The sequence below is a fragment of the Rosa rugosa genome, chromosome 7 (genome assembly GCF_958449725.1).
Source record: "Rosa rugosa chromosome 7, drRosRugo1.1, whole genome shotgun sequence".
Lineage (NCBI taxonomy): Eukaryota > Viridiplantae > Streptophyta > Magnoliopsida > Rosales > Rosaceae > Rosa > Rosa rugosa.
Genome location: NC_084826.1, coordinates 6,633,221 through 6,766,083, shown reverse-complemented (window position 1 = coordinate 6,766,083; position 132,863 = coordinate 6,633,221). Strand labels below are relative to the sequence as shown.

Genomic DNA, 132,863 nt, shown 5'->3' with positions numbered 1-132,863 from the left:
TCTCCTACCTTAGTGCCTTGGCAACTAAGAGTAGAGTGGAGGAACTAATTGTACCGGATTTCGCAGATGGAGTTTCGCTCTTCTCATTATTTTCGTGAAGGTAACCGAGTTGCAGATGCTTTGGCAAACGAAGAGATAAATTCATTAGGTTTGACATGGTGGGACTTGCCACCCGATTCTGTTCTCTCTTTTTGTAATAACGATTGGTTGAGGCTTCCCAACTTTCAGTTATGTTATTTTTCTTAGTTAATTAGTTGTAAGTTATAGGTTTGTTTTTTGTTTCTGGTGGGCTATGATTTAGGTCTCTCCTACTTTACTGTACTTCTTTTCCTTTTTAATAAATTATCCTCGATAAAAAAAAATTACAACTCCGACCCAATATATGTACATGACGTCACTAACGGTGTTAGTAAGTGCGCCACATGACATAATTTGAGGGGTAATTTGGTCTTTTCAAAATTTTACTCTGGGCACCCAGTTCTCTCTCTCTTTCTCGGTTTTTGTTGTGCTATGAGAACAATTAATAGTTACATAAAACAAATAAGTTTTTGATAAATTTGTTTTTGTTTTTTTCTTTCTTTCTATTACATGAACAAACTCAAATTAAAATTTCAAATTTTTACTCTGGGCACCCAGTTCTCTCTCTCTCTCTCTCTCTCTCTCTCTCTCTCTCTCTCTCTCTCTCTCTCTCCCTCCCTCCCTCCCTCCCTCCCTCCCTCCCTCCCTCCCTCTCTCTCTCTCTCTCTCTCTCTCTCTCTCTCTCTCCCTCCCTCCCTCCCTCCCTCCCTCCCAGTTTTTGTTGTGCTATGAGAACAATTAATAGTTACGTAAAACAAATAAGTTTTTGATAAATTTGTTTTTGTTTTTGTTGTCTTTCTATTACATGAACAAACTCAAATTAAAACAATTAGCTTTCGTGAGCCAAACTTACAACCTCCCACTTATAAAAAGGAGATTAATGCCACTACACCAAATGGTACTAGGCCGATAAATTTGCTTTTAAGGTCCTATTTGTATTTAAAAAAAAAAAACTCCAAAAATTTAGTAAATTTAAATTAGAGTATTATGGTAAAGAGAAAAATTCAGGTACCCTCCCCAAACTATTCTGCCAAGGTCAATTTGATACCCGAACTCTCAAAAGTATCAATGTGATACCCGAAGACCTAAATTGGCATCAACGTGATACTTCCGTCCAAAATCTCTAACGGCTCCGTCTGTTTGCTGACGTGGCAAGCACATGGGCTAAAAAAAAAAGGGCTAAATAGACTTTTTATCCTCTCTTTTTTTGCTAATTCATTTTTTTTTCTTTTCATTTCTTTTTGTTCTTTTTCTTCTTCTCTTATTCTTCTTCTTCTGGGATTTTCTTCTAGCCCAGATCAGGCAAACCCAGACTCGCAAAGAACCATTTATTAGAGATTGGTATCTTTGTTTGAAACTCATCCAAGCATTAGCAATCCTACAAATCTCAATGAGGAAATGAATAAAGAACCTGGAATTGGAATGATTGTACCATAAATGGAACAGCCAGAGCAATTAGCAGAGGGAATCAACTCAAACAAGCAATTCCATGAATCCTTAATGCCCAAGTAAATAAGCACCTAACTCTCTCATTATCGAATCGATTCAGACAATTTGTGCGCCGGTATCACCTGCCAATCCAACAAATCAACAACAACATTCTCAGCCACCCCCTTTTCCTGATTCTACTACATTATCTTCATCAGCTGCTGTCATCTCAATATCCATCTTTTCGGGTACAGTTCCTCCATTATCAATTGTTTCCTGGACTTGTCCAGATTCCACAGAATGAAAAGAATTATCTTGCCCACTATTCTCAGTTTTTCGAGCACTATCTGAACCATAAATTGCTATATCCTCTCCAGTATCCTCCTTTTCCTTGGGAGGAGCAGAAAATCACCACTGTGAAGCTAAAAGCAAAGAAAGCAAACTACATTACTCACAAACTAGAATTTCACCACTGTTTTGTTCTAAAGCTTTAATCTTTATCGCAAAAATTCGAAGCAATACAGAATGAACATAATTAGGGGCTGAAATTAGGGAATTTGGAAAGCTCCATACCTGGTTTGGAATCAGAGAAGACGAAGGCTTGAAATCGTGGCCTGATGATCGTATAAGTACCATATGAAATTTGGTGATTTATCGTATACCACCGGTTTCGAAAATCCCTCCCTCTTTGATCAAAAGAGGATCTATCAAAGCAATTGAAGACCAGTCATCGGCAAGTTTCTGACTTTGAAACACGAAGGTGATCCAGCCTCTCTCCATGGCGGCCGTCGCTTGCTCTCCGTCCAAACCCACACCGTCTCTTCGAGCTCCCAAACGAAGTCGTAGAAGAAGCAACTGATGAACTCTGGGTGGCTTTAGTTTCCATTGGGTGTTTATTAAGTGAAGAAATCAATCTGCAAATGTTACTCCAATGATCTGTACGGGGAGAAAAGCAGCGGATTCCGGCCAAAGAAGCAGAGTGCGGCAGAGCCAGAGCGAGAGAGAGAGAGATTGGTTGAGAAATTCAATTTAAAAAGAAAAAAAAGAAAAAAAAAAAAGAAGAGGTCATTTTGGTCTTTTACCTCTTTTTTTTTATCTCCACGTACTTGTCACGTCATCAATTTGACGGGGCCGTCACAGAAATTGTACGGAGGTACCTCGTTGATATCAATATAAGAATTTGGGTATCACATTGGTACGTTTGAGAGTTTGGGTATCAAATTGGCCTTGGCATAATAGTTTGGGGAGGGTAGCTAAATTTTTCTCTATGGTAAATGACAAGCTGTCTCTCACCGACTATCTATGAAAAGTCTTAAAAATAAATTATTTTTATACACAATTCTTAGCTAGCACCCAAATTCCAAGTCAATATTAGTACCATGTTTGTTGCAAAAATGGAAATCAGTTACCATGCTTTGCTTTTTGAATCACATGTCATGCTTCGTCTTTTGAGATCCATTGTCATGATTTGTTTTGATATTAAGGTTGATGAGGGTATAAAGTTGTACATGCCTAATAGGAGGATTCTCTACACGGCTTGAACACTGAAAACACTTGGAGCCCAAGCAAACCAGCGCAGACACAATTTTCATATCTGCCTATTTGACATTTGTCAAGTAATCCAACTCTATAAATCAAGACACCTTCATCTTCATCTCTCGTCCCATCACTTGAATTCAGAAATTCACAGTCACATTTCCAATGTATCCTCTCAATTTCAAAGACATGCCCACCTCGGCTTCGTCCTTGTTTTCGGCCTATGCCTCATTGGCGGCATTCATCATGTTGGTCCGCTCCATAATGGACCAACTCTTCCCTCATGAGTTGCGTTCATACATTTACTCGATCTTCAACAAATTCTTCTACACCCCTCGATCTTTGGACATGACAATCATTATTGATGAGAAGTGTGGCTACATCAGCAATCAAGTTTATGAAGCAGCGGAAGTCTACCTCCGAACCAAGATTAGTGATTTAAATGAGCGTCTCCGAGTGAGCAAAACACCAGGGCAGAAGACTCTCAACATTGCGGTTGACAAAGACCAAGAAATCATTGATTTCTTTGATGGCATTAAACTTAGGTGGTGTTTTGTGTGCGCCGAAGACAAGAAAGGTGGTTCTGGTAATAATGAGAAGCATCAGTTTGAGCTGACTTTCAACAAGAAGCACAGGGCCAAGGTGATAGACTCGTACATGCAACATGTGTTGGCTCGGGCCGATGCAATTAGACAAGAGGAAAAGGTTCTCAAGCTTGATTCCCAGTATTCGGGTTCAATAGATCTCGAGCACCCTTCAACTTTTGACACATTGGCTATGGACCCCGAGCTTAAGAGGACAATTATCGAGGATTTGGATAGGTTTGTGAGGAGGAAAGAGTTTTATAGGAAGATTGGCAAGGCTTGGAAAAGAGGGTATTTGTTGTATGGTCCACCCGGTACTGGCAAATCAAGTTTGATTGCAGCCATGGCTAATTATCTCAAGTTTGATGTATATGATTTGGAGCTTACTAGTATTTATGACAACTCAGAATTGAGGAGGATAATGCTGTCTACTTCAAATCGTTCTATTTTGGTCATTGAGGATATTGATTGCACCGTGGACATACAAAACAGAGAATCAGAGGAGGGCAATAATGAACAATCTAACACCAGGTTAACACTCTCGGGACTATTGAACTTTATAGATGGTCTGTGGTCGAGCTGTGGTGACGAGAGAATTATTGTGTTCACCACCAACAACAAGGATAAACTAGACCCTGCATTGTTGCGTCCTGGTCGAATGGATGTGCACATTCACATGTCGTATTGCACCCCGAGCGGGTTCAGAGTCTTAGCCTCTAACTACCTTGGCATTCATGAAAGCAACCCTCATCGCCTCTCTGGAGAAATTGAAGGTTTAATAGAGAGCACCGAGGTGATCCCTGCTGAAGTTGCAGAGGAGCTAATGAAGAGTGATGATGCTGATGTTGCTCTTGAAGGACTTGTCTGTTTCCTCAAAAGAAAGAAATCCGAGAGCAGTAAAATCAAAGGCGAGGGGACTAACAACATTGAGATTGAAGAAACAGATGAAGATGCAAAGAAAAAACAGAGCTGATCAGTAACCTAGTAATCAACTTTGCATCTTCCCGTTTTGAATTTTTGAGTCTTAATTAGATAAGTTAGATAACCATAACCCCTTTCTGATATCAGATATATTGCTTTGAATCTCATTTCCGCTATGATTCGGATGCAATCCTAGATTAGGTGGTCTCCTTTTTGTTGGGCCTTGTGAGTTGTGACTATTGTAATCTTCTAGCTTGATTATAAATTTGTAACAATTGCAGAAAAAGAGAAAATATGTGTATAAATATGTTAATGAGCATTTGTTGGGTCAATTTTGATTTGATAGTTTACAACTTTACATATTATTTTTAAATATGAGTTTTTTTTATGTGATTTTCAAATATGAGTTTTTCGAGAGAAATTACAAAGAGTTCAGTGTACTTTGCTTGTTTGGGTCTACAATAAATGGAACTAGTTAAGCACTTAAGCCCCAATCACATCCTTTAACAGTATTTACCTTATCTCTACTACTATAAATGGAGGCCATCTTTTGGTGTCAAAGGGCTTCACCAAATTTTGAAGTACCTATAATACCCTTCAATAACATATTTATCAAATTAAGTTAATAGAATATAAATAGATAAAAGTGTAATTAGCCAAACTACCATTATTTTATGTCTAAAAAATAAATAACAACTATTCTTTTTAGTCGATCTATTTTCCATTAACATCATAATATCACCCGCGATAAACGCGGGTACATTGCTAGTACCACTAATAGTAAAATGATCGATAAATCTGTTTTCTCTTGTTTGCTCAACGATTGTCTCTTTCTTTTGCGAATAAATTTCACTTTGTCCAAAATATTGTTTGCTCAATTTTTTCATAAACTGATAAATTAGAGAAGGGAAAATGAGAAATAAAACTCTCCGCCAAAGAAAAATACACTTTTCCTATTTGGCAAAAAAAAAAAAAAAATTTCAAGTAAATCCAGAATATGTGTCTGGCCCAAACTAGAGGTTACTTGCTCTAGTTGAAATAGGGTTTATATTAGAGATATTCTCGGAGAATCTTAGGAGATATCTAATCAATGTATGATTATGTTTCCATGTACAACTCTATCTCTATGCTTGTAATCCTCTATATAAAGAGGCCCATATTATCAATGAAAGTACGACTCAATTCTCTCCCAATTCAGTTTTCCTTAAACACGTTTTCAGCACGAAGCCCTAACCTTGAAACAAATAGCCAAACCCTGATTCAAGAAGCTAAAAACCTTGAATCCGAATACAAAACCTTGAAGCCTTTTCTGCCTCCACCTCACACCTTGAAGCATTCGATCCCAGGAGTCCAGAACCGGCGGCGCCACCCCAAGAACCGGCCGGAAACCTACCGAACCGGCCATCGGAAGCTCCATCCAACCCGCAACAAATATTCCATCGGTTCACCATCTTCCGGCCATCCAATTTCAACCAAATTGTGTCACCAGATACCTCTCAATCAGAAGATTCAGGAACCGGAAGAAAAGCACAAAAACTGGCCTAAAAGTGAGTGAACCAGAAGACTGAACCTTCTGGCAGAAAACCGGCAGAAGGAAAAGAAAAGAAGGAAAAAAAAAAAAAGGAAAGGAAAAGAAGCCCAACCCCAAGGCAGAGGCCCACTGATGCAGACCCACGCCACATCATCACCCGGACCCGCGCCAAGTCAGCAAGAGGGACCACGACACGCCAGCATCCGGACTCGCGCCACGTCATCAAAGGGGACCCACGCCATGTCAGCAAGGGGGACCCACTGCCACGTCAGCTCCCAGGTCAACGTCAGTCAACGCCGGTCAACCACTTTCCGGTGACTTTTTCCGGCCAACTTTTCCGGCGACCTATTTCGAGGTATTTTTTTTTTCTAAAAGTTCCCGTTTTTTTAGAGTTTTTACATTTAATTTCTCTTCTTTTTCGGGGACTTGCAACCTCCCTTCTTCTACCCCCCTTTCTTTATCATAGGGGAGACCAAATTAAGCCGAACTGTGGGGGTTCGTGCTCACTCCAAGCTTGGAGCTTGTAGAGTCCTCCAAACTTAGAGTTTGTTGAGATAAAACGATTGACCGCAAACATCATTGTTTCGATCTAATCCAACCCCTCTTGGAATCGAATTTCTTGGAAGAGACTACGCTCGGAAATTCCTAATTTCTTGGAAGCGACTACGCTCAGAAATTTTATTTGTTTTTGTGGTAGCCTTTTTTCGCTCCGAAACTAACCCTAATTTCTTGTTCTCTTTCAGGATGAGTAACCTGAACAAATTGGACTTTGCTCCATTGGGAACAACTGGCTCTGAATATCACATTTGGGTTCGTGATGTCTGCCAGCATCTCAAGGCCGATGGAATCCTGGATACGATTCTCGAGCCTAGCCAGGACGTGCTAACTGTTGAGCAAGATCAAGCTTTGGAAGCAAATAGAGCAGCCTTAGAGGCAAATAAGGCGAAAGCCATCATCCTAATGACTCGTCATATGAATGATTCGCTCTAGTACGAGTGTATGAATGAAGAAGACCCCAGAAGGCTGTGGGTCTCACTCGAAGAAAGATTTGGCAATGTCCGTGACTCCCTGCTTCCTGACCTAGAAGTGAGATGGCATAGCCTCCGCTTCTGTGATTTCAAGTCAGTTCTTGACTACAACTCGGAAGCACTTCGCATTAAATCCTTAATGGAATTCTGTGGTAAAGAGATCACAAATGCGATGTTGATTGAGAAGACTCTCTCTACCTTTCCCGTCTCTGCATTGATGGTTGCTAAGAACTATCGAATCGATGTTACTGCAGGACGGATCACAAGGTTTCATGAGCTTATTGGAGCTATGAATGTCGCTGAAAAGCATGAAAACATCCTTGTGAAGAACTATAAATTGAGATCCATGGAAATAGAGCACATTCCGGAATTCAATTATAGTCGCGCTTCTAAGAGAGGGCGCCAAGAGCGAAACCCTAATCTTACGGATACTTCTGGACGTTCTGGTCCATATAATCGCTCTACTTGGGAAGGTAACCGCCAAAATAGGCGAACACGGAACCGAAGATCGAGGTAAACGTGGAAAGAGAGAGGGAGGCAACGCCTCTGGCCATGTTGGTGGCGCCACCAACACTAAGAGCCATCTAAATGACGCTTTCAAAGCGCCTCAATCAATGGAGTTCGAGCAAAGAGATGTATGTTCTCGATGTGGAGTGTCTGATCATTGGGCACACATTTGTAGAGCTCGTGAAGAACTTGTCACCGCCTACAAAGCATATTGTGAAGCAAGAGAAGCTCACTATGTGGAACAAGAAGATCAAGAAGATGATCTAGAGTGAAGGGTTGAAGACTATAAATCTGGCTGGGATCAATAGATCGCCAATTCTGTTTAAGTCTTTATTTTTTCCAAGAGATGTAATAGGCAATTGCCATATATTTTTGTAGTAAATGCCAATGGTTTAGTCTTTCATCAAAGTAGGCTCACCCAAAGTAAGTGTGATGTCTAGGAAGGTTATGAGATTAGTGGTACTTAAGCGAGCCTTGCTCCACCAACATCTCTCTACTCACCTGGTCACATTTATTTTGGAATTACTGAAAGAAGTTAGACGACTACCATTGTTTTGCATTAGCTAGCATTTTGGATTAGATTTTCTTTGGTCAAAAAGACAATGATGTAACTTTGTTGGCTTATGAATAAAATTTCGAGTTATTTATGACTCAATTTTGATTTTGAGTATATGACTTTTGTGACTACGATGGCAAGGCCATCAGTATTAATTCAAGGACATAGAATAGCCCAAGTTCCATTTGCCAAATGGCACCTTAATTATTGTCACAGAAACTCTCTACGCTCCTAGGGCCAATCGCACCTATGAATGGCCAACGGATTCCATGCGAAAACGCATGTAGCAAACGGAAATGAGTTCCTTTGCAATACCTCTAATGATTGCGAACAAAGGCACATCTTAGAGAAGTTTATGTGTCTCTCTAGTGGACTCTATGTCACTATTCGAGCTATAAAATCCAATAAAGTTATGAGAGAATATCTCTTGGATTTAGACACATATTGGCTTTGTCACGACAAGATAGGTCATCATGATCATGATATGATGATCCGTCTACTAAAGACTTCACATGGACATCTTTTCTATCGAGCGAAATGAAGCATGAATCAAAAGTTGATTTCTGAACTAAGTGTGACCGACGCTGCTGCCTAGGGCACCGCTTCCGTCCACCACCAGCCTAGGGCTTGCATAGTCCCAATCCATGACACCATGGATAGCGTCCATCATAGTAATGGCGTCCCAGGTGATGCTGCAATCACCAACTTGCTTCAAATAGCGTTTCAGACACTCAGGCCCAACCAAAATCCTCATTGGTTGCTTTTAAAGCCTCTCGCTTGATTTACAAAGCATATTCCTTAGGGAAATTAGGACTGAGACCGTCCTATGAAAAGGATATAAAAATACTCATTATGTTCTTACATAGAATCAATGGGGATTCTGTGGACTAGTTCAACCAATTTACGGACGTTTAAATATCTCATGATATTGGTTGATACGCAAACACGCTGGTCACGTGTTGTGCCATTGTCCACCTGTAAATGCTGCTTATGCTACACTTCTAGCACATATCATTTGACAACGGGCTCACTCCCCGGATCATCCTCTTCCCTCAATTGGACTTGACAATGCTAGAGAGTTTACATCGAAGACTTTCGATGGTTATTGCATTGGGACTAATGTTGGACATTATATTCCCATAAGCTCACTCCCCGGATCATCCTCTCGCGGAAACGACTACGATGGTAGTCCGGACATTGGTAATGCGCACTAATTTTCTTATATCCGCTTGGGGTGATGCAATATCGCATGCAGCTATGCTAATTTGTCTACGACCCACCGCCACTCAACCTACCTCTGCGTTACAGCTAGTGACTGGGTACAAGTATCGTACTAACGCATATTTGAGTGTGCCTTTATGTGCCAATTGCACCGCCACAGCGCTCTATAATGGGTCCTTACAGACGAATGGGCAACTCAGTTGGATTTGAGACTCCAACAATCGTCCGCCACTTTATGCCCTTGCTAGGCGATCTCCTTACCACTAGATTTGCGGATGTCACTTTGATGAGACAGTCTTCCCATCGTTAGGGGGAGATAAGAAAACAGATGTTCAGCAAGAACGACAGGAATTGTCGTGGCCTGTCCCTACTATGTCTTATCTCGATCCCCAATAAAGTGACGAGATCACACAAATATGCTGCAAACATGCCTGCAAGGAAGGACGTTCCTACGAGAGGACGTAGCGCCACCCTACATGGAAGTAGGCATGGCGCCAACGCCAAAGAGAGTGGCACTCTGGCGTTACAGGCCATGGCCCCAGCTAGGATGCGTGGGAGGCCAGTGAGTTCGAAGGATACTTTGGCACATTTCAATCCTTTGATCATTAAGACTCAAAATCCGTCTCATGAGAATCTTCCGGGTTCTGGTTATCGTTAGGGGACGCCTCAACGTCAGAACTTATTCTTGAGAATATAGAGCTCTATGAAAATTACACTAGTGTACATGAGACGTGGGATAGAAACTCCATCATAATTGATGATGTAGTCACGCACTTCATTGCGCATGAGTTTGTTGAGTCCGATGATATCGAACCACGCTCCGTTGATGAATGAATGCCAACGTAGAGAGATTTGGCCTAAATGGAAAGCTGCGATCCAGGTTAAGTTGGATTCTCTAACGAAGAGGAAGGTTTTTGAGCCAGTGATGCCAACACCTCCTAACATAAAACCTATTGACTAATGGGTCTTCGTTAGAAAGCGTGATGAGAAAAAGAGATGGCAATCTGGCCTTATGGCGCAAGGCTTCTCACAAAACGCCCTGTAATCGACTACGATGAGACATATTCTCTCGTAATGGATGTCATTGCACTCCACTACCTTGTCAGTTTGGTAGTTTCCGAATAACTGATTATGCAGCTTACAAATGTGGTCACTACGTATCTCTATGGGGATCTAGATACGGAATATACATGAAGGTTCATGGTGAACTTCATTTACCCAAGTCAAGTGGCTCTAGACCACGGAGTGAGTTTACAAAGAAGTTGAAACGCTCACTAAAATGACTACTTGATTAGGAAGGGATATGCCCACGCGTTTCCATAACAAGTTTCGGATTCTATCGCGGTTCATGTTAGACATGATCTTCATTAGAAGCCCTTAAAGAGTTAAGGGAAACTGCTGAACACTTGAAATCCGAGTTTGAGATGAAGGATTTTGGGAGAACACGATTATGTCTCGGTTTGGAACTTGAGCATCGTGTCGATAGATGCTTAGGCATTTTGACAAGGTCAAGCCTTCAAGCACCCTCATGATCGTCTGTAGTCTTGATCCTAAAAAGGATCCTCTTCGTCGAAAGGATGATGACGAAGATATGCTAGAGGCAGGAGTGCCTTACTTGAGTACAATAGGCGCATTATGTACTTAGCTCAATGCACAAGACCGGACATCTCATTTGCCATGAACTTGTTAGCTAGATATAGCTCTGCGCCAACGAGACGACATTGGATTGGTGTAAAATATATCTTTGGATACTTGAGATGTATGATTGATATGAGCTTGTTCTATCCCTACAAAGAGATGATGGATTCGGACCCATCACACACCAGGAACGCCGCCAACACTAGCCTGCGTCCACTATCCCTATCCCAAAACGACATGTGTTTTGGAAGGTTTTGCTGATGTTAGGTATCTCTCTGACCCACACAAAGGTCATTCCCAAAATGGTTAAGTGTTCACCATGGGTAAGGACCGTGATATCTTGGAGGTCTACAGAAATAGACCACAATCGCTATATCTTCGAACAATGCAGAGATTATTGCTCTTCATAAAGTGGTTCGTGAATGTATATGGATTGGATCCATAATTACGCATGTTCGAAACAATTGTGGTTTGAAGTCTACCATAGATGAGCCTACGAGCATTTAAGATAATGCTGCTTGTTTTGAATAAAGAAGCAAATGCTACATCAAAAGCGATAACACCAAGCATAATCAGCAACAACAGACTCTCCTCAAGATCAAAGTGAACTAGGTTCAATCTGAGGACAATATGGCAGACTTGCTCATTAAGTCATTGCCTAAATTCCACTTTCGAGAAACATGTTGGTAGCATCTTTTGCGGAAGTTATCCGAACTCCCATGACCGTTGTCATCAGGGGGAGATGCAGACATCAGGGAGAGATGTCTACATGTATGGTCTCGAAACGTGAAGGGTGTGTTGCGCTCTTTTTCCCCTTCGACTGAGGTTATTTTTGTCCCACAGGGTTTTTGTTACTCGGCAAGGTTTTAATGAGGCAACGAGAGGAGCACCACGTTTGGGCGACACAAGGGGGAGTGTTCAAGTAAATCTAGAATATGTGTCTGGCCCAAACTCGAGGTTCGAGGTTACTTAGTAAATATAGTTTATATTAGAGATATTCTCGGAGAATCTTAGGAGATATCCAATCAATGTATGATTATGTTTCCATGTACAACTCTATCTCTATACTTGTAATTCTCTATATAAAGAGGCCCCTATATCAATGAAAGTACGACTCAATTCTCTCCCGATTCAATTTTCCTTAAACAATAATATATATATACACACACACTTTCCCGCCATTTTCATCAGTTTAAAATTTTTAATTTTTATTTAAATGTTTAAATAGCTTCCCAAAATTCTTTTGTTTCCATTTGACTTTGCTCAATTTTGCATTGCCTCTTGGTGTCAAGAAGACAAGGAAACCGGTTCTTCGTTGCTCTCGTCGCTAGTTCTCCACCAGGCACATCTTAATTCCTCCCATCACCCATTCTATCAATACATCCAATTTCAATTTGACAGCTCCATTTTTAGGGTTTAGGTTCTCCCCCAATCTGTAATCAAGAACTAGTCTTTGTTTCGCTGCTACAAGAAGTTGTTGAAAATTGTTTGCTCATGCTTCAAGTTTTGATCTTTCAGATTCTTTTGATTCAATTGCAGACGAATTCAACTGGGTTTGCCGAGTACTGAAACAATGCCGATCAGAAGCTCCTCCCAACCCAAGTCCAAGGTGAAGGTTACCAGCGCCGACATAGAGGCCGTAGAGAATGACGACGGCACCGGTCCGACCCCTCCTCTATACGAACAGGGCTGCAGGCTCATCTTCGTGGGCCCAATCGACCCCAAGGACTTGGCCGGACGAGACGGCTGTGAAGGAGGTGCTTATGGGAAGAAGGGGACCTGTGGTGAAAAGCCTATTCAACATTCTCTTTGGCAAGTAGATTGAATGCTTGTTGTGGATATTGGTTTTGCTACATGATAGATAATTGGGTTAGTGGTAGAAGTTAAAAGCTTTGAAATGAAATGGAAATGTTTTGGAGGTCCTAGTTTCTGTGTAACTGTGGCATGAGCTAAAGTAGTTGTACGTTGTTTAGTAGTTCTATGATTGACTAGTGTTGAAAATATTGAAATGTAATGGAATGTTAGAGCTTTTCTAGCTTATGCTGTGCAGCTATGAATTTGGATTTGCTAGTGATTAACAAGCTAGCTCTATGGCGATTAGTGTTATAATTGAAATGCAAGAGATTTGTTTATGATGTCTTATGTTCTGTTTTGTGGAAGTATGAATTGGGATATTGCTGTTATACACCAACATTGAACAGTTTAATGTTTGGATAGTGATACCACATTTACAACAGACTTCTAAATGAAGAAGTTACAGAGCTCATGGGTTTAAATGCCCTTGTTATGGAAGAGGTTGTCACAGCCTCTGAGCTGCCATATTTCATAAGTTAGCTAAAAGCTCTCTCATTTTCAATATTAACATTTGTGTTTGTTGTTGATGGATCTAACAGCAAGTAGTATTTGAATTAGGCCCGGCATCATATAAGGTCTGTAATATGTAGAATTGACAGGAAAGATTTATCGGCATGCTACAATTTTGTGTGAGAATAATTTAGGATTGTGATTCTGTTACGTACACTATCAACTGCATTAAGAAATGTTTATGGTTAAGCTTTTGTTGTGTGGAAATTTATGTGACATCCTAGCTGCTGTTTTCTCTTTACTTTTGTGTTGGTCAGTGTTAAAGTTCAGAACTTGAAATAAAAATTGAAATGTTTTTCCTATTGCTATTATTGTCTTGCTCATGTGCTGTCCTGAGTTTCAATTAGCAATATATTCCTATTTAGTTTCACTAATCTTTGGTGAGAATGAGTTGAATGATTCCCCCATCTATACAAATATTGTCTCAAATTCAAGTGGAAGAAGTTACAGAGCTCATGAGGTGGTTTAAGAGCCCTGTGGCTGTGGAAAAGGTTAAAAAAGCTCTCATTTTACTAGCTATTAGAACAAGTGCACAAGCTCTGGTTCTGCAGCTACACAAGCTGCAGTTGTGGGCTGTTATAACCCATGTTTAAGTATATGATTAAATAGGTTGTGTCTCAGCTTCCTTAATTTACTGTAAAAACCTTGTGCATTCCCATGTTTAAGTATGCTGTGATTGTGGAAGGCTATAGAGTTTCTCTTGCACAGGCCCTTAAAATTTTTGATGTGTAATAACTAATAACATTAGAAAATCTCATCAAAAAAGATAATCATTTGAAAAGTTTCATCGTCTCAGGACTCAATTACTTCTAGAAATGGCATTTCGATTGAGAATGGCCAACGTCGGAGATGGTTAAGGTTAAGGTAAATTAGCTAATAACATTTCGTGATTGGTTTTTATTTTTGGAGACTTAAGAGCATCTTTAGCAGACTTTCTATTATAGCTCCTTAGCTATTTTGGAGAGCATGTTTAGCTTTTTATCTATTTTAGCAGCTGCACCAGACTCCTAAGTGGCTCTCTATTATAATTTTTAGCTATCTCGCTCCTAAATATAGAGAGCGGGATGAGGCTCTCTATAATTTAAAACATTCATTTTAAGTTATTTTATGTAATTTATAAATACATTTAAACTATTTAATATTCATTTAAAAAATAATATAAATTCAAAACTAGCTAAAATAGAGAACATTGATGCAGACATAATTCTAAAGTGGCTAGCTAAAATGACTTTTTAGCTACTTTAGCTAAAATTTGACTCAAAAATGGCTAGCATTGCTAAAGATGCTCTAAGATTTTAGTTACTCTTAGCCATAAAATAAAAAATTAATAATAATAATAACTAATTGATTAATGACAGAATGCTACTAATCAAGTAATTAACTTTATGACAGTCGATACCATGTTGATACGGTGATCTTTATGACATTGAAGGCCGCTGGAAACGAAATCCCCAATTTGGCAGACAGACATGTCTTCCAGAATCCGAGATGCTCCAAGCAATCGTGAAAGCGAATTGACCGAGGCCGATAAGTCTCAAATCGTCCCCGAAAAAGATAAGCCTCATGGTAGCAAGGTCAGCGAATCAAAGCGTTCACCTGCTGAGCCTTCATCTGGTAGCAAGGTCAGAAATTCAAAGTACTCACCTACTGGGCCTTCACATGGTGCCAAGGCCGAAGAACCAAAGATTGCCACTTCTTCTCAACAGGGTGTTAACGATCTTTTTCGTGCCATCTATGGTGAAATCCCCTTTGAGCTTATAACAGTCGATACCATGTCTTACGGTGATCTTTATGACATTGAGGACGACGTTGAGGATAACTCTAGCTCTCCCGGTTGCAATGAAGAAGAGACGGAGTTTGGGTTTATCCCAGTTGACCGTTATGCTGCTCTAAGGCCCAAGCTTCAGATTGATACTTCGTATTGTGTAGCGGGTCCTCCTGGAGTTGATTGGTAATCTGGGTTTTGCTTTGGCCTCTTGTTTTGAGGAAAAAATTGCTGTATTGGTGACCTGTGGCAGATATTTAGCGTTTGTGAGGATAGTATTTTGGGTTTGCTGTGGCTGTGTTTGAGTCTTTGAGTTAGTGTTGTATTTTATTCATACTCTGTGACTATTATCAGTACAAGAAAATTCTCGTTATTTTTTTTTTTTTTTTGCGATGAGTGATAACAGAAGAGCAACCTCTCTAACACTCCAATTTATTAAGTCAAAAAAATGCGAATGACAATGGAGGGGGACCTAACCAAAACCTCCATAATAAACAAGCAAAACAAACAAGTCAACAAAATCTAAATTGTGGAAGATCCACAACATCACTCTCATAGAACAACAAGAGAAATGAATGAGGCATATCCCACCATACTTGCTTCGACAAAGATGTTCCATGAAAATTCTCGTTATTTAGATATTTTGTATATACTAGAAACGGTTATGCAAAAAAAAAAAAAGTAATTAACTTATTAACCTTACCTCTTTCTCATAGTTACTAATTAAACACAACTCCACTAATCCAGGATTAGCATGTATAAAACACAGTAACAGTAGCTAGCACCCACTAATGCCCACCAGTCTTGGAGCCTAGCTACGTAAGCTCAATCCCAACACCCCAAAATAGTTGCAACACTGATAGCTCTCAGCATTCAACAATGGCAAGCAACACATTGCGATTGCTATCTCGGGCCTTTCGTCCTCCTTTTACCCATCAGACTAGGGTTCTTAACCCCAATTTCTCTAGGCTCTTCTGGTCCAGACCCAAGCGTACCTTCTATTTAACCGACTCAGAAGAACTAGACGACCCCAACAGCCCCATCAAGACCACAACAATCAATATCAACAGCCCCCACTTCACCAACATAGTCCTCCAGCAGCCTCTGCCTCTTCCTTATTATGGCGCTAGCATCATCGCCTCCAGGCCCACCATCGTCGCCTAGCCCGGAGACCCCGAAGATATCGCCCAAGTTTACGAGAAGGTGAACACCCTTGAAGGCGTCATCAAGTTCTCGCTGAGAATGATGGACCATTTGATGACAGAGGGGTACTTTCAGGAGGCCAAGGAGTTTATGGCTCATGTCAAGAATGGGTATGTACCCATGATTCTCACCTTGACCGGAATGATGGAGGAATATGCCGACGCCGGCAGGACCAAGGATGCTCTCATTGTGTACAGGATGATGGAAGATAACAAATGTGCCGCCAACAGGCCCAATGCTTACACTTACAGTGTTATCATCAAGGCACTGGTTAAGGACAAAGACCCGGATTTTCTTGGTGTTGCAAAGGAGTGTGTGATGGAGATGATGGGCAGGGGAATGCAGCCCAATGCTGGTACATACGTGGCGGTTTCTGAGGGGTTTGTTGAGAAGGAGAAGGCTGAGGAGGGCAGGGAGCTTGTGGAGGTGATGAAAGCTAAGGGCTTTGTGGCGGATAAGAAGGCAGTGAGAGAGGTTCTTAAAGGCCAAAGAGGAGTTTTGGTTGACAAGGTCATCAAGATGGTCTTTGGAGTCTTTGGTAAACGTTGGATGAAAGCCTTGATACTAGTGAAATCAAAAGCTAGCTAGTGCTTATGCTTCTGATGTGCTAACTTTTGTTGTGTGGGAATGAATTAGGATTGTGATTATGTTAGATTAACTATCACCTGAGTAGGAGATCTTAATTCTGATGTAACTTTTTTTGTTATGTGGAAATGTATGTGATGTCTTAGCTGCTTTTGTTTTCTGTGGGCAAGTAGATTGATCATTCCTTCTGTGTTGATCAGTGTTAAAGTTCAGAACTTTAAATGAGGATTCATTAACTTTCACTTGCTTTAATCTGTTGGGAGAATGAGTTGAACCATTCCCCAAGTCTATAGATACAATATTGACTCAGAGTTTAGGTGAAAAAGCTACATAACTCTTGAGGAGGTTTAGAAACTGTTGGTGACAATTTCGGCATCAACGAGTCAACGGAAGTTCCGTTGAAATCCAAGTGTAAAGTGGTGGGGTTGTTTTCTTCAAGTAGGCCTATCTTTTCCTTCGATTAGTTTGACTACGTGAGTAGCCCTGGTCGTCCACTTGTGACTGAAGGTATGCCCTGGTGGTCCTGTGCCTAGCCTTGGTCGTTCACCTCTTGTGACTGAATGTATGGCCTCGGGCTCCCTTCACCTGATGCTGGGCCTCCAAGCTACCTTGTTTGGTGAAACTGATAGTCTCGTCTCGGACTTCCTTCACCTGATGTTGGGATTCCTCCACCTGATGTTGGGCTTCCAAGCTCCTTTCTTGGGTGGAACAGATGGCCTCACGTCGAGCTTCCTCCACCTGATGTTGGGCTTCCAAGCTCCTTGTTGGGTGAAACTAATAGTCTCGTCTCGGACTTCCTCCACCTGATGTTGGGCTTCCAAGCTCCTTTCTTGGGTGGAACTGATGGCCTCACGTCGAGCTTCCTCCACCTGATGTTGGGCTTCCAAGCTCCTTGTTGGGTGAAACTAATAGTCTCGTCTCGGACTTCCTCCACCTGATGTTGGGCTTCCAAGCTCCTTTCTTGGGTGGAACTGATGGCCTCACGTCGGGTTTCCTCCACCTGATGTTGGGCTTCCAAGCTCCTTGTTGGGTGAAACTGATAGTCTCGTCTCGGACTTCCTCCACCTGATGTTGGGCTTCCAAGCTCCTTTCTTGGGTGGAACTGATGGCCTCACGTCGGGCTTCCTCCACCTGATGTTGGGCTTCCAAGCTCCTTCCTTGGGTGGAACTGATGGCCTCACGTCGGGCTTCCTCCACCTGATGTTGGGCTTCCAAGCTCCTTGTTGGGTGAAACTGATGGCCTGATGTTGGGCTTCCTCCACCTGATGTTGGGCTTCCAAGCTCCTTCCTTGGGTGGAACTGATGGCCTCACGTCGGGCTTCCTCCACCTGATGTTGGGCTTCCAAGCTCCTTTCTTGGGTGGAACTGATGGCCTCACGTCGGGCTTCCTCCACCTGATGTTGGGCTTCCACCACCTGATGTTGGGCTTCCAAGCTCCTTTCTTGGGTGGAACTGATGGCCTCACGTCGGGCTTCCTCCACCTGATGTTAGGCTTCCAAGCTCCTTGTTGGGTGAAACTGATAGTCTCGTCTCGGACTTCCTCCACCTGATGTTGGGCTTCCAAGCTCCTTTCTTGGGTGGAACTGATGGCCTCACGTCGGGCTTCCTCCACCTGATGTTGGGCTTCCAAGCTCCTTCCTTGGGTGGAACTGATGGCCTCACGTCGGGCTTCCTCCACCTGATGTTGGGCTTCCAAGCTCCTTTCTTGGGTGGAACTGATGGCCTCACGTCGGGCTTCCTCCACCTGATGTTGGGCTTCCACCACCTCGAGTTGGCGGAGCTCTATGGAAAGGACTATGCATTTTGGCATAGCTTTCGGAGAGAAGAGAAAGTTGAAGTTCCCCCTCAGCCTTGTGAAGGCTGGGTATTTATAGGAGAAGAGAGTTGACGTGGAAAGGGAAAGGCATGGCTCAATCCCATAAAATCGGGGTGTCAGCCTCTCACTCTCTGCCTACTGACACTCCGGGATGGGCTGACAGAGTTGGTACGTGACAGATGTCACCACCATGTGGTCCGATATGGTTGGTGAAGGGTCAGGGACATGTGTCGCCTATCCAAGCTTCCCTTTTCCTGGAATTACTCTTAGGCCATGCCTTATGTCGGAACTTGACACGTGGCATGGTTGGTGAGATTTTGCTTTGATTGGTGCTCCATGTCTCATCATGACGATTATATGTGCGTGAGCTTGGAGGTCGAGGCTTTAGCCTTGGAGCTCGTGGTCATGATCCTTAGAGGTCGAGGCTTCTAAGCTTAGGGGTCGAACTCTTGGTCTTGGGGGTTGAGACTCTTGGTTCCTTTGAACTGTGCTATTCTAGTAGTGAGGTCGTGATATGCTTTTGCCTTGCCATCCAAGATGGTGAGTCAATCACATGCTGACCGTCCAAGACTTAAGAGGTGGAGATCCAAGGTTGAAGACTTGGATTACCAAAGTGAGGCATCTCACTAGTCATGATTATTTCCATCTTAGGGTTATCTTTTCTTTCTCTATGAAAGGTTTAAGTGCGTCGAAAGGTCAGAGTCCTACGTGGACTCTTTGACATTTCAACGCGTACCACGTGGAATGGGTTGAAAAGTCAAAAGTAATTGTCGAACCAAATTATGACATCAACAGAAACACTATGTGATGCAAGAGGTTGCAACAACTTTCACTTCTAGCTGTTTGAACCAGTGCAGAAGCTTTTATTGAACATAGTAGTAGAGACACTATCAACTGGATTAGAGTCATGTTGAAGCTTTTGTTCTTGTGTGGAAATGTTCCCGGTTCCTAGCTGCTTTTGTTTTGTGGGAAAATAGATTGCATATTCCTTTTGTGTCAATCAATGTTAAAGTTCAGAAATTGAAATGAAATATATTTTTATTTGCTTATTGTTTTACTTTGTGTTGTGTAAGCATCAGTGAGTATTGCCATTTCTGTTTGTAAACTTTCATCAGTTTTAATATTTGGAGGAATGAGTTGAATAGTTCCCCATTTTATGCAATATTCACTCAAGAATTCAAATAAATAAGTTACAGAGCTCAGGAGGTTTATAAGCTCTATGGTTATGCAAGAGGTTAAAAAAGCTCTCATTTGTAGTTGTTTGAAACTTTGAATCAGTCCACCAGCTCTGTGTTTGTTCTGCAGATCAACAAACTGCAGTTGTGGCCATTGTTCTTTGTAATGTCTGGTTCTAGAAATACCATTGATAAGCCAATATTGTTTAATTCTTGAACACTCTCAAAAGACTAAATGATGTTTACTATTGATTCTTGTTTTAGGTTTAGGATTTATGCTTTCGGTTATTACTTGACCAGCGAAGAGGTCCAATATAGAAAACTGTCCTAGTTCATCCTGGAAAAGGGGCTCTATTTCTATTTTACCTTTTACCTTCCAGGAATAGGCTTTTCAAAGGCATTACTTCCTAGATTTGATAGATTCTTGAACTTTTATTACCAAATGTTGAACTTTTCATACTTGCTAGTATTTCCTTACCAAATCTTGCTCGGACTTTCTTGTGATTGATTTAGTACTTGCTCATTCGCTGAGTCTTAAGAGTCTATATAAAAAGGGGATCTCAATCAACAAAGGGAGAGAGCACAACTATTGAAACTTGCGACCATTGCACACCTACAACCTAACATTGAAACTCAGCTTGACGAAGTCTGCTTTGCACTCGGTCTTCTATTTGATACAAACTGAAATTAATTAACAATGGCAAGTACAAGCTCCTCCCGAAATATCAAGGCTACCATCGAGGTTAACAGCCCGCATGTGACTAATGTGGTGTTTTTTGATAGACCAACTCCTCATGTATGCAAACCTGGTGAAGAGACCATAATTAATCGGTGCCTGCCCAGGAGATCCAGAGGACCTGCCAGAAGTTTTCAATAAAGTATGAACACTGGCCAAGGCTTAATCAAGAGTTTCATTAAGATGGTCGACAACTTGTTTACAGACGGCTACAATGACTTGGCTACGGAGATTGTGAATAAGGTTACGGAAGAGATTGACATGCCCAAGGTGGTTATTGCTACTGGCATTATTGAAGAGTACACCGATGCCGGCAAGACCAAGGAAGCTCTCCATGTGTTTCGGATTTTTTCGGATTCGGGACATTGCAACCCTTACACTTAATAGTGTTATCATCAAGGCACTGGTTGCCGACTCGGACCCTAGTTTTCTTGAGGTTGCCAAGGAGTGTGAGAGTGTCTCATGGAGATGATGCATGGGCAAGGGACTGCAACCCAGTGCCAGCTCATACACTGCCGTGTATGAGGCGTTTTCTCTGCAAGAGAAAATGGAGGAGGCCAAGCAGTTTCTTGGGGAGATGAAAACCAAGGGGTTTGTGGCTGACAACAAGGCAATGAGGGCTATGAGACTGGTTCTTAAGGGCAAAGGAGCTGTGATCAAAAGCATCACCGACATTCTCTTCTCAGATGAGTTAGACGACTACTCAGACGATTCAGATGATGATGATGAAATACAGAACTACAGCGAAGAGATGGAATCGAGGTTCCCTCCGGATAGTTATTTATCTTTCAGCAAGAAACATGTCATCGAGGATGACCCAGAAAACCCCAAAGATTTGCAACAAGTCTTCTATAAGATGCGCAAAGGAAGACCTGTCATCAATATTTTCACCAAGATGATCATCATGCTAAAGTAAGATGGGTTCTTCTGCCAGGTCCAGGAGGTATTATCTGAGCTGGAATCGACTAACAAAATACCTGATGTAGTGACACACATATCTATGCCAAGGCCGATGAGGTCAAGGAGGTTCTCAAAGTGTTCATGCGCATGCTATCTCTTGGAGTCGCTCCCAACGCATACACTAACAGTGTTCGATCTCAACTTCTCATTAAGGCACTTGCAAAAGACCCCAATTTCCTTGGTGATGTCAAGATGTACACTCTAGAAATGATGGACAAGGGAATGCGGCCGAATGCCAGGACCTACACTGCCGTGTTCAAGGCCTTTGCCCGGCTGAAGGATTTCAAGGTGGAGAAGGGCAAAGAGTTTCTGAAGGAGTTGAAAGCATGGGGGTTTGTTCCTAACAAGAAGGTTGTTATGGAGGTTTTGAAGGGCAGAAAGGGACCTGTAGTTAAGACGGTCATCAACATTCTCTTTGCCAAGTAGATGTACTTCTCATTACATTTTTAGGTTAATACGTGCTAATAGTTTAAACCTGAAATCAAATCGTAAAGTTCCTGATCTCTATTCTGATGCAGTAGGCTTTGTGTTGTATGAAAATGTATCTCATAGCTGCTTTTGTGTTGTGTGGGCAATCTAATGGGGTTCCGTTCACTTTATACTCCAACTTTCAACTTGTTGTGACCCTAATTTCTGGGAGTGATTATAAAAACTTGTGAAACTGAGGAGCACCATATCTTCTTTGCTTATGCAATTACAAATTTAAATCAAGGTCATTCTCAAAAAAAAAAAAAAAAAAAAATGTTGAAGGAAAATCAAGTTTAGTGTGCCTTATCAAACTAGGAGTAGCAATAGGAGAGAAGGTTCTAGATTTCCCAATCCTACACGGATTGGTATTCCTTGTAACATTAGAACTAGTACTTTGTAATCCCTATATATAGGGCTCCTATTCTCAATAATAATACACATCTCTCTCTACAATTCTCTCTCAATTCTATTATCCTTAAACACGTTATCAGCACGAGCCCTAAACCACAAAAGCCAAAAAGCCAAAACCCGAAAAGAATTTCATATCGCCAAAACTGTCGCAGCCCCTAGCCCGTGCTAGCATCGCTGCAGCCTGCCCCGCGTGCGCCCCTGCGCCTACTGCTGCCCCGCGTGCGCCCCTGCGCACACTGCTGCTCCGAGCGCCCGTGCGCCTGCAACCTTGCACAGCAGCCCCCGCTGTCCTGCGAGCTGCTCCTGCAGCCACACGCCCCTGCGTCGCTGCCTGCTGCCCCCTACAGCTCTGCTGCTCCCTGCAGCACCTGTTGCGCCCGCTGCTACCTCCTGCGCGCCCATGCGCCTGCAGCTTTGCGTCTAGCAGCTGCCACCCCTGCAGCCTTACTGCACCTCTCGGCCCAGCTTCATCCTGCAGCCCCTGCTGCACATATAACTTGCTGCTGCACGCTGCTACTCAGATTGCTTCGCTCCATCACGCCTGCATCGACACGCGCGTGATCCAAAACCAACAAGTAAGTATCCAAAAGAGTAAGTTTTGAAGTTCCTAAAAATTTGAAATTTATATTTCTTCTTCTTTTCTCGGGGACTTGAAAACCTCCCTTCTTCTACATCCCACCTTTCTTATAACGTGGGTTCGATCATTGAAAAGCGGAATCGTGGGGATTCACGCAATTAACGAACTAAGAGCGTTCGTAAGACTTCGGACTAAGAGCGTCCGTAAGCATCGATTTAACGAACTAAGAGCGTTCGTATGCTACGGACTAAGAGCGTTCGGGAGCATCTATTTTGACCATTCAAACATCATTGTTTCGGTCTAATCCAATTATTCTTGGAAATCGATTTCTTGGTAGCATAGCTCGGAAATCTTATTTATATTAGTTTTCGTGGAAGCATTGACTCCGAAACTAACTTGTTCTTGTTTCATCTTTCTGGATGTCAAACATGAACAAACTCGATTTTGTTCCATTGGATTATGCAGGCAAAAGGTACTTAACATGGGTCACTGATGTCGAGATCCACCTTATTGCCCGTGATTTATTGCATACAATCCAAGAGCTTTGTCCTATTGTAACAGCTCCAGACCCTCAAACTGAGAAAGATAATTCCAAGGCACTTGCCTTCATGAAACGTCACATGGATAGTGACCTACAGTTTGAGTTCATAAATGAGGATAGCGCCATAAAGCTTTGGCATGCGCTTCGTGAACGATATGGCAATGTTCGTGACTCCATACTTCCGAATACAATAGCAGAATGGAAAGATCTTCGCTTCTCTGGATTTGACACTGTCATGCAATTTTATTCGGAAGCTCTCAGCATCAGAGCAATGATGCGTCTCTGTGGAAAAACAATCACAGAAGACCAATTGATTGAGAAAACCCTCAATACCTTCCCCGTCTATGCTATGAGGTCCTCTGACTTACTCCGGACTCATGTAAATGCAAGACGGATCACAAGTTTTCAACAGCTTATTGAAGCTATGGCCACTACTGAAAGACATGGCAATGAACTTGTGCAAAGAAGATTTGATAGGCTTCAAGATAGCTATCAAGAGCATCGTCTTATGGCTAGAGAAAGTCGCCATCGACGTCATGATCCATACGATCGGAATGCTCAAGAAGGTAATCGCTCAAGGCGACAATCACACGACCGTAGGAGGCGTGATTTTGAGGGACATAGGGTTGGACACCATGGAGCCAACGTTGGCCATGGGCACCACTTTCCAACGCCACCAGTCCTAGGGACTATGCATATTGCGCCAATGCGCCTCAATCAAGGGAGAATCCTCTTTATGGTGTCTATTTCTGATATGGAACGTCTGATCAATGGACCTAAATTTGCAATGTACCTACGAAGGTAGTCGCATCATGGTGATCAAGACATCGAGTTCACAAAGACTTTAAATCTGGCGATGAAGATAAAATGCCGCAGATTTTTATTTATAGTCTTTTCCAAGAATTATGTAAATGGCAATTATGCCTTAAATCAATAAAATGACTTATTGTATTCACTTTTTCCCTCTAGGCGTACTCAAGAGTACTTGTGATGTCTAGGCAAAGTTTGATCTGAGAGAACGGTTTTAAAAGTGAGCAACGCTCCACCAAAATCTCGCCTTACCTTACCTGGTCACAACTAAATTGAAATTACCGAACGGATTGAGTGACTACGATTTGTCTACGGTTTGATTTTTATGTTGGATTAGATTTTGGTCAAGAAACTTTGATGTAATCATTGGCTATTATTAATAAAGTGTTGATTTCTTTTATCTCATGTCTTGGATATCTTTTTCGACTTTATTAGCTTCAAAGATGTAAGAGCCAATGGTTTTCATGTGGAAACACATTGTGAGAATGGACAAGAGTTCCTTTGCATCACCTCTAATGACTACGGACATAAACGAGTCTTAGAGAAACTTATGTGTCGCTCTAGTGGGTTGTATGCAACCACTATTCGAGTCATTGACTCCAACCATGTCATGAGAGATGATTTATGGGATTCCGATACATATAGGCTTTGGCACGACCGTTTGGGACACCCAGGTCGTGACATGATGATCCATATATTAAAGACTTCACACGGACATCCCTTTTTCAGAACGAAAGGAAGTAAAACTCAAAATTTGGATCAAGGAGGAGCACCTGCGCCTCACGGCGCCTTCCCCTTTCAAGACCGGCCACCACTAGCCGGCGCCGCCATCCCCCTGCGGCTCAAGGGTGGCTTTGACGCCACCTCTGCTCCCCTGACTCCAATTTCTACTTCTAAAGTCAATTGTGACTTCATGGCTCAACCAAAATCCTCATTGGTTATTCCTAAAGCCCATTATTCGTTCTGCAAAGCCTGCTCTTTAGCAAAGTTAGGATCGAGACCATCCTATGCAAAGGACACTAAAGTAAATATACCATTCTTGCAAAGAATCCAAGGTGATATTTGTGGACCTATCCAACCACTATGCGGACCATTTCGATATTTTATGGTGTTGGTTGATGCATCGACACGCTGGTCACATGTCATGCTATTGTCCACAAGGAACGCTGCATTTGCTAAACTCCTAGCACAAATCATTAAGTTAAGGGCTCACCACCCTGCTCATCCTATTAAGTCTATAAGATTAGACAATGCTGGAGAGTTTACATCAAAGACTTTTGATGATTATTGCATACCCATTGGGATTGATGTTGAACATCCTGTTCCTCATGTTCACACCCAAAATGGTCTCGCAGAAGCCGCCATTAAACGACTACAAATGGTCGCTAGGGCATTGGTAATGCGCACCAATCTCCCTATTTCTGCTTGGGGCTATGCAATATTGCATGCAGCTGTGCTTATTCGTCTGAGGCCCACTGCCACTCCACCATTTTCTGCGTCCCAGATGGTAACTGGGTATGAGCCTAATGTCTCACACTTACGCATATTTGGGTGTGCAGTATATGTGCCTAATGCGCCGCCACAGCGCACCAAAATGGGTCCTCAACGACGATTAGGCATTTATGTTGGATATGATTCTCCAACGATTATCCGCTATATAGAACCCTTGACAGGCGATCTCTTTACCGCTAGATTTGCGGATTGTCACTTCGATGAGACAGTCTTCCCGTCGTTAGGGGGAGATAAGAACATAAATGTTCAACAGGAACGACAGGAATTGTCGTGGTCTGTCCCCACTCTGTCTCATCTTGATCCCCGAACCGCACAGTCCGAAACTGAAGTGCGGAGAATTCTCGATCTTCAGAACGTAGCAGAATCGATGCCTGATACGTTTTCTGATATCGCTAAAGTGACGAGATCACACATACCTGCTGCAAACGTGCCTGCAAGGATTGATGTCCCTAAAACTAGAGGACATGACGCTAACTCAAGAGGATTTGAGCATGGCGCCAACGTCCCCTCTCACAGTGATGGTGACGTTGTGGCTAGGCCCATGGCTCCTGCCAGGAAGCGCGGGAGGCCTATAGGTTCGATGGATTCTCGCCCAAGAAAGAAAGCGAGTTTGGCACAAAATAATCCATTAATCATCGATGTGAATAATCCATCTCATGAGAATATTCCGGATTATGGTTATGTCCGAGAGACATCATTGGGGGACGCTCCAATGTCAGAACCAACTCCAGAGAATAGAGAGATCTCCATAAATTACACTAGTGTACATGAGATGATGGACAGAAATTCTATGGCAATTGATGATGCGTTTGCATATCATGTTGCAAAAGGAATCATAGAATATGATGATATCGAACCTCGCTCTGTTGAAGAATGTCAACGAAGAGCAGATTGGCCTAAATGGAAAGATGCGATCCGGGTTGAATTGGATTCACTAACAAAGAGACAGGTATTTGGGCCTGTAACGCAGACACCCCCAAGTGTAAAGCCTGTTGGCCATAAATGGGTCTTTGTTAGAAAGCGTAATGAGAAAAATGAGGTGGTAAAATATAAAGCCCGCCTCATGGCGCAAGGTTTCTCACAACGCCCTGGAATCGACTACGAGGAGACATATTCTCCCGTAATGGACGTTATAACGTTCCGCTACCTTGTCAGTTTGGTAGTTTCCGAAAAACTTGACATGCAGCTTATGGATGTGGTTACAGCATATCTCTATGGGGATCTAGATTCAGAGATATATATGAAGGTTCCAGATGGACTTCAATTACCCAAATCAAGTGGCTCTAAACCACGGAGCGCGTTTTCAATAAGGTTAAAACGCTCACTATATGGATTAAAACAATCCGGACGGATGTGGTATAACCGTCTAAGTGACTACTTGATTGGGAAGGGATATATTAACAACAAAATATGCCCATGCGTGTTCATTAAGAGAACAAGTTCCGGATTGCAATCGTAGCAGTTTATGTCGATGACATGAACCTAATTGGAACTCTAGATGAGTTGAAGGAAACTGCTAAATACTTGAAATCCGAATTTGAGATGAAAGATCTTGGGAAAACACGGTTTTGTCTCGGTGTAGAACTCGAGCACCGTAGTGATGGGATTTTGATCCATCAGTCTGCATATACTCAGAAAATCCTAAGGCGCTTTAATGAAGATAAAGCAAAGCCTGTGAGTACTCCCATGATTGGTCGTAGTCTTGAGCCCGGAAAAGATCCGCTTCGTCCAAAGGATGAGGACGAAGAACCATTAGAGGCCGAAGTGCCCTATTTAAGTGCAATAGGCGCATTATTGTACTTAGCTCAATGCACAAGACCGGATATCTCATTCGCAGTGAACTTGTTAGCTCGACATAGCTCTGCGCCAACACGCCGCCATTGGATTGGTGTAAAGACAATCTTTCGATACCTAAGAGGTACGATTGATATGGGCCTATTTTATCCCTACAGAGAGAAGTGGAATGACGGAAGAATGGGATCGGACCCCATTAGGCATGGAGCCACCGTCCACCATGACAAAGTGGCCGGCCATATTGCCGCCGACGCCGCCACCAACACCAAGGGTGGCCGGCCTCACCCTACTCCCCTCCATCAAAACGACAATGATGTTTTGATGAGATTTGCTGATGCAGGGTACCTCTCTGACCCTCACAAAGGTCACTCCCAAACTGGTTATGTATTTACCATGAGAAGCACTGCGATATCTTGGAGGTCTACAAAACAGACCCTTGTTGCTACTTCCTCGAATCATGCAGAGATTATTGCTCTACATGAAGCCGTTCGTGAATGTATATGGCTAAGATCTGTGATTCGACATATTCAAGGAAGTTGTGGTTTGAAGTCTACCACAGATGAACCTACATGCATTTATGAGGATAATGCAGCTTGTATTGAACAAATGAAGTTAGGTTTCATCAAAGGCAACAACACCAAGCATATATCGCCCAAGTTCTTTTATAATCAGCAACAACAATCACTTCTAAAGATTGAAGTGAATCAAATCCGATTAGAGGATAATGTAGCGGACTTATTCACTAAGTCGTTACCTAAATCCACCTTCGAGAAACATGTGAAGAGCATCGGATTGAGAAAGTTATCCGAACTCCCACGATTGTAGCAATCAGGGGGAGATATTGACATCAGGGGGAGTTATGATGTCTACTTGTTCGATCTCGAAGAGTGAAGGACGTGTTGTGCTCTCTTTGTCCTTCGACCAGGGTTATTTTTATCCCACAGGGTTTTTGTTACCTGGCAAGGTTTTTAACGAGGCAACGGATGAAGCGTCACCACCAAGTTTGAGCGGCACAGGGGGGAGTGTTGAAGGAAAATCAAGTTTAGTGTGCCTTATCAAACTAGGAGTAGCAATCGGAGAGAAGGTTCTAGATTTCCCAATCCTACACGGATTGGTATTCCTTGTAACATTAGAACTAGTACTTTGTAATCCCTATATATAGGGCTCCTATTCTCAATAATAATACACATCTCTCTCTACAATTCTCTCTCAATTCTATTATCCTTAAACAAAAAAAAGGTTTAAATCAAGGTAACCGAGGGACACTGGGCAAGCTTTGTAACAACCCTTGTAACATTTTGACCCAAAAAAAAAAGAAAAAGACATGCATTACATATTAATTGCTCTCTGACCAATATTGTAATTCTCCAGTTTTTATATTATAAAATGTAGTAAATGAGCTACTCTGCTACATTCAGACCAGAAAAAGTAAAAACACAACGAAAAGAGTAAATTTCTTGAGTTCGTCTCTGCTCCAAATAAGGTAATTCTCTATATTTCTATATATGATTTATGTTTGTAAGTTTGTTGGTTGTTATCTTAGTTACACGGACAAATATTATTGCATAAAATTATGACAACTAGTAGCTATTGAAATTGAAAAAAAAAAATTGTATATGATAGAAACAAATATCTGAGATTGATAAACACTTCCACAGCCTTGGTTTGGTGGGATTTGACTCCTCCATTCATACTACCATCTTGTAATAGTGACCGTTTAGGTCTTTCACAGTTTCGCATTCGCTAGTTTGTTTCTTATGTGTTTGATATTTACTAGAGAGGTTTTGGCTTAGTCCCCCTCTCCTTGTATCTCTTTTAACTTCTTTAAATAAATTTTGAGGCGTTAAGGAGGTTCATTGCCTTTCTGAGGTTCATTGTCTTTCTTAACCCTCTATTCAGCCAAAAAAAAAGTTATGAATAATTGTATTATATAATAAATATTATGTAATTAATTTAGAGTAAATTTCCTGATTTAAGTAGATTTCCTCAAATCTGGACTGGACTCTGGAGATGTATCCTAGATTTACTGGGGATTTAATTTTCCTTATTATGTAAATATTGTTTTCTTTATTATATAAATATTGTACTACTATAAAGACGAACGCTTGACACACTAGCTGGAGCAATTGAGTATTCAGACACCTTTCCTTAACAATGGCGTCAAGGTTGTTATCTCGGGCCCTGCGTTCTCTTGCCTCCAAAAACCAAGCTACTTCTCATATACCCATCTCTGCTTCTTCTGCTTCCTCTCTGATTCAACCAAAGCTTCACAAAAGGAACCTTCTTTTTCCCTCCTCACCTTGTCCCACCTCTCTGAGTCACCCCAGTTTCACTAGCATTAGGCTCTTCAGCTCCCAACCCAGCCACAAGCTGAAAAACAACGTTTCAGACCAACCCAACCCCAAAGCTGTCACCCTCACCAGCATCATCCACGAGCACGCCGAGGCCGGCCGGACCAAGGACGCTCTCGATGTCTATAAGAAATTCATCGCCGCCGGAATATTCCCAGAATATGACACTTACAATGCCCTGATCACGGCACTCGCCGCAGACCCAAAATTTGTTGGGGATGCCAGGGAGTGTGTGCTGCACATGATGACCAACGGTATCCGCAACCACCCAGATGTCGGTGCTTACTTGGCCGTGTACGACGGGTTTGTGAAGCAGGGCAACGCCGACGAGGGGAAGCGGTTTCTGAAAGAGATTAAAGCTAAGCGCTTGCGTGGAGTTGATGTGGAGTCTGTGAGGGAGGCTCTCAAGGACAAAGCAGATGATGAGGTTCAAGGGGTCATTGACATTCTGATGGGTGAGTTAAGCAAGATTAAATCTTTCTGATATAACTAGTTTGTTGTGCTTAAAGTTCAATACTTTAAATATAGTTGGATTGTTTATCATGTCCTGCTTAGGTTTTACCGTTTTATACTTTTATAGTGGGTGTGGATTAGGATTACTAGTTAAACTATTTGGTAAATCGGTTTGACAGATATGATGTCGTAGATTTTGTGTTCAAGGATGGATATGAATTGGGATTGCTGCCTTGCTGGCCGGTTAACTATAGTCTATATATTAAGGGAGATCTGTATATCTATCTGATGTGCTAGCTGCTTTTGTCTTTTGTGTGCAAATAGGACCTCTATTGTTGTTTGGTTAGTGTTAATGTAATCGAATTGCTTCTGCTTTACTTAACTTCTCTTTTTCTGATTCAGATGACAAGATTGGCAAGAGCACCAGACCCCTAGAGTCTTTGTATGAGACTTACAAAACGGTGGACGCCCATTTGAAGAACAACACACATGAAGATTTGCAGAGCGACGAAGACTTCTTAGAGAATGCAAAGATAGCGTTCACGTTTATTATGGGACGTGAGTGCTATATGATGTTTGATGCTTTGATACAAGACGGCCTCACCGAAGAGGCTATGGAGATCAGGGCCTCCATCCTAGACACGGGTAAAGTACCTGGTGTGGTCTTCTTCTCCGGCTGGATTAACTCCATCGACCTTGTTCCAGGGAGAACAGAGGAGGCTATTGAGGTGTTCCAGCGGATGTTATCCGTCGGAACCGCGCCCAGTGCATATACTTATACTGTTCTAATCAAGGTACTCACCAAAGACCCCAAATTCATTGGTGATGCCAAGAAGTACTTGCTGGAAATGGTGAACAATGGAATGCGGCCCAATGCCAAGACTTACAAATCTGTGGTTGAGGCGTTTGCTGGGGCGGACAGGATAGAGGAATGCTGGGAATTAATGAAGCAGATGAAGGCCAAGGGCATTGAGCTAGATTAATGCTCCTTTCATAATAGTTTATGTCATCACAATAGTTTTATGTTACAAACTACGTATTAGGCAACACAAAAGACAAGCTATTAGAGGCATTTCCTTTAAATTTCAAGTTTCTAAACTCTGTTCTAATTGTGATGAACTCCTGTAGCTTTAGTGTTGTGGTGAAATGTCTCTGATGTCTAGCTACTGTGTGTTGCGTACCATAAATATGATTTTCAGGTGGAGTTGTTCCATGGGTTTTCTGCCCTGATTTACGCTATTTGACTTTGTGTTGTGCTCTTCAGTTGTTTGGTTCATTTTTGTTGCGCTGAATTGCTGGTCCTGGAAATAATGAGGTTTAAGTGCGAATATTGAATTATTGATGATTAAACATGTAATAACCTGTTTTTTTTATTCAAATCAATTTGGTGGCAAACACCTTTAATCAAAGGTAGGGTGTTCCGTGATTAAGCATTAGTGGATCAATTCAGACCAGTGCTTTAATCGCTTTTGTGTTTAGGCATAATTGAGAATCATTCAACAAAGGAAGCAGAAGAAAATCTCACTCTCTCTCTCACTGCCGAACCCAGCAAAAAACAGAGCACAAATTCTTCGATCTCTCTCTCCCACCTCAGGCCACCTCAAGACGTCAGACCACCTCCATTACCTTCGCCTCTTCCTTGCGCAGCCGTCAGTGGTAACTTTTCGTCGTCTCGTGAGCCGTACACGGCGGTGGAGCACGAGGCCAATTTAACTTCCTTTTGTTCCAAGCTTGATATCTCAGGCTACCGGTCACCACTCATCGTCAAACTTCATCCACGAGCTCACCTCAATCTCCAGAAGCGCCCAGAAGTGTCCTTTCACGGCGGCACTACGTGTGGTGGCGGTTGGAAGCCAAACCCGATCAAAAAAAATCGAAACTGAGCTATCAACCCGGATATCTCGAGTTACAGACCACCTTTTCCTGTGACTCTTGGCCTGGTGAGTTCGCCTTGAGATTGTGAACAAGTCTCCTGAAGGAATCGAAGCCAAAGGAGGACATTTTTACGATGATCGGAGATTCGCCGGTTTCTGCAAATTATCGCCGGATTCTGGAAATTTTCCGGCCACCGTGACTATTTTGGTGATTGACGGTCTCCCTTGGGTGAGCGGTTTCGGTGTGTATTGTGTTGAATTGAAGACGCAGCGGGAATATCGAGGTGAGTAAATCGCACATGGTTCATTCACGAACCGAAATTCGGTGATTTTATTTAATTGGGAAATTGTGGAAATTGTTTTATGAAAATAAATATTTGTTTTAAATTATATGGACTTGCTCAACTACGGTCCATAGGTAAGTAAAATGTATTTAAACTATAAAAATGAATTTCCTGATTTTAATGCATGTGAACTATAGTTGGTATTAGTGGTCATTCTTGTATGGGTGACTACGTATATATATATTTACGTGGAATATATATTGGATGTGTGGTATTTGGTGAAGTGTGGAATTGATGCGATTGATTTACAATTCGAGCATTACTCTCTAGAAGATATAATTTATCTTATAGGTTGAGTTGAGTGTGATAAAGAGTAATTGAGTAAAGTGCTATAGTTGAGTCGTTGAGATGAGTTAAATGAGGAGTCGAGTGATTTGAGGCAAATATTTTCGTAAGGGTGAACCTTGGCCAATGTGACACTCTACGATTCAGTTAGAGCTCTAGTCTGTCTGCCATCATACTGAATGGGGTGATTAATATATTTAATCATAAGCCTGTAAGTATGATATACGTACTGAATGGGGTGATAAATATATTTAATCATAAGCCTGTAAGTATGATATACTGAATGGGGTGATTAATATAATTAATCATAAGCCTGTAAGTATAATATACTGCATGGGATGATTTATATAAATAAATCATAAGCCTGTGAGTATATATTGAGTAAACAGTTGTTTGTTTTTGCGTAGTTATGTTGAGACGTGAGTATAATATACGGTATGGGATGATTAATATATTTAATCATAAGCCTGTAAGTATAATATACTGCATGGGATGATTTATATAAATAAATCATAAGCCTGTGAGTATATATTGAGTAAACAGTTGTTTGTTTTTGCGTAGTTATGTTGAGACGTGAGTATAATATACGGTATGGGATGATTAATATAATTAATCATAAGTCTGTAAGTATGATATACTGAATGGGGTGATTAATATAATTAATCATAAGCCTGTAAGTATAATATACTGCATGGGATGATTTATATAAATAAATCATAAGCCTGTGAGTATATATTGAGTAAGAAGTTGTTTGTTTTTGAGTAGTCATTGTGAGATGTGAGTTGATTGATGCTTGAAGTGACGTTGTACACTTCAATTATTATGCAAAGAAAATACTTGAGTTGAATTTATGCTTGAGTTGATTTGGTTACTTTAAATCGTGCAATCCTTTCATTTACTCATACGAGCTTTGCAAAAAGCTTACCGGGTTTGTATTGTTGCAATCCCGGTACACTATTCAAACGGTGTAGCGGGTAATCCTACAGGTCAGGAAAATCAGAAAGGTGATCGAGCTGCGTAGAGTAGCTGCATTTGTGTGAATCTGACTTTCTTTTGTGAGGTGTGTTATGCTCATTGAGCTACATTTATAATTTGGTGAGAGTGTGCTGTAATAAACAAATTTGAGATTTGGTTTATGTAATATCGAGCGATGTGAGGTGTGGTTGTTTTGAGAAAAAAATTCAGGTTGTATTTATGTGAGTTGTATTAATTCATGTTTCGGATTTGAATTTGTTATTCAAAATCCGGGGCGTGACAGTTTGGTATCAGAGCGTAAGGTACATATTTGGTGATAATCAGTACTCCCCGAGTGATGGCCCGTCTGCAGCGGATCCCCATCATATACTCTTCGGTACTGGTATAATCATTGGGTATGTCTTAGTATGGGGTCTAGACAGCGTGTATGTCTGTAGGACGGTAGAGTTGTCTTCTAAGTTCGTATTAGAATAAGTTTAGTTTCCGCAGGTTGTAATCTTCGAGGAATAGAGACCACTAGATTTAACTCTGATGAGTCGGTGAGGTTTGTTTTATGGAAGTGAGGTCCTTTTGGATGTTGAAGTGTTTGGTTGAAGGCATGATGTTGACCTATGCACGTACCTAGTGTGGATACGAGTATGAATTGTTATAAATTTTGTCTTCTTAAGTTGGACGTACAGATGTTTGGATGGGATGTACGTATCAAGGATTAAATATCTTGTTTTGTAATGAGATGTCCTTGTGGAGTTTGTTAGTAGGGTTGAGGTTAGGGAAGAAATTATTGTGGTTACTTCTTCCTTGTGCTTGTAAGTTGTTAAGCAGGGTTTAAGGTGCGAGACAAGAATTTTATTTTGTGCTCGATGGTTAGAGATGAGAGACCATTGTTTTGGGTTGTCGTTGAGTACTATAATTCCTTCAGAATCAGGATTGTTGGTAGAATTGGAATTAGTAGTAGTTTTGGTGATTCGGAATTTGAATTGAGTTCGCGAGATGTGTCTTATATACGTGGTTGATGTTGCTTGCATCATTTTGGAACGATACGTTACGATTCACGAGGAAAACTGGATTTGAAATTTATTCATTTGAACACCATGGGTTGATGACCTGACCGTCACTTGTGAATATAGTTTTGTTCAAGTGAATGAAATTGAATTTTGTGGCCTTTGTGTGGTGAACTAGTTTTCTTAAGTTTTGGATCGTAGTATGGAGATGGACTGCAGTGAATTTGAAGTTGTTGTGTGTTTTAAGTTTAAGTAGGCGGGACACTTAAAGTTTTGCAATGGAGTTGATTTTGGTGTAATTAATTGGGAGAGTTAGAATCAGTTCTTGTGAATGATGTTGGGTGAGAGTGTGTGCCTTTGGTGATTGATTTTAGGTGATATAGTTAAACGCAATTTCGGATATTGATTTTAGTGACTTTGTTAGGTATCCATAGTGGTTCAAGTGAATTACTATGTGATATGGAGTTTGATTCGATTTCTGAATCGCTAAATGTTAGGGATTGAATTGTGGTGAGTTTTTGTTGAAGCAATTGATAGATGGAATTATCGAGATTCTATAAGAGTTGTAAGAGTAACTCTAAAGACGTGGGTTTTTCCTAGCTAACTCAGGATGTGTTTAGCTTTATAAATCCCTAATCCTATCGATGAAATTGTTTGTGTTTGGTTTGACTCAGAGGATACTAGCTAGACCTCGATGCGACTTAATTGATTGTTGGATTCTTTTTGAGTGATTGTTTTTATTGCATCATTATGAAAGATGTGTGCAGTAGAGTTGTTTATGGTTTTGAAAATAGTATTGGGTGACCAAGGTTCGATCCTTGGTGTTGTTGTTGGTTAAACAAAAAGAAAAGAAAACATGCACACCATCTTATTGATTTAATATTACAAAAAGGAAATTGGAACTACGCTATACTAAGCCTAATCAGTAGCTCCGGATGGGTTGAGGCTGAGCTCAAGAGAAACTGGAGATCCACGGTTGTAACCGCCTGAGCCACCGAAATAGTAATCATATGCGCTACCTTCCTCGGAAGTAGTCTTCGGGTTACCATAGACGTCCTCGCCGTGCACGGGGAACAGAGGAAGAGTTTCAAACTCCTGGCGAACTCCTCCTCGTTGTTCCATGGAAGATTGTCCTCCTGTTGTGCCAAAAGAGTTGTACTGGTATTAGTATTGAAGGGTGAGGAAGATTATGAAACAAAATTTAAGTAAATAAATCCTTCATTACCAGTAGAAGCAGTGGAACCAAAATTGAGATCAATGGATCCACCAGCACCAGTAGAACTAGTGGACCCAAAATTGATGTCAATGGATCCACCAGCTGGCCCAAAATTGATGTCGATGGATCCACCAGCACCAGTAGAACCAGTGGACCCAAAATTGAGATCAATGGATCCACCAGTACCAGGAGAACTAGTTCCCATGGGCACTTAAGCAGCCTGATTGCACCTTTTCATCTGCTTTTCTCGAGCCCTGACGTTCTGGAACCAAAAGTAAATGTTCTTGCCCTCAACCTGTCCATACTGGTTCAGCTGGAGACAGATCTCGTGAATGTGCTCTGCAGTTGGGCACTTAACTCCCTTGTCATAGTAAAGATCCTTGAGGATTCTTATTTGATCTGGAGTAGGAATCCACCTGGTACGGCTTCGCCAGAAATCCGTGTTGGCACTACTCCCGGCTGCTTGGTTGTTTCCTCTATCCTCGATTTGTTGCTGGGTTTGTAGCTCCATTAGTTGCAGAGTTCGTGGTTCCATGGTGATGAGTTGAGAGGAAGTGTAAATTGAAGAACGAAGTTGTTGAGTGTTTGTGGGAGATTGACCTTAGAAGGATTAAGGTCGATGAAGGGGTATTGGAGATCTGAAAGTTCAGAGGAAATAAGAGATCGAATCTTCAAATGGAAGAAAAGATCTGAGAAAGAAGGATTGAAGATTTGGAGGAAAAGATTGAAGATCTGAGAGTGAAAAACTGGGGATTTGAGAAGAGAAAGGCTGAAGAGTTGAGAGAGAAAGGCTTGAGCTCGGAAGAAAATTTCTTTTCCTTTGGAGTGAACAGTCGCGTCTCCAGAATGCACCTATTTATAGGACAAGGTGAGCAGATCTCCACCGTTGGATGAACGATCTCAGAATTTGAATCCACGCGTTGGATTAACGTCGCCCCGAAACCCGGAAAAGTTGTTGGCGCGTGTTGAGCGCGTAAGGGGACAGGCCGAATCTCGAGGCGCTGTGGCAGACAGCTTTAGCCGAAAGTGATTCTGATTGCCTTAAATCACGGAAGGGATAAGCCGTGGCAGGTGGGCCGTACGTGGGCTTGTCTCGGATCAAGGCTCACACTGTAGTTTTGGGTGGAGGCCCGATGGGCCGAGTTTCTGAATAGTTTTGGGGGAAATTCGTGGGCTGAATTTTTGAATAGTTTTGGGTGAAAAATTAGTGGGCCGGATTTCTACAATAGTTTTGGTGTTTTGGGCCGGTTTGTTGAAACAGTTTGAAACAGCTTGGCTTAAATGAATGGAATGGTAAGGATAACAACGAGAGCAGCTCGTGCTCGAGTGGTTGAGAGCGGGATTATGTACTAAGAGGTCCGAGGTTCGAACCTCGCCTCTTGTTTATTTTTATTATGTTTGTATAAGACATAATAAGTACAACAATTGTACACATTATATTAAGGACAGCTTGTGCTCCAGTGGTTGGGGGCAAAGCCTTCGTGCAGCAGGTTAAGGTTTCGAACCTTGCCTCCCGTTTTATTTATTTATGTCGCTTATGACTTAATAAATAAAATACGGGTGCATATATTATTGGAAGCAGCTCTTGCTTCAGTGGTTGGGAGCAAGACCTTCGTGTTCGAGGTCGGGAGTTCGAAAACTTACCTCTTACATTAATTTTTGGAGTCTCGTATATACTCAGTATACGGACGTATTTTATACGTAGAACCATAGCTTTGTATATTTCTACGGTTTGGTACCTGTAGATTTCTACAGTATTGGTAAAGTTGGAGATAGTATAATCAAGCGTGGTAGTTGAAGTAAGAACTGTGGTGATCAAGTTTGGTAAGAATTGTGGCGATCAAGTTGATGCTTGGTTAGTGTTCTGAAAACTTTAATCGGGAGAAATGGACTCACGATTAAATTTCGGGACGAAATTTCTTTAAGGAGGGTAGATTGTAATAACCTGTTTTTTTTATTCAAATCAATTTGGTGGCAAACACCTTTAATCAAAGGTAGGGTGTTCCGTGATTAAGCATTAGTGGATCAATTCAGACCAGTGCTTTAATCGCTTTTGTGTTTAGGCATAATTGAGAATCATTCAACAAATGAAGCAGAAGAAAATCTCACTCTCTCTCTCACTGCCGAACCCAGCAAAAAACAGAGCACAAATTCTTCGATCTCTCTCTCCCACCTCAGGCCACCTCAAGACGTCAGACCACCTCCATTACCTTCGCCTCTTCCTTGCGCAGCCGTCAGTGGTAACTTTTCGTCGTCTCGTGAGCCGTACACGGCGGTGGAGCACAAGGCCAGTTTAACTTCCTTTTGTTCCAAGCTTGATATCTCAGGCTACCGGTCACCACTCATCGTCAAACTTCATCCACGAGCTCACCTCAATCTCCAGAAGCGCCCAGAAGTGTCCTTTCACGGCGGCACTACGTGTGGTGGCGGTTGGAAGCCAAACCCGATCAAAAAAAATCGAAACCGAGCTATCAACCCGGATATCTCGAGTTACAGACCACCTTTTCCTGTGACTCTTGGCCTGGTGAGTTCGCCTTGAGATTGTGAACAAGTCTCCTGAAGGAATCGAAGCCAAAGGAGGACATTTTTACGATGATCGGAGCTTCGCCGGTTTCTGCAAATTATCGCCGGATTCTGGAAATTTTCCGGCCACCGTGACTATTTTGGTGATTGACGGTCTCCCTTGGGTGAGCGGTTTCGGTGTGTATTGTGTTGAATTGAAGACGCAGCGGGAATATCGAGGTGAGTAAATCGCACATGGTTCATTCACGAACCGAAATTCGGTGATTTTATTTAATTGGGAAATTGTGGAAATTGTTTTATGAAAATAAATATTTGTTTTAAATTATATGGACTTGCTCAACTACGGTCCATAGGTAAGTAAAATGTATTTAAACTATAAAAATGAATTTCCTGATTTTAATGCATGTGAACTATAGTTGGTATTAGTGGTCATTCTTGTATGGGTGACTACGTATATATATATTTACGTGGAATATATATTGGATGTGTGGTATTTGGTGAAGTGTGGAATTGATGCGATTGATTTACAATTCGAGCATTACTCTCTAGAAGATATAATTTATCTTATAGGTTGAGTTGAGTGTGATAAAGAGTAATTGAGTAAAGTGCTATAGTTGAGTCGTTGAGATGAGTTAAATGAGGAGTCGAGTGATTTGAGGCAAATATTTTCGTAAGGGTGAACCTTGGCCAATGTGACACTCTACGATTCAGTTAGAGCTCTAGTCTGTCTGCCATCATACTGAATGGGGTGATTAATATATTTAATCATAAGCCTGTAAGTATGATATACGTACTGAATGGGGTGATAAATATATTTAATCATAAGCCTGTAAGTATGATATACTGAATGGGGTGATTAATATAATTAATCATAAGCCTGTAAGTATAATATACTGCATGGGATGATTTATATAAATAAATCATAAGCCTGTGAGTATATATTGAGTAAACAGTTGTTTGTTTTTGCGTAGTTTTGTTGAGACGTGAGTATAATATACGGTATGGGATGATTAATATATTTAATCATAAGCCTGTAAGTATAATATACTGCATGGGATGATTTATATAAATAAATCATAAGCCTGTGAGTATATATTGAGTAAACAGTGTTTTGTTTTTGCGTAGTTATGTTGAGACGTGAGTATAATATACGGTATGGGATGATTAATATAATTAATCATAAGCCTGTAAGTATGATATACTGAATGGGGTGATTAATATAATTAATCATAAGCCTGTAAGTATAATATACTGCATGGGATGATTTATATAAATAAATCATAAGCCTGTGAGTATATATTGAGTAAGAAGTTGTTTGTTTTTGAGTAGTCATTGTGAGATGTGAGTTGATTGATGCTTGAAGTGACGTTGTACACTTCAATTATTATGCAAAGAAAATACTTGAGTTGAATTTATGCTTGAGTTGATTTGGTTACTTTAAATCGTGCAATCCTTTCATTTACTCATACGAGCTTTGCAAAAAGCTTACCGGGTTTGTATTGTTGCAATCCCGGTACACTATTCAAACGGTGTAGCGGGTAATCCTACAGGTCAGGAAAATCAGAAAGGTGATCGAGCTGCGTAGAGTAGCTGCATTTGTGTGAATCTGACTTTCTTTTGTGAGGTGTGTTATGCTCATTGAGCTACATTTATAATTTGGTGAGAGTGTGCTGTAATAAACAAATTTGAGATTTGGTTTATGTAATATCGAGCGATGTGAGGTGTGGTTGTTTTGAGAAAAAAATTCAGGTTGTATTTATGTGAGTTGTATTAATTCATGTTTCGGATTTGAATTTGTTATTCAAAATCCGGGGCGTGACAAAACAATTAAGAGAAATAAGGTCATTTGTTGGGAAGGCCGGATCAGCGAACTAGCGAGGAGAACAAGTCCCAATTAAGCTAGCGAGGCTAGCTAACAATGTCTACGCTCATGCTAGAGAGGCCCGCCCATTCAAGCTGGCCTGCCTCTCTAATGTAAGCAAGAGAGGCGCGCCGATTCAAACAAGACTAATTACACGTAATGCGGTGTGATTTCTAACCTCGTGGGAGCCGCCTCAAAATTTCTTTGAAAAAAAAGAAAATTGTCCAGAATCATGATTTCCATCAAAATAGTGGGACATAACACACGGTTTTTTGGTCAAAATCTTATGTTTTTGTTTTAAGAAAATAACATTTTAAAGAAATTCTAGAAGAAGCGAACCTCAAAAATCTTGATTTTTTTTTATAAAGATTTTCCAAAGTCGAAAAACCAAAAAATTCATTAAAAAAATAATGTCAATATTTTTGAGGTCCGTCATTTAGAGAAACTCAAATCATGTTTTACCAATTTTGGTATATTATAGATTAGGAGAATTTCAATAAAAAAAATTAAAAAAAAATCTTCACAACGTTTGACATACTAATGACTATGGCATACCATGAGTGAAGAAGCGTCAAACAATGTCAAGAATTTTATTTCTTGAAATTTTTACATGTCATAATCTCACCATTGATAAAACATGACATTATTTAGGTGTTGATGCCTACTTTTCCTTCATCATGCCAATGGCGTTTTTCATCGAGTATACAAAAATTTTATCCGAATCACATCCCAGATTTGCAAGTGATATGGCATGGCTGTCAAATACATTCAGGTCATGAAAAATAAGCTACATTTACAAGTTTTTCTAGAGAGGTTCCTCAGCTAAATGAAGTTACCAAAATCCTATGTTCACTACCTAGTAAGGCGTGGTGTTTTCTCGCCGGCTAAATAGCATGTTGCATTAGTCAAGAAACACACAAATTTGCAAGGGCAGCAGGATGGTGCTGTCAAAGACTCAAAGTTTTATTACGCAAACAAGTTCATATATATGAACACTTATGATCGATGACTTCAACAGACTGACTAAACGTTTCACCATTTCACATAATCTTCTCCTGACATATATGACAGTGATTATACATCTATAGATCTACTACCTTATTAGTACTACTGGCATACAACATATAAAAAACTTTGCAGCCGCGTGGATTACGATGCTAGTTGACAACTTTGCTCCGTCTTGAGTAGAATCCGCCGGTAACAAGGTGATGAATGCTGTTTGAGAATGCAAAATGAAATGAAAGTACTGTACATGTTATCCTTAAGGTTTTCTCCAACATCTTATCATGCATAAATCTAAATGACAGTTATTCTAAATGGTGGATAGTAGGATTTGCCAAACAAAAAATTGGTGGATTGTATATTTTGATCAGTTGTATCCTCGTTATAATGGAAGTAACTACAAGAAAATTAACATGCATCAATCCACATTTTGTAATTTATGTTCTAATATATTAAATGTCACACAGATCTTATTCGCAAGTCATATTTTGTTATTTAAATATTTTTACGTACTCTAATGCATGAGCATATACCATAATAGTATGACTAGTTGCATGTAAAAACCAAATTCATAGAATTAGGGTGAGAATCAAGTTGATGCATTTTTTCACCAAAAAATAATGATTATGCATATTAATTTGGTTGAATAAATGTAAAATTTCACAAAATTTCTATTTTCAGAAAAATATACGATTGAGGTTCTTCAAACTTCAGAATAAATGTAAATGATTATGCATATTAATTTGGTTCGGAACTTCGGATTATGTTAAGTTAAGGTTTCGATCTCCTCGGAGAGTTTTACGGTGCTAGGGTTTGCTCTGCTAGGGTTTGCTCTGCTAGGGTTTCTGGCTAGGGCTTCTTCGCATCTTCTTCTCTTGGCATCCTCCTCTCTTCCACCATGGTTGATCACGTTACCGCTCGTCTGGCAGCCGCTTTGGCGATCTCTGAAGATGGCCGGACATCTTTTGGTCCGGCTGGTGCTGCTGCTGTGTCTTCTCATCACTTCGCGGTGGGGAGACTGCTCTCCGTTACGGCCAAGCGTCGGGCTGATCCCAAGGCTTTCTTGGGAACTATGACCTCCTTATGGGGGCTTGGCAATCGTCTCTCTGCACGAGCAGTCAAGGATCGATTTGTCTTTCAGTTTTCAAACCCAGAGGATCGTCAAAGGACAGTTGAGGGAGGGCCGTGGTTTTTTGGAAAGTGGGCGCTGGCTATGGCTGAGTTCGATGGTTTGAAAGATCCGGCGCAAGTGCCGATCTCTTCTTTTCCAGTATGGGTGGAGATTATGGGTCTACCGCCGGCCCTAGTTACTGAGGGCGCTGTGGCGCTCATTGGCGCTACCTTAGGGGAGATCGTGCATCTGGATAAAGCTGGGATTCGTAAGGGCACGGCGGCTAGGGTTCGTATCCGTCATGTTTTGTCGTCTCCGGTGAAACAGGTTTTCCCTCCATCCACCTTTGATTTCACCTCTGGGGCATCTGCGACTGTAAGGTTCCGCTATGAGAGGCTCGTTGGATTCTGCCGGGTCTGGGGTATGATGGACCATCAGCGGTCGGGTTGTGGTGGCCCTCCGGCAGCGCTGCAGGTCTCTGTTGGCGCCAACCCTAACCCTAGCTTGGTGGGGTCTGCTGCTCCTAGTCTTGCGGAGGTTTTGGCTCAGTCCACAGCGCCTAATCTGTTTACTTCCGTGGCAAAGTCGACTTCACTCCAAGGTTTCTCGGTCTCCGCTCTGGCGGCCCAACTGGCCAAAATCCCATCTCCGGTTCAGGGGGCCAGTGCGCCCATGCAAGCTGTTGTAGTGGTCCCATCTCTCAGTGGGAAGAAGAGAACGGCCTCTACGGCCCTCATGCAATATTCTAAGCGTAAGAAGACAGTTGAGCAGGCTCCTCAGGTGGAGGCCGTTGATCTTGGTTTTGAACCTGAATTGGCCCTGAAGAGTAAGCACGGGGTTATCTTAGTTTCTCCGGCAAAGAAGGTTAAATTGGGACGTCCTCCTGGGCGTAAGAATAATCCAAAACCTGTGGGTTTAAAACCTAAGAAGCTGATCTCTGAGGTTCCAAAACCTCGCAGGAAGAGGAGTTTTAAGGCAGTGGACAATCCTTCCTCTGGTGAAGGCAGCTCAGTTTTGGCTGCAGGAACACCCACCCTTACTGATAGAGAGGTTCACATGTCTTCTGGCAAAGGTTCTGAGTCTGAGGAATGCACTCCTATGGGTGCCCTCGAATAGGGGGAGTCGATGGGAACATGAATAAATTGGAATGGTCTCTTGTCTTTGGTCGGGGACCATTCTAGTAGTGTCGAACTATGTTTCTACAGCACTTGAGCTTCATCTCATGGATTCATTATGTTTGATTAGTCTAGGTTTGTCTTAGGTTTTTCATTCATGACTCTTTCTGTCGTTGCCCGGAGTCCGGGTGAGTCATCTCTTGTAATGTTTCCTACTTTACTTCAATGGACTGACACCCCCCGTGTTCAAAAAAAAAAAAAAAACTTCAGAAAAATTTACAATCCACCAATTTATAACGAGGCAATCCACCAATATACGATTGAGGTTCTTCAAACTTCAAAATTTCTATTTTCAGAAAAATTTCTCCAGCAGTCATACTTGTCTCGATGCTCTGGATCCTTGACTATCTCATAGGGTGAGTTTGAGCCTCTTGGAACTTAGCATTGGCATTGGCCGTGTGTCTATACACTTGGTTGATATAATCAGCAATATTTATAAATTTCTAATTCTCAGTTAACTGTTCATCGGCTTATGAACAGTACCGGCTGGAGCCGAGCCGAAACTGTGAAAATTACGGTTTTGCCCTCCATTCTTTGCTTAATTGCGGTTTGCTGTTTGGCCTGGGTATAAAAGGCGCTGAGGTGACAGAAGCGATCCTTTTCCCCTTTCTTCATTCTTGGGATGACCTCTGCGTTTCTGTTGTTGATAGAGTGAAAGAGAGGGAGAGAATTGCGGAGAATAGGTGCTGTGTGTTGTGATCGTGTTTGTTTTCCTTTTATGGTTTGTTTCGGTGGACGCGACCTTTTTTCTTTCTCTTCGTTTTTGCCTCAGCTCTGCGTTCTTGGGAGAGAGTTGCAGAGAATAGGTTCTGCATGTTGTGATCGTGTTTGTTTTCTTTCCATTTAGGGTTTTTTTGTTCTTTGCATGTGACTGATTTGGGGTTTCGGTGATGCAGGAGTTCATGTTAGTAACGAGAGGGAAGATGGAGATTGGAATTAGATTGAGGAAAGCAGGAGAGTACTTTCTTTGGCGATTTTGTTTTGTTGGCGATTTCGGGTTTGTTGGAAACTCAGGTCCCTGTATGTATTATGGTTTGAAATAACATAACTATTCACTTCTGCTTCCTTCTAATTTGTTTGAGATAACATGCTGCTTCCTTTTAATTAATTTGAGATAATGCAGTCAGTGATTTAGCTGGTATTCCTTGAGCTGCAACTTTTGAATTGCCATAAACATTTATTGGTGGAATTCGTTTGGGTTTATTTTGGGGTGTTATTTAATGAAAGCCAATTAAAAACCTAGCCTTATGACAGATTTAGATTGACTATTTTTGTATCTTGCATTATTTACTATTCAACTAAGTTTAGACAATTAAGTGTTTTGAATTTTGATCAAATACGACTAAATGGATCAAATATATTTAAATTTTGATATATTTAAAATTTTGATATATCAAATATATTTTGATATATTTAAATGGATCAAATACGACAATTAAGTATCTTGCAGAACCCCCAACAATTTGTTTTCTTTGTCTTTTCAATATAACAGTATGTGTTCTTTAACGGAAAGTACATATAACCTTTAGTTACTAATATTCAGAACTGAGAAACTTTGTCTTTTAGTACTGCCAATTCAAAACTGAATGTAGTAACAGCAATATGCAGACTATTTAAAACTATTGAATAGGAGCATATTGTGTTACCCTATTTTGAAACTACATTATAATGCATATACACTTATTATATGTCTTAAAGTGTTCCCTATCAGTTTATCACTATTATATGCCAAATGAGTTCATTGCTGTTTTCTTTTTTATATTTAGTTTATACATAACTAACTGATAAATTTACTGTTTGTATTATCAGCTATACTTGAACCATTGAATCAACTTTTGTCACCAGAGGTGTTCAACTTGGTAATTCTCTTGCATTTTCAATTCATATGTGAACTGATTAGTAATACGTTTTATCAAAAAGTAAAATGGAAGTAAGAAACTAGCTATATAAATGTAACAGTAAAGAGTTATATGATTAATTTGATAATTTGGTTGCAGTTTTGTTTGCTTTTTACAGATTTTATGCAAAAAAGTGTACTATCATTCAGTGCCACTATTCCTTGGTCTGCTGTTTAGCGTTGTCTCCATCTTTTATTCTTATTTAGGTATAAACCTTGAATTTTTGTGAGGTCAGCCAATGGTTTCATTTGCTTTCATTGTATTGTGTTGTTTTTCTACATTGAGTTTATGGCATCTGCAACTATGGTAACTGTTGTTATAAAGTTTCAATTATTCCTATTTTGTTTTACAGATTTTGGGAACAGTGTGCTGTCGGATGTTTCAATAGCCTTGGTAAAGAATTAATATGAACTGCAATATTGGTTTGTCGGTTTCTTTAGATGAGTAAAATTATTGTGTAGTTCTGTTTCTTGGTTAATGTTTTTTATATGTGTTGTTAACAAATTGTTAATGTTTGCATTTCTTTTGTGTTTTAATTAACCTGCAAATAAAAACACCAAAAAAAAAAAAACACCCTTATATTGGGAGCATAGTACCTGCAGTGGTCATAGCTGTTTTGTTTTGATTCTGTAGGTTCTATGCAAAGTAGAGATAGAAATTGGTCCTTGATGGACAGAACTCTGAATTTAAGTATTTGGGTCTATTGATATTGGCCAGAGAAGGTTTTATTGGTGATTTAGTGGTAGCATTGGTCAAAGATATCTAGCGCTTGGGCGAGGAGAGGCAGAGTGATTTTGGGGAAAATGGGAGAGGAATTGACAACGAAATCCACAGACACTATGAACAAGGAAAAAATGGACTGAAATATCATGTCACTTTTTGTGTAAATAGAAATGGAGGCAGCAACTTTTTGGACTACCTCCACAGCTAATCATCACTAGGCTAACAACCTCTCAGCAACTGATGTCGATCACTTTTGATATAGTCACTAGGTTAGCCTATAAGTAGATCACTGTATTTTGGAGAAGCTGTGTAATATATATTTGAACATTACTAGAACATCTATATTAATGGTAATGTTAGCTCCTGATATGGAGCATGAATCGAAATATTTTTGAGAAGCTGTTTTAACAGCAGTTGTATTATATATATGAACTAAATTTTCTATCTTTCAAAACTTGCACAGTCCGTTTCAAAACCCGCAGCAACGCGCGGGCATGTGTGCTAGTATGTATCTAGTTATCTACGTATGCATGGCCGGGTTAAAGCTTGTATATCGAGAAGGAAGATACACTGTTCTAATAAAACTCGTTAATAGAGACATTTCAAAACCAAAGTGGAGCTTCTGATGGTTCAATTGAGCTGCTAATGTCTCTCCATAGTAAAATAATTAGGATTTGATTATGTAAAAAATGATAACAAAAATAGAGAAAATACTCCATAAAGTAAAAGAGGAAGAACATCAATTTCCGTTGAGACCACCATTTTTCTACAGTAGGAGAGTAGGAGGGCTGTTCTTGAGTTTAGAGCGGCAAGGTTGTTATTCCGGGCCTCTCGTTCGCTTGCCTCTAAGTCCTCCTCCTTCAACCAGAAGCCTAGTCGATCGTCACATACCCATCTCTGCTTCTTCTTCTTCTTCCTCACTAATCACACCAACCATCACCAAAGGAGCCTTCTTTTTCCGTTTTCATCATCTCCAACCTTTCCCACTCACCCCAGTAGTACTTGTATCAGGCTCTTCAGCTCCAAACCCAACAAAGCTGTGACCTTGACGAGCATAGTTCACGAGCTCGCCTACGCCGGCCGGCCCAAGGAGGCTCTGGCCGCCTTTCGGAGCTTCATAGCGGCTGGCATCATCCCAGAAAGCCAAGATTACAATGCTCTGGTTAAGGCACTCTTGGAAGACCCAGATTCTATTGAGGCTGCCAAGCAGTGCGTGCTGGACATGGTGCGCGATGGACCCTGCATTATTCATGTCAGTGAAATCTCATACATGCCCGTGCATGTGGGTTTTGTGAAGCAGGGCAAGGCAGAGGAGGGGAAGGAGTTTCTGAAGGAGATTAAGGCCAAGGGCTTGTGGGGAGCTCAAGAAAAAGCAGTGAGGGAGGCTCTCAAGAGCCAAGAAGAATCAGAGGTTCAAAGTGTCCTTGACACTTCTTGGGTATGTTAAGGAAGATTGAATCTTTCTCACTGATAATATCCTTTGCTCTATTGTGTTTCATTAGTTTTGCAAGTTCACAACTTGAATTCGAATTGCTGTATTTCTGATGTTTTAGCTAGCTATTAATGTTATTGTGGGGATGCACAATTATGTGTTGCTAATTCGGTTTGGTGCTGTTGTGTGGGTATGAATTGGGTTGCTGGTAAAACTAATGCATTTGATGTCCCAGCTAGCTTTGATATAGAATGTTGCTGCGAGTATGACTAATTACGATTGCTTGGAATATTGAGTTCATGAATTGGTGAATGTATCCGATGCATATCCTAGCTGCTGTGCTTTGGTGTAGTGTGGAGCAAATAGTGTGTGATTAGTGCTGAAAGATAATAACTTCGCAATAGAATGGAATTGTTTTTGCCGTCTTAAATTCTCTCTTTGCAATGTTTTTGCATATGATTTGACTCATGCAATGTTTTTTCTTTTCCTGATACAGATGATTCAGACGATGAAAATGAGGACAACACGATACCAGAACATTTCGAAGGTATGGAAACGTTCTTCTATAAGAATATCAAGACATTGTTCCCCTTTAGACACCATTGCGCGGCCATGAACATGTTCAACGGTTTGGTAGAAGACTACCAAAATTTATGCCGTGAAATAATACATTAATGCAAATAGATGCGTTTTCGCTGGATCTTTTTCTTGGTTTTTCCTTATTTTGTCTTAATTCATAATCAATTCTGCATCTCTGGAACAAGCTAAATTGCCATTATGGCAGTAATTTTTGTTCATATAGATGATAGATCTTAGCTGCTTTTTGAAGTTTTTTTTCTTTCTAAAAACTGTCTTGAAGCAACTAATCCACGTTATAGTCGCAACCCAATTAGAGTGCCAACAATAACCATATGTTCCAATCAAACTGCTGCAACCTGCCTGTTTTTCTGTTACACATTGGAGAGGGATCAAATCCCGATGCAATCTGTTTTTTGAAACTACCGAAAGAAGTAATGAAACCAAGAGATCGGATGTTGTATATTCTTGTTTGAAATCAGTGTGACAAAATAACATGTCAAACTGTCTAAAGAATAATAATACCCTTAACAGCAATTCCAAACTTTCGAAGACATCAATTGTTCCTATTTAAGTTTAAAATGCACGCCTACTTTTAATGCATAGGTAAAACTATATTGTCAAACAAAATACATGTGGGAGACGGAGAGAAGAGCAGTTCAAAACTAATTCCTATAACTCTTTTCAAAGTATGGTTAAATCTGATTCTTGTGACCCTGGAGGAACGAACATCTCCCAATCTCACTGATCTTCAACCGTCCACAAACACAAAATAGTACAAAGCAATGCACAGAGCACCCGTAGCAGCCACCTTTAACCCACCAATGGTGAGCACATCTAATATCCTTGTTTCTGAGGACACTCTGATGCCCTGTGCCCAGACTGCCCACAATTGAAACAGGAACCTCCAAAGCTTCTGCAATGCAAGTTCAGAAATTTCAGCTTTATACAGATATGCAAATCAATCAACGAGGAACTACTACCCTCAAGATTTGAATATCAAACAATAAGGTATTCCAATCAATAAGTTCATTAGTGGCCAATGCACCTAATCTGTGCCCATCTGAGTTAGTGGCCAACACAAAATTCCGATTCTTAGCAAAAACAATGAAAATTAGGAGACAAGATTTAGAAAGGGGATGGCCCTTCAGATATAAAACATAATGATAAAAAAAGTTCCCGAATTGCCAACAATAATGTACACGAAAAACTACTATTGCTGGCTCATAAGTTCATAACTCTGGACTATTCAGAAAGTGAATTAAAGTTGGAAGCCAAAATTTAGAAAGGCAACTACCCTTCAGATATTAAACATACAGAGAAAACAAGTCCCGAACTTCCCAACATCAATCTACTATAAAAACTGGTATTGCTGGCTCATAAGTTCATAACTCCGGATTATTCTGTACTTATATATCCCAAACAATACTCTCAAAGTGATGGCAGATTCTTCTATTTGAGAATAAAATATCTGCCTGTACCAAATTAATTTTTGATTTGTACTCTTTCAATGTAAATTGATTGATGAGTTTGAAATTCTGAAAGCACCTTCAATTGCAAGAAAATTATTTGACTTGCAGATGACGTACCTGTCTCGTGGTGGTATTCTGCCTGTTCGTGTACCTCCAATAAGCCAATCATCATCCATACTTCTTGTCATCCGAGGTCGGCTGCTGCTAGATCTATTAAAACTTCCTCTGCTACTCCTAAAATCATCATCACCATCACTAGAACCTCGGCCGCCTCCCCATCCACCCCTAGAGCTACTTCTAAAACCTCCCCGTCCACCACTACCTCCCCGTCCACTACTAAAACTTCCCCGTCGACTACTCCGATCCCTAGCTGAAAACCTGCCATAGTTGTCACTCACTGGCCCGTCATCTTGCAGAGGAGGCAACTGGCAACACAAAACAAACACACATAAAGGCTCAGTTAGTCGCGCTTGTGACATATTTAGAGATTTGGGCTACATAAATATATAGAAAACTGCAAATGTAACAAATCAGTATGCATTCTCATCCAAAAGCTGATCTTACCCAAAAAAAAACAAAAACAAAACAAAACAACACAAAAGCTGCAACTATGAGAAAGAAACCAAATGCAAAAGTCAACCTTGCTGATCTTGGAAATACTGTTTCCAGGAGGTATTTGCCTCTTCAGCAACTCTTTTGCAATCTCCTCTGGAAGATCAAAAACTGCTCCTTGAACCTGAAATTATTACTATCAAAATTTGTTCACATTGAATAAAGTATGGCACTGGAATGAACTATGAGATATAGTAGAAACAAACCCTTTCATCTGCAATTAAATATATTTTTCCAAGTTCATCAGCAGCTGCAGAATAAACATCTGAAAGAAACCCAGTGACAGATCTCGCAGACAGGTAACCTCTGGCAAAAGCTGGATCCCGAATTATTTGCAATGTCGTCCACCCCTGCAATAGTACAACAAGACATCAGAGGAAGGCTAGAGGATATATTTGGCTTGAATATGTGTGTGTGTGTGTGTGTGAGAGAGAGAGAGAGAGAGAGAGAATAAATAGCCTATACGGAAAATAAAGTATTTGTTGGGTTCAATTAATACCGGCTCATGACTGATTAGAGACCGGGACGACGGAGGTCGGGAAAATCCACTTAGCTGTGCCAGCGCAGCAGCAAGAGCAGTTGTTCCCTGTTCTTCAATCAGTCTCTGTGCCGTCGGTGTAAAAAACTGTATGGATTCAGGATGAACCCCATTGAGAGTAGCAACCACATGTGAAGCAGATGACTCCAAAACCTCCTCAACGGTTGGCGGAGTAACAAACTCAAACCTGCACCCCACATCACGCTCAAGAGTTTTGACTGTTCTCCTCTGGTTATTAGTAAACATCAGAACGGCATTACCAAGTTTCCCTGCACGTCCAGTACGACCAGAGCGATGTACAAATGTCTCTGAATCATTGGGAAGTTCATAGTGGATAACCTGGAGAAAAAAGATTATTGAGGTCACCACCGTGTTTCAACCTGGGCTCTAGTATTGGCAAACTTGTCATGGTGTCATACAGAACCAGGATACATAAAAATTTGGAATCATTATAGCTTACCAAGTCAACGTTGGGAATATCAAGTCCACGGGATGCAACATCAGTGGCAACGAGCACAGTGAATTTTCCTTGCCGAAAACCATTAAGGGTTCTCTCCCTTTGATGCTGTGATATGTCTCCATGCAATGCCTCAGAAGCTATGCTAGTTGTTAATGACATTGACACTTCATCAGCATCACGTTTCGTTTGTGTAAAAACAATGGTCTTCCCACCCTTTGCATAAACCTGAAGATAAGACAATAGTTAGTTCCACTAAAAAATGGTCCTTCAAATAATTTACAACAGCTCTAAAGAATCATATTATAAAAGGTAATGTTTACCCCTGGCAATATTTAAGATTATCAGAAGGCTATGCGTATGAAACTATCATCATTTACTCAACTTTTCAAAAGGATATAATCAAGAGCAACAAATTCATCAAAACTGCACCACTTTTGAAAACATATATACACACACACCATGATGACATGAAGGTCCATATTCAAAAATTAGTATGTCAGCTGTAGGAGCTACCTACAAGTTATCTACCCCATTATTATCATTTCCTGGACAAACTTATCTAGCATGTGTTCCTGCTAGCAAACAAATTGATGTTGAAGTACAATGATGATAGTGAAACTGGTCAAGCTTTATTCATCTAATTTATAAAATACATTACAACCACTAAACAATAGTTATAGCCATATAAGATTTCAATTCACATAGCAGGAAGTAGTGGACTTGGCCGGCAGAGATTTATGCACTTCAGAAGTTACTCAAAATGAACCAAAACAAGACCAAGGTAATGAGTTCCGACTCTTACTGTTATAAGATCACTAAGAATAGTCCGCTTTGAAGAGTTTGTGGTTGATAGAGCATAGAGTTTGATCCCTTCTGCAAGCTTCTCATCTTGATCACCAACCTTCGAGAAATAAGAAACAGAAAATGTAGCACTTTAAGATTCACTTTCCAATCTACAATTATTTTAGCTTTGTATAAACATCAGAAACACAAACTTATTAATTAGTATTTCCTATTATGACTTGGGACGTACACACCTAACACATAACTTCAACAAACTAAAAATTCTAAATGGTTATCTATCTGATACACAGATTTTCATGCAAATAGTGAAAAGTTCTGAACTGAACAAAACACAGAAAGAAGCCAAAATAACAAATTACCAAATCAATCGTCAATGGATTGTCCAAATATTTTCGTGCTAGTTTTTTCACCCAAGTGGGCATAGTTGCAGAAAAAAGCATGCTCTGCCTCTGAGCTGGGAGCCTTTGTAGAATTGTTTCCACATCTTCCTCAAATCCAACAGCAAGCATCTGATCAGCTTCATCAAGTACCAAATATTGAACTTCACCCAACTTGAGGCTGCCGCCGTTTATCAGGTCAATAAGCCGACCAGGAGTTCCAACCACTACGTCAACCCCACGAGAAAGAGCACTCTGTTGCGTTACGTATGAAACTCCTCCATAGACGCAAACAGTGTTCAGATAAGGTGCAGATTCTTTAATCTCCTTGTCCACTTGCTTTGCTAACTCCCGAGTAGGTGCAAGGACCAGAACTCTAGGAAGATAACCAGACCGCCTACAAAAAGACACTCATCAAAATCTTCCATTTAAAAGCTCCAAACTTCAAAGTTACCAAGATTTGAAATATAACTAGTACCTTGAACCTCTCTGTTCATCATCTTCTGTAAGGCGTTTAAGTATGGGAATCCCAAAGGCCAATGTCTTCCCAGTCCCAGTCTTTGCACGAGCTATGATGTCTCGACCTTCCACTGCCGGCACTAGCACAGCTCTCTAAACATTTCAAGCGAAAATAAGTGAGCATTAACCATCACAGAAACAACATTACATACCTATATGAGTGTAAACAAAATTCAACGAAATATTCAAAACTTAAGCCACATTATATGAACATCTGCCAATTGTTTTCATCTGCAGAAAAGTTTTACACACAAAACAACACATAATCTGTAGGATAATGCTCGAAAGTGTTCCGACTCGGACTAATTTGCAAGCTCTTGATATAAAGAACAAAACTTTAAAGAGATAAGAGACTACCTGAATGGGAAAAAGCGAAGAAATGCCACGCCTCTCAAGACTGTCCACAAGCCGCTGAGGCAGGCCCAATTTCGAAAGAGCCAGCTCGTCTTTACCAACCGGCTCAACCACATCACTCTCCGACTCATACTCCGACTCCGAGTCCAGCTCCCCCTTGGAAAAGTCCCCTAGCCCCTTGAAGGCCTCTTCACTGAGCACAGAATTGGGCGTCGCAATCGCCTGAGTAGCGAAAACACTCCTCGCTCTCAAAACACTGTTGAAGTGAGCCCTCTGCCTCTCCGGAAACGCCAACGAAACACCGCCGCCGCCGCTACTGCTCGTCGTCGGGGCCGTCGTGGTAGCTACAGGCGCGGCAGCTCTTTTATACAACTCACATGGAGTCTGGTAGTATATAGAGGAAACTCCGATAATCGACGCCATTGGATGATGGCTTGGGCTTTACTCAAAATTCGCTTCCACACTCCTGCTTCTCCTCCTCTGCAAAAAGCTCGTAGAGAAGAAGATAGGGGTAGAAGAAAATGAGATAGAAGCGGCTTGAGATATTCTAGGTTTGAAATGATAGAGAGAGCGGTGAAGGGTGAGGGGCTCTAGGTTTATATAGAGACTCTGAGTGAGACTGAGAGACTGAGAGTGAGAGGGAAGATAAGGCCAGAACACAAATGTATGGCCTCCCAAACTTCCACCTCGGTTATATTTCTCCGAGAGTCGGATATTTCCTCCCGGGTCTTCCCTACCCGAAATGGATTCCGGTTCGACCTGAATGCCCGCCTCACCGGGTCGGGTTTTTTCTTCTGCTCTCCAAACTTCGAGCAATTCCAAAGTCTCGTTAGGTTTGCGGAAAAATAATTTTTGTTTATCTTTCTTATGAACATTTCCATGATTTTTGCTCTCCATTGTTTGAAAACACTTGGAAATTGTTTTTAAAGATTAATGCATTAAAATAATGAGAAGTGATTAATTAATGTAAAAAGAAAATAATGAAGGAAAATGAAATCTTTGGAGATATGAGAGAACATTTTCCCCACTTTTTCCCTTCCTCATATGAGAAGCTTATTCATATCCTTGTGCTTACCAAACACAATAGGGATCATCTACAGTATATTAATGTACCGATACATCAAGTAGATTAGGTTCAATACAGAGATAGACTAACTCAGTACATGGGTAGACATGTATGGAGTTAGTCTACCCTTGTACCGAGCTAGTCTACATCTATCTGTATTGAACCTAATCTACTTGATGTATCGGTACATTAATGTACTGAAGTATTTTCTAACACACTCTTCTTGTTCCAAACTCTCAAATTCGCCAACCAAATGAAGTCTAAAAAAAACAAATAAATGCAAAGATCAATTCAAGATTCTAATTTGTGCAACAAATAAATTAAAAGTCACAAAATTGGTAAATGATTCAACAAATAAATTAAGACATGAATCGATTTAAGTTTATCATACATAATAAGAAATGTTGGAGTCTCGAAATCGATAGGTCTTGGTTAGCCTAACTTTATGCTCCAAGTAAATCAAGGCTAGCATAGCCGGCGATAATTTAAGTGATTAGTGAGAATCGAACTTGAATAACCAAACTTACAAACTTGCACCGAACCCGTAATTATTCTTTGACGGCACTCGAATCCTCTAATTGGGGTAAATATATAGTTAGCCTTTTCCAACTAACCCTGAACTCACCATTACCGTCGTCTCTAAGATAAAATTTCAGGATTTGCAAAAGATTGAAAATTGAGGCACTCGTATCTGTTAATCAGTTGTTGTGTACAGCGAGACTGAGAGAGAGAGAGACAGAGAGAGCCGCCATTATTGCCTTTTCAAGCCACTCAACCATTTCCTCTCAGCTTCCTTCTTCTTCATCCTCCTTTGATCTTATCGTTCCCGACGGTTTCTCATCTTACGCTGGCAGATCGGTTTCCGATTTGGTTCCCTCGATTTTTTTCCCGGTTCTTCTTGATTTTCCAGACCCCAAGGGGTCCCAATTTTAAAGGTAAAGTCTCAGCCTTCGCTTTCGTTTCGTTTCGTTTCTCGGTCAAAACCCTCGTTCTCTAGCCAATTGGAATTCAGGTTTTTACTATTTCAATTTCAATTTTACTCTCAGGTTTTGCGAATTTGTCCCTCCCTCGCTTTCATGGAATTTCTCTAATTCCAAAAGAGCCAAAGCTGAAGCTAATAGTTGCGAACAATCGCCGCTGCTGATTCCTATCAGGTTTTCCATCATTACATGGCTCTCTTGTGCTATAATTTTTGTGGTTATTGATGTTGAACAGAGCTTGTTTTGGATTTCTAGGTTTTCAGAATGGCGGAATCGGAATCGGTCCCAATCTACCTGAGCATTGTTGCCTTTGTTTGCACTGTTGGAGCCATTGCTCTGGCAGTTATGCACATCTACAGGCACCTCATGAATTACACCGAACCGACTTATCAGAGATACATTGTTCGCATCATTTTTATGGTCCCGGTGAGTGTTCCATCCCATAAGCTTGCTCTGAAGTGCTATCATTTGTGTATTATATTGATGTACAACTAGATTTGCATAGTAATTTCATTATTTCGTTGTTGTTTTGTGACAAGTTGCCATAATCAATGGCGACTTTGTTGTTGACGAAGGTGGTAGTGGAGTAATCTTAGTGATGGCATCTGTTGCTGGTTTTTAATTCCCTTGCATTGCTATCCGTTACGGCTTGTATCTGCCATCTACAAATTGTGTAGGAATGAGTTTTTAAAGAAAACCTTTGCATAATTGTAAGATAATGGTAATACACATGATAAATGGACAAATTGGGGATCTGCAATTCGTTAGGGTTTTCTCGAGGATCAAGTATCTGATTTGCTTCTCTGTTTGTTTTATCTATTCTATATATCATTTTCTATGGCCTTTGTTCACCTTTCAGTTTCACTTCATCTTATTTCTTCCTGCTCTGGACTTCAGATCTTTCAGATCTCACTCTTTCATAATGCTAGTATCTTTTGAATTTGGACCCGCGTAACCAGCGTGACCTTGGTTTCATTGGCAGGTATACGCATTAATGTCGTTCTTATCCCTTGTTATACCTGCGGTCTCCATCTACTTTAGTTCCATCAGGGAAGTGTAAGTATATCTTCATTTATGTGAATAATTCACAGCATGTTGTTAAAATTCTGTTCATGAGAAAAGTAGGAAACTGTCACTAAATGTATTGGTCTCAACTTTACCTGCACATGTGAATTATTTGTGGATGTATATTAATTATCAGTGTGAGTTGAGATTGTGTTATTGAAACATCAAATCAAGGCTGGCAATCTGTGCCACGTGTCTAGAAATCTCTTAGAGTTGCAGCGTATTACTTTTTTAACTTTCATATTATCCATCAGCTTTGAAGTAGATTCTTAGGTATTGTGTTCCACCAAGGATGCATATCTGAAGTAACTTTTGGAGACTTGAGGTTGAAAAGCTTTTTTGTTTAATGCTAGTTCCAATACTTCTGCCATTGTAATGCACAATTTTGTGTCGAATCCGACCAACATTCATGCAGCAACAATCACAGTAGTTGTGGTACTAAGTACTACCATTGTATTGCACTTCTTCCTATTCATTAGGTTGATTGTGAATAAAGCTTCTTTGTGACAAACAATATCTTGTCAAATTAAATGGTCTGAAATCAATAGTTGATTTGACAATGATGGTAAAGGTATTAGTGGCTGGGTTTTCACAATCTATATTGTTTGTTCTCATGTTATTATTCTTTTTTTTTTTTCAGCTATGAAGCTTGGGTCATTTACAATTTTCTATCGCTGTGCTTGGCATGGGTTGGTGGCCCAGGGTCTGTTGTCGTAAGTTTAACTGGTAGGGTTATAAAGCCTTCGTGGGCTCTGATGACATGCTGCTTCCCTCCCATACCCCTGGACGGGTGAGTTCACAATCTATACTTAATTTGCTAATCTATTTCTTTCAGGATTTGTCTTGCTCCGGTTCAAATGTCTAAGTACTAACTTTGAAATTAGTAGCATTCTTGGTATCAAAAATTTTCTTAGATGCATTTTAACAAATGTTGACTACACCAATGGCCTGAGCTTCGGGCGATGTCTCATTTTGGTCCCTTAACTACAAAAAGTTGCTTGGTAGTCCCAAAGATGGGGTTGTCTGTTTGGTTAAGACAAAACTCAGCACCCCTAATTTCTTTTTATTCCGCATACTTTGTTTCTCCTGCTTGTCTATCTCTCCTCCCCAAGATGGGTGCCATGGCAGCCCTGAAGCAATTACTATGTAGAAGAATAAGCTACTTCACTGAGTAAGGACACCTGTCCTGCTTCTGGGGCTTCAGCTTCAGATAAGAGATGGAATAGTATCCATAGAAACTTGGTTGTAACAAGTTTGTCAATTGCAATTGGAAAAACATTCAAGAAACTTTGTACTTTTCAAGGACTCCTACCCATGTGGCAAGCCATGCACAAAGATGCTTCATTCATTGAACTTGATGTAGGGATATGAAGAAGTATCCATGACATTGGCAATGCCAAGAATGAAGACGCTTTGATTCATAATCGATCCCACCAACCTCGCCCAGAGTAAGGGCCATCTTGCTGTCCAATATTAGCTTAGAGATTGACCAGGGCCTTGGCTTCATCACCAGGTTTGCTGCGTGGATGCCATGGGAGCCATCTGCCGGAGGGAGAGATAGTGAAGGAGGAGAGACAAGGGAGAGGAAGAAAGAGAAGAATTGGGTGAGGGAGGTTGATTATGCCTGAAGCGACGAAAATGACCCCAAAGAAGTATTCATGTCCCTTTGCAAATTGAGGAACAAGTCTGAAATATTGGATTTTGACCTTACTACATGCAACATTCAAAAGGCCATATGCAACTTTTTGAGTTGTGGGTCCAAAATGAGACACAAGTACAACCCAAAGCTTTGGATCATTGGTGTAATTAACCCATCTTACAATTTACAACTTGCATGCATCAAATCAGGCCTCTCTATATATTTGGTAGAGGCCCTGCACTACTAAGGATATCTCTGGCAAATATGAGGATTTTGATGTCTTTCCTACCTAACATATGTCATAGAATCATAGGATTGTGTTCGTTTGATGAACTCATACGTATGAAACTGTGAATGCAGGCGTTTTATCCGTAGGTGCAAGCAAGGTTGTTTGCAGTTTGTGTTTCTGAAGCCTGCATTAGCTGCTGTTACTCTCATACTTTACGCAAAAGGGAAATATGCAGATGGAAATTTCAGTCCAAACCAGTCATACCTGTATCTCACTATTATCTATACAGTCTCATACTCGATGGCTCTTTACGCATTGGCATTGTTCTATGTGGCTTGCAGAGACCTGCTTCAGCCTTTCAACCCTGTTCCAAAGTTCATCATAATCAAGTCTGTCGTTTTCCTTACTTATTGGCAGGTAAATTTTCTTCTTACTACTTTGAAAATTGAATGTTGTCAACTACTTATTTTTTGGTATGTGTTTTTAGCAATTTGCACATGATTGTAGATCATGGTTATGCATGAAGAAAAGATAATTCATTATTCTGTCGAGAAGTAATTTGAGTATGGATGACTGCCATGGCAACATATTATCAATTTTCCTTTCAAACTTCTATTTGTTAACCAGATGCTGCTTGGAACTTCGAAGTCTGTAGACTTTACTACGAAATAGCTATTAGGAGGCTTGGATAGTCTAGTGTATACTATATATTCTGCAATTGCAGGGATTGCAGAATCAAATATTTGCAGAGGATGGCTTGAGTCACTATATATTCTATTTTATGTGTATATTTGTTTTTGATAACTGCTGTAGAATAGAAGTTGATGTATTGCATTTCTATAAATGCTTTATTGATACATGAAAGTTGTCCGTCTCGAAAAAATTTGCAGCTTGTTGTTTTTGAAGGTCTTTGCTGAAATTGGTGGGCACGACAGTCCTTTTGTCATATTTTTACATCTGAGAACCCCTTTTGCCTATAATTAAAAATTATTGCAGTTTATAACTGAAAATCTTTGGATTATATTATCTGATATGAATGCCGAAATTTATAAAAATGGACCATCATATTCACTCCATATCAACGGTTACCAACTTGCAAACTGATTCCATATGTTTTTGCTTCATTTTGTCTGCCTTTTAGGGTGTGTTGGTTTTCCTTGCTGCAAAAACTGGATTAATAAAGAATGCAGAAGATGCTGCTCAATATCAAAATTTCATAATATGTGTGGAGATGCTACTTGCTGCTGTCGGTCATCTATATGCATTTCCTTACAAGGAGTATGCTGGTGCAAATATTGGTGCCTCTCGAGATCTGACCGGAAGCCTCTCTCATGCCTTAAAATTGAATGACTTTTACCATGATACTGTCCACCAGGTGAGTTGCAAATTGTTTTTCTGCAATGGTTATCATAGATGGTTGTCTTTCACATTTAGATCTGATCAACCTTCCTGATGAGTATATTTAACTCTGTTCAGTTTGCCCCGACTTACCATGATTATGTACTCTACAACTCTACCGAGGGTGATGAGGGAAAGAGGACGTATCGGTCACGCACCTTTGTGCCGACTGGTCCAGAGATGGATGCTGTCAGAAGGAACAAGAACATCTTTGGCAACAAGATAGATGACATACAACTTTCCAGTCTATCATCTTCTAGTGCAAGCACTCCGAAAAAATCTGGCCCCCAGCCTGTACCTGATTCTGCAAATTCAGATGCAATGAAGTCTTCCCTGCTCGTTGATACCTCAAATTCCTCATCAGTGCCATATGACATGTCACTTATTGACTTGGACTTGTCCAGTTACCCCACAAAGGTCCCTCCAGCAAACGAACATGGCACTAGGTGACTAGAACACTATGTAGTAGAAAGGTTTGAAGAATGTTCTCCCTAGGAAAGAAGTGTTAAAGGGTTTCGGGGCCTTTGGGAAAGCCTCATGTGCTTAATCGTGTGGTGATGCTGGTGTTGGTATACCTCTCTTCGTAGTCACAAATATTAGGCTTCCCACTGAAAGCTGTTTTAATGGCCTGTTAGTTCAGTGTGCATTGTAGATATGGAATTCTAATTGTCATACTTGTTAGATCACAATAGGAAACATGAAATTGATTTTATTTTTTCCCCTTTCTGTTTCACATTGAAGAGTGCCCATTGGATTTCATCGTCTTGATACTTGAGTATTTCTTGAGTCACCATTTGGTCCGGTTTGTAATCTACTTTTTTCAAGCAATGGAACTTCACACAAGAAGCATAGGAAGGTGCAGTGTTTTGTTTTACTCTCGAACACTTTCTTTTACCTACTTGTGCCAGTGCAATTCAAGGAGGTTCTGCTATATTTGAAAAGATAGGGAAATATATTTCTGAAATACTGTTTGCTAGCATCATTTCCGATTCCCGTTTACGTCATTAAGAAATTTGAGTTTGTATTTCATAATCCACCTCTTCCGATGCCTTAGAAGCAACTCTATCTAATGAATGATTTGAGCAACCCATATCCATACTGCCATGCAGGGTCTTTGAAGCGTGCACATTTGATTTTCCTTTGTTAGTGAAATGATTGATTAGTTGATGAGACATTGGTGATGTTATAATAAGATAATCAGATGATGATTCAGGCTGATGCTCATAAATTTCTGATAACAACTCCAGGACTATTGGGCCTTTCCCTTCCAATGAAAGTCAAATGCTTCTGGGTTGAGAAGAGTCGATGACTCTTTATTTTCAAGTTTGCTGAAAATGGTTTTGAATTTTGGTTACTCGGTTTGCTGAGTTGGAGAAGAATTTTCTTATTGAATTTCTTGAAGGTCAAGTCTCATCATCGTCTCTTGGTGCATCTGCTTTGAACCTTGAGAATCTGAGAACCTATATTTACACGAAGACTGTATGAGATGCATGATACACGTACTAATGGGTGAAACTTACATAATGTACGGGTTGGTTAAGACTATCTGCTTAGTTCTTTCTCTAAGTGGTATTAGCTACTTAGAATAAGTATAGTGCAGTTAATCTAAACTATATTTGGTATTGACCTTTCAGATTGTTATACAATTTTCTCATCTTACGCAAGTCGCCTAGCAGCCCTTGGCTTATCTGTATTGTTCTTGCTGCTTCTCCAAACAACTCAACCCTAGTTTTATAATTGGTATTGAACTCAAGTTCGTAAATATCTATTATTGAAAATATCTATTAAGGATCTAATAAATGACTCATGGTTAGATTTTGAATTTTATCTATAGAATTAATTTCGAGCGTGCTATAGGGGTAATGCTCTTGGCCTGTAAGGCTAGGCTAGAGCTACAATAATCATTCTTAAATTTAGAAGATATTTTAGTTGGGGATTTTTCCAATCAAGCTATGGTACACCAAACCCTGTTTGAGCCTATCTAAGATGGATGAGAACCGACATTAGGTGCTAATGAATCGATGGCACCCCAGATTATCATATAACATAATGATAGAGCATGGGTAATACAAGATCGATAATCTTTAAAGAAATATTACATCGTTCGTTACTTATTATGAATTTTACAGCTCAAGTTTTGTGGTAGTTATAGTAAATTTACATTTAACTCAAAAGTAAGAAGACTAACAACTAATCATAATAATAGAGGTAGTACATCCACATGTAGCCAAGATATTAAGTATGATGGTATCATCAAAGACTAAACTTCCTAATTACCATGGTTCCCAACTTCCCATGGCATTGTCCAAAGTAGATAAAGACCATGGAGAAAGTCTAGACGAAAAGATGAAAATGAAACACCAGAGTCACGTGACCGTCCATCAAACCACGTGTTAAAGCTGGACTATTATATAAGATCGGACTAATAGAGAAGCAGAGAAGAAAAGATTTTTCTTATAGCTAGCTAAGAAGCTAGTCTGTCTTGGCTCCTGTGGCGGCGGTTTGCTCGCTTGCCATGTAAAGCAAACACTCGCCAATGACTTAACCAGCACTTGTTCTTAGAACTTATACAAATCCCAAACCCTTTATAATATTTCCTCTTTCTTCTTTCTTATTCCTCCAATCTCATATCAAACACAACCCAAAAGCCAAAACCTACATACCCTTCTCTGTCTCGCTCTCTGTTTCTTCAAGTTTGTACTTCATGGCCGGCCTGTGGGAGCCGCGTCCGAACCCAACTCTCAGCAGAACCACTTCATCGAGTAGTACTAGTAGCTTTGGTGGGTTCTTCATGGATCATCAGAGCAATACTCACGGCGCTTATAACTACGTGATGATGGAGAAGATGGAGAAGAGGCAGCTTTTTCTTAGAAGCTACCAGTTCTGCAGGAAGAAGAGTCTGGCCGAGAAGATTAAAGGGTCTTTGGTTAAAGTGAAGAGGGTCATATGCTTGAGGCTGCGTAATGCTAAAAAGCTTAGGAAATCGGTTTGCTTCAGATTCCGGTATGGATTTTCTTTCCGGAGAAGAAGAATATGCCGACTGTTGAATTACTACCGCCATAACAGGAAATGCGATAACTCGTATTGCTTCTGGTAGAACACAACTCCATGTTAATTATTTGCTTTATTAGTTGTTTCTTCCACGAAATTTGATGTTATTTCCATGAGTTAATTATTAATATACATGATGGTGATTTGGTGGTATATATATTAGAATCTTGTACATGTTATTTCCGATAGAATTGATGTGAGAATCCCAAAATAATAGAAGTGTATATATCTATGAAATTGAGAGTTTCAAAGTGGAAATTGGACTGGAGCCAGACCATGTTTTCTGGGTTACACAAAGTTTGAGGTCCATTTTGGTACCTGAAATAGCTGTTAGCTGTTGGCCTTTGCAAAGAGCCAAATGGGGAGAAATTAAAGGTGTGGAAAACAAGTTCAAGGTTTGAACTCTCAAGGGAGGGAGGAGGAACCCTAAAAAAGTCAAGCATTCCAGAGATCCAAGTTTGAATTGAAGGAAAGGTAAAGGAGTGGAAGATGAGAGAGCAGAAAGTCTTTATTGGGCAACGCAGACTTTCACACATTGCATGCGCTTGTCACTGTTGATACAGTTGAGTCACATACCCAAGAACTCTTTTGGCCATTTATTTCTAAGTTTGGTTGTTGCACTTTGTCACTTTAACCCCTTTTTCTTAGTGATTGACTCAGCAGTGCCATTCTCAACCATCCAAACTTTGATTCACAGGCTCTGCATTTTACATTTAAAACATGAAACATTCCCTGCTAGATTGCTCTTCTTAATGTTCAACCATTGTCCGTTTGGTTCACGGAATGAAAAAGCAAAAGCAAACCACACTTTTAACATTTTTACTTGCCATTAAAATCTAAGCTTTCCACTTACTAAAACACATATTTGTAACCAAATTTTCAGACACCTCTAATCCGCGAATCAAATTAATACCCTTGCTTTTTATGCATGATGTTATTAAAGATCTCATCTTTATAAAAGGATCACATTATATATTGCTTTACCCTACGAAGCGGCATGGTAGAGCAAACTCTGCCCTTGATATAAATATAAACAAGGAGGCATGGCCCTCATGGCAGGGTTTTCATTAAAAATCCAACGTCGGATATTGGTAGAATTAATTGATGAATATAAAACCAGGTCGGCTCGATATTCAATATTCAGCTACATTCTGCAGTAACATGACAGACGAAGTAGAATAAAAGAGCTTCATCAAAAGTGGGCATCTTTTTTCATCTTTATGGGTTGGCTGGGAGGGTGGAGCATCTCTACTTTCAGAGGATTTCTTTTCTTTCTTTGGTCGGCTTTGATCTTATAAGAATATAAGCTGACATAGACAGATCCCATAATCTGTTCTTTGCGATAAAAACTTATAAGGGAAGATACAACTCTTTTTTGGAAATAAAATACAAATTAAAGGATTGAAAAATGTTGTTTTTTAGCACAACTCATGAAGATGACTCTGCCTAGTTGACATTTTTTTCTAAATAACTTGGCGCAAGAAAAGGATGTGTGGCTCTACAGAAACCAGCAGTGCTTAGCTGCTTAGACTTTTAATAATACTTCATTGGTTACTGCTGAGATTGTCCAAGAGCTACGCAAGAAAAAGTTGATCTCTTTCTGAGTTTCCGGCATGTGTTTGCCGATCAAGATATTTTTGGTTCCATAATATCAGATTGTACGACTAGCTGTGAACACAATATTAATGTTAGCCTGCAAAGTCAACCAGATTAAAGAACTGAATGCATGGCAACGGTAACATACTTGCTAAGCAAAATGAGACGTGGAAAAGGTTTATATATTTCTTTGACTCCGAGAGTAGATCTAACTAGAAGGAGTCTGCAGTTTCTTACAGTAGAAAGTTAAGATTAAGTTGAATTCACATGTATTAAGAAGGCATGAAACATGAGGTTTGAGACAAAGTCTTTATACTTGCTTCACCAGTAGCAATGTTCGTCAGTTCAGTCCGATCTAAAACTAATGAATTCAGAGACTTTTTGGGTCGCTGGTGTCGTGATCAAATTCTCGAGTGTATTTAGCGATGCTGGAGAGAATAGCTTAGATTAGAGCCTTTGGAGTCTCACATTGAAAAAGTGAAAAATCATCTGTACGTACCAAGGCCTTTTGGAGAACTTTATGCCCATTTGCCTTCTGAATGGCCAAAGTGGGGAGGAGAACTACTGGCACTGTTGGAACGTTTATGTTGGACATGTTCTTGTGGTTATGGTGGAATTCAGAATTCAGGAATCTAAATTCTTTATACATTACTTGTTTTACCTTTATATTCTTTCAGATACCTGAATCCTGAACCTTTTTTAAGTGGTGGGTGTGGTCATTATATTCTTGAGTGTATTTAGCAACTCCCTAATTTTTTTTGTGGACTCTTTCCCTCTATTGTGGACCGGGAAGTTTTGACCTGCCCAATATGAAGAAGGGGCTCAACCAATGTTTTTGCTGCAGGTTTTGCAAATCAAGTTGCAGAAAAATACAAAATTACCCCAATAGTTTAACAATTGCAATTGCCAACGCAATTGCCAACCATTGTTTTCTTCAATGTGAAACAGATTAGACCAACAGATCATGGTCTTGACTTGATTATGGACTCACTTGGCTTAGATGAATAAAGAAACAAGGAATCAGGCCTTAGCTAAATTTATATATTAAGTTGGCATGAGGCATGAGGCACCGCCTCTATGTTTGTTATTTACTAAAGTCCAAGTATCGCATTTGGTTATTTACTGAAATTCCCCTTCTTTTTTTCACCAATACCAAACCGCCACTATTCCTGACTCCAGTCCCAGTCTAAATCTAATGAAGGCTGATTAAAACTTGAATTTCAGAAACTATTCTAGGCGGTGGGGGAAGTGGTGATCAAATTTTTTTGTGTATTCAGCAACCACCCAATTTATTTCTTAGGCTCCTTCTCCTTAAATCATGTTAAGTAATGTGGATTGTGAAATTTGACTTGCCCAATATGAAGAAATCCTTAACAAATGTTTTGCTGCAGAATTTCTAATCAGACTAAACAAGGTGCACATAAACACACAATGACCCCTAATAGTGATGTAGAATGGATGGCAGTCCGAATTGAAGAACAGTTCGATCGTACAAAAGGAGGAAAACCCAAGTTACTATTGCAACTTTGGCATTCAGTGTCCGATTCGATCGTGCCATAGCTTTCCGGAAAGGGAATCGCCTCATGAACAAAACTCGTGGCTATGCCACGATGTGTGGGCTTTTTCAGGCTTTCAGCATTTAGGGTCTTAAAACTGCAATTTACTGTTTTTCAGAATTTTCGGTTTCCTAGTTTGTTTTGGATTTGTTTTATTTTTACTCGTAGGCTTTAGGGTTTCATTGTTAGTCGCCCTGGGTTTCTTTTCTCATATATAAGCAACCTTAAACGGCTGCAGAACCTATCTTTTATCATGTTATCAATCAAATTGAGATTTATCTCTTTTATCTCTGGTGGACTCCAGAACCTTTGTTTTAGGTTTATTGCTTGTAAACCTTATGTGATCTTTCCGACTGCGTCAAATAGTTAAACAATTGCTAGTACCAACCATTGTTTTCTTCAATGTTGGACAAATTAGACCAACAGATCATAGCCTTGACTTGATTATGACTCGCTCAGTCTCAGATACATAAACAAACAAGTTAACCAGCTTTTAGCTAAAGATCAGAACTGCAAACCTTACTTTCTTCAGAAAATGATTGGCTTCGATTTGCACCCTAACATGGTCATCAATCATTGCACATGCCTCTAATATTCCTTTTCTTCATAAGACAAGCACTCTCCTGCATTTAAAAACCTAAGAGAAGGGAGAGCAGCTTACAATCACTGAGGTGGTTATGAATGTGGTGGTAGCCATGTGTTAAAAAGTAGAAATACAGGGGATTGTATCAATGTATCTATCTCTCATTCTAAATATACAGAGTATATTGAGCTAGAATATGAAAGGTGATAGATACATTACCTCCATTCATTCCCAACCAACTCTTCCTCTATAAATATCTATGCCACACACTTAAAACAAAAATCCTATCATCTCAATTCTCTCTATTCCTTTTCTCTCTTTTTGGTCAGATGGGTTTTCAAGACATGGTTGGGAGAGGTTTGGGATTTCAGTATGAGAAGCTAAGCAAAAGGAATGAGAAGATGAGTAGGTCTGGAAGGCATATTTGGGTGAAGAAGATGAATGGAAAGCTAAAGGGTTTTCGGCTGTCCCGCTCTAGGAAGTTTACTTTGAAGGTTTTCTCTGTAGTTGTGTGGCCAAGCAGGATTGCAAGGATTTACAGTGAGGTTGTGAAGAGATTGAAAACTGATGGAGTTTATCCCAATATTATTTTCTCTACTCAGTGGGGGCTTCCAGTTCTATCTCATTCATCAGTCAAATTTAGGGAGACAGTAGCAAAGGCTCCCTATGCTAGGAGCTGTATCAAATAGCATGTTACATCTGAATTGAGTTGTATATCAGCTTCCTCAGTTAATATAATTGCTTTTCTTACTTTTTCCCATTGTTATTCTTAATACTCCAATTAACAGAATTTACAGTTCACTAAGTAAATGTAATTGGCTAAAAATTATAACCATGCATTAGTCATCATTTCACCATTTGTATACATTACTTATATAAACACAGTGAAATGACTTCTCTCGAAACCTTCCGAGTGTTATGAGAAGAAAATACCTTTGTTTTCTTGTTAGAGAGACAGAGACAGAGACAGAGACAGGAATTACTGTAATTAAAGCCATTCATCAACTCGCTGGTGTTTGGGGTTTAAGAGAGAGAGCCTGTTATCACTTGCTGCCTTGCTGGTGTATACAGGTTTTCTTATATCACTAGCTAGCTGCAATACAGTTTCAGTATTATTATGTTTCATGCCTAGCCTTCAGCTCGATCAAATTCGATTGTTAATAAAGTATACTTTTAATTTAATTGATTAATTGATGTGAAGGCTGCGAAGGCATCAGTTAAGAGTGTACAGCACAAATTGTGAAGATAGATAGTAATTCCATCATACTAAATTACTAATTAACATGTCAATAAGGCAAAGTAGAATTTGATTATTGCAGGAACAGACTATATACAATATGTTAAAAAGAGTTTCATATATAAGTTGAACATAGGCAATCAATTGGTCCCTTATTCAATCTCTTTCTTATAGTTATTACAAGCACAACAAAATCAGTATTGGAGGACTCCACCAAATTAAACTACCTCTTAGAGGCGCCAAAGCCAGTCATGAAGAGCAAATAAGAGTCTTTGAGGCTGAAATTTGGCATGGGAAAGTGCCTTGTGATCATCTGCTTCGATCCAATCTTCTTCTCATTATTCGCCAAGCACCATAGCCTTGGCGGCGTGAGGCTTTCCTCACAAGTCTCGGGCTCTTCCTTGATAGTTGCTAGCTTGCTCTTGATTATTTCTTCAATGTCTTTCCAGGAATCAGTTCTCAGAAACTTCCTTCTCATGCAAGGCACCACCCTCCACATTTTTCGATATGCCTTCATCCTCATCCTGATCAGCTCCCTTGAAGAACACTAACTATTAAGCACCGGTAATGGTAGTAATACTGCAAATTGATTCAGACCAATATCAATGCTCTTCTACTTGTGCTTATATAAAGAGAGGTAAAGTGTGTACCATAGGGTTGTATTAGTTGGAAAGGCACATAAAAGCCACAACATTTGCTCCTTTACAGCGATTTTGGTTCAACTATAATTGAGTATTGAGTTTTGGTTAGATAACCTTTAGAAGTAATAATGAAGTTAATTATAAGCCTACCAAACCCTTAATATATGGAAGACAACATGAAATCCGTTTTTCTGGTGTTGGAAGTTTATATTATCCTGCTGATTCCTTCTTTCAGCCACTAATTATAAATGATGATGAACAAGGAAAGACATGTCTGCTACTACAACTTTCATGCTTGCCCCTTTATCCCTGGAAAGTGGATGCTATTTGTACTGTATATCACAGTGGAACGTACAATGCCAACTATGAACATATGAAACTGAACTTGATTAAAGTACCTATAATGTGCAGTTCTCATTCTCACATGACTGCCATTGTATGCAAGCTAAACCTCGGGCTATTGTTAGCCCAAAGAAAAGCTCTTGGGTAGTTGGGTTATTACTATGAGATATTTTGATGATTTTGAAGAGTACGTTCGACGGGATGAATGCAACTCACAATTACAGTGTTGTTACAAAGTTTAGGGGCCTCAAATATACATTGAACGTTAACACTAGTAATGATTTAAAAAAAAAAAAAAACAATTTTAGAAGAGCACAATTGCTCCCTATCTCCCCTTTATTTCAAAATAAACAAAAAATACAATATATGAGAGGGGGGAAATGGGGGACGAAAAACCTCACCTCTAAAAAACAATACGGAAAACCAAAGCAAACTCAAATACCAACTAACGAAAATGAAAATTGGGAAGATCCAAATAATCTCTATTACACAATGATGAAACAAAATAAGGAGGCAAATCCCACCAAATCAAACCTGCCAAAGAAAGACCAAAATTTGCAAAAGTATTTGCAACTTGGTTTCCTTCTCAAAAAATATGTGAGCAGCAGAAATGTATTTGAGAGATACGGTGCAAAAAATTCCCCCACTCAACCCGCAATTGCCAAGGCACCAAATGAGGAGATTTGAGGAAATTTAGAAGAATCCACTTCTAACCACACATGTTTCCACAATTGGAGGTTGCATGACTCTCTCTAGAATTTTCATCCCTTCCCATTCCATTGAGAGTCAACTGGCAGTATACCCTCCATTCTCACTCACATCCATCTGCTTCACTCCTCATCTACCTCCATCCCCAACCACAATCCTTTACACCTTTTTTGTGGTGATTTTGCTAGCTATGTCCAGATATTACACCCTCTTGTGGTGATTGTGCTGGCTATGTCCAGATTTAGAGAACTTTGTTCCTCCTTTTACTTCGTTCTTCTTTTATTTTTATTTTTGTCAATTATCTATGAAATTCTTCAGATCTGAGATCAACCCCATAACTCCTCCTACCCAATATTGGATCTCGCATACCAACTCCCCTCCCTCTACCACTGACTTCCATGGAGGTTCTCATGGCTACCTCTATAAAGTGAAAAACACTTACTTAGGGCAACTCCAACCTTGGGGTTCAAAACCAGATTTGGGAGAATTATAGGACATCTCATCTCCAACCATGGTTTTTAGGGGGTGTTGGTCCTAAATTTATAGGACTTAGGCTCATCCTGAGACTTTTCCAAGACCAAGACTCGACACTGTAGCTGCGGGGCCAGCAATTGGCTATCTCAGCCCAACCGAAGAAGAAACGCGCCTGGAGCAAGGAGTGAAGGAGACGCGCGCGCCAGGGGAAGGGAGGAAGAGCACGCGCGACTATGTGCTGGAGAGAGAGATTCGGACTGACTTTGTCTGGTCTACTGGGGCCCGCCTGCTGCGTTTTGTCCCCTGCCGACCGTTGGAACCCCTAATGGTCATTAAATGGATGGTTCTGATCAGTCCATTTTGAATATGGACGGTCAGATGTGGGTTTTTTTTTTTACTGAAACTGATATATTTTCAATCTGAGGGCTGAGATTTGAGGTAAAAAAAATCGATCAATGTCTCTTATTAAATCAAGGGTTATTAATTCCATTTTGTTCAAAAAAAATATATTTAAAAAACCAGAAAATTGAGGGAAAATAATATACCCGTTGGAATAGTAAATTGTATGAACATATTTTTAATATAATATTCATCAAAATTATACTCATATTATATTTTAGTCAAGAATAGTGAAAATAGCACCCCCATATAGCACCTCATTGTTGGAGATGAGAATTGAGTCCTATATGAATAGTGCAACAAAAGGGGGTGCTAAAACGAGAATAGCACCCCCAAATAGAGCCAATGGTTGGAGTTGCCCTTAGAGGAGTATGGGTACTCATGCATGGGTATTTCACCCCCTATTCACCATTGTAATTTTTCTTTGCTGCTAACTTTTGTCGCCTTTTGGTGGCTGCAGTTCTTTCCCGGATCATAGGGCTCTGGTGGAGACGAGAAGGTTAGTCTGAGGTGTTGGTTCTCCTTCCGTATCAACGTGTATTTTGGGTATGATTGGATCTACTTTCTGGGGTTCTATTGGCATCAGTTTCACAGATTATGTCCCTCAAATTTGGGTCTTCTGGCGACATCTTGGTCAATAATAGTGCGGTAGTTTGTGGTTGTGCAATATTGCTGGGGTGGCAGCAGCAGTGGTTTAGATTTATGATATTTTCTTTTTACTTTTTAGGGTTGATCTCTTTTGTCCTGATCCATGTGGTATTAGGTTAGAGATGTACCTATTCTAGTTTATCTTTTATTTTGGTGCTTTGGGCTCCCTCATTGGGTTTATCCCTTTGGGCTTATTAATGAATTATTACTTTGACAAAAAAAAAAAAAAAAAAAACCACACAACGTGTGTCTAATCACAAACCCAGGTTATTTCAATTGCTTTAATCACCACCATTACTTTTGCTGCCACCGAACTTGGAATATCAAATTAGAAGAAAAAACCCTAAGAAAAATACCTTGATAATCCCGAAATACACCACCATAACCAGCTTGACCGGATGCACTTTTCCAAGCTCCATTAATGTTCATTTTTACCCATCCAATTAAGGGAGGAAACCAATTCACTTCAACAATTCGTGGAGCACATCTAGGCTTGCAAGAGACCCTTAAGCTCATGCACGCTAATACTAGTAATGATTTGGTAAGGAAGAATGAAGTTATGATGTTGGGAGTAGAATTTCATGAGTTGTTCTGCTCGATACTAAGCAAAATGTCTAACCTTAAGGAAACCAATTGTCGAACACTGCAGATATATATACATATATGCCTCAAAATCTCAAACATGAACTTAAAGTCTTATAGGAAAGCATTGTTTTACTTGTATTTTAATTAAGTGTGTGTATCTATATATATATATATATATATATATATATATATACAGATTCTATCCAGAGCGAGGCCTCGCTCTGAAATTAAAGTGTGAGGTTAGAGTTTAGGGTCACTTTTCGGTCTCATATCCACATCTCAACCGTTCAGTTTTTAGGTACTAATGTATAGACCATCTCTGCAAAATTTCAGCCAAATTGATGATCTTTAAGGTATCTAACTCGCTTAAACCAATGGACGAACTGAATCTATCCAACATGAACCGTACTAGCTTTAAGACAGTTATCAATGCCTTAACGACCATCAATTTGGCTGAAATTTTGCAGAGATGATCTATACATTAGTACCTAAAAACTGAACGGTCCAGATGTGGATATGCGACCGAAAAGTGACCATAAACTCTAAAAGCGCACTTTAATTTCAAAGCGAGACCTCACTCTGGATAGGATCTGTATATATATATACTAGACTCCAGACACACACTATGAATGTGGATAATTACGTGGGAAGTTATTTCACAAAATGTGGAGAAAATTGTTGCACATATTTTGTTTTTGATTTTTGATTTTTTTTTTTGTTAAATTTATTTTGTCTTTCTTTTATTTGTGAATTGACCATTTTGTCTTTCTCAAATATTTAAGTTCAAATGTTTTTTAATATTTGAGGGATATTTTGGTAAAAATTTTCTGTTTTGGTTAACAATCTCTCTTCTCTTAATAATAGTATATACCTTTACTTACTATAATTCCTACTCAATTCTCATTTTTCAACCCTCTCTCCCTCACTAATTGGCTAAATCCAGGGACAATTTCATCAAGCATTTTGAATGAGAGGCACGTGCTTACCCCTTGGAAGATTGAAGAGAAAACAAAGGCATCAATGATTAAGGAAGATTAGCCTTTCACTATCAACAAAGTTACAATTAATCACATTCATTGGCTCTGGCATTCGAAGACTTGAGAAACGCCTCCATACTTTTGTGTAAAGGGAGCTTTATACAGTAATACAAATACGAGACGCTACCCTTGCCATTATCAACCATCACAAAACCAACACGTAGTTCTCTACGTGGTCAGTCACATAGAATCAGAGACATTTAAGGAATTAATTTTTAAATTTTAAATTTTAAATTTTAATTCGCATTCCGACAGTTGGTGGACTGTAGAAGAGGTTGGGGAGGAAAGTTCTGACCCAACACAACACGGAGTTTCACTTTCACTCCTTCTCCTACAACCTCGCCGGAGAACCCGACCTTCCCTTCATCTGTATTGGTCTCTTATCTCAATTTTCTTCACATAAAATCTAACTTCCAACTCTTATTCTCATCTGGGTCTTCTTCTTTTCCTTCTCTGGTCCAACATTTCTTATCCAAACCGCAATTTTAATGATTCCAATTGGTGCTTTTTTTTTTCCGGTTTTGCTTCTAGTCATTATATCAATATAGAGACTTGTGTTGAACTCTGATTCAATTTAAACTTTCATTTCTGGGTTTGTTTCCTTTTCTTCTCTGGTCCAATAGTTCTGATCAAAATTGTAACTTTAATGATTCTTATTGGTGCTTTCTGGGTTTTTGCTTCTAGCCGCTGTACAAACATATCTGTATAAAATTGATGTCTGTGCTTGATAAAGAGATATCAAGCAGTGGTAGAGATTGTGGGGACGATGATGGTAATGAGGACGAGGATGAGAATGGTGGTGGTCTCAATGGCAGATGTAGATGCAGAGCCAAGGATGCAAAGAAGCGGAGTAGTGGAATTGGGTTTTCAAGGAATTTGGGAAAGGCCAAACAGGTGGTCCTGTCTCCATTCACAAAAGCCAAGAAGCAATTACCCAGAAGAAACAGGACTGCTGCTGCTGCTGCTTCTTCTTCTTGTTCACCGTTTTCTTCAGGTAAGAGGCTTGGAGTTAGTGGAGGTAATCAAGGCTGTTACTTATGTTTCATGCAACCATCAACTGTGGATTCATCTGCTGAGTCTCCGTCCAGCGATCCGAATAGCCCGAATTTTACTTATGGGAAGTTGAGGAGTTTAATTGAAAAGAATGATTTCTATTCTAGAGAGTGCAATTACCATTTGGATTTTGATCCTAAATCGCCATGCTAGAGATTGAAGGGTATTGTTGTTGATTTGCGCAGTGGATAATGCGGTTGTTGTTCTTGTTGTGTGGAAGTGATCCTTAGAGGATTTTCCCAAGAGCAAATGGAAGAGGTTGTAGAACTTGCATTTATAAGAAAAAGAGTCATTCTTTTGAAGTAGAATATGAAGATTTTTGCGGCGTTTTGGTTGTCTTGTGTTTCAGTGTGAGAATGAGAGTCTGAGACAATGCTGGTGATAGATGTTCAGTCATTTAGTGCAGGTCAGTTTCAAGAATGTATGCTAAACAAGCCTTGGACAATGGATGGGAAACCAAGATCTCCATTCTTCATTTGGGAATTCAGATACCATATTTTTATTGTCATACCATGCTTCAGAAATCTGAGCCTGTCATATGACTCAATGTCTATGGAAAACCGCTTGCATTGTGACATTTTTCAGTAAAAATATGCAGTATTACATTGCTTAGTGGAGAAGTTGAAGTGTTTGTTTGATGTCCTATAGTTACCTCTGATGAATACTACATTGATCAACTGTAGGAGTGGAAGAGGTTGAAACCTTTGTATTCTTTCAATTTGTGAATTCATTCATACCTTTTGGTTTATGTGGTATTGTTTTGTGATGTTCTGTGGCTAAGTTCAAAACTTTCTCCAAATGTGTTTGGGGGTGAACTAGGATTTACATATGAAAAGACTACTTTGATCACTTGTAGAAGTGCAAGACAGTTAAAAAAATTTCAATCTTTCGAATTTGTAAATTCATTGGCACCTAGTTACATGCAGTATTCTTTTTTGATATTGTGTGGAGAATAGAGTTTAAAACTTTCTCAATCGAATGAGCAAAGTTTGGGTTCCTCATAGAGGCATCTTGGATAAGATGTTGCAGTCATCCTAATAATCATCTACGGTATGCACTTTTCTGCCTTTACTTTCTTTTATATGGCTCGGATCCTGTGAGTGTATCTCTTTTGTACTGCAATGATGAAGATTGGAGCTGAATCTTTTCGACTATATCCACATTTCCTTTTCTATACGCTTCTCTAAACACCTAACTGGTTCTTAGCATAAACTTGAATCAAGCAGCTGCACTCAGTGTCTCAGTAGTAATTTTATTGTTTGGACAGGAAACCATTTTAGGCTCTTAGTTATGTCCTTTGATAAACCACTATCTTAATATATCTACCTGTCAAGTAATCTTTAGATTTATATTCATACTTCTATGAAAAATCTCCTGGTGAATGGACAGAATTGTAAATTTGTTCCAATGAGGACTTTTTTTCTAGAAATATCTGGCTTTACTTCTTTATAGGCGTTTGGTCCTCTGAATGGACTTCATCAATTCTTTTATAGAATCTTTCTTAAACTGCAAAAATGAGGTGGTGAGCTGGAACTCTTTTGAAATGTCATGTTTTTTCTTGCTTCTTCAAACACCTAAATGATTTGGAACCTAAAGTTAAGTCAGGCAGTTAAGCAGTTTAAGGCATTAAGCAGTGGAGTAAGTTTTGAAAAAAGAAAAGAAAAGAAAGAAACAGTGGTCTTTGCTCTTTCCACACGTCAAGTTTTAGATCATTCGGTTTTGTATTGAAGATGATTAGGAAGACACAGTTAAGCTAATCCATATGTTTATGGTTTTGTTATCTCCCAAGTGACAGACTGGATTGCGATTTTGCTCTCAGAAAGGGTTTTGAATCGTAAAATCTTTGCAAGAGTGTCTGAAAATATCATCTTACATCATCTCTTAAAGCATATTGAAGTTTGGTTCTATATATAGCAGGATTTATCTTTTTAATCAATTCCAGTAACAGGGCCGTCCTTTTAAGTAATACCTCTTCTTGACTTCTCCAATGCTGTATGCTTATTAGAATTCCTCACATAGAAGATCTCTCTTGTGAATTAGACCCTTAAGTGAGATTCAGATACGAATTATCCTAGCTAGACTGATATTATGGATGTATTGGCTTCCAGCTTATGAGTACAGTTTCTTTGATGCATCACTAGGTTGGCAATCCTTGGAAGCTAGACTTATTTTTATTTCTGGTAGGTAATTCATCGTTCACAGGCATGATTTCATTCTGGTTAGATTGCTAGGCAAAGCCGAGCAGTTGTGTTTAACTGTGACATATTTCAATGGATAGCTTCTCATTCTGTTGCACTCTATGGAGATTGAAAACCATTGTGAGAGATATAAAAGCGTTTACCTTCTCTTTCAAGCTCATGATTCGTGAATTGAATGTCTGGCCATGATTTTCATGAGAGTAGGAGTTGGGAGAGACCTCCCCTGAATGTCCTTCATGCTTTAAGTCATGTTTAGTTCTTTAGGTCATGTTTCCTGGAGGTTTCCCTTGTAGTTGTATCACTTGTATGTACTGTTTCTTATCAAACTATAAAGAAGAGAAAAGGCTTCCTATTCTGATGGATAAACCAAATTGCTGCTTTGTTTTTGCAACAGTTTTGATTACCGAAAAGCATGCGTAGCAATCTTCAAGAAAGTATCTGATGCAGAAAATTATTTATTCTCTCAGTGTACCTAATTAGGTCTCCAAGCATCTAAGTTGTCCTTTTTGATATTTACTCCAAGTTCCATATTCATTTGATGAATCAAAGACATTCAAGTCATATATCACTGTTATCACAAAAGGATATGGGAGAGTAACAGATGCGTGCATGCACTCTACTCAATTTCTCAGTTTTGTTTTTTGCAAAAGTAGTTGCATATATTACATGTTTATTAATTAGATGTTTGTTTTGTTCTTCAACATAAGAAATGAATATATACATACATGATTATGTCTAACCCAATACACTAAAATACAGATGACAAGTAGGAGCGATACTAAAATCATGGAACGTGCCCAGCATGGAATGAGTGATGGTGAAATTTATTGCATCATGGATGAAAGAAGTTGTAAGCAACTTTGAAATTATAGATTCTATCCCCACACTAGAGCTGGCACATATATGGGAATGTTTAATTCTGTAGAACATGCAATTCCTGTTGCTTCATGAACCAGTATAATATTGAATAATCGGAGATGTTATTAACCTAGGTAAGAGGTTTTCACCTCAGTAAAAGATGATGCGGTCAATAATGTGATCATTGCAATGTGATCATTAGTACATCTTTACGCTATTATCGACAGCGAATATATATATGATCGAATACTCTGACTCTGTGAAAACGAGAGGCGAACATACTCCCATCTTTGAGACCTTTGTCTCAAGCTAACTCTAGATGCAGTGGAGTATAACAAAAGTTCCAAGTACCCTCCAACTGAAAGCGAGACAATGAATGTGATGCCATCCACAACAATTTTCATTGACTGGTTCTGCAGAAAAGAGTTGCTCGTAATTTACCATCACAGTCTAGGATAAGATCATAAGATACTTCTAATAAAAGAAAAAGGGGGATATAAAAAAGGCAAAAATCCCAGGTGCAAGGTATGGGCCAAATAGAGTAGTGCGCGTTCTATGCCCTTTACTAGGAGATCTGACCCTTAAAACATGGGATCTGAGTCATCTGACCAGCCAACACCAGACTCAGAAAAATCTGATATACACAGCAAACAGGATTGGGTCCCCCCCCCCCCACCCCACGTGACCCCCATAAGGTATCTTACACCTTCTTTTGTTGGTATCCTTCATCATTCCCCAACCCTTCTGTCTCACAGTCCCCCCCCCCCCCCCCCCCCCTCTGTGACCCAGCTTCCCCATTAGTTTAATCTCTAAAGTAAGACCATGATTAGCTTACGCACTTCCATTTTTAATATATTGTGTTGGGTTTACACACCCATCAATTTAAGGGGTCGTGAGATCTTGCTATTACTATATAGGGAAAGGAGCAGGAGCCCAATCGGAGCCAACCCACTTGTCCCATCCAGCTACATCCCTCTTTGGATCCATTTCTTAGATGTCGTTGGGTGGACCCAGTTGGGAATTTTGCTTTCTAAATTTGGATTATCCTTCATTATTTAATAGGAAAGGCGGTTCCTTCAAACACTGGTAAGTACTGAAAGCCGGGGTGTGAGCAGGGACAGAGGAGACGGTGATCGAGATTAGTGGGGGCTCTGTTTTGAAGTTTGAGACTTTAGAGGAGGAGGACCCATCTTTGCATTTTTAGCTACTACCAAGTTTTGCTGTATCAGTCTCTATAAGTGAAGGTCACTTTTGCATCTGAGAGAGCTACTGAAGTTTTCTGCTTACTGCAGCTCAAAAAGGTTGGTCTGCCTTCATTTCTTCTTTGCTCATGTTCTGATTCTTCTTTTTGAAAGTTCTGTTCTTTTTTTATGCTAAGTTGTTATTCTTGTTATAGTTGCTTTGGCTTCTGTGATTGATTTGCTAGTTGTTTTAACCTCAGCAGCTTTTCTTCTCTGGGATTCCATTGATGAACTAGTTGATTCGTTATTAGTTGTGTAAGAATCAGAGTAACTAGGATTTTTTTTTTCTTCCCTAGCTTCAGTTAAGTTTCTGACTCCATGTTCATGTTGTTCAATTGCTTTCTGTCGATAGTGGTGAACAGGCCAAGGATCCCTAAATTTGAGTGCCGATATGTCTGTCTTTCGATCTTTTAAACCTTTGATCACGAGTTATGCAAGTCAGAGTTGCCAAGTGGGCAAGTTATAGTTTGGTTGAGAAATTGTTGTCAGTTTAGTTAGTGGTTGTGTTACTGACTTGTGAGTAGTCACAAGTGAGATAAAGCAATAATCATTTCTGGATTAAGTTTTAGTGATTTTGGTAGCCTGTAAGATTGTTATTCCTTGAAGAGAACGGATTCTAGAGCTTCCTTCAGGAAAAAGTTTCGATTCATTTCTATATTAGTGTTATGCTAATTGGTGTCGTTCAAGAGCTTTTCATTGTAATTGTTATGTGAGTTTTCCTCACTGCAGGAGTTTTACATTAAGCTTTATGGATATTGACATTATAAGAATCATGAAATTCGCAAAACTGTCGCTGCCTCTACTCCTGATTCTTACTTTTAGTACTATGATGATTGCAGTGGTACGTAATAGTTATGATCAAACTAATATCAAACATCAGTAGCCGATGTTTTATGGAATTAATTCTAGTAATGTTTTCCTAAGGGTTTAACATTTAGTTTGATTATTGGTACTTTTGTTTCCGCTGTGCAGTTTTTGTGAGAATGTCGTCTTCAAGACCCAGTCACTCATCCAGCAATTCAGGGAGATCAAGGCACACTGCTAGAGTTATTGCTCAGACAACTATAGATGCAAAGCTTCATGCAGATTTTGAGGAGTCGGGCAGTTCCTTTGACTACTCAAGCTCAGTGCGTGTTAGCAGTTCAGTTGCTGGGGATCAACAACCTAGGTCTGACAAAGTGACCACTGCTTATCTCCATCACATACAGAAAGGGAAGTTGATCCAGCCATTTGGCTGCTTGCTAGCCTTAGATGACAAAACTTTTAGGGTCATTGCATACAGTGAGAATGCCCCTGAAATGCTGACTATGGTTAGTCATGCCGTCCCAAGTGTTGGGGACCACCCAGTTCTTGGCATAGGAACAGATGTGAGAACAATTTTCACAGGCCCTAGTGCCTCTGCATTGCATAAGGCCCTCGGGTTCGGGGAGGTTTCTCTCTTAAATCCCATCTTAGTCCATTGCAAGTCGTCTGGAAAGCCTTTCTATGCTATAGTCCACCGGGTAACAGGTAGCTTGGTCATTGATTTTGAACCGGTGAAGCCTTATGAAGTCCCCATGACTGCTGCTGGAGCTCTGCAATCATACAAACTTGCAGCCAAAGCAATTGCACGATTGCAGTCTTTGCCTAGTGGGAGCCTGGAGAGGCTTTGTGATACAATGGTTCAAGAGGTTTTTGAGCTCACTGGTTATGACAGGGTGATGGCCTATAAATTTCATGATGATGATCATGGGGAAGTTATTGCAGAGCTTACGAAGCCTGGCCTGGAGCCATATCTGGGTTTGCATTATCCATCCACTGATATACCTCAAGCTTCACGGTTCCTGTTTATGAAGAATAAGGTCCGTATGATTGTTGACTGTCGTGCTAAAAATGTCAAGGTCCTTCAAGATGAGAAGCTTCCTTTGGATCTAACATTGTGTGGTTCAACCCTCAGAGCCCCACATAGTTGCCATTTGCAATATATGGATAACATGAATTCCATTGCTTCTCTTGTTATGGCAGTAGTGGTCAATGAAGGGGAAGCGGATGATGAGGTTGCCGGTCCTGATGCTGCGCAGACTCAAAAGAGAAAGAGACTGTGGGGTTTAGTAGTATGTCATAACACAACTCCAAGGTTTGTCCCTTTCCCTCTCAGATATGCCTGTGAGTTTCTAGCTCAAGTGTTTGCCATCCATGTGAATAAGGAATTAGAGTTGGAGGATCAGATTATTGAAAAGAACATCCTGCGTACCCAAACGCTGTTGTGTGATATGCTTTTGCGCGATGCTCCTTTGGGTATAGTGTCACAAACCCCTAATATTATGGATCTAGTGAAATGTGATGGGGCTGCCCTGCTATACAAGAACAAGATATGGAGACTTGGATTAACTCCAAGTGACTTCCAGATTCAGGACATATCCTTGTGGCTCACTGAGTGCCATATGGATTCCACAGGTTTGAGTACAGATAGCTTGTATGACGCGGGTTTCCCTGGGGCTCTCGCTCTTGGTGATGTAGTGTGTGGAATGGCAGCTGTGAAGATAACTTCCAAGGACACAATTTTTTGGTTCCGATCCCACACTGCTGCAGAAATCCGATGGGGTGGTGCAAAACATGACCCGGATGAGAAGGACGATGGCTGGAAAATGCACCCCAGATCATCATTCAAGGCTTTCCTTGAAGTTGTGAAGACAAGGAGCTTACCTTGGAAGGACTATGAAATGGATGCAATTCATTCTTTGCAGCTTATTCTGAGGAATGCATTCAAGGATGTGGGAACCATGGATGTAAACAACAGTGGAATCCAGATGAGGCTTAGTGACCTGAAAGTTGATGGGATGCAAGAACTGGAAGCAGTGACAGGTGAGATGGTCCGGTTGATTGAAACAGCAACAGTGCCAATTTTGGCAGTTGATGTTGATGGGTCAGTTAATGGGTGGAACACAAAAATTTCCGAGTTAACTGGTCTTCCTGTTGATGAAGCAATTGGAAAGAATTTACTCACACTTGTGGAAGAATCTTCAACTAGCATGGTGGAAAGGATGCTGGAGTTGGCATTACAAGGTATGTCATGAACCCTGTTTGAAATTTAGGCATCTTAAATGTCAATGCTTACTAGCAATGACCATCTGCATGCATTGGTATTTATAAATGTGCATGTGTGAACCAAGCACATCTGTGTATGCCTTGCCATGAGTATCACAGATATCTTCCACACATGAGACAACCCCCTCTCCCTTCGCCCTTCTCCACCCCCTTTCGTGTGGGTGTGAAGAGTGGAAATGGGGACTCATTCACCATTCTTGCAACAGAGATGTTCTTTTTTATTTTTTTGTTGTCCATTGGATCTGCTAAGTTCATTCTTTTTCTTCTGCTTCTGGTAGGCAAAGAGGAACAAAACATCCAATTCGAGATAAAAACACACGGTGCTAGGACTGACTTTGGTCCCATCAGATTAGTTGTGAATGCTTGTGCAAGCAGAGATATTCATGAAAATGTTGTGGGAGTGTGTTTTGTGGCCCAAGATATCACTGGTCAGAAGACTGTGATGGACAAGTTCACTCGCATTGAAGGTGATTATAAAGCAATTGTACAAAACCCAAGTCCATTGATCCCCCCAATATTTGGCACTGATGAATTTGGCTGGTGTTCTGAGTGGAATCCAGCAATGACTAAGTTAACTGGGTGGAAACGAGAGGAGGTAATGGATAAAATGCTGTTGGGGGAGGTTTTTGGGATCAACATGGCTTGTTGTCCTCTCAAGAATCAAGAAGCTTTTGTAAATCTTGGTGTTGTAATCAATCACGCCATGACTGGTCAGGTGTCTGAAAAGATTCCTTTTGGTTTCTGGAATCGAGGTGGAAAGTACACTGAATGTTTGTTGTGTGTAAGTAAGAAATTGGACAGTGAGGGTGCAGTCACTGGGGTCTTTTGCTTCTTGCAGCTTGCTAGCCCAGAATTGCAACAAGCACTTCATGTCCAACGCTTATCTGAACAAACCGCTATGAAGAGATTAAAAGCATTAGCTTATATTAAAAGGCAGATCAGGAATCCTTTATCTGGAATACTATTTTCTCAGAAAATGATCGAGGGTACTGAGTTGGGAGCAGAACAAAAAAAGCTCGTGCATACCAGTGCCCAGTGCCAGCAGCAGCTCAGCAAAATACTTGACGACTCTGATCTTGATAGCATCATTGATGGGTATGACAAAGTCCTGTAGTTGCAGAAAATTATTTTCCTTATGTTAACGTAACTCCCTCATGAAATTCTTGATTTCCTCGGAGGTTTAGAAGTTTGCATCTTTATTCCCATGCTACATTAACTGATAGTAATTAGTTTTTCATGGATCAGTTTCTCTGAAACAATTTATAATTTATTATGCGCATTCACCCTTAAATTCATATATCTGAGCATATTCTTTTCTGTAGAAGCTATTTGAGTATTTGATTTCTTTTGTCCATATGTCCGTAGTGCCAGTGATGTGGTGTGACCTAATTATTTCTTTTTGTTTTCTGACCATTTCACAGCTACTTGGACCTGGAAATGGTTGAGTTCACTTTGCATGAAGTATTGGTTGCCTCTATTAGTCAAGTCATGATTAAGAGCAACGCCAAGAGTATCCCGATTGTCCAAGATGCAAATGAAGAGATCATGACTGAGACATTGTATGGCGATAGTCTTAGGCTTCAACAAGTCTTGGCTGATTTCTTGTCAGTGTCGGTTAATTATATGCCAACCGGAGGCCAGCTTACTGTAGCAGTTAATTTGACAAAAGATCAGCTGGGACAATCTGTTCATCTCGTACATTTGGAACTCAGGTACAGCTTTGAATTCATAGTATTGATGTCTGCTTTAACTCTTACCATTGGTTTCTACTTACAAACAAACAGTTCTCACCAAAATAACACAAAAATAAAGGGAACTTTTAGTGATCTTTGAAACTTTTTGAGGGACTTCCTTAGCTGTACACTAATCTCAGCTACATAGAGTGAATAAATGATCAAGGCCTAATGAGTAGTACCATAACATCTAATAAAGATCGAAGACTATCTGATCCACTGATTTCTTGTATAAATGGGTTGCTTGTTTTACAACTCAAGTGAGTATCACTCATCAAATGCTGAGTTGATATGTTGGATCAGGATATCACATGGGGGTAGTGGGATTCCAGAAGGATTACTGAACCAGATGTTTGGAACAGATGGAAACGTATCTGAAGAAGGCATTAGCCTACTTATAAGCAGAAAACTAGTGAAGCTCATGAATGGAGATGTACAGTACCTCCGGGAAGCAGGAAAGTCAACCTTCATTATATCTGCTGAACTTGCTGCTGCACATAAGATGAGGTCCTAGGCATACAATTTTCAATGACATATGACATTATCTTACTGATTCTCAAGTGTACAGTCTACCAGGAATGAGAGTTGAGTGTTGCATCTTTACACATTATGCTGTGTAATTTCCGTTGATCGCTTTTCTTAACAGTTTGCACTAATGTATGCACTATGGACATATGCACTAATGTATTCACTAATGTATCCTTTTGTTCTTCAAACGTTTTTAGCTTGTCATGCAATAAAAAGAGAGATGGTAAAAGATTTTTGCAGTTTGCAAGATTCCATGGATTCATGTATGGATTACAGTTCTGTTTTTGGCTGACAAACCATGTTTAGTGTGGGATATGCAAGTTATTAATATGCGCTTCTATATGTCAAATATGACCAACTATGATTCAATATCACACTAATCTTGCTTAAGCTGTTAAATGGTTCTGAAATGCACGTCGCATGTCAGATTTCACATTCATAATGTTGTTAACAGAGCAATTACATGTTTAAGTTCTCAATAAAAGTGGTACAATATGCATGTAATTGTTAAAAGTAGGGCTGGGCACGGGCCGGGACGGGCTGAAATTGTGGTAATCCCGAAGCCCGTCCCGGAAATAAAGTTCGGTACGGGCCGGGACGGTTTAGGCCATTTTGAGAATTGATCCCGAAGGGCCCGAACCCGATCGGTATCGGGCCGGGACCGGGCCCAATCCGGGACAGTCCCGAAAAAAAAAAAAAAAATCTAATCGAAGTTGCAAACAACACTTATGGAGTTCTGGGTTTTCTCCTCCTATAATCAAGAACTGTGATACTTTATCACCATCAAGAGTTGCCGTAGTCAGAACCTTCAAATTCGAAGCATGCCTCTTCACCAATCGTTTCATCAGTCCCAGCAATATGTCCCTAAAATCCCAAAATGCATAAACATAATATCATATTGCAAAACACCAAAAACTGAATCACAAAATCGTCTGTGGTGTAATTTCAAGGCGAGGCTGCAGACGAAAAATTAAAAAATCAGAACAGAAACTTACATTGCTGCCTTTCCAAATCGGAAGCCGGATCAGATCGCTGAGGCGGAGGCACCACCTTGATCCGGATCAAATCGCTGATCAGATCACCAACCACCCTTTCAGCTCAATCAGATCGAAACAAAGACATGAAATTTATATCGAAACGAGAGAAAGAACAATACTTGATGATGGGTCCGGGTCGAGTCCGGCGCTGGCGAGCTGAGCGGAAAGTTATGGTTGGGTTCATGGTTAGGCAGCAGAGAGAGAGAGAGAGGAGGAGGGTCTAAGACTATCGCTGCTGTGTGTGTCTGTGCTTTATAGTGAGGATCGACTGACGTGAAGAGGAGAGAGTTTGTTGAGGTTACCCGACGATGGAGATGGCGGCGACATGGCGAGGCTGATAGCCTCGTCTGTGAATGATCTGAGAGAGCAAAAGAAGAAGTGAAGAACTGGAGAGTGAGTGGAGGAGAGACTCAGAAGAGATCAAGACTGAACAGAATTGGGGATTAGTTAGCATTTTAGGTTAAAACGGGACGGGACGGGCCCTAGCAGGATTTATTGGGCTGGTACCGATCCCGGGCCCGTTTCTATCGGAACGGGACGGGACGGGCCCAAATAGAAAATTTCTGATTTTAATCCCGGCCCGTCCCGACACTTTTCGGGACGGTTTCGGTACGGTATCGGGCTTTCGATTTTGGGTGCCCAGCCCTAGTTAAAAGATTTCAGTTAGGTGATCGCTTAAGCAGCATGGAAAAAGTGGTACATTTTTTGTTCAAATGTCATCTTTTATTAATTTATATTTTTGGTTGTAGTGGTTCTTCTCACTAATATATTGTAATGCTTATGTTGATAAAATGTTAGATATGTTGGAGGAGACAAAGATCAAAACAGAGAATGCCTATGCTGATAATAAATATTGTTGGTGAAATCGTAGTTCGCCCAGTTAAATCAAGGATGAAATTCATTTGTAATATCACTTAACTCATTATGTGTGGAGCTATCTTTTTTTTTTTTTATCATGTTTGTTATTTTAACACATACGTAGTGTCGATTTTATTAAGTGTTGACTTTAGTAGATTAAAATTGTTGAAATTGAGTAATTATACATATCCATAATATGCAAATATTTTGGAAGTTCATGTTAAAAAAAGAACAGTTCTGAAAAAGTAAACCCTAGGGTTTGAGCGGAGCAGAGAGCGGCGGGGATTCTTCCGAGGATCCTCCGATCGCTTAGCAGTGGCGAGGCTATTCGTCGTGGAGTGTGGCGATGAGGGAACTGGCAGTTTCTTTGCTCGTGTTTCTCTTCAGCGTTGGCCGGTGTGGAGAAGACCTGAGTTGATGTTCGTTTTCGACCTCAGATCGGTGCTGCATTTGGTCTAACAGACGGGGATTTATGGTTTTTTTGGCTGATCAGCTAGTATGGCGATGGGGTAGACCACCGGACGTCGGCACGGTGACGAGGACGGTCATATTATATGGCCGAGGATGTCATCATCTGGATCGTTTGTCTGTGATGGCACGATCTGGGATGGAGGCATTGCAGGGCGTGCTGATTCCAGGCGTGCGGCGATCGGAGGTGCAACAAGGGGCAGCGGTGGTACCGGTTCTCCGTTTCGGCACCTGGTCCTGCCTTGATTGGGTGCCCATATCAGATTTCTAGGTGCCCAGTTTAAGGTCGTGGGCTTGGGGGCTGGGCTGGCTTTGGGCCCAAGACAGAGCCCAGTGGTTGGGCTTGAGTTCTCCACATATTTGGATTTGGGACCTAGGAGGTGTTTTGGGTACTTGTTTGCTCCAATGTGTTCTTATTATTTCGAGTGTGTTGTGCTTACGTGCAGGCAGATTGCTCATTGCTATATTCTATAAAAGATTTATGTATAATCAAGCTGTGAGTACCACAATTGCGTGTCTGGCGAGCAGTGTTAATTGTGCTGGGGTGAACATAGTTTCGAGTCATCTATCGATCTCTTGCATGCCCGATTTACAGATTCTAATGGTTTGGTTTCCAAACCTCAAGGTCATGGCAATGGTCTCATTGTTGGTAATTATCTTGAGGAGGCTGAGAATTTATCTTCAGTTTTCTGTTAGTTTCTCTATAAGTGCTTTAGAGCTGTATTTTATTGTACATGAACTACCTGTTGGTGTAGGACACCTTCTGGTTTGTTCTAGCTTAGCTCTAGCTTCAAGCCGTTTGTGCCTTTGTAGCTTAGCTCATATCATTACCCGACTCGTAACAATAACATTTGGCATTTGATTCAATGAATTCACTTTTCAAAAAAAAAATACTTTGGAAGTTCATGAACTTTAGCTTATGGAATCACATGGAAGTGTGATGATTTTCCCATTGTAATTTTTGTTTCTTATAGTAAATTAATTGCAATGGTTTGTGTTTATAACATTGAAAAAAAAAATTGTCTGGAAAAATAGGCAATGATGAAAGGTGAAAAATAAAGATACCATAATACAATCAATCCCCCAATAAATCTGCAGCTTATGGTGCCAAATCTTCCTATTTGGATTTTTAACCTTCACTCTTCTTCAACTCTTTTTATCTCTAGATTGCAATCTATCATCACTTTCATATTTCCTCATACTTGGAGTCTCTCAATCGGTTTCAGCATTTACAATTCTTGTAGCTCCCATTGTTTCCGCATACTTGGTTGAACTTGAACATTTGTTAAGATCTGCTGTAGCCACCTAACAAAATCAAATCAAATGCCAAATGTTATTGTTACGAGTCGGGTAATGATATGAGTCTCTCTTCCAGCTTACATTCATATTGTGAGAAGGAGAGGGAAATCGATCAGATGTAACCAACCCCCCCCCCCCCCCCCCCCCCCCCTTTTTTTTTTTTTTTGAGAAACTTTATTCCAAAGCTTCATTTGCTGTAAACAATTATAGACATCCATGGGAGATTGATTAAGTACTGACGATTATAGTCATGCATCAAAATAGGTAAATTTGAATTTGTTGTAAATACTACAATTATGTAGTTGTCCACGTAATTATTTTGAGTAAATATGTAATACTCATTAGTTAGAGTTCATTATGTAAATTGAGAAAATTTGAGATTGATCACCAAGAAACCTTGATAGTGGTCACCAACTCCCCAAGTAAATTTGGGAGTGATCACCAAGTTAGTGTGATCATCAAGTATCTTTATCCCTATTTAAAATAAATTAATGAGAATGAGAAGACACATCTTTTTTCCCCATCTATTTTCCTCTCTTTCTATTCTTAACTTTCTAGCAAGTAAGTTATCTCATCCCTTATTTTATAACAGAATTAAATTGAGTAAAATTATTTCTTGCATTTCATGTAAAATGATTGTACGCCCCTAGACAACTCTTGCACAAAAAATTCGCATTTTCATCTACAAATAATTGATTCAAACCGACTATATATTATCCCATTAAAAGAACAAAAAGTATCAGATGTTCAATTTCGGCTACTCCAAACCCAAGTAAGGTTTGCCTATTGTGCCCAGGACTCCACTTCTTTCCATTTTCCAATAATAAAAATTGGGCCTTCATCACCCCGGGTCGAATTATCCAGGCCCGCACGTCTTAGCTTAGGGTTCGGCCCATATTAACATCCATAGAAGCTGACTCCCACCCACAATATAGAAAGAATCAGTGAACTTAGAAGAAGAAGAAGACCGTCTTCGATTCTATATAAACCAGTCCCAAACCAAGCACCTCGCACTACCAAAATCTGAAGGCTTCGATTTCCGATGGAGCTCAAGTCGCTTTCTTTCCCCGCCGACAACCCTCCGCTTTCAGTACTCGCGGCGGCCAAGCTCGCCGGGATTTCGCTCCCCACCGACGCCTCTCTCGCCCCCGATTCTCCTCCGGTTCTTCACTTCTCCGACGGGTAAGCCCTAAGCCCTGACCATGACGTGTTCCGTTTGCTTTTCGTTTAGTTTCTGTCTTCAAGGTTTTTCAATTTTTGCGATTTGCTTGGATTTGTAGGCGAAACCTGCGCGGCGTCTCTGCGCTTCTTCGTTATTTCGGTCGTGTTTCGAATCTGTGCGGCGGCGATGCGTTTCAAGATGCTCAGATTGTTGAGTGGCTTGAGTTCGCTCCGGTGCTTTCAGTCGGCTCTGCTTTCGAGGATGCCTGCAAGCATTTAGATGAGTATTTGGGAAGCAGAACCTTCTTGGTTGATCATTCGTTTTCGATCGCCGATATCGCAATCTGGTCAGGCCTTGCAGGTTAGTAGCTTTGCTTTCGTTCACTTTAGTAGCTAGGACATAGTCTCAAGGTACATTCTTGATTGGATGATTGATAGGAATGCTAGAGATTTGTATGGTTGGTAGTTATAACTCTATGCTTGGCAGGAGCTGGGCTTAGATGGGAGAGTTTGAGGAAGTCAAAGAAATATCAAAATCTTACTCGGTGGTATGGTTCGATATTGGCGGAACATGGTGATGCATTGAATCAAGTGACAGGTGCATATGTTGGCAAGAAAGGCTCAGCGAAATCGAAAGAGAACCCGGCCAGTCAGCAGTCGAAGGGCGTAAATGGAGATGTAGTGAAAGCAGGAACCAACAGGGGAACATTTGAGGTGGATCTTCCGGAGGCTGAGGTTGGTAAGGTGAAGTTGAGGTTTGCGCCGGAGCCGAGTGGTTATCTTCACATTGGGCACTCGAAAGCTGCGTTGTTGAATCAGTATTTTGCTCAGCGGTATCAAGGTCAGGTTATTGTGCGGTTTGATGATACAAATCCTGCTAAAGAAAGCAACGAGTTTGTGGATAATCTTCTCAAGGATATTGAGACTTTGGGCATCAAGTATGAGACGGTTACCCATACTTCAAATTACTTCCCTGAGTTGATGGAAATGGCCAAGAAGCTGATTAAAGAAGGTAAAGCATATGTCGATGATACACCTAGAGAGGAGATGCAAAAACAACGAATGGATGGGATTGAGTCAAAGTGTAGAAACCACAGCATAGAGGAAAATGAGAAATTGTGGGAGGAGATGATTGCAGGTTCAGAGAGGGGTCTGCAGTGTTGTGTTAGAGGGAAGCTGGATATGCAGGACCCAAATAAATCACTCAGAGATCCAGTTTATTATCGTTGCAATCCAATGCCACATCATAGGAAAGAGATAGGGTCCAAGTACAAGGTCTACCCAACTTATGATTTTGCTTGTCCATTTGTTGATTCCATTGAAGGTATAACTCATGCACTTCGATCCAGTGAGTATCATGATCGCAACGCCCAGTACTATCGGATTCAAGATGATATGGGACTGAGAAGAGTGCATCTGTATGAGTTCAGTAGGTTGAACATGGTCTATACACTCCTCAGCAAGCGCAAGCTTTTGTGGTTTGTTCAAAATGAGAAGGTCAACGGATGGGATGATCCTCGATTTCCAACTGTTCAAGGAATTGTGCGTAGAGGTCTCAAAGTTGAAGCATTGATACAGTTCATTCTTGAGCAGGTCAGGCACTAGTCTGTCATACCATGGTTAACGACAGTATTTTGATTTATGTCTATCTCAGTATCTTACAAAACCTTAACTGCTAGATGCCAAGTATATGAACAAAACCATGGTTGGATGACGTAATGGAAAGCACCATTTGGTCATGAAACCTGCCCAATGCTTCCTATGTCCTCTGTTTCATACTTATACTAGTTTATTTTTACAAGTCAGAGACTTTCAGATAAGTTGAATTTAGTAACTGATTTTTTATGTTTGCATGATTTAGGGGGCTTCAAAGAATCTGAATCTTATGGAATGGGACAAACTGTGGACAATTAACAAGAAGATTATTGATCCTGTATGCCCAAGACATACTGCCGTCATTGAAGAGGGACGAGTGTTGTTGACCCTCTCTAATGGCCCTGAAAAGCCATTTGTCCGCATAATACCTAGGCATAAGAAGTATGAAGGTGCTGGAGAGAAGGCAACAACATTCACAAGAAGCATATGGATAGATCGAGCTGATGCAGAGTTGATATCAGTAGACGAGGAAGTGACATTGATGGATTGGGGGAATGCCATTGTTAAGAAGATTGAGAAAGACCAAGACGGAAATCTTGCGCTCACAGGGGTTTTGCATCTTGAAGGATCTGTGAAAACCACCAAATTGAAGCTTACCTGGCTGCCTGAAATAGATGAACTGGTTAAGCTCTCATTGATGGAGTTTGATTATCTGATAACAAAGAAGAAGGTATGTGCCATTCAATAAGTGTGAAGTTTCCTACGGCTTGTCATACTATTTATTAGTATATGAACTAAAAAATTCATGAAAATGGTTAATTTGTGGGTTCAGTAATTGTATGCATGATGGTTTATTGCTCTAGCTTATCCATGATGGTACCTATATGTAATTGAGTCGGTTGTTTTAATCTGTAATTGCAGCTTGAGGAGGGCGAGGATTTCCTTGATGTGCTTAACCCATGTACCGAAAAGGAGACAGCAGCCCTTGGGGATTCCAACATGCGAAATCTGAAGCGTGGAGATGTATTGCAACTTGAGAGGAAAGGGTACTTCAGATGTGATGTACCTTACCTCAGGCCTTCAAAGCCTATTGTTCTCTTTGCAATCCCCGACGGCAGGCAGCAGGCTGGGTTAAAGTGAAGAACTTCATCAAAAAATTTTGGCTTCATGAATACTTGTTATTTCAAATTGAATGGTAGAACTTTGAACTAGTTTGACCAATCCTAAAAGCACCTTTCAGTTCTTGTAGTCTTCAATTCCGAATATTTGGCAATGTTAGGATGGAATGAGATTTCTGTCACTTATTTTGTACTGAATCTTTAGCTGTATATGACTGCCAACCAAGTGATTTCCATTATTGGAAGTTACAACCTGCTTTGAATTTATCTATATTGTATGCATTTATCTGATGTGCGTTAGATTTTATTAGTTTCCATTTTCATATTTCTGTGTCTGTAATGTTCTGTAAGTCTTTAACAAGCCAAACCGTCATATTGTCATTGCTATTGCTATGTAACTTGGTGCTTTTGATGATTCACAGACGTCGATGGGGCGTGTTGAAGGTATCTATATATATGAAGCACAACATGCAAATCTGAGACAACTCAACCCTAAAATTCTCTTAATATTATTACAATTATTGTGCTTGTAAAGTAACGACGAAAGATATGTTGGAGGATACCAAAACGTAGAGTGCCTAAAGAAAAAATTTATTCCTACATCAATAGTTCAATACTTGTGATTGGTTGTTGTGCAGAAATTTCTAAAATCTTTGGTCGACTAAATTTATGATGGGTTGTAGAACACTAGAAAAGGAAATGTAATTCATCTATAGTTGATAGAAATTATATGAGCTGTATCCTCTTAGAATCCTCAATAGATTGAGGAAGCAGTGGAGTAAAGCTGCGCTGACAATTTGTTGTTGTTTTTGGGTTGAGTTACTATTAGAGCTTAGAGTTTTTGGCAAGGTTAAACACAAATATTGGTAAAATGAAATCCAAACATCTTTAATCATTTTTCTTTACTTTGAATTGGCCTCAACGTTATGAAACCTAGCAATAAAAAAATTATATACATAATATGGTCGATACGTTTTCTTTTGGGTGAAAACAATGAACATATTAGCTAATACACCATATTAAACAATAGCCATGAGTGGTATCAGGAATCACCTAATCATGATTTTAACATATAATACTATGCTAGGCTTGTAAACTAACAATCTATTCTCTCCTTGTTTGTTCTGGTGAAGAGTGGTCCTATTTGAAATGTCCTTTTGCGTTAAAGAAACCATATTATGCACCTAATCACTCCTACCTCTGCAAATTTTTCTCTCTATTATCGCTTTATCCCATTTATGTTTGAATGTTTCTGTTCAAGGACTAGGCAATTCACCAAAAAAAAACAGGACTAGGCACATGTTCATCTATTATTTGTTTTAAGAGTCAGTGCATATGTGCATATAGAAGTAGTTTACTTACTAAGATGGGCTTTTAATTTCTTTTGGAGAGATTAGTGCCATCCGACAAACTGTGATTGAGTTGTCATCGAAAAAACTAACTGTGACTGAGCCAAAAGTGAGTCATGATTGTAAGTGGGAACAACCATATGTAACAATCACTTCTGCATAATTTCCACAAAAACCAGTCTTTGATTTCCATGGTTGAAGAAAAGCAAGGGGCTTTGAAAGCCACAAAGTTTGGTGAATCTCTCTGGAGTCTGGTTAGAAAGTGAACCAAACTTAACCAAGAAGTTATTAAATCATATCAGATTAGGTAGATAGCTACTCCTCCAGACTTGAAATGTGTTATTAATCATCAACCACCATAAGTACAACAACAACAAAAAACACAATTAACTAAGTTTGAAGGGACCGGAAGAAACACAGAATGAAAAAAAAACACACACACACACATTGGATTAACAAAGAAACAGAGTACAATTCCCCCACCCCATCAAGCTAATACGTAGAATAGTTTGAAAATTTCTAGGCCTTGGGTGCAAACTTGGCCTTGATCTTCTTAATCTCTTTAGTACCAATCTGGAAAGTACTGGTCAACACATCATCCTCCACCGGCGGCGAGGCGGCGAACAATGTGAGGGCAATATTGGCGGTACCCTGCAGCTGAGAGTTGAACCCGGCGATCACGGAAGCAGGGACCTTGCCATTGTTCTTCTGGAAGTGAACTAACCCCTTTGGGAACACAAACACTTCACCCTTGGCAATGGTCTTGGAAATGAGCTTGTTTGCTGTGGTAATGAACCCAACATCCAACGAACCTTCGAGCACGAAGACTATCTCGGTGGCGCGTGGGTGAGTGTGAGGTGGGTTGATGCCTCCGGGAGCATAGTCAATTCGGGCCAGCGAGACCCCGAGGGTGTTGAGGCCTGGAATCGTCTGGACATTAGCTGCAGTCACCAGAGAGCCGAAGGTGTTGTTGGTGAGTCCTGGCTTGGCTAGTCCGGCAGAGAAGAAGTCCTCTGCTGTTGCATTTGCTGCGTTCTTGCAAGCGAAACCATTCATTTTCACCGCTGTTCATTCATCACAATCGTGTCAAAAGTCTGGATCAGAAAATCATAGACTCGAAGATAATTAAGCAAGGAGAAATGAAAGGGGTTGGTTTGTACCTGAAGCGTAGTCGGCGACACAGATATCTTGAAGCATGTCTGGATCAGCAGCTGAGTTGCTGAAGACGATGGCAAAAGTCATCACAAACAGTGCCAAAACAGCCGCCATGATTGTGTTTTGCTTCTGCTGCTGCTGCTGCTGTTAAGAGGAGTATTAGTCAAAGAGGACCCAAGAGAAACTTGGGAATGTCGAAAAAGGGAGACGTGTGTGGATGAATGAATAGGAAGTGATGGGGTAGGAAGTGTATTTATAGTGAAGAACTGAAGGGTAGTTGAACGTCGATGGTAATATGGTAACTAATAATTCAATGTTTGGATGGTAAGGTCGTGCTGATGTGAAGGTAAAGCATGGAGCTTGCCCTGTTGTAGAGCTTAGACCAAAAGCAACGTCATCGATCATTCTGCCTTGCCCTCTCTCCCTCCCTCTCTCTCTCTCTCTCTCTGTTTTTGGGGAGCGTTGACCTCATTTGCGTCGCTTGCGCGTCGAACGGATCTGACCCAAAAGAAAATTCTTTTCTTCATAATAGTTTTTCTCTTATTCTTATCTTTCTTTCTTTCAATAATAATTAAGTGAATTGTAAGGTGTTGATTCTTCCCAGCAACACTAGTCTGGAGTCTGGACCCCGTGTGAGAAATATTTGTAAAGTGGTTTACGGAGTGGTTTTTTTTTTTTACTCTGGACGATAATGTAACTCCTCCCCCCACCTCATCTCTGATGTCAGTGAGATTTGAACCCGTGACCTCCATAGTGTTAGTTAGGCAAGCTAACCAACAGATCACGGCTCACCGACTACGGGGTGTCTAAGTTGAGTAATTAGCTAAAAGAAAGAAGAATTCTCAAAGAAAAAAATGTGAGGAGGTTTAGATGTGTTAGTGCAAGTGAAAATTTCCTCTAGAAGAGAAATAGGTAGAGTTTCATTGTAACTTATTTAAGACTGCAAATCTTTAGTCTGCGAGGAGGTAAAGAAAATTGTAAATTTTTTTTATTAAAAAATAATTAGTGTTTGAGTGTTCATAGGTAATTGACTGAGTAGTCTTTAATAAATGAGAAAGGAAATATAATAAGATGTTAAGTGAGTAGTCATACTCTGTCTTAACAATTAGGACTTTACTTATTTCATTATAATTAGCTCCCCCACCTTGGCCTCAAAGAGATAAAATGTTCTCACCAAAAATGAATGAAAGGGAAAATGAATAATTGAGAAGCTTAAGCTCCTCGATTACTTTTGAGTAATTTTCATCATATTAAGTCTAGTTTTTCCTTCCCCTCAAAAAAAAAAAAAAAAAAAAAAGGTTAGTTTTGCTGTTTGTGATTAAATTCTTAACCTTTTTCTTTCATTTGAAGCAGGGTATGAGCTACTTCAATGTATTAGTGGCCATTTATAATCAACTTAACTTTGTTGATGTGGATGATCACTTGCTTTTAACATACGTAATAGTGCAAATAATTACATTTGACTAACTTCTCATTAATTCTCTTATCAGAATTGCTATACATGGAATACATTAGTTGTCCCCCCCTTTTTTTTTTTTTTTGATCAGCAGCTAATTAGTTGTTACAATTAAATACATATCATGAGAAAATAAAATGAGACTGAGGAATCACGAATATCGATATATCTCACCAAGGAAATTAATAAAGACAACCATATATTTGGCTCCCTAACTTCTCAATATATATATATACAGGGGCGGAGCCACATATAGGCCAGCCTGGGCACTTGCCTAGACTAAGTTTTTATTGTCTACCTTCATTTATATATGTTGGCTGAAGGAAGTTTCCTAAAACATAGCAGAAAATGGCAAAACCAGATGAATCTTGCCTTACCTAGGCTGGGTTTTTCTTGTTTGCCTTGAATCTTGCCTTACCTAAGAAACTTTTCTGGATCCGCCACTGTATATATATATATATATATATATATATATATATATATATATATATCCTATCCAGAGTGAGGCCTCACTCTGAAATTAACGTATGAGGTTGGAGTTTAGGGTCACTTTTTGGTCTCATATCCACATCTCGACTATTCAGTTTTTAGGTACTAATATATAGATCATCTCTATAAATTTTCAGCCAATTTGATGATCAGTAAGGTATCTAACTCACTTAAACCAATGGACGAACTGAATCTGTTCACCCTGAACCGTACTAGCTTTAAGGCAATTATCAATGCCTTACCATCAATTTGGCTGAAATTTTGTAGAGATGATCTATACATTAGTATATATATATATATATATATATATTTGGCTTCATATATGATACATCATTACATCTCGAAGAAGGTTAAGGTTTTATTATAAAATACATGAATTTTAATACTAAGCCTTGGCTAAGGATAAGTTACTTCTTCGATAAACTTATGCTATAGAACAAAATGCTATATATATATATATAGCTTGAATTTTGCTAAGACAGTGTGACAAAGGTTGCCATTATTGTTTGATTTAGTTGGAGAAATGTTATTATGGTTGCTAAGCTGTGATTAATTGGCTCTATCTTCCAACCTATATGTCCTATAGTTCAACATCATTTTGTTACTGATCAATCGCATTTTCTTTTTGTTCGTACCCTGTCATCTTTTGAAGGTTGCTTCCAACAATGGCTTTTCTGTTATCTGTTACAGTGTTTTGCACTTTTGCAGTGGTCATTAATTATTATCAGCAACCAGCTCCTTAATTAGTTGGAGGAGGGTCTCTATCTCCAAGCTAGCTCATCACTCATATTCTTCTATTTCTAAACTACTACTCTCAATTCTGAAGTTGTGACTGATACTCAGGATTGCTGAAAGAAGCCCTCGTCAACATCTTCATTAGGTAAGCTCATCTCAAGAGTATATGTCTTGTTTTAGAGCATATACCCAATTTTAGACATCGATCAGATGTGGTGGAACGTCGTTTAAGCTTGGCCCCGAGTCCATTGACTTCGAGAATGCTAGCTTGTTGGGTTTACTTGTAATTAATCAAGATGATGAAAAATACGTCCATTAAGGAAATTAGGTATAGATTCTGGTTCATTATCTGCTATGCTCCCCAGATTATAGGTCGATTGTCTTAGTTTGCTCCCGAATACAAGTTAGAAAATATATACATGCATGTAAAAAAGAACTTAATTATTCTTCAACATATGGTAATTAGTGTATTTTTTTTCTTTCGAATTTTTTCTTTATGTTAAAATGTTTTCGAGTTTATTCATCTGGGCTCTGATGGCATATTGGTACATTTGAAATATGTACTTGAATTGTTTATTAGGTCGTGGATCTCTAACTGAAACTAAAAGAGTTGACCCTCCTACTCATCCAATCAGTATGGATAAGGATTAGTACTGGAACCCTTCTTCAGCAGGAACACAAGAGGCATCATTCTTTTTAAAACTGTTGTTAGATAGGAAAGGCCATAATCCCGACACATCTCTCGATTTTAGGTTCTAATTTATTTTAATTTAATTTTGGTAGAAGAATAAAGTCAATAAGCTCATAAATTGTCAAAGTATCAAAGTAATGGAAAATTAAATATGTGCCTTTAGAAACTTAGGTAGTATCTGGTACTCTGGTAGTACACATACATAGATAGTACCTGGTAGTACACATCTCTTAAATTAATTTAGGTTCTACGTACATTTGGCAATATACACTAGATTGGCAAAATGGTACTCACTCAAATTGCTAAAAGTATAACTTGGGCTCCTCAAATTAGATGCCAATCGGATGCTAAGCTCCCTCCCTTTTCCTATATGGAAGAAATAGCTGCTTGAGCATCAGGTTCCACTTCAAGAGAGAAAATGCCCGACTCTAATGCTAATTCAACCCTCTACAAGCTAGCTCTTGAAAATCTCTATCTACGTGCCGGAGAGATGAGAAATCAACCGAGGCAATAGTTTTATAATATCTTCAACTTCATCCTTGGGATTAGGGGTCGTCAACGGGCCGGGTCCATTCATAGCGGGGTTGGGCCATGCCGGGCCTTGTTATATTTTTAAATAATGGCGGGCCGGGCCGGGCCGGGCTTTATTAAAAATCGAAGGATCCAAGCCCGTCCATATAAAGCGGGTCTTGCGGGCTTTTTCAGGCCGGGCCGGGCTTGGCCTTGCGGGCTTTTTTGGGCCGGGCTTTATTTATAAATAAATATTTAAAGACACAATTTTTTTTTTTTTCTAATCAAGCTTTGGAAATTCATTGGATAATGATCAAATACAACCAAAGATAACAGATCTATATTGTACCAAAAAAAAATCTATATTTATATATAGATACTAATTTATTGATAAATAAATTTTTAAAGACACTAATTTTTTATAAATCTATCTATATTTATACATCATACACTCCAAATAGCAACATATAGCAATTCAAATAAAATGAGAAAACCAACCGTTGGATGTGATTATTATAATAAATTATACGTGTGGTTAAAAATTTAGTCAATTTCACCGTAGTTTCGAACCCGATCGGATTGGTCAACCGTAGTCACTTGCATGTTTTCTTGGTTGACTGATGGCGTGATGACCGCAAAACTTGCTTATTTTTTTACATCACGTTTGTAAATATTTCATCGATGGATGTGCGTGGACATAAGATAAAAAAAATTCAATTTTAATTACAAATACATTGGCCTATACCAATTTGCCTCTTAAAGTTGTATGACTTGGTACATTGCATTTAAATTGTTGAGCTTCATTCTAAAGCAAACATGAAGTGGAAAATGAATTTGGAAAAACCAACCGTTTGATGGAGATATTGTAATATTTTATGGTGGTTGTAAAAAATCCAGCCAATTTGGTTTTCGTTTCGAATTCGATCAACTAGGTCAAACCTAGTTACTCTTATAAACCTATATTTATATATCACACACTCCAAAGAGCAACCTCTATCAATTCAAAGAAAATGGGAAAACCGACCGTTGGATGTGATTATTACAATAAATTATGAGTGTGGTTAAAAATTTAGACAATTTCACCATAGTTTCGAACCCGATCGGATTGGTCAACTGTAGTCACTTGCATGTTTTCTTGGTTGACCGATGGCGTGATGACCGCAAAACTTGCTTATTTTTTTACATCACGTTTGTAAATATTTCATCGATGGATGTTCGTAGATATAAGATACAAATTTCAATTTTAATTACAAATACATTGACCTATACCAATTTGCCTCTTAAAGTTGTATGACTTATACATTGCATTTAAATTGTTGAGGTTCATTCTAAAGCAACCATGAAGTGGAAAATGAATTTGGAAAAACCAACCGTTTGATTGAGAGATTGTAATATTTTATGGTGGTTGTAAAAATTCCAGCCAATTTGGTTCTCATTTCAAATTCGATCAACTAGGTCAAACTTAGTTACTCTTACAAATCTATATTTATAATTTTATATATCACACACTCCAAAGAGCAACTTCTACCAATTCAAAGAAAATGGAAAAACCAACCGTTGGATGTGTTTATTACAATAAATTATGAGTGTAGTTAAAAATTTAGTCAATTTCACCATAGTTTCGAACCAGATCAGATTGGTCAACCGTAATCTCTTGCATGTTTTCTTGATTGACCGATGGCGCGATGACCACAAAACTTACTTATTTTTTTACATAACGTTTGTAAATATTTCATCGATGGATGTACGTGGACATAAGATAAATATGTGTGTGTGTCTATATGAATATGTAAACACACACACATATATATCTATATATATATGTACATATATATATATATACAGATCCAATCCAGAGCGGAGCTCCGCTTTGAAATTAACGTGTGAAGTTCGAGTTTTGGGTCATTTTTCGGTCGCATATCCACATCTCGACCGTTCAGTTTTTAGGTACTAGTGTATAGATCGTCTCTGCAAATTTTCAGCCAAAATGATGATCGTTAAGGCATTGATGACTGCCTTAAAGCTAGTACGGTTCAGGTTGACAGATTCAGTCCGTCCATTGGTTTAAGCGAGTTAAATACCTTAACGATCATCATTTTGGCTGAAAATTTGCAGAGACGATCTATACACTAGTACCTAAAAACTGAACGGTCGAGATGTGGATATGCGACCGAAAAATGACCCAAAACTCGAACTTCACACGTTAATTTCAAAGCAGAGCTCCGCTCTGGATTGGATATGTATATATATAAACACACACATGTATATATATCTATAAACACACACATGTATATATATCTATAAACACACACAGTCACACACATATATATATATCTATATAAACACACACACACACACACACACACATATATATATATATATATATATATGATAGTTTACGGGCTTTTACGGGCCGGGCCTATGGGCTGGGCCGTCTTTCAAACCCCTAAACCAAGCCCGGCCCTCTACCCACCGGGCCGGGCCTATGGCGGGATTTTTGACGGGTCGGGCCGGGCTTTTTGATGAGGCCTACTTGGGATAACCTTTTTATTTATTTATTATTTTATTTTTTTGTATTTGTTTGAGAGTTACATCTCATCCTGAAACAAAATGTGTACATTAATGACAATCTTTCTTGGTAATTAAATTTGGTTACTCCAACATTAATTACCTTGCAACTAGTCAATAATTACCTGCCCAACTATAGTTAGCGTTTTTTTCCAAAGTTATTTTCATTAAGGTAGTACGTCCTAGAGACTCATGAAAGGAGAGGGATCGATTTGCCAAGATTGAAATTGGCATTCTGCTACATGCTTAATTAATGAGTGGCTGAAGTTGGGTGCAAGCCTCAAACAAAGAAGATAGAATTTCCACAACCCACATCAAATTGCGAAACAAAACACAAGTGAAGGAATCACGTACAAACATAAATGAGAAGAAGCAGAAACTAAGCTATATCTAGTTCTTGGGTGCAAGCCTTGACTTGATCTTCTCGATCTGCTTGGTGCCAACTTGGAATGTCTTAGTCAACACATCGTCTGCCACTGGAGGTGTGGCAGCGAACAATGTGAGGGCAATGTTGGCGGTGCCTTGCAACTGTGAGTTAAACCCGGCGATCACGGCAGCAGGGACCTTGCCATTGTTCTTCTGGAAATGAACCAACCCCTTTGGGAACACAAAGACTTCACCTTTAGAAATAGTCTTGGAAATGAGTTTGTTAGCTGTGGTTATGAACCCAACATTCAATGCACCTTCAAGAACATAGACTATTTCAGTGGCGCGTGGGTGAGTGTGAGGTGGGTTGATGCCTCCGGGAGCATAGTCAATACGGGCCAACGACACGCCTAGGGTGTTGAGGCCTGGGATCTTCTGGACATTGGCTGCAGTCACCAAAGAGCCAAAGGTGTTGTTGGTGAGGCCTGGCTTTGCTAGTCCGGCAAAGAAGAAGTCCTCTGCTGTTGCATTTGCTGCGTCCTTGCACGCGAACCCATTGACTTTCGTCGCTGTTCATTCGATGATCACAGAATTCAACTTGGATAAATTTTTGAAGCAAAGATTGTAATAATTTTGTGACAAGCATAATTTAAGCTTATTAGTTAGCTTCAAGTGTATTAGTCAGTGGTTCAGTGTGCTTCACTTTTGGTGCATGATTAAAAGGTTTAACAAAACCGGGGAAAAAAAAAAGTACCCAACAAGATATAAATAAAGATGTATCAATAATTCCACAAATCATTAGAGTTGGAGTTAGGAAAATGATTCCCGAGGGAAAATAATAGGGAAGAATGGGGTCAACTTGTCATAGTTGATGAGGACAAAAAGGAAATGGGGTCGATTTGTGATACGTACTGCGACAGTGGGTATAAAAATAAAGCGAAAGAAGAAAAAGTTGAAAGGGCCGGATGTTCTACCGGAAGTGAAGTCTGCAACACAAATATCTTGAAGCAAGTCCGGATCAGCAGCAGAGTTGCCAAAGACCATAGCAAAAGTCATCACAAACACTGCCAGGATAGCCGCCGCCATGGTTGCCGATATTGCTGCTGTTGTTGTGTACCTATCAAAAGTAGTAGGACTAGCTAGAAAAATGTGGAAACTGAGAAACGGGGTTTGAAACTGTGTATGAACGAATAGGAAGGGATACATAGGGTATGTATTTATAAGGGAGAGTAGTAGAAGTTGATGGTAATATTGTAACCAAAGTTAGGTATTGATGGTAATAATGTTGTTGTTGTGAATGTAAAGTATGGAGAGCTTGCCGTCTTTAAGTTAATTCTTAGACCAGAAGCAAAGTCAACAAGTCATCACGTTGCCTAGCTTGCCTTGTCCATCTCTATCTGTTTTACGGAGCGTTAGACCCCATTAGCGCGTCCACTGGATCTGACCCACGCAAGTTTTCATTTTCTCTTATTCTTTTGTTCTTAGTTCTTTTAAAAATGAATATAATTCTAGGTATGATTCTTTCCAGCAAACTTGGCCAATTCTAGGGCTCTAAGCATTCTGTACCCTCCGGCCGTGTGTTCTTCCTTCTTTTGGAATAAAAGGTAAATTGCATTAATGGAGATATATTAAACATATTGACCCTTCAAAAGTATGATAAAAATTATTATTTAGATAATTCCACATCGTTTATTATAAGCATTATAAGGTCAGAAATATAAAAGCTCTAAAACCAATTACATAAATTTAAACATGTATATTTTGGGTTTCTAAGTTTTTTTATTTTTATTTTATTTTATAGCCTATAGCTATTAGTTGCTACTTGTTACAATCGATCAAAACATGTTGACTATAGAAGTTGGGAAATTCAGTGAGGGCCTTGAAGTTAGTCTCAGCAATGCAGTGGATGGGAGGTGCACCACCTTGGCTCAACTCGATCTCTTGGCCTTCATGACTATTCGGCAATTGACTCCCAGCGAGTCAGTTTACAGTTCTCATTTGATATTAGTTGTGATCAATATGATAGATTAGCTCTACAACTCTATTGTTGTTTTAGCTTCAAGTTTTTCAGTAAACTGTCTTGCTGCTAAGATGAGTGGAACCCTTCTCCTACTTGGGCTTATACTAAGAAAGATTTAATGAGCTAGGCCACCATTCACCTGTTCTATTTGTAATCTCTGGAGGTTTTTCTCCCCTCATGAAATCTTCTTTGATCAAAATAAAATAAAATAAAAAGGAATCACGGATATGGATATTTCACCAAGGAAATAAGACAACCCCCTATGTCAATAAACATAATCAAAGCATATGCAGCACCTTAAAAAAAAAAAATAAATAAATAAATGCAGCACCTTCGTTTGCTATCATTTTAAAATGCAACTGCAGCATCTTCAAATTGTAAAACTAAACCTTCACAAAGAATAACCTCATTCATTTAATACTTGACTAATTATTTGGAATAGACAAAAATGACAGACGGTTAGAATTTATAAAAGGGCTAGTGCCAAAATTTTCCATTATTTTTTGGTTGAGTTGGGCTACATGGTTAGAATGTTTGCCAATAAGCTATGCCAGTATTCTTCGAAAAGAAAATTAACATACTCCTAATTGTGGCCTCTCAATGGAGAGTCATCATTCACTTCTTTTCTTTTGATAGTTCTCATTGTCATCTTTTGGAGGTTGCATCCTACCATGGCCTTTCTCTCATCTGTTACATTGTTTTGCAGTGGTCGGAGTCATATTTATCTGCAACCAACTCCTTAATATATTGGTTGGAGGAGAGTCTCCATCTTTAAGCTCTTTACTATGCATACATTCTGAAGAATCAAAATTAATATAGACATTATCTAATGCTTAATTTGGATTGCCAAAAAGCATGAAACTTTTGACACATGATTAAGAGTATATGCTCTATATCCAATGTTTGGCTAATAGCTAGAGAATATTGATTTTGAGAATAATGGATTATTGTATGTTTAATTAATTTGTCTAATCGATCGGTAAGTTATTCTTTGTCTTGCAAAGATTCGGTCTTATCATTTTTCTCTGGAGCTGAAGCTGTCTGATTACGAAACAATCAATCAGTTCTGCTTGCAATGGATCGTGTCTGCACAGATTGCTTAAAAATAAGTTGTATAAGCCCATAGATCATCCACAAAAGGGTCAACATTATTCAAAAGTCAAAACAGAAACAACAACAACACAGTTAAACACAAAAAAAAAAAACAAAAAATGGAGGTGCAGCACACCATCTGGGTCAACGATACTAGACCCAAAACTTGATATAGGCCCAACAGAAACATGTTAGAGGCCCAACCCAGATCAACCCCACGGACCTTTCTAGTTACTACAAGCCATCGAAACTACCGCCGCCAATGTTCCAGCCCACAGAGCCGCCGCCCTCAAGGCCACCCCTTCCAGATTCGCAGCCCACTGCACCTATTAACACAACAACCCCTGGAACAGCTCGCCAACACTACCAGTAAACTAGCGCTGCTCTCGGATTTGAACCAGTAACTCTCACGTTTCCTCCATCCGAATCTAGCACAAGCCCTCGATAGCACGCAGAAGCTGGAAAGAAGCAAAAGAGCCGCACTCCCGATCACATCTCGGTCCGGGAGACGTCACCCAAAATTATGGACTGTAGATCTCAGTTTTTTTTTTTCACCAAATCTTCCTAAGAGGACCATCAAAATGATAACTCCATGAGGACTTTCTAATCAACGGTTGTGAGACCCACTTTTCGATCACATTTCGACAAATCAACCATTAGATATTTAGATAGGTCTGAGCATTTTAACCCGAAAGCCCAAAAACCCGGATCAGACAGATCCGGACCATCGGGTTCTGGCCGGGCTTTTTTTAAAAAACATAGACACGAAAAACTGAGGCCCATACCGTTTATGGAAAAAGGGGCTGGTCTTGGGCCTTGACTTCCACCAATCATAAAACCCAAAATTAGATATATAGTCCACATGTTGCTCTGTGATGGGCTATCTACACAAGCATACACTTTAAATTTTGTACTCGATCTCAGGTGATCACCAAAATCCTTCCTCAGCCTTTGGACTCATGATTCGTTTATAATCATTTTTTCCCCAATTTCGAAGAAAAAGAACCCACCCTTCAGCACATCGTCTAAATCTCAATCCCATTTTCCCCGATTTCTAAGTTCTAACTCTCTCTCTGTTCTTCATACTTCGAAGAGAACGAAGAACAACAATGAGAACCCATCCATTTCCAGATTTCCCAATTTGAAAAGAAAGAAGAACCAACCTTCATCTCTTCGTCTAAACCCCAACCCCAATCCTAAATTCCCAATCCCAGTTCGTGTAAATTATTTAGTTGTGATTTCTGAAGTTTATTTGGTTTGGAACTTTGCTCAGTTGGTGCTTTTACTGGTCTGGAACTTCATTTGAATCATTCAATGATTTCATCACTTCTTCATTTGGTTTGAAAATTGATCTTTGAAACTAGTTTGTAATTTGTAAGTTTGACGTTTTTCTTTAGTTTGTAGCCTAGTTTGTTACTTTGTAATTTATATGATGAATTAGGCAATGCTCCAACCCCAGAAAGTAACAAAACGAAATTATGGAGATAATGAAAATCAGCACTATTGGACATTTTGGGCCCGAAAAACCCAAAGGACAGGCCCATTCATTTTCGGTCCGGGCCTTTCCTGTCCCTAAATGCTGAAACTGAAATTTGAGCCCAGCCCGAACATTTCAGGCTCGATCTCGGGCCCTGCAAGAATTTGCATAACAATGTCATGACTCATGAGGAAGCAATAAAGAAAGAGCATCTTTATTCCACTGAAAGTTTTGAATAAAAGAAGAAACTTTAAGATTCCAGTCTAAATGGTTCATTTCATCTTTAGGGATTGTCAAATAAAGAGGATAAGGCAAAACTCAATTAAACATCCAGAATAAAATGTCTTTACCATTCCCAACAGTCCATCTCATCCCTTCCATTACTAAAGATCTGGCATCAAGAATTCATTTCCAAGCTAAAGAATTGGAAGCCTTTTTATTAACAGATAACAAGTTGGAATTTCTAAGGTACTTGGCAGTAACCAATTGAACCCACCAATTATGAGGTTCAGTGAGGATCTATTCCAAACTAATTTAGCTAAAGCAGCTTTATTAAAGCACTCAGCAGGCCTAATTCCTAAACCTCCCATGTCCTTAGGAAGACAAACCTGCTCCCAGGCCACAAGAGGGGTCTTACCAGTTACCACCCCAAAAGAAATCTCTACATTAGTTATCAAGAGCAGTAGTAACTTTTTTAGGACATTTAAAACAAGAGTGAACATTGTTAGGCATACCTGAAAGATTTATTTTAATAAGAGTTAATTTTCTACCTCTAGACAAAGTATTGGCTTTCCAACCAGCCATCTTTTTTTTTGCATTTTCAAAAGTAAATCAGACGTATTGATAGGATCCTTTCAAAAAAAATAACAAGTAGGTTGTCCTTCTCCGGAGTAAACACGCAGTAGAAAAAAGAAGAAACCGATGGAACCATCTAGCAGGTCAATGGCAGCCTGAAATTGTGGGAAAAAAGCAAGGGCAAAACCACCTTTTCCACCTCCAATGAACAGATGTGAATAGTTAACACATCTTTCAGTAATTATCATATCCAGGTCCGATATATGACATGCATGCTAGGTCAGAAATTGTACGGCCGGGGCACTCATTTCCTGAAGACAAATAATGGTATATGGACAACGCTCCGCTCCTTTTTAAGGTGTGTGTGATAGATATAATAAACATGTCATGATCGAGGGTGTATGTGTGGACCAATATTAATTACATATTTGCACATGTTAGACTGGATTTTCTGGCATCTTCTCAGTTGCAAGATAATTGAGAAGCTCTTGAGGTTTTCGTATATCAATTCTTTTATTAATGACTTTTTTTTTTCCCTTCTAATGAGAGTAGAAAGAGCTTTGCAATAGCCAGGCAAAAGGTTAGGGTTAACGCTAATAATGCTCGTAAACTTTATCTTCATAACAAGCTGATTGAAACTGATCGACAACAAGCGTACAACATAATTAAGACCGCTTACATATAGGCATAAGCAAATACAAGCTTATTCTACATAGAAACTAACTAAAGCCTTAAAACACATCATTAAGGCAGCTCAAAGGAAGTCTAGGGCATCATCAGTAGGAGTAGATCCAACAAATTATAGCCCTTTTATTTATCATCGAACTCGACCATTTGAGGAAGAAGCTAGCAGCTAAGCTAGGCGGGGAGGGCTCTGCCTTCAGATTCGGTCTTCTTACCGCAATAGCACAATGCTTTCTCAATTGGATAAATACGTGTACATATTGTGCACTCATCACATTTCTCTATGCATTCCGGATATGGAATAAAGCCTCCCACTGGTTTTGCAACTGGTTTGGCTACGTCTAATTCTGTAAGTAATTCTTCTGCATGCGTGCATATGTCAGTAACACATATCAAGATTTTAGAACCAATTAATATATATGCTAAGTAATATAGGAAAAATGTTACAAAAATAAATTCTCAAAGGAATAACACTAAGTTAACAAACAAATAAGAACATAAAATCGAATAGAAACTAGTTACCCGCATATTCGATTGCTGGTTTCTTGGAGTCAGAATCAGTCTTTTTACCACAATAGCATAATGCAAGCTCAATTGGATAAGGTAAAGTGCAAATTACGCACTCGTCACATTTTTCAATGCATTCCGGATATGGAATAAAGCCTCCCACTGATTTTGCAACTGGCTTGGAGACCAAGTCGAGTTCTTTATGCAATTCTTCTGCATGTATGAGCATGTTAGTAACACAGAGAAATTTAGCATTGTTGATAAAGAAAGTATCTAATGATCGATTATTGATTCAAATTGGTTAATTACCGGCCGCTTTAGTGGTTACTGATTTGATGGGGTCACCACAAACGCAGATTGCTAGCTCAGGTGGCCAAATTGCTGTACAAGCGCAAACATGCGTGCAGGTTTTCTGGCATTCTGAATATGGCATCGTCTCTGATTTCACTTTGCTGCTAATCAGTTTCTCTTCTTGGACTAAAACAACGGGCTTCTTGGACTTGTTGTCTCCGCAAATGCACACATTGCTCTCAGGGGGCCACTTTTGTGTACAAAAACATTTATCGCAAGTTTTGATGCATTCTGTATATGGAATGGTGCCTGAAGACTCAACTGCAATATTTGATTTTTCTTTTTCTATCACCTGCACTTGTGCTCCGTCTGCACAAAAAAGAAATGGTATATTAAAAAATATAAGTACTCAATAGTAAATGTTGTATAGTTTTAAAATTTTTACGTGTCATCGTTTCTTATGCGTGCTAAATCTTATATCTTTTATTATTATTATTATTATTATTAGTTATCCAAATTCTAATAAAAGATATAAGATTTACCGGTAATGTCTTTGAAGTAGTTTTGGTTTTTTCTTTTATTTGATGAAAAACGTTGTTGGAGTTAATTGCAGAACTGTATATATGTTCCCATATAAAATTCACACACACACACATATATATAAAATATGCGTGCGCGCGTATACAGGTTCTGGCCAGTTCCATTATATATCAAGAGTCAAAGTTCTATTCCATGTAGTTAGTGTGTGTGTGTACGCGCGCGCCGGTTCAATTATATATCAAGAACCATAGTTGATAGTTCTATTCCATATAGTTAGTCCTCGTTGATTTGATGCATGCATGCTTTTACTGCATCTATGTGGATAATTCCAAAAGAGTTAAAGTACTTGTCTTTATTTCATATGAATTATAATAGAAACAGTACATCAATTATTGTATGTCAACTACAACAATATCGATAGAAAACAACAAAATTATTTTATATTCTCTTAAGTTAATTTGTTAAATTACCATATTTCTGGAGTTCTGCAAATGGTTTCCACTTTCCGCAAACGCACTCTGCAGCTTGTGCCACACGCCTATCGCAAACGCAAGCGTCACAGATACGGCCACACAATAGATATGGAATTTTCTGGCATTCTTGTAATTGCACAATAACGTATTTATAAGTTAATCAATTATACCAATAATATACGTCTATTCTATTCTGTATGTAATTTAACTAATTTAACAACACGAAGAAACATAGACAAACTATAATATGAACATGTAAATTTTGAACTGGAACTAATTAATTTATAGCTAGCTAAGTAGGTATAGGTAATTACCAGAATTAGGGTCTGGCAGCTGGCCAAATAGGTCTAAGCGAGCATGAGCACTAGTTGCTGCCAAAGTCATGGCAAGCAACATTAAGAAACTCACTTTCAACATACTTCTGAAACTCATAGTGTTCTAGACTCTCACTCAACTCTCAACCCAGTGTGTGAGAAATGTAGAGGCGAGTGAGGGCTATTTATAGATCAAAATTGTACCGACATCTTCTTGATGATAAAATATATCTAATACTAATTAAAAATGGAAACGTGTTTCTTCTGTTTTTGTTTTCTTCTGGCAAGTAATGTGGACCACTATATATATATATACAGATCTTATCTAGAGCGAGGCCTCGCTATGAAATTAAAGTGCGAAATTGGAGTTTATGATCACTTTTCGGTCTCATATTCACATCTCGACCGTTCAGCTTTTAGGTACTAATGTATAGATCATCTCTGCAAAATTTCAGCAAAATTAATGATCTTTAAGGTATCTTGCTTAAACCAATGGACGAACTGAATCTGTCCAACCTGAACCGTACTAGCTTTAAGGCAGTTATCAATACCTTAACGACCATCAATTTGGCTGAAATTTTTTAGAGATGATCTATACATTAGTACCTAAAAACTGAACGGTCGAGATGTGGATATGAGACCGAAAAGTGACCCTAAACTCTAACCTCGCACTTTAATTTTAGAATCTGTATATATATATATATATATTGTGAACAAGTCGGAGCCATTGATCACGATTACTAGGGATAAGGTAATTAGTGGTCCAATATTACACTATCACACACCAATTTCCACAAAATGCGATGTGATTTAGAAGAAGACTGCCTTTACCCCTCTGACGAATTTTTACAACCTTGAATTAATGGAATGGGATGATTTTTACAACCCATGCTTTGTTTCTTGGTCTTTCTTGATTTCTCTCCTTGATCTTCTTATGGTTGTGGTGAACTTACACCGTGTTCCTCTTTGTTCACATGTATAAACTTTGGCTTTCCACCCACGTAAATTTGTTGATGTGATGGTAACTGGTGTTTCTAATACTCATACAAAGAAAGAAATTAAAATCCACACCCGAACAACAACTATAAAAGCTAAGAGAGAAGACCACCAATGGATAGCCATCATTTGAGTTGCTAGATTCCTTAATATTGGGTACTAATTTCTGCAGTTATGTTTCTATTATCAAGGTCTATTCATATTTTTATAAACCCACATATATATCCCTGATAGATGAAACAAAGAAGTAGAGTGAAAGGTGAGGTGCAAGGTCTTTCTTTTCTGGCAAATGGGTAGTTTCAACAGTTTCAAATTTTCTGGCAAATATAGATATTTAACTATAAATGTATTTGAAGATAGAAATATCCAATCGCACATTATTCTGCATCATCATTGAATTTGCGAAGGATTTTGTTTTCACTAAGATCATTGAGTAAAATAATTAAGTTGGCCGTGATAGTCAGCGAAAGGTAGCCCCATGACTAAATATATATGTAATATGTTTCAGTTATCCAATGTGTAGATTGCATTCTGGCTAGTATTTGAACCTCACAGAGGTAGGGAGGGAGGAAGACAATAGTGCCGTCAAGAGCCAGCTAGAGCAGTCACCACCATCTTTTCAGAGAGTTTGTTTGTTTCTAGTGCATTATACCCACGTTTATTCATGCATTCATGCATTAGGATATATTAGCTAGGTCCACAAAAGTCGGGTCACAAATTTCACGAGTTCTAGATATGGATGACAAATTGTAGTGATATGGATAACGTTTTTCTTTATACATAAGATCTAAGACAATAATGTACATTTTTTTTTTAAAAGACACTCTTAACCCACCCCACCTTTTACATATGTCAGTGAGAATCGAACTCATAACGTTTACGATATTGGAATTATAACTTACTAACAGGTCACAACTCACATACAATAATGTACATTTGTTGAATATGCTACAAATAAAAACAGGACTAATTAACGTTTAGTAACCAACATTGACAAATTTGTCCAGATTTTATAGATCAGCATCTTTATATATGTTTTTCCTCATAGTGTTCTCTCACTCAACTCTCAACCCAGTGTGTGACTGTGTAATGTAGAGGCCAGTGAGGGCTATTTAAGTATTTACATACTTATAGCAGAAAATTGGACCGACTTCTTCTTGATGATATATCTATTGTCCAATCAAGATCCATAACGTGGACCACAATATATATATGTGTGTGTGTGTGTTGGCTGCCTGTGTCGTAACCAAGTCGGAGCCATTGATCAAGATTATTAGGGATAAGGTAATTAGTGGTCCAATATTACAATATCATGCACGAATTTCCACAAAATGCGTTGTGATTTAAGAAGAACACTGCGTTTACCCCTTTGATGAATTTTTACAACCTTGAGTTCAATGGAATGGGATGATTTTTACAACCCACGCTTTGTTTCTTGGTCTTTCTTGATTTCTCTCCTAGATCTTATGGTTGGTAAACTTATAGCGTGTTTTTCTTTATTCACATGTATAAGATTTGGCTTTCCACCCACATAAATTTATTGATGTGGTGGTTACTGGTGTTTCTAATACTCATACAAAGAAAGAAATTAGAACCCGAACCGGAACAACTACAAAAGCTAAGAGAGAAGACCACCGGTGGATAGCCATCATTTGAGTTGCTAGATTCCTTAATATTAATTGGGTACTAATTTCTGTGGTTATATTTCTATTATGAAGGTCTATGTATATTTTTATAAACCCACATATCCTTGCTATTAATGGTAAACATAGGAAAGGATTTTCCGCCATTGAAGATAGATGAAATAGAGAAGTAGAGTGAAAAGTGAGGGTTCAAGGTCTTTCTTTTCTGGCAAATGGGTAGTTTCAAGACAATAATGTACATTTGTTGAATATGCTAAAAAAAAACAAGACCAATTAACGTGTAGTGACCTACGGTGACAAATTGGTCCAGGTTTTATAGATCGGCATCTTTGTACATGTTTTAAATTGACCCTACATTTTCTCACTTTCAGTATCTCGTACTCTTGCGATGCATGTGTGATTAGTGAAGATCCTTCAATTGTCACCCACTTCTTTAATTTTTTTTTATTTATAATTATGTTTCTTTACTCTTTTTTATTTTACTAAAATAATTATTTAGATGATTTCATTATAAATTCTTACTTTTAGACTAAAGAGTGTTTAGGACAATCCATATTTTGATGAATCCTGAACCCTTCACTTTATAGTATAGATAGATAGATGTAATACGTCATCTTCTTATTAAGAATCTAGCTTATTAACACAATTGATAAGTACGTAATGTATAGAGTGCATGGCGAGCTGGCGGCTGGTTCAAACTGTTTTAGCACAATAGTAATATGATATCCTTATCTAAGTCTACCAATGTATTGAGCAAAGGTTACATAGTCAAACTGAAGTTGGGAAACCTTAATAAGCAATTCAAAAGTGAGTAGGCCAAGGGATTAATATAAATACATGCAAAAAGAGGAGTAAGAATCTCTGGGCTTAGGAAGCCTTTGAGGAACCGTGTGATCTCGATAAAAAATAAATAAAAAATAAAAACTTACAAAAAATCACCAATGATCATTGAATTATAACTCGTTGATACTTAACTCACTGCCGTTAAATCTCTTATTAGAAGTTGAAGGTATATTTGTCGAAACACTAAATATATATTTCTACTTGAAAAATAATTTTTTCTAGATAAAAAATGACAGATTTTTTGTTTGTTTTCAAATTAAAGTTAAAATTTGTTTTAAAATTCTTTTTTCATTACAAATTATCATTAAGCTATAAAAATTTGAAAAAACCCTAAAGTCGGCTCTCCCGCTCTCTCAAAATCGATCTCGTTCGGCGGCGCCCGGATGTTGGTGTTGGCCTCCGGGCCTCGCTGATGTTTTGCGGTTGGCCGCCGGACGGGGTGTTGATGCTATTGGCTCGAAAAGTTCTCCAGAAGGCTCCATGCTCCTAGTCTTGGCATGGTTGTCTTGGTAGTGGTCTCTGGTGCTCAGTCTGTGTGCGCAGTGGTTATGTGCGTGGGATGCCGGATTGTGGCGAAGCAAGATCATGGTGGGATGAGATCGGTGACTGCGGGTCGAGGTGGATTGGATTCGTTGTGGGGCGAGTTCGGGATGCTGCGGGGCGTGGAGGCTTGGGTTGACGTAACTCAGCGCAGCTCGTGGTTTGGGAGGCGCAGGGGCGACGTTGCTCGGAGTATCACCGATCGAGTACGGCGTGGTCGGGCGGCGTACATCTGGTTTCCGGTATCGTGCTGCTGCTGGGTGAGGGACGGGGACTGGGTCATGTCAGGCCAGTCTTTGTTGGGCTTGGAGTTGGGCTTTTTGGGGTTATTTTGGGCTCCTAGGGTTTTACATAGTTTTTTTGCTATTTAATTCCAATAATTCCCTATTTGTTGAGGGAGCTATGTTTCTAGTTTTTTAGTAAGCGTCATCGAGTCTAGTTTACTCGGCCTATTTACTATGTAGTAGTTAATAGTTTATAGGCTCTCTTATGAGCGTGGAACCGTCAAATGATTGGATCTAATCTATATATCACTGTGCCACTACCACAAACTCTTTATCTACCCAGAGATGGTAGAGGGAGGATATGTAATGGTCCTTTCTGGCCTGAGATTTATTAATATATCAAAAACAAAAAAAGCTATATAAATTTGAAAAAGAAATCTAATAACTTTCTTCAAAAAATTCATTTTTATTTTAATATTTCTTTTTAAAATATTTATATGTAATTTAACAAAAATAATCCTCTCCGTACAGATTTTTAACGTCACAATAGACGAGAGTGAGTTATGTGAAAGATAGATATTAAAGTAAATGAGTTAAGTGATATTTTTGAAAAGTCAATGAATTAAGTGTCGAACGGGTCATAACTCAGTAACCGTTAGTGATTTTTTTCTTTAACTTTTTTTTTTTCTCACTCTTATACACTCCTTACCAGAAGAGTGAGTTATCGAATTTGTATTTCTTAGCATTCCTTGGTGCTTCAAGCCTCTTTGCTTCGTCTATGGACCACCGATGTTGACCACCGAATGAAGGTGGTGCACAAATTTGAATCTAAGGACAAAACAGTGCATGCACCTACGTTCCAATTGAAATACACGTGATTTTAGGCTGAAGTCTAGAAGTTATCATACCCACATTGCGACACGCATGCATGAGGTCCATAAAATTCACGGGCTCTTGCATTGATGACGAGTAATGGTAATATGGACAAACCTTTTTGTCCCTTTAAGATCCAAGACTCCAAGACAATGATGGAAATATATATACGTAGGTTCGGTGAATATTTATGGACTCGGCTTCTCTGCTAGAGTTCACTTTGCTATAATCTGCTTGGATAACACTCTCAGCTCGCCACGTCAGCTCACTTCAATCCAAGGGTCATTAAACTGACAACACAGAAAGCTCATAGCCTTCACTAACTATCTGAAATAGTACAAGATCTCAATCCCTCAACTCATCTCATCTCCCTCTCTCTCTTCCCCTCACTCATCTTATTCGTTGTCTCGCCCTAACCTCTCGGCGCCTCCGATGACGTATCCGGCTGCTCCGGTGATCCGTCCCCCGCCGCAGATGTATCCCGGCCAGGGACCACCGCCGATGGTGCGTGGCCCGCCGCCGCAGTTTCCTCCTCCCGGTGCCAGGCCCGGCGGCCCACCTCAGCAGTTTCCCAATCCTCCGATGCAGTATGGGCAGAGAACAATGGGGCCTCCACCGCCCGGGCCTCCGGGGCAGATGATGAGGGGTCCACCACCTCGCCAAGGAATGCCGCCTCCTCCCGGTGTGTTTGGAGGACCTCCACGGGGAATGCCGTCGCCGCCTCAGAACCCCAACCAGCAGCAACAACAGTAAATTCGGTACTTGTTGTTTAGTTTAATTCGGGTTGAGATGTGTTTTGTGGATGATGATGATGATGAGCTATAGAACTTACTTTTGTGTGCACCTACTTTCTGTTAGTACTTAAATGAGATGATATGTGTTGATCATTCGGTGAATTTGGAGTATGTTAAGTTGTAGCTATGCAATGTAGATTGACCGGAGCTTCATTAATCATTTGGTGAATTTGGAGTTAAAAAAAAAAAAAAAGCTATGAAGCTAATGGTATCTTGCATTTATTTATTCGTGTTTGATTCATTTTGGTTTTGGTTTGGATTTTCTATGGAAGTTTGGATTTTTGTGGAAATGGAATGAGGAATTGAAAAGTGGGAAGGTTTTGGTTGTGGGTTTTTATTGTCGTGGTGTGGTGTGGGGATTAGCAGGGTGATTATTAAAACTTGTTTTTGGGCATGAATTTTTGTTCTTGATTGATGTATGGTGAGCTGAAAGGTTTATATATTTAGTTTTTGTTTGAAAAAATTAGATCTTTGAGGCCTGGAAGTGAGTAGTTCATGTTTTTCTTCATTGGTACATTTCAAATGTTGTTTGTTCAGTTCAACTTTTCATGGACTGTTGTGGGTAATTGGAGTTAGATATATGCCAATGTGATATGTGCTTGTAATTGTATTTTTCTAGGTGCCCAAACCTTGAGGTTCTTTCGATCAAGTGCTGCCCGAATGTGACTGATGCATCCATCGCTGACATAGAGTTTCGGTGCACCATGATTAAGGAACTTGACATCAGCTATTGCTAGATCATTCTGAACACGCTGGGATTGTTCCTGAGGAGTATTTAAAAACTTGCCCTCACGATGGAAATTCAGAAGTTGATGCAATTGGCAAATCAGAGCACAACATGTTGGTTAGGATATGGAAGTGGAGCTGATGATGTTAACTAATAGTAGCTTTTTTATTGTTGAAGGCTGTTGGTTTTGGTGAAGGTGTAAACTTATACTTTTGGCCATGACTCCAATTTGGAGTGAATTGTTAAGTTTCTATGTATGAAAAGATTGTGCATGACTCCAATTTGGAGTGAATTAATATGAAAAGTTTCTATGTATGAAGAAATTCTGCAGAGTATTATTTAGATGAATGAGAATTTCATTTTTTATCTTAACTTTGGCAAATGACCAGCCATGTATGCCTCCTTGTTAAGCTACTGAATATGAATCAAATTGAAACTCAAAAGTTTGTTACCAAAACTCCCATACATACACAACAAATTGAGCAGAAAGTGGCCAACTAAACTGCAGAAAATTAAAATTGCAGAAACCTAAAGCTGCAGAAAATTAAAACTGCAGAAACCTAAAGCTGCAGAAAACTAAAACTGCAGAAACCTAAAGCTGCAGAAAGCTAAAACTGCAGAAACCTAAAACTGCAGAAACATAAAACTGCAGAAAGCTAAAACTGCAGAAAACTAAAACTGCAGAAAGCTAAAACTGCAGAAAACTAATGCTTGTTCTTGTAATGTGTATGTCTTCTAATACTAAACCCAACTCTTCGCCCATACATGTTATAAAACTCATATGCTAATTCTTCTGAGTCAAACTCCATACCATTCCTTGGCTTATAATCTGGACTAGTCGAGTCATCTCTATCCATAGGCTCCATTCAATCATTGATTTTCAATCTATAACATATAAAATCTGTATTAACATTCCAATCAAATTCAGAAGCAAAATGGATCATGCTATGAAGTTTGGTTTATATGCTACTCTGTTTTCACTACTCTGTTCAGTTTTTAGCTCTGAAACAAAACAAAAAAAATAGAAGAATCTGATATCACAAACCATAGAGTCAGATCAAGAGAATAAGAATGATTGAATCATGTCTTAGCTAAACATATATACATAGAACCAAAACCCATCGATACAAGGCTGAGATTTCAAAGAACCAAAACCCAAAACCAAAAACGCTAAATGGGAAAAGATCAGGATCCATAAGATCAATCTATAGAGCTAGATACATATACCTGAATGATGAAAGCAAAGTACCAGCACCTATAGATGAATGAAATTTGGACTAAGACAAAAAAGTGATCGTGAAGAATAAAGACGTTTCAGCACTGAGGAAGAGAAGGTCTGATTGGAGGGAACTAGCAGAAGGTGAAAATTGTTTGAGGGAAACTTGAAAAACCCTTGACGTTAAAGAACTATTTGGAGATTGTTAGTGAAGTTCAGTTTTTCTGTGTTGTAAGCATTATAGCCCTTGGATTGAACCAGTAACACGTGGCCAGCTGAGAGAGAAGTCCAAGCAGATCCTAGCAAAATGAACTCTAGCAGAGAAGCCAGGACATGGTAGAAATAAGGGACTAATTAACGTGTATTAATTAAGAGTGATAAATTGGTTCAGATTTTATCGATCGGCTTTTCAATTAGAAATAATGTAATAAGTGGTGCAAATATTTTATATATCTTATTAATTAAGCCAATAAGGCTTATGGTTAAGTTTTCAATAATCCCAAAAATTACCCTCCCTTTATATTAACCTACTGCCAGCGAATTTTAATACCTGAAGGACAGAAAAGGAAAAACAAACATAAAAACAGAAAAAGGAGGACGCGACACGTATAATAAGAAGAGCGCCAAACTGCTCAGCGGTTATGCTTTTGCCCACTAAATCGACTCCTCACTTCTGCAAGTGCAATCAGAGAACCAAGAATGAGAGTGATCTCTTTAATTGTTACCCTACAATTCGACCAATAAGGTATGCTTTTTCCGTATGTATTGAAATGGTTATCAATTAGGTGCGTCAATCTCATCCAACCAATCTTGGGGTTCTTTGTTTATTGGAAGAAAATTGAACAGGGAATAATTTTGTCTTGCAAGAGAGGATCAATTAGGAGGCTATGTCCACACGAATGATCCATTAGGAAGAGGACCAAGGATGCTTGGTGGATAAAGAAAAACCTGTGATTATGGAGAAACTAGGGTGGACTGGTAGTAGGGAAGAAAAAGGTTAAGTAGGAGAGCGAGGTTTAAGACGATTGCATTGGTCAGAAGTACAGTCGAAGGGCAATGAATACCGATGAGATTCCGAGTCATGAGCAATGCTAAGTTAATAATGAATGAATTTGTGTGTGTGTGTGTGTGTTTGAATGATTTTGATTATGAGAATGGTAGATGGGGTATATATTGGTTGAGGGTTCTTTTTTGTGTATATATTAGGGTATGGTTCTTCTTTGTTATCCTATAGGTACTTCTCTTTCTGTTCTTTTATCGTATACGTTGTTTGTTCTGATTATGCTTCTTATTATTTGCAGAATAGTTCTAGGAAATCCACAAACAATGAAGGTTGATTGCCAGGCGATGTGTCCCTTTCAGATCATCCAACAAGGGTTTCTTAGTTTCAAGGTGTCTTTCTTCTAATGCATGTACATTTTAGATCAGTTTCATGTCCAGTTACCCATAGGCTTAAAGCTAATTGTGCGAACATTTTTGAAGCCTATTAACAAAACTCTGTAATATACAGTCTCTTTTGTGTTCGAGTTGTCACGATGTCTCTGTTGCAACTCCCTGTTTTGTTTATGTTTGTTTCTGATTTTTTGTTTTCGTTTATATTTGTATATACCAATGCATATTTTTGTACATAGTTTTATGTTTTTTACTAATTGATTGCTAAAGACATGTACAATATTTTATAATACCTGTATGTGGTAAGAGTTGACTAATATGCAACACTGAAATTATATTTCATTCATGAGTATCATTTCAAACATGCGGAGCAAGAGAGGAAAAGGACAATATGCATGCGAAACATATTTTCCAAAAATAAAATATGCACGCGCGAGCGCGGCCCTTCCGCACGCGCATCGCGCGTGCAAGAAGGCTAGTATATAATTAAGCTAATTCTTAAGAGAATGGTTAAATTTTTGAACTACCATATATGCCCTCACATAATATAGATATTAATAAATAAATTATTTCTATATGATGATAAGATAGTCAATTGACTATATCATATTTCAAAATATTGTAATACCTCCTATGAAAAAAAGAGAAACTTCCTCAAAACGAGGAGAGAAACTGCTGTAACTTTTTTTAATTTAAAAAAATAAAATGTGCTCCGCACATTTTAAGAGGCTAGTATATATTATATGTATTTATTTTTCATTAGGACACAACGGATATAAATTTTTTCATTTAAATAATTTCACCTCTCTACCGACCATAATAGAAATAAATTACAAATCTTAATTGAAAACTATATCAATATAATGAATTCAAAATCTCCAACTTCATGCACTATCCCACAACTTAATTACGAAGAAGAAGACGGATGAAGATTATTCACCTTCATCTCATATTCAGAAATGCATACATTTCAAAGACAACATGCATGTAGTTAGGCGCTATACCAAGAAGTTTGAAATTGGCTGATTGGCACAACCCTAGTGCGTGATATAGAGAGTGCATGGCCAAGCTATTTGAACGACTAAATATAAAGGATCAACGCATTAAGCGAAGGTTACATGGGCAGATTCAAGCCAAGCCTACCTTGATAAGTAATGCAATAATCGATATATATACATACTAAGGGACGGATTTATATATTTTGACCATTTTTTTATCATATATTCACATCTTAACCGTTCAGTTTTTAGGTCCTAATGTATAGATCACTTCTGCAAATTTTCAGCCAAATTGATGTATCGAACTCGATTAAATCAATGAACGAACTGAATTTATCCAACCTGAACCGTTCGTGTTCATAATTGTAAATTGCAGTTTTGAATGCCTTAATGATCATTAATTTGGCTGAAAATTTGCAAATAAGATCTATACATTAGGACCTAAAAACTGAACGGTTAAGATGTGAATAAGTGATTGAAAAGTGATCAAAATATGGAAATCCGTTCCTTAGTTAAGGAACGGATCTCCTTAACAGAGCAAATCCGCATACGGAATTTTTTTTGTCTCCTATACACCTACATTTCACAATTGCCGAAAAATCCTATAAATGATGGGTAATTTGAATAATATGGTGGGACTATTAGGAAATAGGAATGGGTGATGAAAAAAGTTTGTTACCCATACTTCGAATATTTTAAAAATGACTAAATACAATATCTATTAATTAAACATTTCTTAGACCGAATTGATTTCAGCATTTCTCTCAACATTAGTCAATAAAGTCGGAAGTTCAAATATTCCCTTCTAGTAAAAACGTTCCCAGAGCATTTTTTTGATGACAAAAAGGTTCCCAGAGCATGTTCCTCCTTATTCACATTTATGGTATTTGGGATGACTTTTTCACCCATGGTTGATGTTGGTGCTTCCGATAGCCAACCAATCTCACTAATCACAAGTTCATCATTTTGAACTTTCGGACAACAAAATTTATGGTTTTATTACACACCAAATGTAATTTTAAGATTGGATAGCATTTTTTTTTTTACCCTTAGTCCACCCCACCATTAGAGCTAGTTTGAGATTGCTGTGACTTTAATCATATGTGAATTAAAACAGTTTCGTGTTTGGTAAATAATATTTTTTAAAAGTGTTGTCAGTACATAAAACAACTGCAAAGTGTGTTTTGATCCACAACAGCTTCTAAAAGCAACCTCTAGGCAGCTTTTAAAATCTACTACGAGTGACCTATAAATTTCAATTAAAGCTGTTTTTTATTTATTTACCAAACACAATCAAGTCTAAAATTTTGAACAAAAACTGATTTTTTTTAAAAGCGAAGCAATCTCATACAGGGCCTTACTTCATCGAAAAAAACATTGGTCCAGGTTAACTTTCGATTGGCCGTTCAATTATAGATAAGGTGTATGTATGGACCAATATTACATATTTTGCACATGTTAGACTAGATTTTCTGGCATCTTCTAAGTTGCAAGATAATTGAGAAGCTTGAGCTTCTTCTTGAGTTTTTTCACTTTTTGTATATTAATTCTTTTATTCATGAGATTTTTTCTTTTCTTTTTCTAATGAGAGTAGAAAGAGCTTTACAATGGCTGGGCAAAAGATTAGGGTTAACACTAATATTGCTCGTAAACTTTATCACAAGAGAAAATTAGAAAAAAACTAAAAAAATGAAGCTTATATTAGGAAACACTCATTTCTATATTTTCTTTTAATCTACACCTATTCACATAATTAAACCTTCCTTATAGGTTTTAAGTCTATAATTATGATTTTTCATGTTTTTTTAGTTTGACTATTTTACCCTTCTGATTGAATATGTAAAATATTCCTCAAATATAGATGTTGACTTTTTAGTAAAATATTCATATCACCTCATTTACCGGAAATGAGATAGAATAATCCAACACCCTTGTCATTAACTTTCACTTGCTAATTTTGGTATTTATAGATGAACCATAGGCCTAACTGTATAATCATTCCTATCGTACGTACATGTGTTAAATATCATTTGAGTTTTAACATAAGCAAATGATTTAGGTACCTATCATTTAGGAGTTCACAATTCGTACCTATCAATCAGGGAATAACTTAGGTAGAATGAACCATAGGTAAAATTGCATAATTTTGTCTATCATTCAGATGTTAAACATCATGTGGGTTTTAACATAAGCAAATGATGTAGGTACCTATCATTCACGGAGTTCACAATTAATTTGTACCTAAATCATTCAAGACACCTATAATTCCAGATTTTGAATGTGGAGATTACATGACCACCAACCCAAGTATTGATTTAAATTAGGCTTTTGAATGTGGGGATTACATAACCTCCAACCCATATATTGATTTCAATTGCTGGAATCAAGAGTTGATTAATTATGGGCGATATCTTTGCGCAACCGTTTCAAGACTTGCATCTACAGAAAGTTTTGGGATTGTGGCAGCTTTAGTAATTCTTAACAACAATGAGTTTTAATATTTATCCTATTTAATAGTTTTTTTTTTTTTAGATAAACCTAATTAATAGGTTTAGGTGTATATAAGATGGGTTTAATCTAAAAGGTGTGTGTGAATTTGGGTGTAGAATCGAATTCCCCTTTTCATAACAAGCTGATTGAAACTGATAACAAGCATACAACATAATTAAGACCGCTTACAGATAGGCATAAGCAAATGCAAGCTTATTCTACATAGAAACTAACTAAAGCCTTAAAACACATCATTAAGGCAGCTCAAAGGAAGTCTAAGGCATCATCAGTAGGAGTAAATCCAACAAATTATAGCCCTTTTATTTATCAACGAACTCGACCATTTGAGGAAGAAGCTAGCAGCTAAGCTAGACGGGGAGGGCTCTGCCTTCAGCTTCGGTTTTCTTACCGCAATAGCACAATGCTTTCTCAATTGGATAAATACGTGTACATATTGTACACTCATCACATTTCTCTATGCATTCTGGATATGGAATAAAGCCTCCCACTGATTTTGCAACTGGTTTGGCTACGTCCAATTCTGTAAGTAATTTTCCTGCATGCGCGAATATGGTAGTAACACATATCAAGATTGTAGAACCAATTAATATATATGCCAAGTAACATAGGAAAAATGTTATAAAAATAAATACTCAAAGGAAGAACACTAAGTTAACAGACAAATAAGAACATAAAATCGAATTAACTAGTTACCTGCATATTCGATTGCTGGCTTCTTGGAGTCGGAATCAGTCTTTTTACCACAATAGCACAATACTTTCTCCATTGGCCAATTTTTTGTACAAATTACACACTCATCACATTTTTCGATGCATTCCGGATATGGAATAAAGCCTCCTACTGATTTTGCAACTGGCTTGGAGACCAAGTCCAATTCTTTATGCAATTCTTCTGCATGTACGAGCTTGTTAGTAACACAGATATTTAGTATTGTTGATAAAGAAAGTAATTAATGATTATTGATTCAAATTGGTTAATTACCGGCCGCTTTATTGGCTGATGATTTGATGTAGTCACCACAAACGCACGTTGATAGTTCAGGTGGCCAAATTAGTGTACAAGCGCAAACATGCTTGCAGTTTTTCTGGCATTCTGAATATGGCATTATCTCTGATTTCACGTTGCTGTTACTCATTTTCGCTTCTTGGACTAAAACAACTGGCTTCTTGGACTTGCTGTTGTCTCCGCAAATGCACACATTGCTCTCAGGGGGCCACTTTTGTGTACAAAAACATTTATCGCAAGTTTTTATGCACTCTGTATAAGGAATGGTGCCTGAAGACTCAACTTCAATATCTGATTTTTCTTTTTCTATCACCTGCACTTGTGCTCCGTCTGCACAAAAAAGTAATGCTATATTAAAATACAAGTACTCAATAATAATTGTTGGATAGTTCTACAATTTATGTGTCATCGATTCTTATGCGTGGCAAATCTTATATTTTTTTATTAGTTATCCCTATTTTATTAGATGTCCTCAAATAGACGTCCGTTAATGTCTGGTATATTAGTTTACCGGTTCTTGTCTTCGTCGATTCTACATCAAGTTAGTCCGGCCTTGTTGATTTGAGTTTTATTCCATACACTTAGTCCTCGTTGATATCAAGAGCCGGTTCTGGCCAGTACAATTATATATCAAAAGCCAGAGTTCTATTCCATATAGTTAGTCCTCGTTGATTTGATGCATGCTTTTACTGCATCTATGTGGATAATTCCAAAAGAGTTAAAGTACTTGTCTTTTTTCATATGAATTATAATAGAAACAATACATCAACTATCAATATCGAAAGAGAACAACAAAATTATTTTATATTCTCTCAATTTAATTTGTTAACTTACCATATTTTTGGAGTTCTGCAAATGGTTTCCACTTTGAGCAAGTGCACTCAGCAAGCTCTGGCACACGCCTATCGCAAGTGCAAGAGTCACAGACACGGCCGCACAGTAGAAATGGAATTTTCTGGCATTCTTGTAATTGAACAATAACGTATATATAAGTTAATTAATCAATTACACCAATAATATACGTCTTTTCTATTCTGATATAATTTAACTCATTTTAACAACAGGAAGAAACATAGACAAGCAATAATATGATCATGTAAATCTTGAACTTGAACTAAGGTAACTCAGTACAGGAAATTACCATAATTTGGGTCTGGTTGGTTCTTGGAGGTAAGGAGCTGGCCAAATAGGTCTAAGCGAGCATGAGCACTCGTTGCTGCCAAAGTCATGGCAAGCAACATTAAGAAACTCACTTTCAACATACTTCTGAAACTCATAGTGTTCTCTCACTCAACTCTCAACCCAGTGTGTGAGAAATGTAGAGGCGAGTGAGGGCTATTTATAGATCAAAATTGTACCGACATCTTCTTGATGATAAAATATATCTAATACTAATTAAAAATGGAAACGTGTTTCTTCTGTTTTTCTTTTCTTCTGGCAAGATGCCATTGTCCGATCAAGATCAATAACGTGGACCACAATATATATATTATATAAGTTTTGGCTGCCTGTTTAGGGGCCATTGATCAAGATTATTAGGGATAAGGTTTAGTGGTCCAATATTACACTATCATACACCAATTTCCACAAAATGCGACGTGATATGGGAAGTAGACTGCCTTTACCCCTTTGATGAATTTTTACAACCTTGAATTAATGGAATGGGATGATTTTTACATGCTTTGTTTCTTGGTCTTTCTTGATTTTTCTCCTTGATCTTCTTATGGTTGGTGAACTGACATCGTGTTTCTCTTTATTCATAATTTTACATATATATATATATATATATATAGGACCTGAAAATTCTCAAACCAATTTTTGTTTTTCTTTTTACGTTTTTGTGAAGTTGAAAAACTAAAAATAACATGAAAGACAATCGGGTTAATTGACATTTTGAGATATGTCAAGTAAAACACCTTCTAAAAATCATTCTCCACCAATTGTAAGTTTTGTGGAACATATGAGGGCTAATCAGAGGCATTATGAGTAGACCAAATCTTAAAGTTTGAGGTTAGCACTTGAAAGCCCAGAAAGAGAAATTTAGTTTATGCTTATCAATTATCATATGAGATATATTTCAATTTTGTCAGATGTGTCCAAGACCGTTAAATATTACCTTTGTGTTTAAATCTAAAAACATAAATATGAGAAATAACCTTTAGAAGGAATGAAGGATGGATTCCTCTTATTTTCGGCTTTACGGGGTTAATTAACATAATAATATCATAATAATATGAACATCTGTACAGGGCAACGTCACTTGCATGGGAAGATAGGACGAAAAGATTGTTAATTACCTGTTGCATTAATTCGGGTATAACAAATCTCTCGAAAGACAACAGATAGTCAGTCAGATACATACATAACCTCCAAGAGCCACCCCACACACCAACAGTCAGCTACAGAAATCGATCACAACAGTCACCAACATGCAGATCTCCTCAGAGAATTCTGCTAATCGCCGAGTAGTACGTGTACGGACGACGTCCCAAATGAAATAATGACCGCGACTCTGTCTGGGCCCCGATATACAAACCCTGGTCACTCCCTGGTGCCCGTTCCTTTCTGTATCAGTTCTTGTCGTATATATATGATATGATTCAAAATTTCAAATCATACATATACGACAAATAATGGTACGGCGGGGGCTCTCATTTCCTGATGACAAATAATGGTCTAGGGACAATAATTTTCTCCTTTTTAAGTTGTATGTGATAGAAATAATAAAGGAACTGGTTCAGGTTACTTCATCATTATGCCAAAATGTGCTTCAGACGACACACTTCAGACGACATAAGAATTGTTTTATGTCGTCTGAAAAATTTTTATGTCGTCTGAGTTTTTCAGACGACATAATTTTTTTTTGTGTTGTCTGAATATAGACTTAAACCATACTCGTTCAATTTGAAAAAATGGTCAGCATTCAGACAACACATTTTTGTTGTTGTAAAAGATGATGATTTGCTATCTCAAATGTGGAGGGATATCCAAAATTTGATTAAGCAATTTTCCCTCTCAAACAGCCAAGCCCTAGTTGACTAAAAAATATGATGACATTCAGACAACATTTAAATGTTGTCTCAGTGTAGAGCTTGTTTTAAAATTTTCCAAGTTATTTTGACTTGTGCTTTTTGACATAGTGACCTCAAAGTCATTCTCTCCTTCTCACTCAGCTCGACCACGAGATACTCAAACACCACCCCGCGCGCTCTCTCCTCCTCACTCAGCTCTCTCTGCTTGACCTAGAACCCGCGAAACTGGAAGACTCAAAACACCAGCCTCTCTCCTTCTCACTGAGCTCTCTCAGATCTCGATTCTTACTCTCTCCTTCATCCTCTCACCCTCTCGATTATTCTTCTTAGTCTCTACTTCATCTTTCATGTCCGGATTAATGGAGCTCTCCAGCAAGAGCTGTTTTCAATTCAGATATTGGTAAGCAATTTAGGATTTCAATCGTTTTGTAGTTTAGGGTTTCGAGTGGGTTCAATCTTCAATCGATTTTAAGGTTTTATCTGCAAATTTTAGGTTGCTTATTATCCAAAACTTTGATTTTATGGTTCAATCTTCGATCGATTTTAGGGTTTTATCTGTAGTTTTAGGTTCTGTAATTCATTTGGGGTTATGTGATTCAATCTTCTTGTTTCTAGGTACAAAGATTCAAGATTTGATTTTGATAATGCCAATCGCCTTTTGAATGATTTTTGGTAATTGGGTCTAAATTTTAGTGAGCTAATTGATTCATTGATTGCAAATTCGCAGGCTTTGTTCCAATGAAGAAGGATCAGAAGGTAGCATCTGACAAGGTGGATATGTTCGAGGACGGTGACGAGTTTGAAGAGTTTAACGTCAATCTAGGTAATTTGGGGCCATGTTATTGTTTCTAATCAGATTAATCTCGTATGTGGTAATGATCAGTTGTTCAATGCTGTGATTCTACATTGGAATTATTCAGAGAGTTACTGTGATGAGAACTAACTTGGTGATCATATTGTTAGGTGCCCGTATATATTGCAGAGATAGCACCTCAAATTTTGAGGTTCCCGTAAGTCTCCTGCAAGATCTGATTTCAGATCCTTATAGCCATTTACTTTTTGAAGATTCATCTCTCACTTTCTGATTTCAGATCGCACTGAAATGCTTCGTTTAATTGTAGATCTCGTTGAGGCAAGCATTTTTGCTGATAATCCAGAATGGAGGTTATGATAATACGGAGTATTACATTTTGTTTGGCAAGTAATTGTTTGATAAAGAAATTACTAGGGTTTTTTTATTTTAAGTACCATTCTTCTAGCAAAATCAGCAAGTGATTTTTGTCTTATTCAAAGCTTAATTAATCTAATCTTTTGGTCTGCAACACCACCAGAACGTCCACTTCTTTTTTTTTATATATATACATTGCTGTATGCTTTGTCAATTTCTAGAATGGTTTTGATGATATTGGCCACACTTGGGGATTAAAGTTTCATGCCCAGACAAAAGTGCCACCGCCAAGGACTTCTCTTACTTGGCTTTTTACATTGGCACCGCTTTGAAGCTTTTTGGAACACAAATACTCCAAAGCTGCTGCACATAATTGAACTTTGAAGTTTGTTTAGTCAATTCCACCGCAAATTCTCATCTTTCTTTCTTCTCTTGACACGCTGCACCCACGAACACATACTTGTCACCTTTTGAGATCAAGTCCTAGTCTGCCTCATTTGATCGTCTTGACCTTTTGCAAGTATAATAACCTGTGCATCAGATTTGTCTTGGAATTGACTGCCACAAAGTGTGTGTTTAATTTTGACAACTTGAGACTCGCCTTGCATTCCACTGCACTTTCTTTCTTGCCTGTCATCTTTTGGTGTTAAAAGCCTCAGACCGCCTCTAGACTATTTTGGCCTTCTGCAAACATAAAGACTTGTGCACCAAATTTGTTCTTAATTGGATGCTTCAAAGCTTGTCTTCAATTTTAATAAATTTGCTTGCTGTGCAGGTTCAAGAAGGACCAGGTGATTATACTCACAGTAATGTCAAAGTCTTGAAGCTTTATTTTAAGGGTGACCATCTTCCTCCAAGTGCCAGTTCTGGTTTCATCTCGTTGGCAGACATGACTTTTAGAGTCTGCTGCAGAACTGTATTTATTTTGACAGCCTTTCTCCGTCTCCTTCCTTAGAATCAGAAGGTTGGGCCTGGACAATATCATCCTGCAGTTATCCACTATTTCCTACTTTTCAAATTATAGTGCTGCTATTTATTAGTTTTATTCTGTAATTATTGTGAGTGTTCCTAAGAGTACTCAATCTCTACAACTCCCTCTGACACCTAAAACCACCACCTTGTTTCATGTTCATTTCTTTTTGACCTTCACACCTAACTCCCTAGTTGCATTAATATTTTCTTTTTCTCTTTGTGATTATAATTTCTCCCTTTTGCATATAGCATGATTACAAACCAGAAGAGGAGTATGCAGAGGTAGAATCCAGATTTCGCTCACATTTGGAATCTTTTCTAGAAACTTCAAGATCATTCAATATTATTTACACCGAGGTCTGACATGCTTTTCCTTAATATGTTGCCTTTTGACATTCAGCTGTTTTTGTTTTTCTTGTTATCTCTTACTATATGCTGTACCAAACTGAAGGATTATGGCATAGTTGTTACTTAGAATTTGTATATTTTCTTCCATGATGTTGAACTTTATACTCTTTAGTGGACTCCATATGCACATAGTATGTATAAGAAAATTGCTTTTGCTTCTTTCTGCTCCATGCTAGTTGTGTTCTCTTTACTGATGGGAGAGTTATCAAGTGGATACCTCTATTGATTTGAGCAAGCACCATGTTTCCAAGATGTTTCAGGACAAAGTTGCGTTCAGGACTGTCTAATTTCTTCAAGTTCTAGCAGATCTTTACTTGAAGGTGAGTTACCTTTGTTGCTTTTTTTTTCCCTTCCAAGTTATGGCTCCAAACGATTTTATTGACTCTCTGAGGCTTGTCAATTTAATATTCTTAGAGTTTATGATTAGTTGACTGGAAGAGGAAGACAAACAATGATACGGTTGCAAGTAATATAAAAAAGATTTGGTATATAGTGTCATTATATGATGAACTAGATTTACATAGTTGATCAGAAGTTGGGATTTTTTGTCTAATTCTTCAAGTCAATTACCAGCCTTAAAGTACTAATTCGGGTATTGCTGTTTTACCTCCACAAATGCAAATGTTTATGGGTTTAGTTATGCAATATGAAGTTTTCACTGAAAAGGGTTGTGACAGGAAGCAAATTCGTAAACCTGTATTGGTGATGGTAGCTTAGCTTTTTGGTTTTAGATAACCTCAGAAATGAGCTAGCTTTCAGCATTCTTTTTGGTCTTTCTATCATCCATCTTCCTCCAGTTATCTTAGTAATTCCTACAGTACCTCAAAACCTTCAGATAAGCACTTGTAATTGTAAAAGGCATGTTAGGCTATGTTAGTTTTGACTTGTGTAGCAACTGTAGCTTATTTAGGCTTTAAGGAAAATGGAATTGTCTTCAGAAATCGAAGACAATTTAGGTAATTAAGCTTTTCTTTTACTTGTATTGTTCTCTTTACAGATGAGGACCGAGTTCTAGCAACTGTGAGGGATCAGAAGTTGGGATTTTGTTGAAACAGAAGAAAGGAAAAGAAGAAGAGCAGGGAGACGGGAATAAGTTGATGCTCGATTTGAACAAAAATTGAGTAAACTGATCATCCCAGGTACTCTGTGCAATAGTGATAAGTCGGAACGATTAAAGAGAGCCAAATCTGAGAAATCATCACTTATGGAACTAGTTCCTATATTTAACTTGTGTCTAGTAGAAATTCTTCCTTCATTAAGAATGTGGACTTGTTTGCAGATTCAAATTAGTAGATATGGGTCATTTTGAACTGATGCTCATGATTAGGTTTGTGTACATGAGACAATGATGGATTAGTGGAAATTGCAATGAATGCTTTTGGATGTGGATTTTATGGTTTCATGAACGGGTAATTTTAATTTCCAGATGCATGCATACCAATTGTAACAGGAGACTAGTAATATGTGTTATTTCAAATTGCAAGTTACAACAAAGGCACACCAAAACGTGTGGTTGCAGCTGCACAAAAACAACACAAAAACCAATAAGAAGTCTATTGTCTTTTTGACAATGGGACAACAGAAAATTGTAGTCTGAAAGGCAAAACAACAACATAAGTTAGTTGAAAGTATTGGCTAAAGTGTATAACAACAACAAATAAGTGTGATTGGACGTGATTATAGACAATATAAAACATGTACTATTAGTAGTCCTTTTTATATTCAGACCACAAATATTTGTCGTCTAAATAATGTCAAACGACAATAAATTGTCGTCGTAATGAGACTGACATAACAGAAAGAATATGATATCTATTGTCTAAACCATTTCCCAACATCACATATGTATAATTTCAAAATCTTTCACACAACACTTAAATGTCATACAAACCTATCCTAGAACGACACTTAATTGTCCTCTGATGCTCTTTACGACCACATATAATTATCGTTTAAAGTAAATTAGCACAACTTTTAATTGTTGTTGTATGAGAGAGTTCCCAAAATGCAAAACTCATCAGACGACAGAACACTTCTGTCGTCTGATGCCCCCAAGAGACGACACCGTACTAGACGACACATTTTGTTCGTTCAGACGACAGAACAGTTCTGTCGTCTGAAGGCCTTTTTGGCATAGTGCATCGAAAAAAAAAATTGGTCCAGGTTAACTTTATCGGTTGGCCGTTCAATTATAGATAAGGTGTATGTGTGGCCAATATTACATAATTTGCACATGTTAGACTAGATTTTCTGGCATCTTCTAAGTTGCAAGATAATTGAGAAGCTTGAGCTTCTTCTTGAGTTTTTTCACTTTTTGTATATTAATTCTTTTATTCATGACATTTTTTCTTTTCTTTTTCTAATGAGAGTACAAAGAGCTCTGCAATGGCCGGGCAAAAGGTTAGGGTTAACGCTAATATTGCTCGTAAACTTTTTTCATAACAAGCTGATAAATTGACAACAAGCATACAACATAATTAAGACCGCTTACATATAGGCATAAGCAAATGCAAGCTTATTTTACATAGAAACTAACTAAAGCCTTAAAACACATCATTAAGGCAACTCAAGGGAAGTCTAGGGCATTATCAGTAGGAGTAAATCCAACAAATTATAGCCCTTTTATTTATCATCGAACTCGACCATTTGGAGAAGAAGCTAGCAGCTAAGCTAGATGGGGAGGGCTCTGCCTTCAGCTTCGCTCTTCTTACCGCAATAGCACAATGCTTTCTCAATTGGATAAATCATTGTACAAATTGTACACTCATCACATTTCTCTATGCATTCCGGATATGGAATAAAGCCTCCCACTGGTTTTGCAACTGGTTTGGCTACGTGTAATTCTGTAAGTAATTTTTCTGCATGCGTACGTGCATATGTCAGTAACACATATCAAAATTTTAGAACCAATTAATATGTATGCTAAGTAATATAGGAAAAATGTTACAAAAATAAATACTCAAAGGAATAACACTAAGTTAACAAACAAATAAGAATATAAAATCGAATAGAAACTAGTTACCCGCATATTCGATTGCTGGTTTCTTGGAGTCGGAATCAGTCTTTTTACCACAATAGCATAATGCAAGCTCAATTGGATAAGGTAAAGTGCAAATTACGCACTCGTCACATTTTTCAATGCATTCCGGATATGGAATAAAGCCTCCTATTGATTTTGCAACTGGCTTGGAGACCAAGTCCAATTCGTTATGCAATTCCTCTGCATGTATGAGCTTGTTAGTAACACAGATATTTAGTATTGTTGATAAAGAAAGTAATTAATGATTATTGATTCAAATTGGTTAATTACCGGCCGCTTTATTGGCTGATGATTTGATGTAGTCACCACAAACGCACGTTGATAGTTCAGGTGGCCAAATTAGTGTACAAGCGCAAACATGCTTGCAGTTTTTCTGGCATTCTGAATATGGTATTATCTCTGATTTCACGTTGCTGCTACTCATTTTCGCTTCTTGGACTAATGCAACTGGCTTCTTGGACTTGTTGTTGTCTCCGCAAATGCACACATTGCTCTCAGGGGGCCACATTCGTGTACAAAAACATTTATCGCAAGTTTTTATGCACTCTGTATATGGAATGGTGCCTGAAGACTCAACTTGAATAGCAGATTTTTCTTTTTCTATCACCTGCACATGTGCTTCGTCTGCACGAAAAAGAAATGGTATATTAAAACTTAATAATAAATGTCGGTTAGTTTTTCAATAGAAGCCCTTTTTTAATTTAAACATGTCATCGATTGATCCTTATGCATGGCTGAACTGATATCCTTTTTTCTGTATTAGTTAACCCAACTTTATTAGATGTCCCCGACGGTAATGTCTATTATCTCGGTTCACCGGTTCTTCTCTTCGTCTTTTCTAAATTTGAGTCCTTTTTTCTCTTTTTCAATGAGAAAGTTGTTGGAGTTTATTGTCGAGCACTGTATATATCTTCCGTATGAAATACACATATTGGCTCTTGATATATATTCAATTATATATCAAGAGCCAAAGTTCTACTCCATATAGATGGTCCTCGTTGATTTTGATGCATGCATCTATGTGGATAATTTCAAAAGAGTTAAAGTACTTGTCTTTTTTCATGTGAGTTAAAATAGAAACAATATATCAATTGTCATGTGTCAACTACAACAATATTGATAGAGAACAACAAAATTATTTCATGTTCTCATAACTTAGTTAAATTACCAAATTTTTGGAGTTCTGCAAATGGTTTCCACTTTCCGCAAGTGCACTCAGCAAGCTCTGGCACACGCCTGTCGCAAACGCATGCGTCACAGACACGGTCGCACAGTAGAAATGGAATTTTCTGGCATTCTTGTAATTGAACAATAACGTATATATAAGTTAATTAATTAATTACACCAATAATATACGTCTATTCTATTCTGATATAATTTAACTAATTTTAACAACGGGAAGAAACATAGACAAGCAATAATATGATCATGTAAATCTTGAACTTGAACTAAGGTAACTCAGTACAGGAAATTACCATAATTGGGGGTAAGGAGCTGGCCAAATAGGTCTAAGCGAGCATGAGCACTCGTTGCTGCCAAAGTCATGGCAAGCAACATTAAGAAACTCACTTTCAACATACTTCTGAAACTCATAGTGTTCTCTCACTCAACTCTCAACTCAGTGTGTGAGAAATGTAGAGGCGAGTGAAGGCTATTTATAGCTCAAAATTAAATCGACATCTTCTTGATGATAAAAATTATCTAATACTAATTAAAAATGGAAACGTGTTTCTTCTGTGTTTTTTTTTTTTTTTTTTCTGGCAAGATGCCATTGTCCAATCAAGATCCACAACGTGGACCACAATATATATATATATAT

General features: G+C 39.0%; 18 protein-coding genes and 1 long non-coding RNA gene across 26 annotated transcripts in view; 11 read left to right on the top strand and 8 right to left on the bottom strand.

The window, feature by feature from the left end:
• Positions 1 to 3,156: 3,156 nt before the first annotated feature.
• On the top strand, positions 3,157 to 4,723 carry LOC133721813 (AAA-ATPase At2g18193-like). The gene has a single exon (XM_062148547.1). The coding sequence runs from the start codon at positions 3,208 to 3,210 to the stop codon at positions 4,597 to 4,599; it is 1,392 nt and encodes a 463-aa protein (XP_062004531.1). The 5' UTR covers positions 3,157 to 3,207; the 3' UTR covers positions 4,600 to 4,723.
• An 11,691-nt stretch (positions 4,724 to 16,414) lies between these two features.
• Positions 16,415 to 17,004, top strand: LOC133722733 (pentatricopeptide repeat-containing protein At5g39710-like). The gene is made up of 2 exons (XM_062149606.1): positions 16,415 to 16,898; positions 16,997 to 17,004. The coding sequence occupies exons 1-2, from the start codon at positions 16,415 to 16,417 to the stop codon at positions 17,002 to 17,004; spliced, it is 492 nt and encodes a 163-aa protein (XP_062005590.1).
• A 4,143-nt stretch (positions 17,005 to 21,147) lies between these two features.
• Positions 21,148 to 22,058, top strand: LOC133722732 (pentatricopeptide repeat-containing protein At4g31850, chloroplastic-like). Its single transcript, XM_062149604.1, has 2 exons — positions 21,148 to 21,584; positions 21,659 to 22,058. Exons 1-2 carry the CDS (start codon positions 21,148 to 21,150, stop codon positions 22,056 to 22,058), a joined length of 837 nt encoding a protein of 278 aa, XP_062005588.1.
• A 7,825-nt stretch (positions 22,059 to 29,883) lies between these two features.
• LOC133723326 (pentatricopeptide repeat-containing protein At5g65560-like) lies at positions 29,884 to 31,778 on the top strand. Its single transcript, XM_062150139.1, has 2 exons — positions 29,884 to 30,551; positions 30,952 to 31,778. The coding sequence occupies exons 1-2, from the start codon at positions 29,900 to 29,902 to the stop codon at positions 31,530 to 31,532; spliced, it is 1,233 nt and encodes a 410-aa protein (XP_062006123.1). The 5' UTR covers positions 29,884 to 29,899; the 3' UTR covers positions 31,533 to 31,778.
• Positions 31,779 to 35,873: 4,095 nt separating this feature from the next.
• On the bottom strand, positions 35,874 to 36,800 carry LOC133719848 (uncharacterized). Its single transcript, XM_062146036.1, has 2 exons — positions 36,254 to 36,800; positions 35,874 to 36,164 (listed from the first exon to the last, which is right to left on the bottom strand). Exons 1-2 carry the CDS (start codon positions 36,447 to 36,449, stop codon positions 35,947 to 35,949), a joined length of 414 nt encoding a protein of 137 aa, XP_062002020.1. The 5' UTR covers positions 36,450 to 36,800; the 3' UTR covers positions 35,874 to 35,946.
• A 7,555-nt stretch (positions 36,801 to 44,355) lies between these two features.
• Positions 44,356 to 46,840, top strand: LOC133723352 (uncharacterized). Of its 2 annotated transcripts, none has more exons than XR_009852949.1 (5): positions 44,356 to 44,930; positions 45,726 to 45,775; positions 45,914 to 46,020; positions 46,167 to 46,207; positions 46,448 to 46,840. XR_009852949.1 is itself a non-coding variant. In XM_062150162.1 (5 exons), exons 1-5 carry the CDS (start codon positions 44,807 to 44,809, stop codon positions 46,481 to 46,483), a joined length of 339 nt encoding a protein of 112 aa, XP_062006146.1. In that variant the 5' UTR covers positions 44,356 to 44,806; the 3' UTR covers positions 46,484 to 46,840. The 2 variants fall into 2 exon arrangements, 1 of the variants encoding a protein (XP_062006146.1); XM_062150162.1 differs by having other exon boundaries at positions 45,933 to 46,020.
• Positions 46,841 to 48,983: 2,143 nt separating this feature from the next.
• Positions 48,984 to 54,347, bottom strand: LOC133720757 (DEAD-box ATP-dependent RNA helicase 3, chloroplastic). The gene is made up of 10 exons (XM_062147225.1): positions 53,685 to 54,347; positions 53,287 to 53,420; positions 52,791 to 53,205; positions 52,430 to 52,528; positions 51,628 to 51,852; positions 51,129 to 51,506; positions 50,836 to 50,979; positions 50,658 to 50,753; positions 50,135 to 50,442; positions 48,984 to 49,461 (listed from the first exon to the last, which is right to left on the bottom strand). Exons 1-10 carry the CDS (start codon positions 54,102 to 54,104, stop codon positions 49,383 to 49,385), a joined length of 2,298 nt encoding a protein of 765 aa, XP_062003209.1. The 5' UTR covers positions 54,105 to 54,347; the 3' UTR covers positions 48,984 to 49,382.
• A 996-nt stretch (positions 54,348 to 55,343) lies between these two features.
• Positions 55,344 to 60,932, top strand: LOC133721240 (uncharacterized). Its single transcript, XM_062147802.1, has 8 exons — positions 55,344 to 55,682; positions 55,794 to 55,901; positions 55,983 to 56,153; positions 56,710 to 56,783; positions 57,433 to 57,582; positions 58,792 to 59,077; positions 59,802 to 60,035; positions 60,137 to 60,932. The coding sequence occupies exons 3-8, from the start codon at positions 55,992 to 55,994 to the stop codon at positions 60,506 to 60,508; spliced, it is 1,278 nt and encodes a 425-aa protein (XP_062003786.1). The 5' UTR covers positions 55,344 to 55,682; positions 55,794 to 55,901; positions 55,983 to 55,991; the 3' UTR covers positions 60,509 to 60,932.
• Positions 60,933 to 62,494: 1,562 nt separating this feature from the next.
• LOC133721366 (uncharacterized) lies at positions 62,495 to 63,264 on the top strand. Its single transcript, XM_062147954.1, has one exon. The coding sequence runs from the start codon at positions 62,763 to 62,765 to the stop codon at positions 63,153 to 63,155; it is 393 nt and encodes a 130-aa protein (XP_062003938.1). The 5' UTR covers positions 62,495 to 62,762; the 3' UTR covers positions 63,156 to 63,264.
• A 9,897-nt stretch (positions 63,265 to 73,161) lies between these two features.
• On the top strand, positions 73,162 to 74,861 carry LOC133722357 (uncharacterized). Its single transcript, XM_062149246.1, has one exon. It carries the CDS (start codon positions 73,630 to 73,632, stop codon positions 74,119 to 74,121), a length of 492 nt encoding a protein of 163 aa, XP_062005230.1. The 5' UTR covers positions 73,162 to 73,629; the 3' UTR covers positions 74,122 to 74,861.
• A 2,952-nt stretch (positions 74,862 to 77,813) lies between these two features.
• On the top strand, positions 77,814 to 83,862 carry LOC133720244 (phytochrome A-2). 2 transcript variants are annotated; one of them, XM_062146458.1, is made up of 6 exons: positions 77,814 to 78,325; positions 78,995 to 79,106; positions 79,238 to 81,310; positions 81,631 to 82,447; positions 82,774 to 83,064; positions 83,389 to 83,862. In XM_062146458.1, exons 3-6 carry the CDS (start codon positions 79,249 to 79,251, stop codon positions 83,597 to 83,599), a joined length of 3,381 nt encoding a protein of 1,126 aa, XP_062002442.1. In that variant the 5' UTR covers positions 77,814 to 78,325; positions 78,995 to 79,106; positions 79,238 to 79,248; the 3' UTR covers positions 83,600 to 83,862. The 2 variants fall into 2 exon arrangements, with proteins under 2 accessions (XP_062002442.1, XP_062002441.1); XM_062146457.1 differs by lacking the exon at positions 78,995 to 79,106.
• A 130-nt stretch (positions 83,863 to 83,992) lies between these two features.
• LOC133720245 (uncharacterized) lies at positions 83,993 to 85,091 on the bottom strand. The gene is made up of 3 exons (XR_009851781.1): positions 84,770 to 85,091; positions 84,609 to 84,682; positions 83,993 to 84,477 (listed from the first exon to the last, which is right to left on the bottom strand). It is a non-coding gene; the product is annotated as an uncharacterized LOC133720245 (long non-coding RNA).
• A 3,122-nt stretch (positions 85,092 to 88,213) lies between these two features.
• LOC133720945 (glutamate--tRNA ligase, cytoplasmic) lies at positions 88,214 to 91,417 on the top strand. Its single transcript, XM_062147437.1, has 5 exons — positions 88,214 to 88,457; positions 88,556 to 88,797; positions 88,924 to 90,029; positions 90,298 to 90,762; positions 90,954 to 91,417. The coding sequence occupies exons 1-5, from the start codon at positions 88,318 to 88,320 to the stop codon at positions 91,170 to 91,172; spliced, it is 2,172 nt and encodes a 723-aa protein (XP_062003421.1). The 5' UTR covers positions 88,214 to 88,317; the 3' UTR covers positions 91,173 to 91,417.
• A 1,390-nt stretch (positions 91,418 to 92,807) lies between these two features.
• On the bottom strand, positions 92,808 to 93,893 carry LOC133720982 (rhicadhesin receptor-like). The gene is made up of 2 exons (XM_062147476.1): positions 93,660 to 93,893; positions 92,808 to 93,563 (listed from the first exon to the last, which is right to left on the bottom strand). Exons 1-2 carry the CDS (start codon positions 93,766 to 93,768, stop codon positions 93,019 to 93,021), a joined length of 654 nt encoding a protein of 217 aa, XP_062003460.1. The 5' UTR covers positions 93,769 to 93,893; the 3' UTR covers positions 92,808 to 93,018.
• A 6,482-nt stretch (positions 93,894 to 100,375) lies between these two features.
• LOC133721697 (rhicadhesin receptor-like) lies at positions 100,376 to 101,674 on the bottom strand. The gene is made up of 2 exons (XM_062148380.1): positions 101,444 to 101,674; positions 100,376 to 101,038 (listed from the first exon to the last, which is right to left on the bottom strand). The coding sequence occupies exons 1-2, from the start codon at positions 101,553 to 101,555 to the stop codon at positions 100,494 to 100,496; spliced, it is 657 nt and encodes a 218-aa protein (XP_062004364.1). The 5' UTR covers positions 101,556 to 101,674; the 3' UTR covers positions 100,376 to 100,493.
• A 4,779-nt stretch (positions 101,675 to 106,453) lies between these two features.
• LOC133722440 (uncharacterized) lies at positions 106,454 to 110,744 on the bottom strand. 2 transcript variants are annotated; one of them, XM_062149335.1, is made up of 6 exons: positions 110,713 to 110,744; positions 108,663 to 108,788; positions 108,346 to 108,474; positions 107,354 to 107,704; positions 107,060 to 107,257; positions 106,454 to 106,899 (listed from the first exon to the last, which is right to left on the bottom strand). In XM_062149335.1, exons 2-6 carry the CDS (start codon positions 108,778 to 108,780, stop codon positions 106,712 to 106,714), a joined length of 984 nt encoding a protein of 327 aa, XP_062005319.1. In that variant the 5' UTR covers positions 108,781 to 108,788; positions 110,713 to 110,744; the 3' UTR covers positions 106,454 to 106,711. The 2 variants fall into 2 exon arrangements, with proteins under 2 accessions (XP_062005319.1, XP_062005318.1); XM_062149334.1 differs by lacking the exon at positions 110,713 to 110,744 and having other exon boundaries at positions 108,663 to 108,832.
• Positions 110,745 to 113,976: 3,232 nt separating this feature from the next.
• Positions 113,977 to 115,570, top strand: LOC133723410 (uncharacterized). 2 transcript variants are annotated; one of them, XR_009852993.1, is made up of 2 exons: positions 113,977 to 114,539; positions 115,195 to 115,570. XR_009852993.1 is itself a non-coding variant. In XM_062150235.1 (2 exons), the coding sequence occupies exons 1-2, from the start codon at positions 114,214 to 114,216 to the stop codon at positions 115,310 to 115,312; spliced, it is 435 nt and encodes a 144-aa protein (XP_062006219.1). In that variant the 5' UTR covers positions 113,977 to 114,213; the 3' UTR covers positions 115,313 to 115,570. The 2 variants fall into 2 exon arrangements, 1 of the variants encoding a protein (XP_062006219.1); XM_062150235.1 differs by having other exon boundaries at positions 113,977 to 114,530.
• A 5,941-nt stretch (positions 115,571 to 121,511) lies between these two features.
• Positions 121,512 to 123,748, bottom strand: LOC133722218 (uncharacterized). 2 transcript variants are annotated; one of them, XM_062149042.1, is made up of 5 exons: positions 123,566 to 123,748; positions 123,259 to 123,387; positions 122,401 to 122,754; positions 122,113 to 122,310; positions 121,512 to 121,954 (listed from the first exon to the last, which is right to left on the bottom strand). In XM_062149042.1, exons 1-5 carry the CDS (start codon positions 123,699 to 123,701, stop codon positions 121,767 to 121,769), a joined length of 1,005 nt encoding a protein of 334 aa, XP_062005026.1. In that variant the 5' UTR covers positions 123,702 to 123,748; the 3' UTR covers positions 121,512 to 121,766. The 2 variants fall into 2 exon arrangements, with proteins under 2 accessions (XP_062005026.1, XP_062005027.1); XM_062149043.1 differs by having other exon boundaries at positions 122,113 to 122,307.
• A 6,642-nt stretch (positions 123,749 to 130,390) lies between these two features.
• Positions 130,391 to 132,863, bottom strand: part of LOC133721363 (uncharacterized) — a 5,205-nt gene continuing 2,732 nt past the window's right edge. The window contains exons 1-5 of one of the 3 annotated variants that reach the window (XM_062147950.1): positions 132,520 to 132,687; positions 132,213 to 132,341; positions 131,315 to 131,668; positions 131,027 to 131,224; positions 130,391 to 130,862 (exon numbers count right to left, since the gene is read on the bottom strand). In XM_062147950.1, the coding sequence (XP_062003934.1) occupies positions 130,675 to 130,862; positions 131,027 to 131,224; positions 131,315 to 131,668; positions 132,213 to 132,341; positions 132,520 to 132,637 (987 nt within the window). In that variant the 5' untranslated portion in view covers positions 132,638 to 132,687 and the 3' untranslated portion in view covers positions 130,391 to 130,674. Of the gene's footprint in view, positions 130,863 to 131,026; positions 131,225 to 131,314; positions 131,669 to 132,212; positions 132,342 to 132,519; positions 132,689 to 132,863 lie in introns of those variants that run through there. The other 2 variants (XM_062147952.1, XM_062147949.1) reach the window with 2 other exon arrangements.

Bases quoted from the DNA above. Each gene is read 5' to 3' on its own strand.
- LOC133721366 (XM_062147954.1), top strand. From the start codon at position 62,763: ATGGCCGGCCTGTGGGAGCCGCGTCCGAACCCAACTCTCAGCAGAACC.
- LOC133722732 (XM_062149604.1), top strand. From the start codon at position 21,148: ATGGGCAAGGGACTGCAACCCAGTGCCAGCTCATACACTGCCGTGTAT. The intron at 21,585-21,658 runs GTAAGATGGGTT...TACCTGATGTAG, and splicing joins AAGATGATCATCATGCTAAA to TGACACACATATCTATGCCA.
- LOC133720945 (XM_062147437.1), top strand. From the start codon at position 88,318: ATGGAGCTCAAGTCGCTTTCTTTCCCCGCCGACAACCCTCCGCTTTCA. The intron at 88,458-88,555 runs GTAAGCCCTAAG...TTGGATTTGTAG, and splicing joins GTTCTTCACTTCTCCGACGG to GCGAAACCTGCGCGGCGTCT. The intron at 90,030-90,297 runs GTCAGGCACTAG...TGCATGATTTAG, and splicing joins TACAGTTCATTCTTGAGCAG to GGGGCTTCAAAGAATCTGAA.
- LOC133719848 (XM_062146036.1), bottom strand. From the start codon at position 36,449: ATGGGAACTAGTTCTCCTGGTACTGGTGGATCCATTGATCTCAATTTT. The intron at 36,165-36,253 runs GTAATGAAGGAT...TTGGCACAACAG, and splicing joins TGGTTCCACTGCTTCTACTG to GAGGACAATCTTCCATGGAA.
- LOC133722733 (XM_062149606.1), top strand. From the start codon at position 16,415: ATGACAGAGGGGTACTTTCAGGAGGCCAAGGAGTTTATGGCTCATGTC.
- LOC133721813 (XM_062148547.1), top strand. From the start codon at position 3,208: ATGTATCCTCTCAATTTCAAAGACATGCCCACCTCGGCTTCGTCCTTG.
- LOC133722357 (XM_062149246.1), top strand. From the start codon at position 73,630: ATGTCTGTGCTTGATAAAGAGATATCAAGCAGTGGTAGAGATTGTGGG.
- LOC133720757 (XM_062147225.1), bottom strand. From the start codon at position 54,104: ATGGCGTCGATTATCGGAGTTTCCTCTATATACTACCAGACTCCATGT. The intron at 53,206-53,286 runs GTACTAGTTATA...GTCTTTTTGTAG, and splicing joins GATGAACAGAGAGGTTCAAG to GCGGTCTGGTTATCTTCCTA. The intron at 51,853-52,429 runs GTAAGAGTCGGA...TCTTATCTTCAG, and splicing joins TTCTTAGTGATCTTATAACA to GTTTATGCAAAGGGTGGGAA.
- LOC133722218 (XM_062149042.1), bottom strand. From the start codon at position 123,701: ATGAGTTTCAGAAGTATGTTGAAAGTGAGTTTCTTAATGTTGCTTGCC. The intron at 123,388-123,565 runs GTAATTTCCTGT...TTCAATTACAAG, and splicing joins CCAACCAGACCCAAATTATG to AATGCCAGAAAATTCCATTT. The intron at 122,755-123,258 runs GTAAGTTAACAA...TTTTTTGTGCAG, and splicing joins TGCAGAACTCCAAAAATATG to ACGGAGCACAAGTGCAGGTG.
- LOC133720244 (XM_062146457.1), top strand. From the start codon at position 79,249: ATGTCGTCTTCAAGACCCAGTCACTCATCCAGCAATTCAGGGAGATCA. The intron at 81,311-81,630 runs GTATGTCATGAA...TGCTTCTGGTAG, and splicing joins GCTGGAGTTGGCATTACAAG to GCAAAGAGGAACAAAACATC. The intron at 82,448-82,773 runs GTATGACAAAGT...ACCATTTCACAG, and splicing joins CTTGATAGCATCATTGATGG to CTACTTGGACCTGGAAATGG.
- LOC133723352 (XM_062150162.1), top strand. From the start codon at position 44,807: ATGCAGGAGTTCATGTTAGTAACGAGAGGGAAGATGGAGATTGGAATT. The intron at 44,931-45,725 runs GTCCCTGTATGT...TTGTATTATCAG, and splicing joins CGGGTTTGTTGGAAACTCAG to CTATACTTGAACCATTGAAT. The intron at 45,776-45,932 runs GTAATTCTCTTG...TGCTTTTTACAG, and splicing joins CACCAGAGGTGTTCAACTTG to ATTTTATGCAAAAAAGTGTA.
- LOC133723410 (XM_062150235.1), top strand. From the start codon at position 114,214: ATGACGTATCCGGCTGCTCCGGTGATCCGTCCCCCGCCGCAGATGTAT. The intron at 114,531-115,194 runs GTAAATTCGGTA...GTATTTTTCTAG, and splicing joins CCCAACCAGCAGCAACAACA to GTGCCCAAACCTTGAGGTTC.
- LOC133720982 (XM_062147476.1), bottom strand. From the start codon at position 93,768: ATGGCGGCTGTTTTGGCACTGTTTGTGATGACTTTTGCCATCGTCTTC. The intron at 93,564-93,659 runs GTACAAACCAAC...ATGAATGAACAG, and splicing joins TGTCGCCGACTACGCTTCAG to CGGTGAAAATGAATGGTTTC.
- LOC133722440 (XM_062149335.1), bottom strand. From the start codon at position 108,780: ATGAGTTTCAGAAGTATGTTGAAAGTGAGTTTCTTAATGTTGCTTGCC. The intron at 107,705-108,345 runs GTAATTTAACAA...TTTTTTGTGCAG, and splicing joins TGCAGAACTCCAGAAATATG to ACGGAGCACAAGTGCAGGTG. The intron at 106,900-107,059 runs GTAACTAGTTTC...GCACGCATGCAG, and splicing joins ACCAGCAATCGAATATGCGG to AAGAATTACTTACAGAATTA.
- LOC133721240 (XM_062147802.1), top strand. From the start codon at position 55,992: ATGGCGGAATCGGAATCGGTCCCAATCTACCTGAGCATTGTTGCCTTT. The intron at 57,583-58,791 runs GTGAGTTCACAA...CTGTGAATGCAG, and splicing joins CCTCCCATACCCCTGGACGG to GCGTTTTATCCGTAGGTGCA. The intron at 60,036-60,136 runs GTGAGTTGCAAA...AACTCTGTTCAG, and splicing joins ACCATGATACTGTCCACCAG to TTTGCCCCGACTTACCATGA.
- LOC133723326 (XM_062150139.1), top strand. From the start codon at position 29,900: ATGGCGTCAAGGTTGTTATCTCGGGCCCTGCGTTCTCTTGCCTCCAAA. The intron at 30,552-30,951 runs GTGAGTTAAGCA...TTTCTGATTCAG, and splicing joins GGTCATTGACATTCTGATGG to ATGACAAGATTGGCAAGAGC.
- LOC133721697 (XM_062148380.1), bottom strand. From the start codon at position 101,555: ATGGCGGCGGCTATCCTGGCAGTGTTTGTGATGACTTTTGCTATGGTC. The intron at 101,039-101,443 runs GTAGAACATCCG...TCGAATGAACAG, and splicing joins TGTTGCAGACTTCACTTCCG to CGACGAAAGTCAATGGGTTC.